Source organism: Mauremys reevesii, linkage group 4, assembly GCF_016161935.1.
Source record: "Mauremys reevesii isolate NIE-2019 linkage group 4, ASM1616193v1, whole genome shotgun sequence".
In the NCBI taxonomy this organism is placed as follows: domain Eukaryota; kingdom Metazoa; phylum Chordata; order Testudines; family Geoemydidae; genus Mauremys; species Mauremys reevesii.
Window position 1 is genome coordinate 10,800,226 of NC_052626.1, and position 144,179 is coordinate 10,944,404.

The window sequence follows — 144,179 nt, forward strand, 5'->3', positions numbered from 1 at the left end:
GAAAGGTTTTCAGTTGTCTTTGTGCTTTTAATTTGAGTATTCTTTTTAGTAGAAATGGATTCATGTTCCAAAGTTCAAATCTAAACTTCCCTAAAATCCAGGGGGCTGGTTTGAGTTGTTCAAGGACACTGAGATGAGTTCAAGGGTATTCAGATGAAAAATTTTGGGTTCAGGAACATCATTTGTGCCCCAACAAAATGCATTTGTAAAAGTTGCATGGCTCATCGCATTGGTCAAAATGAAAATAGAGGGTTCAGTCCTGCAGATCGTGCTCTGGTAAAACTCCTATTGACCTCAGCGGGCGTGATGTCTGAGAAAGAAGTGCAAGATCAGGCACAAAGTCAAACATCATTGATCACTGCCTTTCGGTTTTCTGAATCAAAATGTAAACCCACTCTCCAAACTGCATGTGCCGACAGTGAAGATATGTTTGTAACCCTGGCCTTGAAAATGTAGTATTTATTCAGTAAGATAAAGGCTTCTACGAACCTGTCCTCCAATGCTGGATCAACGTACGTTATTACTGGTGCTCTAAAAGCTGTAGCTTTTGCATGACAAATATAACTTATGGGACAATTAAAGAACAGTTTAATTGTCCTTACCATATCCTACAGTAGGGTTTCTCAACCTTTTTCTTTCTGAGCCCTCCACCATGCTACGAAACTCCGCAGCCCCCCTGTGCCACAAGAACTGGTTTTCTGCATATAAAAGCCAGGGCCGGTGTTACAGGGTAGCAAGCAGGGCAGTTGCCTAGGGCCTCATCCCACAGGGACCCCCATGAAGCTACACGGCTCAGGCTTCGGCTTCAGTCCCAGATGGCAGGGCTCAGGTTCTGGGCTTCAATCCCATGCAGCAGGGCTTCGGCTTTCTGCCCTGGGCCCCAGTGAGTCTAATGCCAGCCCTGCTTGGCAGCCCCCTGAAACCTGCTCATGGCCACCCCCCCGGGGGCCTCAGACCCGTGGTTGAGAACTACTGTCCTACTGTACACTTAGGTATTGATGGTGTGGTAGTAATGTAATCACTCATGATTAACATTGTCGGTTGATGCCTTTTCCAAGTTAAATACAAAGAAACAAAAATGTTGCAATGAAAAACACTTCAGCGAAAGAGCCTCACCCCCACCTGGGGGAGAGGGGATAGTTCTGTCGTTTGAGCATTGACCTGCTAAACACAGGGTTGTGAGTTTAATCCTTGAGAGAGCCATTTAGGGATCTGGGGCAAAAATCAGTCTGGGGATTGGTCCTGCCTTGAGCAGGTTGGACTAGATGACCTCCTAAGGTCCCTTCCAACCCTGATAATCTATGATACATAAGTGAATTGACCATTCACTTTGCTGCTAACATTACATTACAATGTGTGCAAGAACAATGATCACTCCCAATACCAAAGTGACAATGGTTGGCTGAGGACTGCAACTTATTTTTCCCTTCTCCCCAATGAGCCTCATCCAGTAACATCTGAAACAGGCCAAGGAGTTCAGTGTGTTGACACTCACTTGGTGACCAAGGAGCCAAAGAGCAGTAACACTTGTGGAGGGAAGGCAGCCATTTGGACCCTTCATCTTACTCAGCCAGTGTTTATATCCTGAAATACTGGTTCCTTCTAGCAACCTAACTTCTGTTTGAATACAGTAGAGCGGCAGCTTCTTTTGCCGTCTCTGCACAGAAATATCTCCTAAATTCCCTGAATGCCTTTCTTCATTTCAATTCATGTCCTCTTGTTTCTGAGCTGGTTATGCTCTAAAATGGTCTTGCAGTATCCACCTTCTTTGATATACAATATTTCAATCATGTCAATCCTTAATCTCCTTTTTTAATGAATGCGAACCTAATTTTCCCAACGTCTCCACTTAGATATAATCCATAAAACTGTTTATCATCCTCGTTACCCTCTTCTATACCTTTTTATATTTGTATTCAAAAGCCCTTCTTTAATCTGCCTCTATACTCCAGGTATGGCCTCACTAGTCTTTTGTACAATCCCATAATGATTTCTGCAGATGTGTTTTGTTCTTCTATCGATACCGCTCAGTATTCTATTTCCTTTCCCTTACGACTACCACACAGTGAGCTGGCATTTTTAACATTCTGTACACTGTAACCTGCAATCCTTTCCTTGATCAGCGTTTTACAACGTATGCCCGTTCAGGGCATAAATCCTTATTTGTACAGCACCTTAACTGTTCAGTGAGTAAGATGCTCAAAACAAAAACCACATAACAGAATCTTTGCTCTAAGGCCCTGATTGTCCACCTCCTAACAGTAGTGCAACATCATTGATTTTACTCCTGATTTACACAGGTGTATGTCAGATGAGAGGAGCCTACCTTGTCTGTCTAAGGTCATGAATTGTACATATAACAACCAGAGTGACAGGGGGCAGTAAGACTGGTAAACTTCAAGGAGCAGGTGTTTCCAAAAGAGATTTGAAGGATGAACTTTTGGGGATACCCTTAGTGTATGTTATTTGGGACTATGTTCCAATATTAAGAGGCATCATAAAAAGTTTGAAATCAGGCTGGGGAAAGAAGACAAAGATAGGAAGAAGAGACAGTTGGGGACAAGCTTGGGAATGGAAGGGGATGTGGGAGGGAATCAAACTGTGGCATAGCTGAATCAGAGCTCTCACACACTTTAGAAATTCAGGAGGAATTTGTAAGAGATGCAGAAAACCAAAGGATGTCAGTGAAAAGACTCAAGAACATGTTGTGTTTGTACAGCACCTAGCACAATGGGGCCTTAATCCCTCACTTGGAATCCTAGGTGCCACCGCTGTACATACAACATTTATGATGTCGCTCAAACAGAAGGTACGGGCTTGATGCAGAGATTACAGGGCGAGGTTCCATGGACTATGCTATGTAGGAACTCAGACCAGGTGAATTTAATGGTCCCTATTGTCTTTCTTGTTCTTCAATCCCCATCTGTCAGCTCAATGACAAGGGGGCCAAATTTCCGTTCTTCTTTTGGTTTCTATGGTCTAATGTTTGACGATTCCTGGGCATGCACTTGGAGAACCTGTCATGTCATTCATTTGCATTGCCCCAGCTAGTTACCTTCACTAGATTTAGCATGCCAGCTGAGGCAAGGTGCCAGAGGTGAGGACACTACAGAGCACTTGCAGCTGCTTGAAGTCACTAGTGGGAGATGAGTGAGGCACCAGGACCAACTGCAAGCAAACCACCTTCATATGGGTGCAGCTGTCTACTATGCTTTTGAATTTACCCTATACACCCCCACTTCTGCCATTAATAATAATGGGGGGAGGGAGGGAGATGTGATCAGAGTGGTGAAAGAGGGTGATGCTCATGGTAGCTTTGTTCTGCTCCAACTGAAGATGGGAGAGGAGTGGCCCAGCAGGGAGATTAGCCAGGCAGGAAAGGAGCGGAACATGAGGTAGGGTTGTGCCCGCAGGACGGAGAGGAACAGGTGACTGACAGGAGCTGCAGTGGAGGGAGCAGCAAGCTCTAACAGCTGCAGGAATGCCACTCCCGATGATCCTGTCGCTGGGGTGAGGGGAAGGCCTGTGGTGTTGCCAGCTGGGCACACCCGGGTGTAAATCAGGGCTCAGCTCAGCCTGCAGCATGAGGGGCTGGCAAAGCACCTGTGAGGAGCCGTCCACCAACCAGCGGCATGTGCCAGGGGCAGGGCCAGACATGCCACCGAGGAGGAGATGAGGTGGGGAGGTGACAGCTGAGCCCATATGCCTGACTGGACCCACAGCACTCCCCATAAATCCCTACCCTTTGCCCTGTCTAGTCCTGAGCTCAGCTAGCCCCCGTCGTTTCTTGTCCCCCTGCCCAGTCACTCTCCCCTCCCGCACTCCTTCCTTGTGCCCCTCCCCCAGTGTCTTCCCTTCCCCCACTCCTTCCTTGTGCCCCTCCCCCACTCTCTCCTTGTGCCCCTCCCCCAGTGTCTTTCCCCTCCCCCACTCCCTCCTTGTGCCCCTCCCCCAGCCTCTTTCCCCTCCCAAGTATCTCCTTGTGCCCCTCCCCCAGCCCCTTTCCCCTCCCCACTCTCTCCTTGTGCCCCTCCCCCAACCCCTTTCCCTCCCAAGTCTCTCCTTGTGTCCCGCCCCACTCCCTCCTTGTGCCCCTCCTCCCCCCTTACCCTCCTCCTTCCCTCCAGTCTGTCTCCCCGCCTCATCTCTCCCCCTTTCCTCCCTGCTCCAGCCTCCTCAATGCTCCCCCTCCGCAGTGGTTTCTCCCGGCCCCCCGCTCAGTGGTTGCTCCCGCCCGCAGTACCTCTCACCACCACAGGGAGCACCGGGCACAGGGAGACAGCGGCGCCCCCCTCCTTCGGGCCCCCCCCCCGCGCGACCTGCGGCAGTGGTACCGCCCACCCCGCCCCGCGGCTCTCCCGGAAGGAGCGGCGGGCGGGCGGGCTCGCTGCACATGGGTCCCCAGCCCGGCAGCCGCCCCGGGAGGCAGCGCGGCCCGCAGCGCCATGGAGCGGGTGGCTTCGCCGGGGCGCTGGGCGCTGCCGTGGCTGCCGCGTACGCGGCGACGCTGCCGCCGTCCGTGCCCGGGGGAGACGCGGGTAAAGTACCCAGGCCGCCCCGCCGCCCCCGCCCAGCCTGCAGCGTCCGGGCCCGGGAGCCGCCTCGCCCTGCGGGGCTGGGCCCCCCCCCTCCCGCTGTCCGGGGCTTGCAGCTGGGCCAGCGACCCCTGCAGCCCCGGGGACACGGGCCCCGCCCCGCCGCACCCCAGCAGGGCACCCCCGTGGGGGTGTCGCTCGGCGACCCCCGTCTCGTCACTGCCCCATCCCGGGCTCCCGCAGCCTGCAGCGGGATACTCATCCCGGAGGGGGGGGGGTGATACTGCAGCGGCTGTGCCCCCCCCCGGCCCAGATCTCCCTGTGGAGAGATTGAACTAACCCCCCCCCCTATACACCTAGACCCCATCCCCGAAGGGAGTGTCTGCCAAGCACAAACAGCCCCCCAACCACCGGGGCGGGGGGCAAGGGGTGCTTTTGTGTACAACCTTCCCCTGCACCTTGCATTCTGGGGAGGGCAGCCCTAGGCTCACCCCTCAAGTGAGGGCCGGGGGGGGGGAGCGCAAGACCCACAACACCAGTAAGTACTGGGGGCAGCCAGTGCAAAAGCAGGAAGGGGAGTGAAGTCAAAGGGTCAAAATCAGGGTTCTGGATGGGGACACCAAGCAGAAAACTCTAGATGGTGCCTGGTGCCCTATTTGGTTCCTGTGCTCTAAATGGGTGTGTGCATAACTGGTTGGAAAACCGTTCCCAGAGAATAGTTATCAGTAACTGATAATCAAGCTGGAAGGGCATAACCAGTGGGGTCCTGTAAGGGTCAGTACCGGGTCTGGTTCTGTTCAGTATCTTCATCAATGGTTTAAATAATGGCATACAGAGTTCACTTATAAAATTTGCGGACGATACCAAGTTTGGAGGAGTTGCAAGTGCCTTGGCAGATAGGATTAAAATTCAAAATGATCTGGACAAACTGGAGAAGTGGTCTGAAGTAAACAGGATGGAATTCAATAAGGAGACGTGCAAAATGCGCCACTTAGGAAGGAATAGTCAGTTGCACACATACAAAATGGGAAATGACTGCCTAGGAAGGAGTGCTGTGGAAAGGGACCTGGGGGTCCTAGTGGCTCACAAGCTCAATATGAGTCAGGGTAACTCCATTGTAAAAAACAAAAAAACCCCATCATTCTGGGATGTATTAGCAGGAATATTGTAAGCAAGACAAGAAGTAATTCTTCCGCTCTACTTCGTGCTGTTTAGGCCTCAGCTGGAGTATTGTGTCCAGTTCTGGGTGCCACATTTCAGGAAAGATGAGGACAAATTGGAGAAAGTCCAGAGTAGGGCAGTAAAAGTTATTAAAGGTCTAGAAAACATGACCTATGAGGGAAGATTGAAAAAATTGGGTTTATTTAGTCTGGAGAAGAGAAGACTGAGAGGGGACATGATAACAGTTTTCAAGTACATAAAAGGATGTTACAAAGAGGAGGGAGAAAAATTGTTGTTCTTAACCTCTAAGGATAGGACAAGAAGCAACGGGCCTAAATTACAGCAAGGGCAGTTTAGGTTGGACATTAGGAAAAACTTCCTAACTGAATGGTTAAGCACTGTAATAAATTGCCTAGGGAGGTTGCAAAATCTCCATCATTGGATGACCTCTTGAGGTCCCTTCCAGTCCTGTGATTCTATGGATCGCCATTGAGGATCTAACTGCCAAATCAGAAGGGCCTGCCCCTCTTCAGAGGGGAAGGGCCAAAAGAGAATAGAGGGATCAGCTGATTTTGTGGGACAACAAATGAGAAAACAGGCAGGGAGTACGAGTCAAAGGTTCAAAATCAGGGTTCTACAGAGGGACCCTAAGCAGAGAACCCTGTACAGCAACCACTCCCCTTTCCCCTGGGAGAGACTTTAGGTGGGAATGAATGAGGAGAGTCTCACCCCAGCAAGTGAGAACTGAGAAGAGTATATGCAGACTGTCTCCCTAACAGGTCCAGAAGCCCCCCCATGCCTGTCCCCTACTCTCCCATAGCCAGGCAGTAATGAGCGGGAACAAGTCTTACGAAGGCTGCTGTCCAGCCGCTGTGTAGCCTTCTCCTGCCTCTTCCTCCTCCACTCCAGGGATGATCTCTCAGGGTCAGGGATGGTCGCTTCCTCTGTGCCCAGTTGCTGTGCTCTGTTGCAGTGGAGGAGGGTCCTGAAACCTCTAGGGACCTCAGCTTACTCTGAGATTTATTTTGGAGCCACACCCCAAACCATGCTGATTTCATGTGGTGTCAGGTTTTGTGACATGTGTTATGTCTGTGTCCTGCCTTTCAATAAGGGATTTAGAAAGCAGCCTTGGGGGGACAATTTGTGTCCAAGACGAGCCAGTGTTGCAAACAATATGGGATTGCTTGGGCTCTTACTCTTTTGAGCACGTGTCTGGCTCTATTCGACATGGCAGTGTATTGACTAGACTGATTTGTCCTCCTAGTAGTATAATTACGGGAAGATGGGAAACAAACTCTCTTTTTCTGCCAATAGGAAGGGAAAATGTCACCTTTCCTCCAGTTCCTTGGGGAACTTGCAAATTGTAAGGCTGGTCCTGCTTAAACTTCTTGTTTGCATGTTGCCTGTACAGCTGCAGTTTGAGTTAGTGTGTGTCCGATGGTATGCTAATTACCTAACGGGACTTCCAGACTAAATTGCTTTCTCTTTCCCAGCCCCCAAAAGAGCTGAGCAGTTTATTCAAGGCTTTGCCTCTTAACCTCTGAATCCAAGATGTTTCTTGTCCCTGGTCATTGCTCCTTATTGGAAATTGGGATTTAATTAGAGAAAGTAATTTTAGAATGGAAAACCAATTAGAATTATATTTTAATTTTAATCTTAAATTATATTTTTCAATGCTTTTTTCCTAGACTTGTGGTCAATTACCTTTGATTCTTTAGTAGTGGGCTGATAGTTATGCAAAGTACAATATTTCCTGCTTAATCTGTGGATGTTTTACATTGGCAGTATTATAAATTTGAAGGTAATATATACTTAGCATAACCGTGCATACACTAATACAAAGTTGAATAGTGTTTCACGTGATAGGTTCTTGATTTAAGGACAGTGGAAAACAGAATTGTTTCACTTCACAAAAATCTTCCTAATAAAGTGCACATTTGGGTCCCCAGATACATTGCATGCCTTGCAAGTAACCTGGCTGCAGGGCTGTAATTATCATTATACCAATGCTTAGAGGCTCCAATGAGGGCTGGGCCCCTGTAGTGCTAAATGCTGTATAGTCACCGAGTAAAAGATAGTCCCTGCCCCCAAAGAGTTTACAAACTATATTTAAGACAAGATGGAAGAAGTGAGTTCAGCAGACAATGGGAGGGTGAAGGGAGAGACAATGGGGTAACAATGTCATTTCATTGGCTAGCTAGGGCACAATTCGATGACTTCTCATTCAGTTTAACATTTATTTTAATTTTAAGCATCTTCCTTTGCCTGTTTAAATTTTTTAACCATATTATATGTTAATCTGGAATTAACAATATATTTACAGTAATAACCTTTTCATCGTCTAAAATAATCCCTGCTGGGATACATACCTGTATTACCTTAGACGATGCCTGTGGGTTATAGCTATAATGCATGTTTACAGTTTATGGAACAGTTCTGTGCTGTTTTGATTGTGATCTTGCTCAGTTTTTTGTATCCAGGATGAAAAGAAATATAGCAAATGTGATATACGTATTCTCCATGTCTACTGAAGGGACGACAAGAAGTAACCAGCTTAATCTGTAGCAAGGAAGATTTAGGTTAGACATTAGGAAGATCTTTCTAACTATAGGGATAGTTAAGTAGTGGAATAGGTTATCTAGGGAGGTTTTGGAATCTCTGTCACTGGAGGGTTTTAAGAATCAGATGAACACCTGTCCAGGATGGGCTTGGTTTACTTAGTCCTGCCTCAGTACAGGGGGATAGACACTTCTACACTTCTGTGATTCTACAATACTGCTTCCTGATTAGACCATAAATTAAAATGAGTTTAGTTCTTTGGATGTTGATTACATCTGAGTATATCAAAAACAACAGCAGCAAAACCCAAGAAACAACAAGGCATGTGCTATTCATCCCTCAGACCTGTTTGCTTGTATGTTGTATTTGTTTTATCCACTCTGTCTTTTTATGTTGGTGATATTTCAACAGGCGTTATCCTCCCCACAGGCGTTATCCTCCCCACAGGCGTTATCCTCCCCACAGGCGTTATCCTCCCCACAGGCGTTATCTTTTTGTTCTGTGTTCATACAGTGCCTAGTACGAAGGGGACTTGGTCTGTGATTGTGCTCTGTAGGTGCTACCACAATTCTGCTAATAATAACCTAGCATATTATGAGTGCCACTGTACTATGTCAAGTATCAGAGGGGTAGCTGTGTTAGTCTGGATCTGTAAAAAGCGACAGAGTCCTGTGGCACCTTATAGACCAACAGACGTATTGGAGCATGAGATTTCATGGGTGAATACCCACTTCGTCAGATGCATGTAGTGGAAATTTCCGGAGGCAGGTGCTAAGTTGTGTCACAACACCACTGCCCAGCTTAGCATGATGGGCTGACTCTGATCACAAGAGGCCCCGAACTTTAATAAGAATTGTGTTGCCACCAAGAAATGCCTGCTTTCAGTTCAGAGGGATTGCCTTTGATACACTGCAAGAGAGATTCCTTAAAGGCGGTCTACAATAGATTCCACTTGAGGTGGTGAGTAAGACAAAGACATAAGTGACAGTCTTTGCATGTGTTTTGGGGCTTAAGCAGCAGTTAATGTGAGGTGTGCTCCTGTAGCATGTCCCTCTGGTAGTCTGCCTGATAGTGTCTCTTCTTCCCTTGTTCTTTCCATTTCATTCCGAGTCAGCTACCAGTTACACCATCTGTGGCTGTTGGGGCTTGGCAGCTGGATCTTGCTGAGGCGTAGGACATTTCCAGCCCCACTCTTCCTAGCCTTCTACACAGGCTTCCACTTAAAATATTTGAATAAGTGCATCTCGGGTTCCAGCATTTCCACACCACATCCCACTGGGAGGATCAGGTTTTTTCCTTCCAAAACAGTGGCTGATAGAGATAAACTACAGCGTATTGAATCAATAAATGCAGTACTACAGTCGTGATAAGCACTTCTGCTTAAGGACCAGGTCAGTTCCCTTCGACCCACCCCTGGACAAACAAGTCCTTTGTAAATTTTGTCACTGAGCATCTGGGCTCTAAGACCCTGATCCTGCAAGCACTTAACTTTAGTCATGAGAGTAGTTCCATTGATGTCAATGGGACTACTCATTTAAGTAAAGTTGCACAAGTGCTTAAGTATTTGCAGGATTGGGGTCTAAAATCATACTTAGTTTTGAAAGGCAGCCCAATATTTTCAAAATACTACATTTTCTAAAAATTGTCCTTAAAGTGTTGTAATTGTAAAATGTAAATGCCAAGAATGATGCAGATATGTTCAGTGGCAGCTTTCTCATAGTGTTTTGCCATTGCTGGTATAATAATTAAAAAAAGAAAGAATAAAATTTACAACTAATTCAAAAACATCTGCAGACATTAAACCAGCTTAAAACGGATCAGATAAACTCAAGTTGAAAAGAACATTTCTCTCTGTTTCAGACAGCAGCACTCTATATTCTGAGCCTCAAGACACACCGTGTTGTCCTCTCTTTTTAAAGTCAAGTTCATGTTCATGTCCTGATTTTATATCAGTGTCACATATACCCTGTTATGTAATAATAATACTTAGTGTTTTATAAACACTAATTAATGCCCACAGCGTGATTGTGAGGTAGGTCATTATTATCCACATTTTACAGATGGCCAGGGAAATGGAGGAAGAGAGATTAAGTGGCAGATGATTTACTCTAGGTCATAGAATTAGGCAGGGTCAGAGGCCAATTTAGAATCCAGTTGTTCCTGGCTCCTTGTCCTGTGTGCAGACCTACAAATCACATACCCCTAGTAGTTGGTCAAGATTGCAGCAGCACTTTCTTTGTCTCTTTTGTACTGTTTCATTTTTCAAACGAAGGTTGGTGCATAAAGTGTTTTAGAGGTTTTGGTATTTGTTCTGATTAACACTTTGTTAAAAGCTGTGTTGTAATGCTTAACAACTGACAATGCTATACATCCTGTAACTTTTCACACAGTTTTTCTTGGCAGTTTACATACATATTATCTTGATGTTGTTCTTGTCCGCAGTATGGATCAATACCATAGTAATATGTATCAGCATAATAGTGCATAATCTTTCTCGTCAATAATAGGCATTTTAAACAAATACATTACCCAATATCCTAGAAAGATTTAATTGAGTCCCTAGCCATCTCTTAGCCCTGGTCCATACTGGCAAGGCTGGCGGGGGGGGGCGGAGAATTAATCTAAGTTATGCAACTTCAGCTATGTGAATAATGTAGCTGAAGTCGATGTACTTAGATAGACTTACCGTGGTGTCTTCACCGCGGTGAGTCAACTGCTGCTGCTCCCCCGTCGACTCCACCTATGCTTCTCGTGCTGATGGAGTACCAGAGTCGATAGGAGAGCACTCGGCGGTCAATTTATTGTGTCTAGACTAGACACGATAAATCGATCCCTGCTGGATCGATCACAGCCCGCCGATTTGGCGGGTAGTGTAGACATACCCTCAGATATAGTTCGTGATACTGTTTCAGATGCTGCCTTATTCTTGGCTCAGTCCTATGGTCTGTGGCTTTGACTACAGCAGTGGTCTCCAACCTTTTTCGTCTGGCAGGTGCCAGATGATGAGCCACAGAGGACCGTGGCAGTGGACGAGCATCCGCCGAAATGCTGCCAAGTGGCAACGTCAATAGGCGTCGCTGCCAAGCAGCGTCATCCAGAGACGTCGCTGCCAAAAATCGGCGACATTTTGGCAGCGACACCTCTGGATGACGCTGCTTGGCAGCATTTTGGCGGATTCTCGTCCGCCGGCCAGTGCGCGGGCGCACTTAGACACCCCGGCGGGTGCCATGGAGCCCGCGGGCACCGCGTTGCGGACCCCTGGGCTACAGGTTAGTGCAAAAATCCAACTCTGTTGAGCCTGGTTTTACCTGCTGTTAATCCAGCAAGTTGAAGTCTGGATAATTCAGCTTCCTTAGCAACTGTGCAGGTATGCAGTTATCACAGCGCTTTTAAAGTGGCAGGAAGCCTAATTCAGGGGTTCCTTTATTAGTGTGACCTTTAGCCACATTCACAGTGGCTGCTAATTTTGATTCTCATGACTCTGCTTTCCAGGACGCAGTGTGCTGCAGGTGTTCATACATTTCTGTTTGCAAAGGAAAACAAGGAGCACCTTAGACGATGGTCGTAGTCAAAATTGGGGAATCACTTGGAACAAATTACAGAGGTTTGCTTTGCTAACGTGCCTCAGGCTGTGGTTAAGATAGCTTTTGGCCAGTGCTGTCTAAACTTTCTGTACTGGGGTTTGCACTGTGCTTTCCAGAACGTCTTAGTCTTGTTGCTGAGTGTGCACCTAGGAGGAGTTTCTGCCTGGTGAGATCTCTAGTAACTTTTATGGAACAATAAAACCACTGCCACTGAACCTAAATTTATAGGTTCACATCTGAGTAGAAGGGGTGAAATCCTGTTGCCACTGAAGTCAATGGCAAAACTCCCATTAGTTCAGGATTCCACCCCAGGTCTCTAAACCCACTCCCAGCTCTACCTAATTCTCTGCAGAAGAAAAGAGACGACCCTGGCTTAGCAAGTTGCAGCTAGGTGTGCACCCTACTGAGTATGCTCTGGGTAGCAAGAATGCTCAGTTCCTCTGCATTGCTCATTTTCATGCAGAACCAAGTCCTGCTGGCTTCCCTGGATTTATAATGCCTCAGAAATGCCGTAGCCATTATGGATTAAATTAAATTTGGGGATGAGTAAATTCCAAATCCGAACTGTGTTTTTGTAGATCCTCCGTTACATGGAAACTTTCCTAAAATAGAGTAGTAATAAAAATAGCACTTACTTTATAGCACTACAAAACCAAGGGCTGAGAGGTTTTTATGCTAGCAGGGGCTGCCTCGGGGTTTCTCAGACGCTCTAGATGAGATCCCTGATTTCACATCAGTGACTAACAGGAAGTGTAACTTGACTACCACCTCTTTTCCTAATTGTGCACTGTAACTGGATGGTTTTTAAAAACTTCTTGTATAATTCTTATCTTTGTTATAGAATTATTTGAAAATGAAAAAAAAATACTGTTGTAATATACACTTAGCCATTTATACGGCAAGGAGCAATGCAGTTCATATTATCTTTGTATCATGTATCTTTTTGCCATACAAACTGCACCTTAAAATACTGCACAAGCATCTTAAAATGTGTATAATAATAGTAATAATAATGACCAGTAACATTCAGTACAGCAGAGAGACTGCAGCTCTCCATTTAAGAAAGGCACTAGAAATTCAAGGCAAGGATCACATCACTGATTTAGAATGTCAGGTAGCAAACTATCCAAGGTGACTTAGATTCTTGATGTTCCATTTAGTGATAGAATATCAGCATTAACTTTGAATTTTGTGACTACTTGTGTTGTTGTCTTCCTGTTGTTTAAATGTATTTGTGTGTTGAATATATTTAATATATATGACTACATAGTGTTTGTAAAATCCTTTAATGATATAAAGCACTGCAGAAATGCTAGTATTACGCTAACAGTTCTTTCATGGCTTTTTTTTTAAAATCATAGGCAATACAAACGAAATATAAAATCTAAACTATGTCATATAATGAAGATGTCAGCTGAGTCTATCTCCTAGCAGGAACAAGGGTCACTTTTTAAATAAATAATGCTGCAGATTCAAATTGCGCCATGTTATAGCTGATCTCCTAAATAAACTGACCCAGGCATACATGCACAATGATTTTTTTTGCCCTATTAAAAAATATAAAACTGTATTTTGTCATGAGAAATAACCAGGTTGTTAAGAAACAATGCAGTATAAACTATACAAACTGTAATGCTATTTTCCTTGAAAGTTATTGAAACAAGCAGTCTCGGTTTAATATTTTTTAAAAAAATGTCTGTAACTTGAACGTTTCAGGCCATCCTTTAATGCAGCCTACCTATACCTTCACTTATCTGTCCATAAGAGTCTTGCAAAAAACATACAAAAGATATTTTGTGCAATGACATCAGAGGGAGAAAATATTCTTAGAAAATTTCATGCTGTTAAATCTCTACAGATTTACAGTTTTATCCAGTAAATTAATGCAAAACCCCAATGCAAGCATTTGGATTTTGAAAACTTTGGAGGAGTGTCATTTCCTAATAGTAATTATTGGTTTTACATTATTTTTTCACAGGGGAGCTGATCACAGCCGCATATGAGCTTGGAGTAAGTATTAGTTTTATTGTTTAATCAATGCTCTCATTAACAGTTTTAGGAATTAAGGAAGTTTAATTAAGCATGGAGTAAAGTAGATTAATTTATTTTCAAACCACAGTTTTTACTAACTTATAAGTACAGCACGCGACAATTTACTTCAAGTTTTAAATCCAATTAAACTAAATTATAAAGCAAAGGCTTTACTGTATATACAGTAGCTGGCTTATTATCAACCCAAATTTTGTATAAGCTGGGGAGAATAAAATAAATCGGGTTAACAATTTTAATAAGTTTTATTATTTAATAAACTTTATTATGGTGCATGATCCCTTTAGGCAAGACCTTAGGACTGTCAGCATGGTGGTAATCCGATAGCAGTGTGGTCTTTCAACTTGCTAACCAATAAAATAGTTCAGAATTTGCTTTTTTAAAAACAGCCTTTTGAATTACCCTAATATACTGTGACCCCATACAACAAGCAGTTTAAGAAATCATAATGAAATGTGTCACCTCTTTTCTAAGTGAGTCATTATTGTGGGTGATTTGTGTAGCCAAATCTACTAAAGAAAATATTTGCTAAGTTAAAATTGGCACAAAAAGATTGTTACAGAGAAGCTTCTGTTCAAAGACCCTAGTTATTGATGATAGACCATCGTGTATAATACCAGGCTACTAAAGAAGATACTTCTCAGTTAGAATGTCATTGCAATTTTTACTTTAGCTGTGTGGAAACTTTGTGAACCTATTACTGGTTTCTCCATAGGTTGCCCATCCTCCTGGTTACCCTTTGTTCACTCTGCTGGCCAAACTGGTCATTGGTCTATTCCCTTTTGGTTCCATTGCCTACCGAGTAAATCTTCTCTGTGGCTTATTGGGAGCAGTTGCAGCATCTTTGCTTTATTACACAGTTTTCAGGTAAAGTAGTTGCTAGTATTTATCTTTTTTCCTCCCAGCTCTCTTCCACATCTCAGAAAGTGGGTTAGATTAACCAGCAATACCTCCGGGCCTTTTTAACCATGATTTTCTCCCTTAAGTTTTGAACTGTAATAGATTCATCTGATTAAACTAGCAATAGTTTAATCTAGGGCCCTTCACAAACGTTCCTTTAAAAAAACCCCAGCACTCTTCTTAAAAAGGATTGACAAGTTTTTCAGTCTCATTATTACAAATCACCGATCAGGTTAACTAACCAGAACTAATGAAGTTTGTCATTATATAAAGATGCAGATGGTCCGTTTAAATTAGCAAGATGAGCTTTACCTATTGGTAAACTGTAAATTTAATTTAATTGCTTATGTTAGAGGTTATGGGCAGATTTGTCTTCATACCTGTGCTGCATTCTAGTTACATCACTGTAATAGATATTCATTCTAATTCAGAATACTTGCAAGAAGGATAATGTGAACAGCAAAGATCAATATTGGCTGCTGCATCTATTACAGTGGTTTGCTGCTTGCTCCCACTGTAGGCGTTGCAGTCTGCAGGAGAATCAGAACCTTCTAACCTCTCCATTTTCTCTAGACCTCTAACCTTGTAACAAGAAGACAGCTGGAATTGCACGTGGTTTTAGATTTTGTTAACCCTGGTTGTCTTTGATGTGATAGTTCCCTATACTCTTAACCTTAGCCTGACCCATATCGGAGAGGATTATAGCAAAAGATATAAACAATTTCTAATTCTCTTTTACAGAGAAAAATAGGGCATACTTCATGACTTGAAAATGTTACCAAATCATATCAGAATTTTTAATACGTTCTTTGAGTGGAAGCACAAAATGTAACTTAAATATATATATAAGGAAATTAACAATGGACTTGAGCCTGTGGGAGCTGGAATACCCTGAACTCTGACAAACTTCAGTAGGTGTTGAGAGCTCTCAGCTCCACACAGGAATGGCCCCTGTCATTCAACAAGCTCTCTTTTATTAAAGAGAAATTGATATTTTAACATAAGATACGTACCTTAAAACCAAACATAGTCCTTCATACATGATTTCATACTGTACCCCGGAGTGCATGTCTATAGACTGAAATATCTTTAGCTATATTATGTGCTAGATAATTCTCTATAATAGCATATAAATAAAATTTAGCTCCATCATTTTTATCCTTAAATAATAATAAATCTAGTTAATGTCTCTAATTAAAAGGCTCTCAGTTTGTAACAGTATATTTAGAGTGTAAACTTTCAGGGCAGGAAGTATTGTCATTTCTTTTATGTACAGCACCATGCACAGTGTCAGGGCACAAAACATCCTAACACTTGAATTAATTAGCAAGAAGAACACCTTCTTTTATGCTCTAAATCTTTCTGATTGATCATTATTATAGTTCCTATTATTGCACTGTCATTAAGGATCTTCCCTGGTTCTTAGTTTATAACTAAGACATCTGCTATGTGCTGAAACTTGGCCTATGAAGCCTTGTAATTCCCCCCCTCCCAATAACTTAAAAAAAGTGTTCTTACAGGAAAACAATATTAAAATGGCAAACTAGCTTTGGGTGCTTTTTTACTCTTAAAGGAAAACCAGGGATTCTAAAATTAATTTTGTTAGTTCAGTCGTATTTAAAACTTATTTAAAAGAGCATCAAGAATCTCTTGAAATGGCCAAGTCAACAATCAGCCATAATCTTTTCTGTCTCTGAAGTAACTTTTCATAATTCTTAATAATATGTTATCTTTGTTAACATCATGGAAGCTCAGCAGTGCCCACTGATAAAGTGCATTTTGAGGCATTGTGTGTCAAATATATTTCAAAAGTATGGTTTGGTGGTGTTTTATTAAATCAGTTCTTAGTGCTTAAGACATTTATTTAACAAAGAAGCTGTTGCTGTCTGGGTCTGTTACACATTTATACATTTTTCTGAAAAATGTACTGGCACAATCTACTTTAATGGCTTTAAAATTTTATGGGTTGTTGCATTTTTTAAACGAGGTTTCTAGACACCTTGAGCTCTCTAAAACAGTGTATCAAATCGTTCTACATCTTTGTGCCGTAATTACAATTTAGCTGATTGTTAAGTGGCTTCTGAAAACCTGTCAGGGTCAAGAGAAAAACAGCCAAGTGCTCATGCTTGCTGTAGGTATGCTGCAGATGTTAATATGAAAATATGTAGATGTTAAGAATACAAATAATTGATGAAGTACGTATCCTTTGGGAACAACACAGTTCAAGTGGCAAATCTCTCTCCTCAAACAATAGGCACCCTTCAGAAAGGAGCAAGCCATCTCTATGGAAATAGGACTAACAGTGCCCTATTGATTGAGTGGAAGAAGACATTATACAATGTCAGTTGGGTTGTTACAATTTCATTTGTCGTGTGACCTGAACTTAACCTCTAAAAACCTTTCTTCTATGAACGTAAAACCACCAGCAGGGCACGTTTGCTTATACATCCACTACAGTGAAGCATTGTTTTTTTAATTTTTGTTGTGTTTTGTTATTTTCCAGCATGTGTGTACTGGAAATGTATTCCTTTAGGAGGGTTATTCCTTTGTCAGGCACTTGTTTGAGATATTTCACGAGTTTATTCATTCACAGGTCAGAACAATTTATTTTCATGTTTAATGAGAGGCTTTTGAGTCTCTGAATAGTGGCATTCTTTCTTATTTAAGAGGACATTACAGTACATACGGGATTAGTGTTGAATGGTGTTCAGTACATTTATTCTTTAAACAGATTTATACTTCGACCAGGTAATTGTTCACATGGTGTTCTCTGTACTTACTGCTGGGATACATATAAAGAACTCCTGTTTCTTTTTTACCACAGATTTTGTTTCTTAAAACAAAGGCCACTTGAAATGTGTTGATGTAAAAAGCTGTTTTCAGTAAGCAAGACTTTTACTGAATGAGCAGCTTATTCTTTAGAGCTACAGTTACAAAATATCGTTTTTTCTCTTTACGTTTCTTAACATACTGCTTTTAAGGTCCATAAAGTGGCATTTAGAAAGAATTCTTTAGTTAGACTGTTGATAATAGAAGTCAATAATTCATTAATTTTTGCTTTGTGATACTGAGAAACTATATTATAATTTCAGTATGTAGAAAGTATGAATGATTCCTTTCAGTTAATATTTATTCATTTTACAAAAGAATCTTTTGTGTTTGCATAATATGATTTCCAAAGTGTAATTTTTTTTACATAGAAGATGCATTCTCTATTGTAGAGAGAAGTTCAGTATTATGCATTTCATTGCTTTAAGTATATATTTTCTATGTATTCATTTCATAGTTGGGTATTTTAATTACCTATATTCAGTAGCACATTTAGTATGTAGTAGTCTTTAGAGAAGCAGTTATACTTGCAGTCACAGTGCTATAGTGAAAGTCATTGTTTCAAAAGTGTCTCTTTTAAAGTTTTGCAGCTTCATTCTCAAGTGATGTTGCACTAAGTGAAGTTCATTTAATATATGTAAAATATTAGAATAATGTGAATTTTTTCCAAAACAATTCATGCTGTAAGAAACTAACCATAAATAAAAATCTGAGACAAAGCCCCCTCCCTAAACAATGAACACTTTCTTATTAAATCATCTTTGTATTATGTAGATGGAACCTAATATATTAAACGTTCTGAGGTTCATTGCACCATATTTTATGTTCTGGAGTTGTGGTCTGCAGTTGGAGAAGAAGTCTTGCAAATTGTGTGAGTTGGAAAGTTAGCAAGGTTTGTGATCTTTGTTGTGCTCTCTAAAGTGCACTCGTGGTTAATAGCAGGAGGCAGAAGCAAAAAACTGTATGAAAGTTATTTTGCAGTTTTATCATCAGAATATGTTGCTTCTTTAAAACAAAAACAGAGCCGGAAGGCCATCAACTGTTGGGGAACCTCTTCTTCTGCCCCTGGGTGCTTCATGTATCAGTTTGCTCCAGCAGGAATAGTCATTAGGGAGTTGAACGTTTTTGATGGAGTTGAAAAGAGACCTAAGTGTAAGAGAGCAGTGTTCCCTTATTGCCCGTCAAAGTTAACCCAAAAGCATAGAAACTGAGCAGCCATATACAGTAGAGAGAAAAAGGTTCATTTAATACATTGACCCTACAGTGCACTGAGCAGATGAAATTATATTTTAGAGCATTTTACACATTTACATTTTGATTATGTTCATTTTCAGACAAATTGACTTATCAAAGTTACCATTACCGGTAGTAGAGGGATCCAGGAGCGACTTCAAATATTCCACAGCTATAATGCAGAAATTTAGTTTATTAATCTGGAGTAAGTGGGGAGTACTTTACTGCAATCAGAGAGCCTATTTTTTTTCCAATTGTTACACCCTTGGCCACCGACGTATTCAGCAAAGAACAGAACATTAAAATACAGTACCTTAGAGAATGAGGAATTTTCTGACTAAGGTATATTTGGATTTTCCAGATTAGAGATTATTTTAGATTATTGCTATTATAGCATAATATGAAAATCTTCACAATTTCAAAAGCAGCTATGCATAAGTAACAAGTAGTTACCAAGTTTTAATAGGGATAGAAGAATGGAAAGTACTCAAGTATTAATTTCCTTTTAGCAGACTATCTGCCATGACCCCTGGCTAATTGATCATATATTTTTTTTCTCATACTTGATATAAAATTGCATCGAGTTCAGGCTGTTTAAGGACATTAACAGATCTGTTCATTTGCATTTTGTTATAAAGTAGGCACATTAGCCTCAAATAGCTGTGCTTCATTCTGGAGAAAAAAGCAGGGCAAAACTCCTTTTTTTTTAAAGACTGAAGAGTCTTTTCTGACAGCTAGTCAGAGTTAGAATTAGTTCAAGGAAATGTTAATAATGCACTGCCTAGCTTAATCCCTTTGATATCACCAGGTATCCTCCTGTTCATGGGTTAATTGCTTTAAAAGCGAAGGCAATATTCTGAGCGGTGGGCCGCTTCACCTTTTCACAGCTGTTACCATTGAGTGACAACTAAATCCCATGTGTAAGATGAGGAAGAGCTCAATCTCCAATTGGGAGAAAATTTATGTAAACCGCAATCCCTTCAGAATGTGCGGAAGTCATAGACTTTCTTGATTTACTCTGCTTTTCCCAGAAAGCTCTATTGTTCACTTTCCTAAGTCCCATCAACCCTTTGTAGCAGAATATCACAGCGGCAGCAGATAGCTTGAAATATATAAATGCTATCATAGCTCTGATTAATAGCAGTGCTTATGAGTCAAGTCTGATAACAGTGCAGCTCTCCACTCAATTTCAGATACTGCTAATGGAATCTGTCTTCTCCAATTGTAATATGAGAAGGCCTAATTTGCTATGGAGCTTGGAGCTGTCACCAGTAGGGGATTGTGGGGTCAGATGGGAGCTGCCAGGTTTTTGCCCTGCAGCTTGTATCTCTCACTTTGAATAGAGCAGCCCCCTGCCTGCCAGTTAGCTGATAGGCCGCCGTGGGGTTTATGCCACTTCATACAATAGGAAAGGGCTACATAGGCTGACTTTATAATTGTGAAGCGAGCTCATATTTCCACAGCTACTGTGCTGCATAATTTCTAATAAGTGGTTTTAACAAATGTCAGATTATGAAAAGTTTCTTCAATTACAAAAACTTATAAAACATTTAAATTGCTAAATCTGTTTCCTACAGAGTTTCTGCCACTGGAACTAGACACCACTTATTATGGTTGCAGTGATAAATGTACATTTTCTAAAGATTTTTAAAAAAAATTATTAATCAAAGAATAGATCATAACTAATATACCCATGCTGTTTACAAAGACATAAAGAAAGCAATTCCCCTCTGAATTTTAGCAACTTGAAATACTGTTCTTATAACTTGTATAATAGAAAGCTATTAACGGTGAAATATTTTTCTTTATGAAGTTCAGCGTATATGCAGAGTATTGTACTGTTTTGGGTAATGCTCATTAAATTGCTTCAATATAGTTTGTCAAGCCATTGATTTTAAGCATTCATCTGTCTTATTTCTTTGAAAGTTTATAACTGTAATAAACAGGGTATTTTTGGTATTAATAATTATATACTTCAAAGACTTTTTGTGAATTAAATTTCTTGGGATGTGAAAAGTTTAGTGCAAACTAGTCCTTACCTATAGGCCTGATCTGCAACCATTTACTACTGATTACAAAAGTCTGCGAGATCGGGCCGCTCAGACCACAATCCTGTAATCAGATCCATGCAAGCAGATCATTCTGCCCATGCAGAGTCCCAGTGACAATGCAATTGCAGGATCAGGGCCTATGGTAGTAGCAGTTTGTCTCATCCTCGCTCTATGAATAGTACATCAAAGCCCATTGACATAACTAAAACTAATTCTCTGTTAAGATTTGCATAATAAAGGCTTGTCTTCCATGGCATGTAGACATACCTGCATTAAAAACATCCATTGCAGGCTGAAAGTTCTTCTTGTTGAATATTCATGTTGCAGTACCAGCTAGGAGATACTTCCCACCTATCTAGGTCATGGGCATTCTACCATAACCATCCTGCCCGTCAAATATTGTTAGATAGGGATGAGGGTTTGGTTGAGAGATTCCATTATGGAAATCCATTTGCGAACCCCTGGTTTAGGTATTTATGTTGCCCCTATCACTTCAGCGCACAAGTGCCTTCACCATAATATCTGACCCCCATTGTACAAACGCCTCCAAAAACCTGCTCTCTGCCCAATTCTACGAAATTGGAATAAAATGCTCTCGTCCCAGGGTGTCTTGTCTTTTTTATTACAAATGTTGAGGTTGTTCTGGCCATTTTTAAGTGGGAGTAGGACCAAACATCGAGTTTATCCAACTGTTTTCCATTATTGCAACTCAAAGCTATTAGCTGTGTGTTTTACAACATTTTGCAGGGAATAGCCCATTAGGCAAGCTGATCAGATTGTTGAGGAGAGGACAGGTTAACTGGCCTTAAGCACCAGTTAGTTACATGGGCACAAGGAGGTTGGGCATTCTGTGCGTAAGACTCTTCTCTTATCACTCTTCATGTCATAAGCTATTGTCTCAAGCAGGGCAATGCCTTTTGGGCATATGCTGTCCATCAGGGTTTGTGTGTCTGCTTTTAAAATAGCTGTACTTTTCCTTTTGATGGCCAATAATGGAAATAACCTGAGCTGAGTATTGGTTTAGGAACTGAATTTCCCTTGATTGGTGCACGGAAGGTGAAATCCCGACCCTGCTGACAAAACTCTCATTCACTGGGGCCAGGATTCCAGCCGTAGTTCCTATTGCTGTCAGTGGGTGTCTCTTGTGCATATTGAGGAGATTAATCTGCCCTTCTGAGGCAATGGCTGAAGTTAATGTGTCACAGGTTGAAAACCACCATCATAGTATTTTTATTGGCAGTGTCAGCAGAGGCTAAGGTTTGAATACGTGTCGGGATTAAACTACCTGCTCATCTCTAGAGACGAGACATGTTAGGGCAATGCTGAGAAACTTACAATGCCACCGCCCTTATTTTTACCTGTTCTAACTAGAGGAGTTCATTGTCCAGTCCCATCTATCTATCGCCATTATACTAGTGCTACCTTCAACAAAAATAACAATAATTGTTGGGGGTCTGCAGTTCTTGACTGAATACAAAGAAGTCCTTTCCACCCCTCTAATGACAAGCAGCTTTACGAAATAAAAAAGTAGAGGATATGTGGAGGGCAGAGAGGAAACTCTGTAAGAGGTGGTTCATCTGTTTGGCGATGTTAACCTTTGCTACTAGCAGTGTGCTCTGCCAGCATGAAGTGGTTCTTCCTTTGACCTTGCTGAATCAAGCATTGCACCAGGAAAGGGGGAAGGGATCTCCTTTGGTGATCCTCTGTATTGTTGACCTGGCTGAAAATTGTTCTGTTGGTGGACAAGTTTAAGGGTATTTAATGTGGACAATCAAGAAAACAAAACAAAAACTAAAAACAACCACCACCACTGGCACAACACCCCCACACAATTTGCATAGAATAACTAATAACAAATTGTGCTGACAGATCACTCAGACTAAATTTTAATTTCTGATTTCTCTAATTTATGGTAATTTTGGTTTTTTTCAATGCTAAATTATGTTATGGAAAATTTTTCATTTTAAAATCTGTAACTATCGTTAAAGTGACTACAAAAAGTATCATTGTGCTTCTCTTTCATTTGTGCAATTTATATATCAAAAGATGTTTTTTTCTAAGTGTCAGCCCTGCAGATTCAACCTCAGATCTGAAACTCAAGCTGTGTTCTTTCTGCCTTTTACTTCTTCCTGAGCAATAGATTCTGTAGTGGCAATTCAACTGAAGATACTTGAGGAAGAATGCAGTCTAATTTAGTATTCCCTATAGTATCTGTTTTGGCTATTCAGTGCTAAGAGCTGTAGAAACTTGCTTTTTTCAGAAAGTAAGTGTGATTAGAAGATGCACGTAGCAGACACTCGAAAAGAGGAGCTGGTTTTGTATAATCACTATTATCGTTACGAGTTTAGAAATTCTTTCCTTATATTTCACTTTCATTTGCTTTTAAAGTACTTACATTTTATTATTGAAATACATAACATAGTTAAAATAAGCGTGAGCACTTTCGAGTTGGTTCCATTTTTACTAATCATTGGGGAAAAAATATAAACTTTTTTTAAAAGGAGCACTGAAGAGAAAGGTGGTGATGAAAGAGTGATGGTCCAAATATTTTAATTGAGGAGAGAAGCTCATTGTCTGCTGTTAATATATTCAGGCCTTCAGCTTGCATCTGTTAGAATTAGGGAACCGACATATGATAGAGTCATCTGGACCTGTTGGGTCATTAGCGACCAGTGTCAGACAGGAAGATGCTGCCGTTTTGTGGTAGCAAAAGTTTTGGGTTTGAAGCCTTTAGGTTCCACTTTGCCTCTCTCCTTATTTCCCCAGCCCTTCTCTGCTCTATGGAGGTGTGTTGCCAGTGCATGCCCTTGCTCCTTTGTGGTTGAAAGGAAAAACGAAAGAGGTAAATAGGAGAGAAAAGGCTAATAAATCTAGGGAGGTAAGCAAGGAACATTTCTTAGAGAGAGCCACTTTAAACGCACATCTCCTGGGTCTGTCTGTCCTGTCTGTGCTACTTTGCATTAATTAGTTATAGAGTTTAAGCCCAGAAGGAACCATCAGGTCATCTAGTTTGGCCTGCTGTATATCACAGGCCACTAAACACCACCCAGCCACCCCTGTACCCAGCCCAACAACCAGAATTAAACCAAGTGTTAGAGGCCTCAGAAGACTAAACTGTTGTGTGCCACAAGGGGAGAACAGGAGGGACTAAGGTGCATTGATGGCAGGGAATTTGTTGAGTGTGATGCTCTAAACTTCTACCTCCAGCAGTCTTGCTCTCCCAAGTCTGTCTCTAGCTGACTGGCTGGGGAGCTGTTAGGTACTCATCCCTTTTGAAAATCAGGCCTTCATAAAATCCCTACGGGGTTTACTTCAGTGTCACTTATTTCAAAATATTGCTGATAAATTGGACATTAGTGCTTAGTGAGTCGGATGGGAACCCTTACACTGGTCTTTGCCATCATGTGTTTCTAGCCATGTATATACTGCATGTTCTGAACTAAGAGTCGTATCCATCTTAGAAGCTGCTAAGCATTTTAAGGCTTGTTTCAGCTTTTGGAAAAATCAAATCTATTCTAAATGAGGACTCATGAACTTTAGACTAGGAAGTAAAAGCTGTTTTTGTTTTTATTGCAGTAACAGCTAAGGACCCTGTAGTGTGGTGGTTCCCTGCTCCTGCCCTTCGGGGCTTAAAACAGCCCAGGAGAGGGCTGTGGCTGGGGCAAGAAGCCTGGGCTGATTGGAGGAAAGTAGGCTCAGCTGGGGCCATGCCCCAATCAGGCCCAGCAGGCCCCTATAAAAGGCTGTGAGCCAGAGGCCCATGCAGTCTCTCTCTGTTTACAGAGGGAGAAGGGCCTGGCTGCAGGGAGCTAGAGACCGGGTACCTGAGTGGAGCAGGGCTGGGGAAAGGCAGAGGAGCTGGGGAGCTCCAGCCTGGAAAGCCCCAGGCTGCGGCCTAGCATAAGGCCAACAGGTACTGGGGGTTCCAGAGGGCAGCCCAAGGGGTAGGCAAAGGCCCCTTTGCCTGTGATGAGTGGCTGATACTGCAATCTGCCCCAGTGAGCGGGGGCTAGATGGAGACTGGGCAGTAGCCAAGACTTGAGGTGAAGTGGGGATAGTGAGTGGGGGTTCCCCTGGGAGGGGGAGGCCCAGAACTGTGGGGTTACTGCCGGGGGCAGCACTCCAGATAACGGGGCACCGGAGGCCAAAGTGAGGTAAGGCGGATCACTGGCCTGCAGAGGGCACTCCAACGGCTGGAGAGCTAATTCCCGGAGACGACCAGCAGTACCCCAGTCAAGGATCAAGGCCGTATTGTGCTAGGCGCTCTTCAGATAAGGGGAAAAAAGGACAGTATTCTGCTCCACCCTTCACAATCTAGGATAAGTCTCTAGCATTTGGGTTTAACAGCCACTGCCCAAGTCTTATTCCATAAACTAGAACAAGGTTTTAGATTTTTTTTGTCTACCTGGAAATGGGGAGTTGTTTTAAAACCTACATTAGATTACACAGCATTGAAGTTTCTCCCAAGGAAGGACCTATTGCTTATAAAATTTGCCAGGTGTTTCTGCCCACTGTCCATGTGATGACATCCAGTGACTCAGGGTACATCTACACTACCCGCCGGATCGACGGGTAGTGATTGATCTATCGGGGATTGATTTATTGTGTCTAGTGTAGATGCGATAAATGGATCCCCAATCGCTCTGCCGTCGACTCCTGCACTCCACCGCGGCGAGAAGCAGAAGCAGAGTCGATGGGCGAGCGGCGGCAGTCGACCCCGTGCCGTGAGGACGCAAGGTAAGTCGACCTAAGATACGTCAACTTCAGCTACGCTATTCCCGTAGCTGAAGTTGCGTATCTTAGGTCAATCCCCCACAGAGAAAAGTTCAACTTTACATTTAAAGCTAATGTAGGTTTTAACACAGCATTGAAGTTTCTGCCAGGGAAGGACCTATTGCTTATAAAATGAGAATAAATTGGTAAATAAATGTAATGGGAAATTTGTCTCCGTCTTTGTTTTACATTCAGAAGTGTATAGCACAGGGTGATCTTATGGCTTGAATTCTCAGAAAAGATTCCATAGTAGTTTAGAAGGCTGTTTTTTTGGAATCAGAAAGAAATGAGAATTTTAAAAAGATCCATCAAAGAGTACGTAGAGTCACTATTTAGCAATGTGGCTGGATCATGACCTCCTGCTCTTACAACTTTTCCAACCCCACTGGGTTGCAGGGAGGTTGGGTGAGGACTAGGCGCTACCTTTGGTTTGTTTAATTTCTGTAACGTTCCCCATTATCATTCCTCTTCCGCTCTGACTGCCACATCGCTTGAATATTTGAGGAGGACAGCAAAATCAGTGAGTCCTCAGGGCCGAAACCTTTGCCAGGTGTTTCTGCCCATTGTCCACGTGATGACATCCAGTGACTCAGCGCTTCCAGACGAGCCTATCAGAATTGCAGGGTCAAGGTTCATAGAGACAAGTTCAGCTTTATTTAGTACCATTTCTGTGTCTCTGTCAAATGACTCCTGCAATTGTATTATATTATTGGTGGTAGAATACCTTAATTATTAATTACCCTGAGTACTAAGAGAATTGCATTTTGTCTGTTAAGGATTTTAAATTGCTGTTCCACTCTAAAAAGTAATTATGTAAAACAGTATTAGTCTGTCTCTTCTGTAAATTTACAAAGAGTAAAAGGCCTTAACAGATAAAGCATAGTTTTGCAGCATGATGGCTAGTGACTAATTTCACTTCTCACATCACTTCTTGTATCTTGGGTATTCACCCACCAAGCTCATGCTGCAAAAACGCCTGTTATATATAAAGGTGCACAGGATTCTTTGTTGCTTATGTAAAACAGCACCTTTCTGTTGTTGTTGTTATCATTTATTTCATTTTGTATTATAATAGTGTCTAGAGGCCCCAAACAGGTCCCCGTGATGCTCGGTGTTCTACACACATAGCAACTGACTGCTGAAGACCTGATCTCACTGTGGGCAGACCCTGTGCCCCTGTGTGGAACTCCATTGACATCAATAGAGCTCTGCAAGGGTCTACCCACATGGACCTCATTGCAGGACTGGGACCCAAATGGGCAAGACAGGCAAAAAGTGTGAGAAAACTCCTTTTCTGCTGAACTTCAGCTCTGTGTGTGTATCAGGTCATGTCTGCCGACCTCAGTGACAAAAATCAGTTTTTCTAGACTCTTTCTAGTGCATTATCAACGGCATTGTTTACAAAGCTACAGTCAGTTACACTTGTGCAAGACACTTGAAATCACTGGAATTACACAGGTGTTACCTGGTGCATCGTCTGAAGAGAGTGCAGTTACCTAGGTGTCCCTGAAAGCAGAATTTGGCCTGCAGAACCTGAACTTGCACAAGAAGGGAACCCATATTGAGTTTGCATGGATGGGAGTTAGAGACAGAGCACTACCTGATATGGAAATACTTTCAAGACAACAAACGTGAAAACCCAAAGTGCCATGTTTGAGTTATTTTCAGAGTCGGAACCTCACCTTAAACTTGCTTTCACTACTTTGGTGATTTAGGTAAGGGGGCAGTGGTTAATCTTGTAGGTGTGATGGCATTTGCCCTAAAATACATATATATCTTCCCTTGAGATTCAACTACTGTGCACAGGGGACTTTTCTACATATTCAAAATAGATATTTTCTTCCTAGTTTATGAGAGACAAGTAAAAAAGTAGTTACCACAGTGACTGGCCTGGGTACTGTTACCACAGCAGTACAGGCTTGGGTGCGTATATGATAATTTTATACAAAGACATAGATATCAGCATAAAATAAACAGTTCAGATAGCTTGTGCTGCACCTCCTGACTACGTGAGATAGACTCAGCCAATCAAAGAACCCGAACAAACACCGTATGCAACAAACTATACGGCCAGTGCCAACCAACCCAACTTGAAATCTACACTGAATTTTCTGTGGCCATGAGGACAATAAGTAAATGTGCTCAAATTCATCTACCTATTTTCCGGTTAGTATGGATTCACCTTTCTTTTTCTTCAAGAACACCTTTGATCTGAGTGGGAGCATATTTAGAAGTGTCTTGCATATAGGAAGTTCAGCAGCTACTACTGCTGTTTTCCCATCACTAAAATGCTTATAGCGATACCGACCTTCCTTCATGAAGTGCTTTGAGATCTAGATAAAAAGTGCTATATCGGAGCTGAGCGTTATAATATTTTAAATCTGCAATTTTCAAAAGGGCCAATGTTAAGTGTCCATCTCCATGTACGTTCACTGGGATTTGGGTGCCTAAACTCTCTCAGGCCTCTGACAATCTCAGCCTAATGTGATGAAAATGTTCCTGCACTGCAGAGATGGTGAAATGCAGTTTCAAAATGCCTATGTAAGGAGCATGCATCCACTCCAAGGAGACGTGATTGCTATGCCCGCATTTGTCAGTTGTGACCGGGTTACCTTGCACAATAGGGTCATGAATGGGTGAGTGCATTTAGCTAGCCATCTGGGTTATTTCAGGACTTTTGTGATTTCCATGCCACTATCAAGGTGGGATTTTAAAATCTTATTTCTGTGTTTTAAATCAGTGATTCTCAACCAGGGATATGCATACCCCAGGGGTATGCAAAGGTCTTCCATGGGATACATCAACTCATCTGAATATTTGCCTAGTTTTACAACAGGCTACATAAAAAGCACTAGCAAAGTCAGTACAAACTAAAATTTCATACAGATAATGTCTTGTTCATATTGCTCTCTATATTACACACTGAAATGTAAGTGCAATGTTTATATTCCCATTTATTTTATTATATATGGTAAAAATGAGTCAGCAATTTTTCAGTAATAGTGTGCGGTGACACTTGTATTTTTATGTCTGATTTTGTAAGCAAGTAGTTTTTAAGTCTGGTGAAACTTGGGGCACACAGGACAAATCAGATTCCCTAAAGGGGTACAGTAGTGTGGAAAGGTTCAGAGCCACTGGTTTAGAATATCCCTTTTGAAGCTTGATGTCCAAATCTGTAGTGCTGAGGTTGTAAGCATGGCCGTTGAGTGGGGCTCTGCGGTGCAGCTGCGATATGCACAATAAAAGTGTTACTAGGTTGGCCCTTAAATGATTTTGAGTATTAGACAAAAAAAAAGCCCTAAATTTGACACTTACAATAAATATTTTGTATCAATTAGGCAGCATGTAAAATCTTCAGGAGTGCAAGTACTGTCAGTGAAGTTTGATCTAATTGTCGGGAGCCCAGCACGATGCCAGTAGGGATTATGCAAGCTTCAGCCATTTGTGCCGGTGTATCTCAGTCCTGTGGTGTAAAACAACCTGTTGCCGTTCCTGTTCTCTGCCCCTCTCAGCAGCCATGCCAGATTGCATGGTAATGTTGTGATGGGGTTATTGGGTCAGATCAAATTCACATTCCCCTGCGAGCAAAGCAAGGATTTGAATTCAGTCTCCAAAGGGGAGGGAAAGGCTGGTGCATCGTCCCATTGACCCAGCTTTCTCCCCTTCCCACCAAATGTTAACAGTTGTTCTGGTTGCAGACATTTCAAGCCTGATCCATTGAAAGCAGTGGCAAAGATCCTGTTGATTGCAACAGTTCAGGATCAGGGCCTTGTGGTACTATACCTGCGAAGTGAAATTACAGTACTGGCTGATTTTATTTGCCTACCAATTTCAGGAATCAATTTACTAGACACGTTCATGAAAGTATCTTCTCTCTGGGTGGGGGGGATGCCCCCTTCAGAAGCACGTTTTATGATGAAATCTATTTTGGGACAAAATCTGGATTTTTTTTTTTAAGTTTGCTTAACTGTGGAGTCCTGTGGTCTGGCAGAGAAGAGAAGGGGACAATTGTTAAAGGAAACAAACAGATCTGGACCTTTCTATGTTTAGATTTTGGATTCCACGCTGCAGGAAGGAGCTGTGAGGGCCCTTGTTTATTTAAAACCCAATAAAGTTACACAGTGAGTTAAAGCAACAGTAGTGCTTCTCTTCCCCCTTCCCCCCACCCAACCAATCATGATGAAATAGTTGTAGAATAGAGTAGATGATAATACCGAGCTCTTACAGCACTTTTTATGCCTGGGTCTGAAAGCACTTTACAAAGGAGATATGACTATCATTATTCCCATTTTACTGATGGGGAAACTGAGGCACAGGGGAGTGCCGTGACTTGCCCAAGGTCACCCACCAAACCAGTGGCAGAGTCAAGAATACAGCCCAGGTCTCCTGAGTCCCTGGGCAGTGCTCTAGTCACTAGACCACACTGCTTCCCATCTGTTATTGATCCAGTATGGCTTAAAGTTTCCACCCCAACTGCCTGAGCCTGCTCAAATCCTTTGGCTTTGCAATGTTTGCCAAGGTTGATGGGTTTGGGCTGCTTCAGACCAGGGGAGGGAGAGCATCTCAGAGGAAAGGAGCCTGTGTAGAGAATGTTCTGCCAGCTGCTGTCTCTCTTTTATATCGGAGAAGGTGTACCTAGAGTGTGTGCCCACACTCATCTCAATGTTACTATTTTTGAATAAATATTTTGGAAGCAGACATTGCAATGATGCATTTCACAATCACTAACAACTGAAACAATTGAGGTTGAATAACCAATGATGTGATTCAAGGCATGTCAGAATCAGAGGATACAGTAGATACTCAACAACTGTGTATAGCTTGGTGAAATCTCTTTCTTTTATTAACTTATCAAATGTTCCAAGTCCCCATCTCAAGGGACATGCAGAGAGTTTAAAAAACAAAATATAAATGGGAGCAGCAGAGAGATGACAATCCCCCAAATAAACTAACAGCTGTCCTTTCTGACAGAATCCTGAGCAGCGAGATGAGCATTACACCATGCTCTGAAAGGCAATACACTCCGGCGAAGTCATACCAGCTCGGAAAGTGAATTTCCAGGACAAGAGTCTTCTACTGAGATTATCTGGGTGCCACTCCCTAAATCTTAAGGACTGTTAGCTTGAGTGTCTCACCCGACATCACTTTCATCATCACTGAGTCAGAGGCAAGGTCTCCCAGATAGCCATATTCTGAATAGTTCAGGATTTCATAGATCAAATTAAATAACGAACTGGCCCTGGAATAGAGTAGGAAGCCAGTGTAGTTGCTGAAGAACTGACGTAATATGTTTCTTGGGGCTAAATACCATCTAATGGGCCTTCTGCACCAGCTGTAGCATCCAAGTGGTCTTGGAATGTATCTCCATGGAAAGCGCATGCAGTAATCCAGTCTGGAAGTCAGAAAGGCAGCGATTACTGTCGTGGGATCTGGGTTTGACAGAAAAGGTTGCAAACGTCCAAATGCTGGTGCTTCGTGTGTTGCTTGTGTTTGCTTCCTCATCGGGATTCACACTTGTTTCCTCTCTTTCCAGGCCGTACTCCCAGCTCCAAAGTACACTTTTCCTTCTTAGCGCCCTCACTGTTTCATTGCCCATCTCCGCCCTACGAAACTAAAAGCTCCCCCATAGGAAAGCGTTATAATGCCAACCGTCATGAATATCTATAATCCACTTTTTATCCAGTGTCTTGATTAATTTAAGACTGCACCGTTGCTCAGAAATCTGCCAGCTAAGAGTATCTGGTTGAAAGCATGACTCTTTGGCTTGGTGTACCATGCTCCACTATGTCATCTCTCATCAAGGTTTCCAAACTGACTCGAATACTGGAAGTTACTCTCTGTGCTTGAAAGAAATATTGTGTGTGGCATGCTAGCCATTGGTCATTGAAGGAAGTGCATTCACTACCTTGCATAGCGTACAGTATGGTTAATAACTGGCCTTCCTAATTGAAATCTTATGCAAGGAAATTATTAGAAGCGACATATTAACCATATAATGTTTTGGAAGGGTCCTGGATGGCAGTCATAATTTCTGCTGCTACAGTATGTTAAAAAAAGGACAATGAAGTAGGCGCTTTTTGTTGGAAAAGAAGATTTCATGTTATCTGTGTTTGCAGGCTTTCTGGCTCATGTGCTGGAGGAATCCTTGCTGCGGGGGTGTTTTCATTTTCTCGTCTAACATGGCAGTGGTCCATCTCAGCAGAGGTTTTTAGCTTAAACAATCTGTTTGTGGGGCTGCTTATGGCGCTTACTGTACATTTTGAGGAGGCAGCCACTGCGAAGGAGAGATCAAAGGTAACCTGTTTGGATCAAAGTGAATATTGGTTTTAAATTTATTTGTCGTGTGTGGCTTGTTTGCTTTTAATTATTTTGGTTGGTTTAAAAATTAAGGGCCAGATCTTCAAAAGTGCTAAGTGTTTATGGTTCTGAATGGGAGCTGCTGGGCACTGAGCATTTCTGAAACTCTGTCCACGCCGAGCTCTTAAAAATACGGTCCCTTATTAAGGGTCTAAGTTGGTGTCATTGAGTGCTGTTCAGAAGGTGGTGTGGAAAATTATAATGAAAACAAAAACTGGCTTTCATTGCAATTTTCTGCAGAAAAGTGCAACTTTTTGTCAAAACACTGAAAAGTTTTAGGTTTTCAGGTTCTTATTTTTCAGTTAAAAGTCTGTATTTTGGATGGAACCCAGGTACTAGCAACAAAAATCCTTGTTTAGTTGAAAACCCAATTTTCTGTTGAAAGTCTGGATGGGAAATTTTGATCTGCCCTAGAGCTTTGAAAATCTCACCCATAAATTTCACATTACATACTTCATAAAATGGCACATTCAAACAATTTTTAAAAACTGATAGTGTTTCTCTCCACTCTCCCTAAGCATGGGGACATCACATCTGTTCTTCTTTTATAAACTCTTTTTTTAATGGCCACAATAAATTCTCTGAATAATTTTTTTTTTAATAAAAGTAGCGCAGAATTTTAGAAGTTGACTAATTCTGCGCTGCTGTAATGGGTCTTCAAATCATACATATTCTCTGGACGGCTACAGATGAGGGTTTTTTTATTTGGCATTAAACATCACAAAGAGCAATTGTTGTGTTGGTTACCACCATTTCTGGATCACTGACTGCTAAATTCCACAAAGACGTCATTTGACGTTTTCACAGCCACCGAACACGGTGCTTCTCAAACTTTCTTTTTCATGGACCACTTGAAAATTGCTGAGGGTCTCAGCGGACCACTTGATCTTTCCAAATGTTTGTACCATTAGCTAACTATTGTAAAGCGCTTTGAATAAAAGTGCTTATATAAAAAAAACTTTATAATAATTAACATTTTTTTGTTCTACAAATAAAAGCACACAACTCATATTTTAATATCAGTAGTCTGACCTTTCTAATGCAATGGATGTGCCCTCTCTCCCCCGCCGCAGCAGCCCCCGAGCTGGGGCTGGGAAGGAGGGGGGTCTCTCCCCAGCAGCCTGGAGCTTGGGAAAGTTGCCTCTTTCTCTGGCCACCGTAGCCCTGCACGTCCCCTATTCCCCTCTTCTCACCCCACTGCCCCCTCTCACCTACCCCCCAAGGCCACCACCTCTCCTTACATGTGCGTCCTCTCCAGGGTCCAGGCACCTAATTAGTGGGGCCAGGTCTGCGCAGCTCCACTAATTAGGTGGTTGGTCCATCATTGTCTTGTGTGCAGCCACCCAGGCGCGCACCTTAGAGGGAACTATCTGCGGACCACCTGCAGAGCTCGTGGACCACCACTGGTCCACGGACCGCAGGTTGAGAACTGCTGGCCTAACAGATTCAGATACCCAATTTCCAGTGAGAATTAGGGCCAAGATTTTCAAAAGTGACTAATGGTTTTGGTTGCGTCAACTTTTGAGGTATCCTACTATGTACACCTGAAAGGGGGTTGTTATTTAGAAAGCAGGTGCTCAGCACTCTCTGGGAATCAGGCCCACCTATTTGACACCTCAAGCTCATCACCCAAAATCACTAGTGACTTCTGAAAAATATGGTCTGAGTGTCCAAACCTGTTAAGCAGGTTTGAAAATCTCAGATGTATTAGTATTTCAGTGGTGCAAAAAAAAAAAATCCTTTGTTAATGGTGAAATCATATTCAAAGTAAAATGTCAGACTATTGATAGAAACTCACATCCGTGCTGATATCCGGGGTGGCTCCAGGCACCAGCACGCCAAGCGCATGCTTGGGGTGGCAAGCCACTGGGGGCGCTCTGCCGGTCGCCACGAGGGCGGCAGGCAGGCTGCCTTTGGCGGCATGCCTGCGGAGGGTCCGCTGGTCCCGTGGGGTCCGCCGAAGCCACGGGACCTGTGAACCCTCCGCAGACAAGCCACCGAAGGTGGCCTGCCTGCCGTGCTTGGGGCGGCAAAATGCCTAGAGCCGCCCCGGCTGATATTATTTCATCACTCAGTGAAAGCAAACATTCATATTGCGCATCTCTGCCATTTTAACGGACCATCAAAGAAAGCAGTGCCATGGTTACATTTTCAATGTTAAAAGTGCCCAAGTAGCAAGAGACGACAGTGCCTGACCCGTCAGAGGAATGTGGAAGGGCAGATGATGTTGGGCAGATCCTCAGCTCCATTAACTTCAGTGAATCTCTGTCGGTTTTCACCACCTGAGGATCTACCCCACTGAATAGAAGTAGGCTGGTGGCAGGCATATATTTCCGACAAAACCTAAGACCAAAGAAGATAAGTAGACAATGAAGTCAAATAACGGGAATGTTTGTGGTTCATGTAGGAAAGATTAAAGGTGGGGAACCAATGCTCATATGAGGCTGATGCTGAAACCGTCAAGAGTTTTGCCATTGATTTCAGTGGGGCAGGTTTGGGGGCACGTAGAACACGTGGTGTTCTGGCATGGGAGAAAGTCTTCTATCAGCAGGAGTTTGGGATGGCCATGTAACAAAGTAGTGAAGTGGGGAGCAACCCCACTTAAATATTGGGTCTAAGCTGTATGTGTTGGATGTGCTATTTTTTTATAGAAAAACTATTTTAGAAATGTTTGTATGCATTTTATTGGTACTGTCTTGAATTCCCTTAGCCTATGAAGCAAAGGTGCTTATGTTTAAACTCTGATGCCAGCTGTGCACACCTGAGAGGGAGAGGAAAAATCATCACCCATGAATCTTTAAAACCACTGAAACGACAACCTTAAAGTAGTTTCTCTGTCTATAGTAAAATCATGATTTTAGAGTCTGATTGCTGGGGAATAGTCAGTGCTACAAGCGATCTCCCTTTTCCAGCAGTGTAAAGTTCCCTTTCTAGCCCTCATGGGTTGCGAGATATTGGACCCCACACCTGTCACTAGTGCAGGACTGAATATTATTTTTGCTGAGCCTCAGACCAATGTAATTTTAGGGGAACTGCACGTTTTGGGGAAAGAAGGCAGGTTGTTAGAAGCTGCTGAGAGATTGGGGATGGCTGAAGCACTCCCAGTAGACAGCGGGTAGGTAAGGTGATCAAAGGTCCATGATACACGCAGTTAACCACACGGATAGGCAGCTTATAACTCTGGCTCTGTAATTTATCATATAGATACTACCCTCATGTACATGGTATGACATAAATACCACCACCACATATCTGTGTATACTGTCTACCTATATAGATATCAATATATAGTCATTTAAAAAAAAATGAATCTGAAATAGTTCTTAAATAGATTTCCAGTAAATTATGTGGCATACCTCTATCTAGACATACGTGATATTTTCTTTGTAAATATTTGTTGAACGATACACACAAGGTAGCTGCCTTTCCATTGTAAGAATACCCCGGACAGCATTGATGCAGTTTCACTGTGTGTATATTTTGCAGATTTTTCAGAATAATTGTAAGTGCTTTCTTCCTTTCAGATATCGAAAGTTGGCGCCTTTTGCTGTGGGCTTAGTTTGTGCAATCAGCACACCATAGTGCTTTATGTGTTGTGCATTGTACTATGGGTTCTGTTCCAACTTTTCAAAGGGAAGGTAGGTAACTCATCTATTGCTGAGTTGAATAGTAAAGTGTCATTTTTCTAGGGCAGATTGTAATTCTTATGTTTGAACACTTACTGCTTTCCCGTCTGACGCTGCTTTTATATTGAAGTATATGTGTATGGATGGCAACAGTTCATGATATGCCTAAGCTAGTCAACCATAATCCACTGACAACATAAAGTCACAATCCATCAGGCTGGCATCACAGCCAAGGATTATGACTTTGAAGGATTTTGAAGCTGTCAGTCACATGAGCATTCTCCGAGCTGTCCATTTCTATTGTAAACTCTTTGGGACAGGGACCTTGTCTTCTGACCATCTATAAAGTAGCTAGAGCATTGTTAGTACTGTGATGAGGATACTGATGGAAGTTCTGAGTGTGTGGAAGTATGAGCATGTTCAGTGTTTAAAATGACCTCCCCCAAACAGAAGAGTAGATCAAATTGGTGGTGACTGTAGTCCCTTAAGGAGATCGGAGAAGTGTGGGAGCTGTTTGGACCTCATGTCTCAGAGCTCCTGATGGTGGCATGGAAATCCATTTAACCCACAGGACTAGTCTCCGCGTCCTGACTTCCTCCTGGTAGTGAATAGAGGCCACATCTGAATACTGCACAACCTCTCTGCAGCTTTTGACACTGTCAGCCGCCGTGGTTGGAGTAGACAGCACAGCAGTAAAATGGCTCCAGTCATTCCTCTCCAAAAGGACTCAACTTCAACATCTGTCTGAAACTGATTGGAGAGGGGGATGAGATGCCATAGGCTCTGCTGTCAGCAATACACCAGTAACACCATACTGCATATCTCATTTCCCACAAATGCAACCAGCACCATCCCAAGTATGTCACAAGGTCTGCAAAAGATCAGCTTTCAGATAAAAAGCATCTGGCTCAAACTCAACCTGCGCAAGACCAAAGTGATGCTGGTCTTAAAAACTAGTTGAAACACTGTCCTCTCCTTCTGTCAAAGTCCCGTTTTCCAAAGTTGTATAAAATCTCCCTATTCTGTTAGACTTATGGCTAAGTATAGCTAATCAGGTAACATCAGTGATGTTTTCCCACTGCTGGCTTGCTAGGAAACTTTGCACATTCCTTCTAGGTGAGGATCGAGCCAGAGATCAAACATTTCTCACTTCCAAACTGGATTGCTGTAAATCATTGCCTCTGGCTGGATATGGATGGAATGCAGATGCTTCAGTTTGCACAAAATGTGGTGACCCACTTCAATAAAAATAATAATAATAATAATAATACCTAGGTCTTACATAGATCTCAAAGCGCAATAAGAGGCAGATGTTGTTAGCACATCACTAGCGTGGCTTTGGTGCTTCCACTGGCTTCCAGTTTGCTTCCACTGTCAGTTGAAGATCTTGAGCCTGACCTTTAAAGCTGTCAACAGGTCAGATCCTGAGTGCATCAGTATCTGTGACCCAATAAAACAGCTGCTCTTCTTTGGGACAAGGCAGTGTACTGGGCCCAGGATGACATTACACCTGGGGATAAGATGTTCTGGCTCGCGGGACTCATCTTCTAGAGCAGTGGTCCCCAACCTTTTTGTGGCCAGTAGCACATTCATGTTTTCAGAAGAGTGTGGTGGGTGCCAACAGTTTTTCAAGGCTTATTTTGTATTTGTACATTAAATAATACGAAAAACATATTTAATATTACATAATATATGAATCCATAAGATTAAAAAGGGTAATTTTACATGTAAAAGGTACTAGTTAAATTATTCGGCAATTACTCTTTCACTTTACCATGTGAATTTGCTCTTTTTTATCTACCTGTAAGAAAAATTAAGGAGTGTTTACAAAATAAATATCATAAACAGTTTTCATCTTATTTATTTTAAAAAAGTAAAACATTGTTGAACTGCTGGTCCAAATATATTTATTATTCTTACTTTAACATAGAATGAAGCCTGCAGCCCCGGAGTTCTCTGTCCCCGGCAGGCACAGGGCCGCGGCTTCTCTCCGGCTTAAGCCGCGGCCCCGCACCTGCTGGGGACCGAGAACACTGGCACCCGCAGCCTGCAGCCCTGGAGAAGCCAGAGAGAAGCCGCAGCCCCGCACCTGCCAGGGACAGAGAACACCGGCACCTGCAGCCCCAGCGTTCTCTGTCCCCGGCAGGCACGGGGCCACGGCTTCTCTCCCCTGCTGGGCACTAGGCGGGCGCACATAAATGCCCCGGCGGGCGCCATGGCGCCCGCGGGCACTGCGTTGGGGACCACTGTTCTAGAGGAATGAGCTTCCAGAAGAAATGATGCAGAATCTGATTATATTCAGCACATTTTGTGAAGCCCTTTTTGCCAAAATGTTTCCACCATAACTGGTGTGATGCTGATTTAATAATATAATCAACATATATTCCCTAAGCAAAGCCTTTTTTTTAACCAGCGATGGGTGAAGAATAGAAAACTTCATGAATTCCAGTTGGGAGTTTGCCATACAGACTCAGTGTATCTCAGAAATGCTTTAGATACCCTGGTGTTCCGTGCTACAGAAAACCTATAATAGACAAGTTATTTGATTTAGTAAAATGTCTTCCGAGATTGCTCTACCTCAGTCTTAAGGAACTTTCGCCACCAACTTTTAAACTACTTTTCAGTCTGTGGAAAGTTGTTTTAAACATTGTCTCTCCCAAATAATCTGAAATAGGAAAGGAAATATTTTTGTTTGACTAAAATGTAATAAATGACCCCCCAAAAAGCGGCATGAAATATTCAAGAGTGGGATTTTCAGAAGTGCTTAAAGGAATTAGGAGCAGCAGTCCTTTGGAAAGTCTTGCACGCCTAACTCCCTTAGGCATTTTCAAAATCCCACCCCTGAAGTTGAGCAATCCAGTTTAGCCAGTGTGATCATGATAAAATAAATGGCGGAACTGACTCCTGATGATGGCGGTGATGTAAACAGTTACATGAGAACAGTGGGGGGTTTTTTTGTTTTTTTTTTGCCAGATGGAATACCAGCCAACTCTTAATCACTGGAAAGTGGGTTATCTCAGCCTTGCAGGGCTTCAGCCATCTCTGCATGTCATGACATGATTTAAATGTAAAAGATGCAATGCATATGATACTCATGAGTCCTAGCTAATATTATTTGCTTCACTTAAATTTCACCCTGCCATGCAAAGGAGATCAGTTTGATGCAGTTTCCTAGTAATCCACAAAATCGTAAGGTTTAACATAGCATTTTGTAGGGACTTACTATAAATTGAGAGATCAACTCTGTGTAAATATATTTGATGTTTTTCTTTATCTGTTCTTGAAGTTCCAGTGTGATTAAACGAAAATAAACGTTGTTGTGCAATATGACACATTTTGGTGCAGGAATTGTCCTTTGGCCATTTGCTGAAGTTGGGCTTATGCTTCTCGGCTGGTTTGCTGCCTTATCTCTATCTGCCTGCCTCGTCCTACCTAAATCAAGCACGTTGGACCTGGGGAGACCAGACGACTTTTCAAGGATTTTTGACCCACTTTCTCAGGGAAGAATATGGGACATTCAGTCTGGTAAATAGTGTCATTTTCTAAAAGAGAAAAGTCTTCTTGAAGTTATGCAGCAGTAAAGCCTTTGTATTCATTTAGGTTAGTGTCCTGCAGGAGAAGTGATGTAAAATGTTAACCTTCAGCGCTTTATTCCTGAGCTTGTTTCTTGGGATAGCTAAGGTTGCTTGGAGAATAGAAAAATAATTTAATCCACCTTCATGCTATTTGGGGTACAGTTATTTATTGGAAAATGTACAAGTACATTCAGTTGCAGTCTTGTTACCAGTGTATATTGGCATGAAGAATAATATTTAAGAAAGGTTGAAAAGTAAATTTTAAATTACCCTGTCTTAAGTCAAATTACGCAGCTTCAGTTGTGTTGGGTTTTTAATTGTAAAACTTGGGGGAAATCTCAGCTGTTTAAAAAGTGTCACAAGCAGTTTTCATTTTCTTTTCTTTAAAAGAATGTACTTCTAATGTATTTCTTAGTATAAATGTTACATAAAATGAAAGAAGTTTTTTGGTTCTTGACCTCTCCCCCAGTCTGAAACATTTTAACTTGCCCTTCTTCCTGCAAATACAGGAGTTAGATACTTGTCCATGGAGTTTTGGGGCTTGGCGAAGCCCCTTGCATCAGGTTCCCTGTCTCTGGCAGCAAGAGGAGAGCAGATGGTTATCATCCCTGCATTCATGCCTTCTTCAAAGAAGTCATTAGAGAAGAGTAGGAAACTAAAGTCTCATTTGGCAAACTCCACAGGGTCCCAGAACCCAAAGATTCTGTGTAGAAAAGGCCAATGTGCACAGTAGCTGCATCACAACTTTTTGGTGCAAGCTCCATCGTTGCTATAAAGAATCCCACTACCACCTTACCTAAGGGCAGCGTAGTTGCAGCGATTCTGGCAAAGGCTGTAACGCTTGCCGAAGGTAGTTTATTCACCAAAGATCCTGTAGGTAGGAAGATAGAGACTACCTTCGGAAGGGACTTGGAAGCTTCTTCAGCTTTCCCTCAGATCCACTTTGTCAACAACCATCTTCTGAAAATCAGGCCCCTTTAAGCCATCTCAAGTTGGACGCCCAGGAATCGATCCCCGGTCAGTTTACCCCATGGCCTGCTCCTACACCATGAGTTACCTGCATCTGGCAGCTTAGCCTAGCCAAGATAGAATCCTCACCCAGGGTGATACATACTCTGGAAGCCATCGTCAGGCCTTCCACCCCTTCATAGATGGCAAGAGACTGAACAGGATTCTCTTATTTATGTCAAGTTAGGAATATCAACCTGGCAAAAACAGTGTTCCAGCTCTTCTGGGTTTCTTGTGTTTCTCACATGATGGCCTAGATTTGAACTTAAGACCCTCCCACATCTCAGCTCTGCACAATATCAAAACCGCAGGCAGATCCAAGTGTCTGGTAGTCACCTGCTAGTTCAAGGCTACTGAAGGCATAACGTGTATCCAGCCAAAAAGTCAGGCCTGTTTTCCTGACCCTGGGACCAGACCACAGTGTTATGAGTTCTACATAACACTCCTTTTGAGCTGATAGCATCCTTTTTCCTGTGTTTTCTCTTCATAAAGATGTGCTCCCTCATCATGGCAAAAAGAGTCTCTAGAACCTCTGCTCTTGGAAAGCATGATCCTTGCTTGATTCCATGATTCCACAAGGGGTCATGTCATTCTTTGTGCTCCAGTGTAATTTTTTTTACCAAGATAAACTCTTTCTTCCGTAGATCACAGGGAAGCTTTCTTCTTTCATTTATCCCAAAGCCTCAACACTTAAAAGAAAAAGCGTGGTCGATGAAAAAGGAGTTGCTACCATTTATCTAGCTAGAACTAGCCACTTCAGGAGAACGTCATCTTCATTCATTTTTTTCCATCCCAATATATGGGTCTGAAAACATGTAAATCCTCCATAGCTGGGTGTATCAAGTGCTGAATCAATATCTATTCAGCTTCATATAAATTCATTCTAGAAAGAGATTTAACCCATTCAGCACATTTCCAGTGCATCATCTGGAGCAGGAAGGCCGTCATCCTGCACAGAGGAAACCTACAAAGCTACCATATGCTCATCCGCTAACACCTTTTATATAGCACTAGGCAGTGGTTCTCAAACTTCTTTTTTTTCATGGACCACTTGAAAATTGCTGAGGGTCTCGGCGGACCACTTAATGATCTTTCCAAATGTTGTTTGTACCGTTAGCGAACTATTGTAAAGTGCTTTGGATAAAAGCGCTATATCAAAAAACCCGTCATAATAATGAACGTTTTCAGAGAATCATAGAATATCAGGGTTGGAAGGGACCTCAGGAGGTCATCTAGTCCAACCCCCTGCTCAATAAAATAAAAGCACACAACTCATATTTTAATATCAGTAATCTGACCTTTCTAATGCGATGGATGTGCCCTCTCCCCTCCGCCGCAGAAGCACCCAAGCTGGGGCTGGGAAGGAGGGGGGTCTCTCCCCTGCCACAGCAGCCACAGATCTGGGGCTGCTAAGAAGGGCCATTTCTCCCCAGCAGCCGAAGCCCTGGAGCTGGGGAAAGTCGCCTCTTTGGCCACCACAGCCCTGCACATCCCAAATTCCCCCCCCATCCCCTCTTACCCCACCACCCCCTTCCACCTACACCCTAGTCCCCCCAAGGCCACCATCTCCAGGGTCAAGGCACCTAATTTGTGCAGCCGCCCCAGCGCTCATCTTAGAGGGAAGTATCCGTGGACCACCTGAATGGAGCTCGCGGACCACTGGTGGTCCACGGACCACAGTTTGAGAACCTCTGCTCTAGAGGCTTGACCTCCAGTCTTCAGCAGCAGCATCTGTCAGCAGGACGCCGTTCCAAGTAGAGATGGCAAAATAAATACTGCTAATTGTAGGGAAGAGGAGAATCTTTTTCCTGTCCTACTTATTTCTTCTTCCGTTAGCTTTTCCTTACTGCTCACGCCATCCTGAATGTCTCTCATTAGGTGGGTGGGGATTGGAGTCTAGAATGGAAAGTCTGTTAGGTGGTGATTTCCTTTTTGGGACTGTTCTCTCTTCCAGTGTACAGCAGGCGAGGTAAGTTCTGTTGCTACGTCTGCAGTAGCCTCTTCTCAGGTCCATGTATGTAGTTAATACAACTGAATGAAGCGATGTTGTGAAGAGTTTACTTTTCTCTGCTGCTAGGATCCCGGGCTTCTGTGCAGCTTTGTACAGGGTGGCAGGAGGGGCATGGCCAAGCCCTCAGGGCACGTGGACAAACACGAGCTGCCGCCAGTATTCAGGAAGAGAGGTGCAGCCCAAATGTCTCTCATTGGGGGAGGTGTAAATCCCAGAAAATAAATCATTTAGCAACATATTTCTCATTTGGGCTGATATTTTTACTGTCTGTGAATGGCTTCTGTGTCTTAAGACATGGGACAACACCCACGTATGACACAGATTGTCAGGACAGTCAGAAAGCAGACCTAGGATACCATGCATGTTTGTCAGTTAAGATTCTGCTAAGGTGTATAATATGTTTCTGAAAGGGTGGAAGAAATAGTGATTTTGTAGTACACCTCTACCCTGATATAACGCTGTCCTCGGGAGCCAAAAAATCTTACCGCGTTATAGGTGAAACTGCGTTATATCGAACTTGCTTTGATCCACCAGCCCCCCGCCCCCCGGAGCGCTGCTTTACCGCGTTATATCCAAACTCATGTTATATCGGGCTGCGTTATATCAGGGTAGAGGTGTATTTGAAATAAAGTTCTCATTGCATGCATGAAATACGTACAATTGATAACTGGATGTCAAAAGGAATGTAACCTGCTGGACGATTATATCGCAGCAAAGCTTCCACTAGAGCTTTGTCTTCAAAAATGTAAGTTAATCGCTATTATTTGTATTGTGGTCATGCCCAGAGGCTCCAGTTGGGGGCCCCACTGTACTAAGCACTCACACCTACACAATGAAAACACAGGCTGCGCCCCAAACAGTGCCCAGTCTAAGCATATGTTTTTTCTAACTTTTGTGTCTAGGCCAAATCGGAGGCAGGATCCAGTATGAGAGAAATGTTGCTGTGAGTAAAAGCTTTAACGCATCCCAAAGTTGTGGGGTCATCCCTGTTCCCTCAATATTCTTTGTAATAATTATTCCTTTCCTGTAGTTCTGAGTTTATGGACTTCATAGCTTGGTGGGGGATGTTTAGAAAGTATGTGGCCATGTTGACGTGTGTCTAGGCCCAGCTTTGGCGCTGGGATGAATGCACATGACTCCTGTTGATGTTAAGTCTCTATTAAATAAAAATACCAAAGGAAGTGGGTGGATGCTGGGACACTGGGGTTTTTCCCTGCAGCCCAGCAGATGTGGTATATGCTGTGTAAGTCAGAAAGTGCTGTTCCTGAGCAGGAAGGGCTCAATTCCGTTTGCTTCACACAGTCCAAGTGAGGAGTCTGGGCGCTGGAGTGCCCTGCAAAGGGAGTAATTTTACCACTAGCCTCCGCAATGGTGAGAGAGCTATTTCTCTGGCAGCTACTTCAACGTTAGGGCTCCAGCGACCTGTGGTTGCTGCACCCAACCATCCCAGGTAAGACGAGCTCATCACTACAATGTGCAAATCAAGATTCCGCCACTCACCAGTCGCATTCATCAAGAGCAGGGCAGCTAGCTGAGAGCTAGAGCAGGCTTAGCCCAGAGTAGCTTTGGTGTCAGCCAGCCATAAGTAACCGAGCTTTGTTCTGATTCGCCTTCCTCCGTAGTGAGGAGATTGTGGTGCGAGAGGTTAAATGCACTGTAATGCACTTTTGAGAAGCACCCAGACCAATGGAGGGGCATTGCGCTATATAAAGAAATGAATAAAATAATGGCAGGAAAAGACTGTTTCTCCTTTTCTCTCCGCCCCCCGATGGTTGGTTGTGTCGTCTGAAATGATGTTCATTCCACTTTTTGAAATACAAAACATCTTGGTTGCAGTTTCATATAGCTATATCACAGTGCAGCAGGAATAAATTACACTGCTTACGCCGTACTTTCATTGACATTTTGTGCAAACTGTGATTTGGGGGGATGAAATGAACATTGATTTCTCTATAGTTCTCAGGTAACACACATGAAAACAGAACTTTCCTTTACTGTCCCAGCCCTTGCGATTGTGGCATGGTTACGTACAGCAATGCAGTAAGTCAGAGTGAATATGCTCTATTTTGTCTTTGGTTATTGGCTGAATGATAGTTTTAAGTAACATTTTTCTGCACTGTGCCAATACAGAGCATTTTTAATCACAGTGCCCACTTTCAGGGAACCTGCTGTTTGGTGTGTCTTAATTAGACAAACTTTACTTGTTTCTGATTCTTCTAAATTAAACTTAGTGTTTAATGTGTAGCTCTGGAATCCTTCCATTGGTGGTGCACTTTGAAAAGAGAGAACTTTTATATTTAGTAATAAAAGAGAATTGTAGAATCGTAGGGCTGGAAGGGACCTTGAGAGGTCATCTAGTCCAGTCCCTTGCACTCATGGCAGGACTGAGTTTATCTAGAGGCCAATTCATTGTCTTAAATATATATATATTATTGGTTTTTTTCCCAAGATACCGTAAATACAACTTTTCTGTTCTCCTTTTAATCATTTTCAGTGGAACGTTATATTGTTTCTTTTAGGGCTAAGCAGGAGAAGTCATCAATGATATGGCTGTTTACTGGAATGCTCTGCATTTATTCGTTATTCTTTGCTTGGAGGGCAAATTTGGATATTACAAAACCACTTTTTATGGGTGTGGTAAGTTTTGTGTTATATTAATTTTACAGAGAGGCACCTATCATGTCCAGTGGGCTACTCTGATCTATCCTTACTTCATCAGAGGGTGCAGGTCTAGACGGTGCCACATAAAACTCAGTCAGAAATAGAGTGCTTTGGCCGCGCACACTGTGAGCTCTGCCACGTACAAATTAATAATGACAAGCCTGTCAGCTGGGTCCATTCTCGCTGTGTTTTGTGCCGTAGGTGGAGCGATTTTGGATGCAGAGCAACGCAGTGGTTGCTGTTCTAGCGGGACTAGGCCTGGCCTCTCTTGTCTCTGTCGGAAATACAGTGCTTGAGAACAACCGTGTGCTGCAGTGTGTGGAGTGGCTTTCTGCTGCTGCTCTTGTTACTAGTCAAATTTATGCCAATTACAGGTAACAAATACCCCAGAAATACTTCTTGATGGGACCTCATGGCCCTGTTACATCGTTAATCTCAGATTCGTTGTGGCCCTAACCATACTGCTCTCTTCTCAAATGCTTATAAAACTTTAAAAGGTCAATTGGCAGTGGGGTGGAGGGTTTGGGGTGGTTCCTTGCATGGACTCAGAGGGCGTACAAAGGCAGTAAAAGGCTGGGGGCTGTTTTCTTTGCTGGCTTTGGGCAAGGAAGGTCACAGGTTCAAAGGCCACATCCAGAAATGGGTTTGGAGACAGTGCTGTCTAGGGCCTTTGTGGCAGTGTCTTGAAGACTTTTTGACATGCAAGTGCTGTTTTGCCTCCCACCCATCCTAGAGAAGCACCATTCTGTCCTGCAGGCCCTCCCCCCAGCACCCAATTCCCTAGAGCCATCACCCAAAGTGGCCTCAGATTATTTCCATAATCGGGTCTTGTTGAGGCCATCTTTGTGATCCATGCAAGGGAGTGCCCTCCAACCCTGTTGGTATCACCCTTTCCATCCTTCTACGCTGCCCCGCTGTCCTATGCTTTGATCTCCCTTTATGGCAAGAAAACAAATCCCCTGCTTCTAGTGTTCCAACCTGACTGCTGGAGCCATCTGGAATATAATCTACTCCATTGTCTGTCCTTACTCTTTCTCTGGGACCAGAGATGCCACTCTGGACCAGAGAGAAGCGTCAGAAGAAAAACATGGCGGTGAACTAAATTGTTTTCAGACATACAAAGCAATACATTTCCATTTTATTTCAATAAAGAGAGTTACACATTTCAGTTGGCCCGAACGGCCATTTAGACCTTCGACTGCTCTTTCCACATGCCTTGCCTGCTTCTCTGGGTACTTTGGGGGAGTTAAGGTCTCACCAGAGCCCTGTTCCATGGCCAAGCCAAAGAGTCTCCGGCTTGGGTATGAACTAACTCCGGGTGGCTGCATGCTGAAGGAGAAAGGTTGCAAGAGCCAGAAGCAGTGAAGTGTGGGAAGTGTAGAATCCATGAGTTCCTTCTCCACAGGCAGCTCATCAACTTACTACTGGCCTCCGAGGCATGTGGGCCTGTGCTCTGAAGTCATTCGACAGCCTATCCCAGAGCTTGTGACTGTGTGGGGGTCTATGCAGTTTGGAAAACCACAGACATTTTGTGTTGGAGCTGCCTGTTAATGTTTGTTTGTTTTAAAATTACAAACAGCTGGTGCAAATCTGCCCCTCTCCCTCTGACTTTATAGTCCCATGCTGAGATTCTCAGTACAATGAGGTATGTTTTAAAGCTAGAAAAATGGTTTTTAATTGACACTATCAGACATTTCATTGTACTGGCCCTTGCAGCTGACACTAATAAACGCCCGTCTGGGTTATATGGCCCAATAAAAATGGGAGGTTACAGTGTATTTATTTACAGTTATTGTAATGGCTCATATTTCTGCCACTTGCCTGCCATGTGACCTTGGGCAAGTCGCTTCAACTTCTGTGTCTCATTTTCCCCATCTGTAAAATGGGGTTTGTGATTGTCATAAAAGGCTTTGTGATCTGTGGGTGAAAAATACTGTTGATTAGCTAGATGGGTATTATTTTTATTTCTGACTGCCTAGCGAATAAAATTGTTTAAAGCCCCGTCAATGTCTGTTCTAAGATGTTTATATTTTGATGTCTTCTGTTAAGCATTTGTGACCAAAGCCGCAATTACGTTGTCGATAAATTTGCAAGGAACCTTCTGTCCTCCATGCCACCTGATGCAATAATTTTGCTCAGAGGAGACCTAACAGGGAATACTCTTCGTTACCTTCATTATTGTGAGGGAATGAGGCCCGATGTCACATTAGTGGATCAAGAGGTAGGTAAATACGTAGGAGGCAATCCAAAACTTTGCTATAGAAAGCAAACACAGGTTCAGCTTTTCATTTTTTCCTTATGTTTCATTTTTCTGATTTATAACGTTGTTTTATAAATAGTCTCCTTTAGTTCAGGGTCTAATTGAAGTTTCCAAGCTCAGAGACCTGAAGTGACTGGGCTTGACTCAGAAGACGTGTTCAAACCATGGAGGCCCATTTTCTCTATTGCAAGGCTGTGCCTATAGCACTCCTCCAGAGTGGCATGAACTTTCACTTGAACTTTGTTGCTAGTGAGTTTGGCTTAGAGTGGAACATGTACACCAGCAAGATGGCACCACAATAGCCAGTGGGTGTGAGGGAGAAGTGAAGAAGAATATGGCAAATCTGTAAATGTAAAAGAAAAGTGTTTTTTCATCTGTCAATACGGAGATAGCCGTATCAATGTGTGTGTTTATGCAGTAGCCCATGAGGTTTCCCCATGGTTAGCCATGTGACTTTAATTTAATTATAAAAAGTACATTTTATCAAGGTAACAAGCTGTCCAGTGAGAGGTCTGCCCTTGGGACTAGCTGCACGTGACTTTAAAACACAGATCTGGGCTTGCACAGTTTGTAGAGGAATGATAGAAAGTACCCCAAAGAAAGTAGCCTTGATCCATAACCACGGGTCACTTGAGTTTGGGGCTATTCTGATGAGGCAGGTGAAATGCTCAATGAGATGGTCTCAAACGCAGATCCTTGAAAGCAGCCATGGCAATTTGCCCTCTCACAGAGGGGTTCTGACCCAGCACCCGCAATGGAGCGCTGCCATCATATGGGAAGCTTGATCGTTTATCGCAAAAGATTGCTTCCTCCTTTCCCCAACCCTTGTGCCCAATCTGTCTCCCCTGGTGTGAGATCGTACCTCTTGCCGCATGTCACTTTTGCCATTCCGTCCCTCTCTCCCCCCACTTCTTCCACGTTACCAGTTTCCTGGGAGGAGAGCTCTCAGAAGGACATCATCATACCCCTTCCTTGAAGAAAAGGGAGAGCTCAGTCAATGGTGCCTCAGAGGCAGATGCAGTGACGGGACACTGATCAGTGCTTCTGCCTCCTGTGCTCTCTTGTCAGCAACACTGAGAACAGGAGGTGGAGGGGGAATCGGCTGCCCGAGTAACTGATAACTGCAAATATTCAGGTGGCACTTACAGCCAATATTTGTGCTGTTTGGGAAGTTACTGGACCTGAAGCCTCTCGTGACTGCTCAGTGAAGAGAGAGACTCCTGTGGGTGCAGAAAGGCACCTGGAAAATGTTAAAAGGGGGAGCAAGTCTGAGATCTGTCCCCACAAGGCATTGCAAGACGGGAGCAGGCCCCAGGCCCCCACCCCAAGCAAGATGCTGACCGCAGTTTGCTAGTGATGGGGTTTGTCACTTTGTACAACATTGCGGCTCTTTTCCTGCACTCTGTGTCATTTGCAATCTTGTGGGTGAGATTTTTCCAGGCTCCTAGTTGTACCGTTTTTATACAACTGCCTTGACGAGTCCTTTTATGTTTATATCTGTGGTGTGTTTGCAGGGTTTATTTCATTCCCTTGTAGCCCTAGAAGCAGGAAAGAATTTTTTAACACGGAAAAGGAGATCACTTATTTCACTTTGTCACAAATGAGCGCTGAAACCTTGAAAGTGTAAAATGATCTATATTGCAAGGTTTTTTGATTTGCCTGCAAAACCAAAACATGCTGCCTAATGTTTAACCAAAATTTAGCCTCTTTGCACGTCTCTAGTCAGTGGATACATTTACACACGCAGAGAGGTTTTTCTAGACTCTCTTGAGCCAATTTTTTTTTTTAAATCTGTGCAAACTTACATTTTTTGTGTGTGCATGGGAGGGGAATTTAGTCTTAACGTTTAGATCATTTAATTATTTTTTTTATCTTTTGTGGTAGATGATGACTTATGAGTGGTATTTACCAAAGATGGCAAAGCATTTGCCAGGCGTCTCTTTTCCTGGGAGGCGGTGGAATCCTGTGGAAGGAATATTACCCGATGGAACGCTCACGTTTAATCTCCATCATTTTCTCAAAGTAAATAAACAGTAAGCATTTCTTTCCTAAAACCTTTAAGCTTTTTTCCTAAAATTGTTTACCTAGCAGCAGCTATTACATTCCAAAAGACCAATTGTCTACACCGACTTCCCCACTGATTTAATTGAATATCTAGGCTGAAGTAACACCGTCCAGCTATAAACTTTATTGTTCAGGAGGAAAAATAAAAGGTGATTAACAAAAACTGCTTGTAAGATCTTGGCACAATTCAGTTAAAAAAAGCAAAGCTCCTACATACTTGAAATCACCACAGGCGGAGAGAAAACTTGTCGTTTCCCCTTCATGACGCTGCGGCCATCTTAGTAGTATAGAATGAATGTACTCCAGGAATAAACATTTACAAAAATAGCCTTGTAAGAGCAAAGAAAGGATTAAACACTCACATGAATAAGAATAGCATCCGCATTTTGACTAGCCAGGAGAAACATGGCAAGGGCTTCAAGGCGTAAGACGATTGCCAGGTGTGGTCAGGAAGAAATGTGTTTCCATTCCATGGTGTGATGGTTCCCAGTTGGCCATGTGCACTGGAGGGGTCTCCTTACTTCTGAAGCATCCAGTGTTGGCCATTCCAGAGGTGCAACACTGGATTGAACATTAGACTAATCCACAGAAATTCCCCTTCTAAAGTTAAATGGCCTTGACAGGCATGTAATAGCAGTGGTTTCAGTATTCAAAGCCCAGCAAGTCAAATGCTGTGCATACCACAACACTATGCCAATAACCATGAGCACCTAATGAATAACGATTGTGACACACATAAGAGTGACCATTGAATAAGGATGGGCAATATAGTGCTGAGTGTGCAACTGCCAGGTCTCCTAGCTGCAGATCTTGAGGACAGAGCTGTGTGGTCTGGACACAGGACTGGGATTGGGAACTCCTGAGTTCTGATTCTAGTCCTGACAAAGGCTACATCTGCAGTTCTGAGCAAGTCAGTTAATGCTCTTTCCTAACACCAGAGTTCTAATAGTGTTGTTCTGCATTAATTGATAGGGATAGAAAACCCTGCCTATGATATTGGTCTGGTAATTTTCCCTTTTTTTTTTTTTTATAAAAGTCAGTATTTTAACAGTTGATCTCTGGAAAAAAAAACCTGTTCCTGCGTGTGTGTCTCTACGTCTGTATGTTTTCAGACTTTGATACGCTCCTTTCAACCTGACTGGTTCAGCTGTAGAGCTCACAGACTGCAAGATGCCTTCCAGCTTGCTATCTGGTGCCCAGTGGTAGGGGTGCTAGAAATAACTTAATAGATTCAATGGAATGGAAGGAGGGGAGGTGGCTTATGCAGCACTGGCAAGTACACCCACATGCAGCTGCATGGGGAGAAGGTGGAGTCATTGCCTAGGCTTTGGCATAGAAAGGGTTACATTCACTCTGCCCTGGGCAGCCCCTTCTTTGAGTGCACCCTCTGTTGCCACAACCTTAGCAGACAGTGTGTGAGTTGAGTTCCCTTCTGCCCCACATCAGTGCATCATGCTGTTCCTGTAGTCTCCTCTCTCCTTCATGAGCCCCCCAGCAACAGCTGAGGAGGAGACAGACCAAGCTATTACGCCACTGAGTGGAAGTCCTTCAGGTACTGCAGCCTGTCTCTCTATGTGCTAGTGTACACCTGGCTGGCCCCTGCCTGGAAACCGAATAAGGAGCCCCCTCCACCAACATAAGCCAGGGGAACAGCCTCCCCCCCACACACACACCTGTTAGTCGAGTCCTGCCCATTTCAAGACTGTCAGGGAGACCCATCCTCCCCAAACTGATCATCCAGCTCACCACCGGCAGGGCCCATTCTCCCACCTGAACACCATGGAGGTCAGAAGATGACTTGTTTGTCACCGCTGCTGCCAACAGGAGCCTCAGGACAAAACCATCTGCTGCCGGCGCCGTGGATGCGAATAGCCGCCAGGCAGGGGAGCCATTATCTGCTGGGATGTTGCAACAATCCCCACTTCTTGTCAGTCCCAAATAGAACATACTCACTGAACACTGGTTTTAGATCTTCTCCCAGTTCATTGCCTGCGCATTATCCCCAATGCCGTTCTTTGTACTTGTCGACACTCGGGAAGAGCTGTTTTCCACTGTAGTGGTGAGTGATGCAGTGAAAACTAGAACGCTGGAAGCGTTTACAAATAACGGAGTCTCTCTGTTTTTTGACAGTAAGGAAGCATTTGCGTGCATAGGTCTTAACGAAGGGGACTCAACGTGGAGAAAAAGCTATTCACTTTGGCCATGGGGATCCTGTGACAAATTGGTTTCTTCAGGAACTGTTTTTAACCCAGGAGAGTGGTTACGTCTTACAAGGAGTATCTATAACTGGACTGAAGACTATGGAAGGTATGAAGCGCAGCTATTTCAAATCTTGTTTGTCTTTCTTGGCCTCGTAAATCATGAGGGACCCTGCGCTGGGTCTTCTGGTTAATTAGTCCTCTGCCACCAGCATAAACAGTGGGGGAGCTGTGTGCTGCAGTGTTAATTCACTTAGCAGTTCACCCTCAGAAAGCTAGGCTCAAACACTGATGAGGTTAGGAGTGAAAATTGGCTTAGAGGTATCATCACAGTCTTCCTCCACCATGGTGAGTGTGGCACCACTCTCCGGGATTAATCGTGTCTCTATGAGAGGCTTGGGAATGGGCTAGTGAGGATCTTTAGGACTGGTGAGGTACTTCATAACTATAGATTTGTTGGCACGTTAAGTTGAAATTGAGGGGCAGCCACACAACTCGGTAGGGTCTTATAAAGTCTTTTCCGGTTATAGTCAGCGCTGTGATCCCTTGTCTTCAAGAGCACAAAGGCCCCTCACCATCAGAGCACTTAAGCGCATGTCCTTAAGTCCATCTCTGTTCAGTGGACCACTTAAGCACATGTTTAAATCCCAGGGAAGTCAATGGCATTTAAGCATATGCTTAAGTGCTATGCTGAATGACAACTTCTGTTCCCCAATTTAATAACAAAAGAGTTGGGTGTTTTAAAGTGTAAGATTATAATCTCAGTAGTGCCTGCTTGCAAGAAAGATGCTATTTATATTACAGTGTTAAAACTATGAGACATAGGCCAGTTTGGTGACTCACTGGGCTCAGAACTTCTCTTCCCTTTTCACGGGGGCCAAGAGTATTAAGGACATGACTTATCTAACTCCCAAAGCATCACAAACAGAGCTATAAAGGGTGCTCATATCAGGCTGCCCAGCCTGGGGATAGTCAGGGTGCTGTGAGGTGTATAAAAGGAGCAGCAAGAGATTATATCTAGAGAGAAAAATAAGGTTTATCCGGGAGCAGGTTCATTCTGAATTCCTTGCTGCTGTGCCCTAGGCTCCATGGCCACGTTCCTTCTGCTTAGGTGATTTATAACCCGAGAAGTTGGAGGGGAAGGGGTTTTGTCATAGAGTGCAAGATGATCGTGCAGTGGGTGATATGCATGGAGTCCAGTGGATGAAATACAGTGCTGTAGGCGGCGTGCTTGAATCTTACTTGAATTGTTTTTCAGGTTTGATCCATCTTCATGGGAAGCTGTAGCAAATGAAGAGATGTGGCAAGCCAGGTGAGGTTCCCTTCACTTCCCAGCAGCCCACGGCTAATGATTTCAATTTGTTGCCATGGAACATGTGTCAAAGTGGGTGCTGTAATAGCGAATGTTGCTTTGCCGCAAAGTGAAATATTTCCTTCTCAGAAAAAAAAAAAACTGTCTAGAGGAAGACTTGCCTAACAGGAAAATTCCCTGCATCCTATGGATTGTACATCAACTTGATGAAATGGTTAGAACGGAGTGAATTCTGTTGACTAGCTCCTGCAGAAATGTGGATTTTGCTGTAAATGTCTCGATGAAGGAGAGGATAGTTTGGAGATAGAGTGAGAAAATATGTTTGTGTCAAATGTAATCCACTGTAAACTTTCAAGTGGAGAAGAGATGGGCTTTCATATACCCTTATAAGGGGCTTTTGGGGATGCATCTTCCATGAGACAATATTGAAGGTTTTGCCTGTTAATGTGAAGTGACCTAGTCGTATTTAAAAATTATTATAATTGTCTTGATAGAGTTTATTCTGTTTTCTAGGATGAAAACAGCCTTCTTTATCTTTGACCTTGCAGAAACTGCTAGCGTGTCTCCAGATATAAAATCCCAACTTTATACCTTTGCATACAATGTAAGTAACTTTCTCTCACCGTTTTTCCTTTTTTTATTGTTGGTGGTGAGCTATCTCTAGTGCTCTGATACCATAGCAAGGCCCAGGGCATGTATACACAGCTAGATAGCATGAGGGCTGGATGTGTTCTTGTTCATCCAATCCAGGTCTATTAACAAATTAAAAGGGGATTGTTCAGGGATTTTACCCAGTCCTGTTTCCCCCCTTTAAAAGCCTGCCCCAGACAATTGCAGCAGCCTGGATGGTCATTCAGTTAGCAAATAAAGGTGATGCTAGAAACGACCTAGCTAGCACCTTGTTTTGTAGAATGAGGTACTCCTAACCCATGCCAGTTGAGCACTGTAGTCCCCATGTCCATGAATAGCTGCGCCACAGCACTGAGCCAGCAAATAAAACATTCTAAAATCTTCTTTCTGGAAATAAGTTGTGCTGCACTTCACACCACTAGAAATATTAGCTGTGACCTCATTCGTGGCTCATTGGTAGTACCTGATTGGTAAAGGTATTAAATGATGCACAAGAGCAAAACTAATAATCTCCATTGGTAGAGATGAGGAACGTCTTAGCCCAACAGATGAACAATTAATCGTTTTCTTTAAATTGTTCCCTACTATGTAGCATTTTGAAGTTTGAGTTGTCCCCTCTTCAGGCGGATTCTTAAGCACGTGACTAACTTTTGAGCATGTGAATGGTCCCACTGAAGTCAATGGACTGCTTAAGTCTTGTTTAAGATGTCCCGACCTTCTGAACTATTGGGTAAATGTCTTTCCATGCGTTACAATTAAATCTCTTTTCCCTAGGATAACAACTCTCTCAGGGAAGTATATTAAGTCATGGAATGGGGTTATATCATTCATTTGCAGCATTCTAAAAAAACTTAGCTGTGCTAGTAAATGACATATTTTTGTCACCCAGTGCTATTCCAATTCATAATTCTCTGCATTACTACTAGATTGATTTCACAGACATGCCATTCTAGATTTTGGCCGTCAAAATAATATTTATCATGTCTGTTTTCTTAACTCTATAAAATTCTGAAAAAGCCAGTAAAGAGAGAAATGTGTGTGCGCTTTTTATTTTATTTATTTTTTAGTCATACAAGGAAATCATCAATTCACATAAAAACCACCCAGTCAATTGGCATAAAAACTATGCGATAGCTTGCGAAAGGATGCTGCGTCTCCATAAGGTGGATGTGGACCCTGAAGTGTTGTTATCTGAAACTGTTAAACATTTCCTCCTCTATACGGAGAAAGCAGAGGATGATCCCCAGCGAGCAGATATTTTGCAGGCAGTAAAACACCTGAAGAAAGAGCTGCAAGGGCTGAGAAAAATGAAAAAAAATCTGAAGCGGCAGACTGTATAGAACCCATTTGTGGACCTGCTTTCTGAAGTGTTAAAATTCTGAAGTCGGGAGGTAAAATTGAATCCGTTATTAACAACGTGAGAAGGTTTTTTAAATACGACAGAACTGATAGTGGAAGGAAATCAAGTGGTCTCCTGGATGGAAATGTAGCACTGTTCTTTCTTTTGCTGTCGCCAGATGAAGAGTTCTGGTAGCCAGCGTGCATTTGACATTGATTTGTGTAGAAAAAAATTTGTTACCAAATTAAGCACTATGTTTAAAAAAAAAAAAAAGTGAGGAAGTCCAAAATACTGTGTATGCAAATACGTCCATTGATTTTATTTGATATGTATAATTACTTCATAAATATATAAAATTCATTTCCTACAAAAAGTTCCTTCTGTTGTCGCGTTCCAGCTATGTAAAATATCCCTATTTTGTATATTTTTGTGTACAGTATTACACACTGCCATTAGAGAGAGTGTGTGGGTGTTTGGGATATAGGATCATTATTCATAGTGGGTGAAGCCATGATTGAGTTACACAAGTTATCCAGAAAGAGTGCTGGTAAAACCTTTATACCTCACTACACTCTCACACATCCTGTAGATGTTACAGATGCTACAAAAATAGTTTTAGAAATGTTTTATAGCATTTTAACTGAACTATATTTTGTCTTTCCTGTAGAGCCAAGTGAGTTGGCTACCATGAATCTAACTGTGTCAGGCTCAAGGGACCAACAGAATTGTCTAAAAATGACCTAAAATAGCTGTTCTATATTTTATTTTGTTACGGATTTTGATTCCTTTTTCTTTGGTCCTTCAAGGGCTAAAACTGAGTGCTGGGCCTCCACTGGCAAGGTAGGAATTTTACCTTCCCAGTGATTATAAAGTTCCCGTTTCTAGCCCTGCAGGCCCTTGAGATATTTTTAGATTTAGAGAAGCTGTCGTTGGCCCACGATGGAATCTTGGTGGAGGTAATTTTGGGAGGAGAAAGAGGAAACATTTATGTGGCAGGTTGAATTTTTTTTTCAGTAACCACTGATCAAAGCTACCTCGGGGTTTGGAACCTTAGAATAAGTGGAGATTGTACAGTGAGCAGAGTGCAAGAGAAATGGTCAAAGGTGCACCATAGGTTTATCACATGGCTCTGCAATTTATTATATGGATTCCCCCCGCCCCCCGTATATATATATCGTGTATATATTCTATATGTAATATATCTGTCTGTGCATATGTGATTCTGGACTGTTACTCCACGCACCAGCCCTGATATTTCTCAGATATTCTTCATGTGTAGGGTCTGTGTTTTTAAATGTAACAGCTTCATTCCATTCCATAGAGGCTTAAGTGGACACTGAGTACTTACAGATCACACTTCTCTCTGAAAATTCTCACCCTCTGGTTGTTCGGTTACAATATTAGAGAAAAATATTTTCCTCTCTTTCTTTCCATTTTGGTTACTGTGCACATTTGGCAGCACGTTTTGAATAGTCGGTCGCTCGATGTTTGTGGTGGGCGATTTGCAAACACTGAGAAGAATGGGAACGTGTAGTTATAAAACCACAAAAATTGCCAGGGTGACTCAGAGCTTGTCTGCACGAAAACTTAGTTGTGAGCATGTTGGGGTGCTAAATGCACTAAGCGCGTGCGCCGAGTATCCATGTGGACCCTGCTACTGTGCACTAAAAATTTCCTTTGATCTGTGTTCCCTTTGTTCGCTTTGATCTACCTCACTTTGACATGGGAGGGGGGAGCTTTTAGCGTATAGCAGACACTGGGTGCATGACATGGGGTTGCTTTACACCTCAGCTTGCCACGAGCTAAGGCTTCGTGTAGACAAGTCCTCAGGTGTGTTTTAAAACATTGTTTTGCAATTGACTAGATTTCAGGTTGATAGTACCCTTCCATTTTGTCAATTACTGTATAAGTAAAGCATTCATATAAAACTACAGTATATCATACATCCCTACATACCAGCCTTTTAAAATGAGCATTCTTCTCCCTTCTCTTGATCAGTCCTTCAGCACAATGGATGACATTAGGAACCCCGGTTTTTGGACTGCTTTTGTTCCCTATATTAATCACAATCCATTCAGGTAAATATGGTTAGGCAATTTCTACCTTGATTAAATGCCCCTTCTTAGCTGCAGCGTCCTGAAATAATTTGAAGCCTTTGTGGAAAACGCAGAGCCACACAAAGACATTTCAGCTGTGATCTGATTAAAATAATGTGTTGTCTCTATTTTAGTAAATAGCAACACAAACCAGAGACGAATTCTCCCACAGAAAAATACATTCCCTGGCTGGAAAATTATTGGAAATGTGAAGCTAGCAAACAGCTATTTTAAGGGGTCAGGAGGGAATTTTCTATTCCCCAATACACGTGTTGTAGGTAGATAGTGTGTGTCTCTAGAGCTGAAAAATATCACTGTTATCAGACTGTGAAGGTAAAACTTTGGAAGCAACAGAAGTTTCAAGATTCCGTTCAGTGAAACCGTTTGGATTAGGTCTGCTGGTACTTTTACCCAAAGCAATTGTTCTGAGAACGTTTCAAAGCCTACATGCTAAACGGCAATGCTCAGAGATGCTGGCAGAAGTTTAATTTTTATCGGCTCCTCTTAGGTGGCACCCTTAAGTTTATCAAACAAGCAAAGCTGATATAGTCTTCGTTAGTCTCAGTTGCACGAATCGGTTGCCAAGTAAACAGGATTTTGCATTTTCCTAATTACTTTCATATGTGTGTTTTACCTCTGTTTGTTCTCTTGCAGAACTGGTCCTAATAATTAGCCAGACTCCTGCTGCCTAAATGGAAAAAAGGAGACTTCTGAGGGTTTCTCTTATAAATTCATTTCTGTTACAAGCATCTTTTATACATATTACTAAAGGGAGCGCACTAAGAAATGCAAATAATAGTTCTTTATTTTATTATGACAGTTAATTAATAGCAACCTGTTTTAATGAATAAAGTCACTCAGAGTCCTTCAGCACTTCCTAAGTAGAGGCCAGAATCTGTAGGGATTCTTTTCCCCCCAATTGTATAGCTCCTAGACTCCAAGCACTATATAGGCCTCTGTATAGAAATGCTCACTAATGAAGAGGGAGGGCTAGGAGCTTGTCTGCATTCAAAGATCACTGGTGAGTCATTCAGCAAGAAAAGGCCCCTTACTAGGAATAGTCACAGTTCCGTGGCATTGTACTAGCAAAAGGGTCTGATCAAAGGTCTCCTGTGGAGCTTGCATGGTTCCTTTTCAGACGACGACCATAATTAAAACCACTAATTCTCTTTTAAAATGCTGCAGGATGCCATGTAGGCATCTGTCTGGAGTGTCCTTTGTGATGTCATAAGCTGTTAAGGACCAGTGCCGAGGGCTTTTGAGTGAAATGCCAGTCATGAAGGTGCTTCAAGACAAGGGTGCCTCTAAAGGCTTGACAGGGCCTTGACTACACAATTCGAGCTGAATTTGCCCCTTGTCAGCTGCCAGTAAATAAATCTCAAAGGGGGAAAAGCTGAAGTTTCATTACCTGATCCGTGGGGCTTTGTTGGTTTTGGCATCACACAGGGGAAGCTCTTGCCCCTCCATTCTCTGGATTTGAAGATGTCCATTGGAGCCTGCAGCGTCTGGGTAGGGTTCAGAGCGGAACCTTTTGAAGAGTGTCAATAGTTGTAACAGTTCAGCTGTTAGGAAGACAAATAAATGGAGGAGCTCATTAATCCCCTTTTGGCTCTCGGTGCCTTTTGCCCTTTTATCACAGCCTTATTAGGCTCCTGCTCATCTTGAACCAGAAAAAATGAATTGAAGTTGTTGAGTCCTAATTGGCAAAGACTTTTAATCATGGGCCAAGAAATTTCACTGACTTGAAAGTAACTTCTCCATAGGGAGCAACCAAAAAATGCTTGGTTTACCTTAAAACAAAACAAAACCTGTTGGGGTTCAGTGCAGTGTAAAATGTTAAGTAAATGGGCACGTCTGTGCTTACACTGCATATAGTCACTGCTTATAAAATAATCGTGGCGCCAGAATCCTAACAGGAGGATATTCTTTCCTGAGATTGAGTTGGATTTTGCGTGTCTGCAGTACCATTAAATACCCGTGTATGCGATAGAAACACCTACCCACTCAAAACAGCACACTTCCCTGGAAGCTGTTCTCCACGGGCCAGGGAATGGTGTTCGGCAACCTTTCAGAAGTTCTGTGCCGAGTCTTCATTTATTCACTCCAATTTAAGCTTTCGCATGCCAGTCATACATTTTAACGTTTTTAGAAGGTCTCTTTGTATAAGTCTATAATATATAACTAAACTATTGTTGTATGTAAAGTAAATAAGGTTTTAAAAATGTTTAAGAAGCTTCATTTAAAATTAAATTAAAATGCAGAGCCCCCCGGACCAGTGGCCAGGACCTGGGCAGTGTGAGTGCCACTGAAAATCAGCTCGTGTGCCGCGGGTTTCCTACCCATTTTGTAGGGTGGAAAAGTTGATATCAATCATTTGAAATTATTTATACAGTACATGAAGTGTAATGATACTGCATAGTTTCCATCTGCCAGTGATGATTTTGATCTTGGGATATTGCACCATATCTAACAACCAGTGGCTCTTCACCTTTCCAGACCACTGTACTTCTTTCAGGAGTCTGGTTTGTCTTGTGTACCCCCTAGTTTCACCTCATTTAAAAACTACTTGCTTACAAAATCAGACATAAAAATACAAAAGTGTCACAGCACAATATTACTGGAAAAACTGCTGACTTTCTCATTTGTACCCTATAATTATAAAATGAATCAATTGGAATACAAATATTGCACTTACATTTCAGTGTATAGTATACAGAGCAGTTTAAACAAGTCATTGTCTATATGAAATTTTAGTTTTACTGACTTCACTAGTGCTTTTTATGTAGCCTGTTGTAAAACTAAGCAAATATCTTTAGATGCACCCCCAGAAGATCTCTGCATTAGGGTGACCAGACAGCAAATGTGAAAAATTGGGACGGGGGTAGGGGGTAATAGGAGCCTATATAAGGAAAAAACCCCAAATTGGGACTGTCTCTATAAAATCAGGACATCTGGTCACCCTACTCTGCATACCCCTAGGGATACGCATGCCCCTGGTTGAGACCCACTGCCCTAAACAAAAAGGGGTTGAATCAACCAATCCATAACTGTAGGCACTTAGGTGTTTTACTGTAAACCGAAATTTTGTTTAAACAGAGATTGTGTTAAATATAGAATTAATTTGTGTGTTTTCCTCCCTCGGCAAGTGAAAAAAAAATAACTGTTTCCATGTCTCAGAATGCTTTTATGCTTATATTAAAAATGTCATGGTCCAGCACAGCCTGAAAGACCTCAGGGTCACACATTATGGCACAAAACCCTTTCTCTGATTTTCACTACTTAACTTGTGTGTTTTGGAAATTTACCAGACTAGGCTTCAGCCTTAAGGATGGTATTTACAAGCTTAGATCTGAACAAAAAAGTCCTGATGAGTTGCTGGCTTGCTTTAAGTCATCTGGTTAACTGCAGCACCCACTAAGAGATGCCGGGGGAGGATTGTCCGTATTGCTCATCCTGACACTTGTCACAAATGCAAAAAGCTCTAAAGCCTGTACTCTCAAATGAATGAGTCATGTTTCCAGGGAATTCTGGGAACATTTAAAGGACAAGATCTTGGCACATCATTACATGAGCAAACATGCAGCTAAAGCTTCTGCAGTGATCATGATATCAAATGAAGACATCATTGTCAGTACCCTCTAAAAGTCTGTTTAATTTGGATCTGCAATGCAAGTCTAATTCGAGCAGCAATCATGGAGCGATGCTCCTACCTGGAGGTGTATGTAAGCTCTGAGTTTTCCACAGGAAATGTGTCTTTGCAATTCTGTAGTAAGATTTTTTATTTTTTAATTTCTCATCCCTTTACAATAAACCAGCGTACAATCTTCGGGCAAGATTTATTGATGTAAAAGAATTACTAAATGCCATTCTCAAAATAGTGACTGTTTGCAAGTTCCAGACTCCACTCCTGTGAATGCAGATCTGGAAAGTTTACCACTCTCAAAGCTCCATATTAATGGCAAGTCAGTGGCATTACAGACTTTTAACGTTGGTGTCCAGTCTGGTTGGTGTCCTTAGATGTCATAAATAATTTAAAACAAAATTAATGTGAATTGCAAGACCTAATTTTCTGCAATCAGGAGCCATTTGGTTAGAGCTGAGTTACTAAGATTCAAAGAGAATGGAAAACAATACACAAATCCGAACAGCCTCACAGTATGGTCTCTCTTTCTAAAGCCTATGAATGCTCTTAAATATGCCACAAGATATTTAGGGGTGAATCACGAGAACGCTGCAGATCAAATGTATGAACAACCTGCTAAACTTTGAGAACCTTGAAAAGACATAAATAAAAGAGAGGTAGCCCCTCTCCCCCCCCCCCCCCCACACACCTGTAACCTTATTTGGTACATTTTATTTTTTTTGTATATTTTATTTTTTATTTTAATTTGGACTTTGATTCAGGAGCTCATGTAGCACATCCCTTAATGTAAAAGCCCTTTACAATTGATGTCTGAGGAAAAGGTAGCCCCTTTACTGTTCATAGCTACTCCTGAAAGGATGTCTTAGTGTGGCTTGACTTTTTTGTTGCATGCAGAAACTTGACATTTCAGTAAAAACTTGTTTAAAAATGAGAGCGACCAAAGATGAAGAGAAGGATCTGCCTCAGTTTACATCAGCTGAGGTTGTGGTTCAAATGTGTTCTATTGGTGGTTTTTAATGCCAAAGAATCTTGTTTCCCTAATATAACACAGGGCTTATCTTGAAGTTTTGCTTTTTGTATTGCTGCCAAATTGTCTGATCTATAGATATGAATATAGTGATCACCAGTGAATCTGCGATTCATGACTCCTCTTCATTTACTCTAGTGTTTTACCCACATACATTTTTGCATGGGGAAGAATAAGATGGTTGGTGGCGGTGAGGAACATAAAGGTCATCCCAGATATTATGGTGTAGGCTTGTGATGTCATTGCATTTTAAAATGCAGGAGAAATAAGATAATTCATAAAACATTTTTATATGGAATTATTTCTTACCAGCATGCCGAAAAACACTTTGCAGACAGAATTAAAGATGCGGTTCAGAAGCAGGGAAAATGTATTTTAAAAACCATACATTCATAACCTGATTCTTGGAAACTGATCAGTTGCATTACCATGATTAGTCAATTCCACACTTAAACTCTTTTGAAGAATTCCGTTTGGTTTTGGTAGGAAAAGCCCATTTTTACAGCTGAGACAGTTTGAAACACCAGTAATTCTGGTTTTAAATAAAGAGATTGTTTCAGAAAATCCTTGCAAGCATCTCTCCCTTTTGTGAGAGACTTCAGAATGTGGGCTCTAAGAGTAGGACAGCACATTACTGTGGTATGTTGGGATGATCTGACTTGTTCAGGGTTTTGCTTTGTTTTTTCCTAAGATTTGCTTTGAAACTTTTCATTATGCATTTACACATTCTTTTCTTCAGTTGTCATATTACTTCTCTCTCTGCGTATTTCCTATTTAGACTTCCTATTATGGAAAAATCAACTGGTTAAAGTTTAACCTCAGTTGTTGTTTTGTTTTTCTGCCAGGAAAACTACAGTACAAAACCCACTGTGCCAATCTGACAAATTTGTGTAGTAAATCTGAGTCTGTGACAATGTGTGGCTTTAGAATATTTTCCTTTAAAAACACTAACGTCTTATCCAATGTCTAGCAAGATTATTACATCAGGGCAGGTAATACCCATAGTAAAGTAGATCTTAATTAAAATCTTTTTTTACTCCACTCATAATATGCTGTCTATGCATTAAAAGGTACTATGACTTTACCGAACTCCTAGCAATACTGGTATAGATATTCACCTATCTGTTCTACTAGAATAGAAAACAAATGGCTTAGTACTACTCAGATTTACTATCTAAATACTGTTTATTGTGTACATGGTTCTCTCATCCCTCTCTGTTATGCCTGATGTTGTCACCATAGTAATGAACTTTTCTGTTGTAGGATTCTGATAATCTAACCTTGTTTGGTCCTCTGGTTCCTGTCCTCTGCAACATGCAAGGGAGTGAGCTACTGTAATGCTCCAATCCTGGAAATGCTGATGCTCACAATTAACCTTACTCAAATGAGTAAGTTCCATTGACTTCAGGGAACTACTCACATGAGTAAAGTTAAACACTTGCATAAGTGCTTCCACATCAGGGCATTTGTCTTTGATAATGTATATAAAGGAAACATACTATTAAAAACACCAGAACTCTGGGGATCTTACTGTATCCTTGAGGTTTTAATTTTTTTAAAATTACAGTTACATTGTTTAGTTCATTTTAATTCTTCCTGCAGCTGCGGGTTATTGAAAGAGACTGCGTTTGGGAAGAGTGGGTGACCCTTAAATACCATAATTCTTTCCAAAGATGGTTTGGGATTTTGCGGTTTCATTAGCATTTGCGGATAGAAATATATTTAAATTGGCATTATGCTAAGTGATTATTCTTACAGGATGTGAAATTAAATAAATTTTGCACAGCATGAAATTATTCCTGCCACGTACTGAGTTTGGTGGCAGATCTTTTGGTTTGGACAGTGAACAAGGCCGGATGGCAAAGAAACAAAGCAGGGCGGGGGGAAAAAAACTACCAAAGGTAAGTCCTTGTAGCAAAAATATTTTTGGCTGGATCAAATATTAAACCTGCTACTACAGATTTCACGCTTTGCATTCCGAAAGCAGATGCAGAGTGATGATGCCAAAAATTAATGGGAAATAATATTACTTGCCTTGTGTACTTTATCCAGCAGAGGGCACAACAGAGTATTGTGTGCATTTCTGACTTAGTGGAGTCAGATAAGACTTGTTTGTAATTGCTTCTGTAAAAATATGTAGCTGCATGCTTGTGTGCGTATTTACATTTTGGAATGTGATTCAGAATGTAGGGTTTAGATTTATAACTTGGTTTTGATCTATCAATGCATAGGAGACTTGCATTTGTTGCAAGCTTTATGTTTACAAATCCACCATGTTAAATTGCTGGATTTAATTGTTAAAGTACATGAATTATTGCAATTTTTTTTTATTTTTTAAATATAAATTCAAACTTTCCAAGCCTTAGTAGGAAAAATCTCCCAGGATCTTTTTTTTTTAAACGGACTTTTTAGAAAGTGTAAATGAAAATTTCTAAAAAATATTAAAAGGTTAGGAGATGGGGAGAATGCAGATGGGGAATAGGTTCACATTTTATTCAGGAAAAGTGGCCTGTATATATATTATATATAGAAGCGTCTGTGTATGTATAAAAGTATATGTATAAAATAACAAAATGCTCAATAAATATTGGAAAAAAGTAGATCTTTGCAATTCCAAAATCAAATACTATGCTATAAAGAATGGCTAATCTATTATATTTGAATTAGAAAAGAAATGAGAGAATGCTCTAAGGAAAAAAAATTTAAAGGTTTAAAAAGCACAAGTTTGTAATAATATTAAATGAAAACCACAATAAACATGGAAAGAAAATGTTTAAATATTTGTCAGCGTCACTAGTTTAAAAATAGACATTTTCCTTAAATATGGTTCTTTATTATATTCGGTAAACATTATTAACTGAAGAGAAACGTAATCTTCAGAATAACTAAACTCTACAACTCGTAATTTTCACTAAGTACATTATATAGTGCAGCATATGGTAAATATGTACTCCATAGTAAAATGTAATTTAGAGATCCTAGTTCTTAAAAACATTAACAATGACTTCCAGTGCCCCCTACCTATCTCACAAATGTAGAAGTGATCAGAAGAGGGAAAAGATATGAAAACAATGACATCCTCTAACAAGCCAAATTAACACAAACGAAGTTCCTTTAGCAAAATCCCCGCAAGCTTTGCAGTTACAAACGGTAGAGTTCACCTTTGCAATCATCTCAAAAAGACTTTGAAAAATACATACTCCCTACCAGTTCCTCTAGATGTAAAACGAGAGAATCTTTGGAGCAAATGAACATTCCATGTACTCAAGCGTAGCACTTAATTTGCATAGCAAAAATCTGTTTTCATGTTTTAGTCTCTCTTTTGGTTTAGATTTATTGTTTAAAGTAATGCTTTCCAATTATGGGGATGTTTTAGGCAGAGGGGAGGGGTTGTAATTTTCCAATGTGTCTGAGGTAAATAAGACTTTTAAAGTATCTCTGCAGAGTGGTTTAAAAGCTGGAGAATCTAAGAGATTGTAAATCTGTGTTTTAAAAATAAAAAAAAAATCAAATGAGAGCAGGTTAGAGCTGCTAATACTGAGCTGATTAAGAGTAGTGGTTATATAAAGAGCAGCGAGAGTCCATATTGTAAGTAAGTATTATTACATCCATGAGAAATACAGCTCTAAAGCTTTTAAGGGTTGGCGTGGCTTATTGGGTTTTTCTTTTTTTAGTGAATTAAGTGCTGATGAAAGATGCTGGATTGCCAGCTTTGAACACTCAGTTCCTCTGTTTACCCCCAGAACCTGCCCATGCACCAGAACAATGCTTTCACATGTGTGCCACCAAGGCCTGTCTGAGCTGGGTCCGTATGGGTGCAGTTCTAGCCAGCGGGTACTGGATTCAGCCTAAGGTAGGTCGGGAAAAGAGGGATTGGGTGTTCGCACCTGACCACAGACAAACTTTGAAAGAGGAGTCATGTGGCTATGCGAGTCCTGAGATCAAATTAATTTAGGAGCCATGATACTAGCAAGTGGGAATCATGACTCTGCCGCTGTCATGCTTGGAGTTGGAAACCCTTCATGCTGGGTGACGCACGGGTCCATGCAGAAGGTGACTGTTGTGTGTTGATGAGTTTCATAATCACTGTGGGAGAGACGTGAGTGGTTTCTGTCTCACGTAGGTGGGCACGTGGTAAGGCTCAGCATTGATGTGTGAAGCTGGATATGCAGCCTGCTGGGACAACGCAGTCCTCTTCTGTCCGCAAACAGGTATACACTGGGTCCTAGAAACCCCTTCTCCTCTTGTAGTGCTTGTAGGTCACTATGATACGTAGATGGCCCAGGACGCTAAAACAAAAGAAAAGGAGGCCACAGCACTTGTGGCAGTGGCTAGCTCTGACTCTGACGACAACATTCTGGCTGCATGCTCTGGATGCCATGGAAATTAAGGATATTCTTTTCCTTCCCTATAGTGTCTGTGAGCAGCAGGGCAGTGGTGGGCCTGCAGGGCCTTTCAAGTGTCTCCACATGGAAAAAGAATCGAGCTGATCTTGCTTTGAAGAACCCTTGGCCTACGTAACAAATAGGATCTCTCTCGAGGTTTGTCTGACGTACTAGATGGAGTGTCAGAGAAAGAAGAGGAGCCACCATGCTCCTTTGCTTTGGCTGAGTTTCATTCAACGCGTCAGGAGTTCCCAGAGGCATGTTCTGAATAAGCTTTTTCCCTCAGCTGCCTGCAAGATGTCTTCCTCTCCTTTCTGGGGAATGCTTGAAGCCATTATAAGTAGGCATTGTTCATGCTTCCCTTCGTAAGAACAAACTGTTTACTCTCCTAAAGCAAGTGGTGGTGAGACTCTTCTTTAGGAAAACTTCTCTTGTTAACCTTGCCAATTTCCCCATGTCTCAGCTCTCCCCTTTTTGTAGCAGATTGGTGGGGAAAGTCTATCTATCATTAGACCTTGGCTCATTGTGGAGAATGCACTTATTTCTTGGGCTGCCAGTCTTCTCCTGGTGGTGAACAGAGTTCAGGCCTCCTTGCTCATATTATTAGATCTTTCTGTGACATATGACACATTTGATTATGAAGCACCCACTCTTTACTCATGCACAGGACCTGGCAGGGATGAATGGGCTGTGTTTACAATGGTGCCATTCATTCTTTTCGGAGTGGACTGAAAGAGCTGCATTGGGTAATTTCTCCCAACCCCCGTAAGATTCTCACATGCAGTTTAATGTGTATGTGAAGCTGCAGTAGGAGGCCGAGAGTTGCTTTTGGGTTACAGTTGCCCAGTATACTGAGATACCATGGTGATCAGTGTGGTGTCTATACCTAGATATGCTGATGATTCTCACCTCCACCTGGATTCTAAGGTCATCTTACCAGGCATGGAGGAAAAGTTGTGGTTCTGAACGAAAGCCAGATGGCATACATTCTGTAAGAGCAGGATAGGCAAGGAAAAACTGAATCACTTGGGTCCTGGCTGTCTGAAACATTACTTCTGTTACTGTGCCTTGTGATCCCACCAGAAAGCTCTTTCTGCCCCCTCCCAGTTTGGCGCCCCACGTGAAGGAGGACACCGCGTTCGTGGAAGACATCTCCTGAGTTATCTGCCTTTTGTGCTTTCTCACGGTTCAAGTGTGGAGGTATTTAGGATGCAGTTCACATGGGGTTTTTCCTTTAAATGTAGGCTTGTATTGAAGTCCTATCCATATGCTTTTGTTCACTCTAGCTTTTCCTTAATTTGGTCATGTCGCCAAAGGGTATTTAGCCCATCAAAGCTGAATAGAGGGGGTAGGAGCTGGGAGTGGGTTTGCTCTGAATGCACTGTTCTCGACAGTAGTTAGCTGTATTGTCTGTAATGCATCCAGAGATCATAGTGATGAGCCCAATATTAACAAACAGCTGGTACAACACGGGCAATCGTTGTGTAACTTGCACCACCCTGCCACGCAACCTGCTGCTTCGGACGTGACTCTATCTAGGGCTGAGAGGTCTTCATACCTGCCCAGTCGTTGGCCTCTCTAACGAGTGTGCTGACAGGGATGAGGTGGTGGGGCAAGGTTGTGATGATGTTCCCTGTCCAATAGGAAATGGACTGTGACCTCAAACTCATTACACGTAGGTCACCATGAGTTGGCAACAGCTTTCAGTCACTACTAAACAAGGCTGGATTGAACCTGTAAGGCAGAGGTGAAAGCTACATATCCAGTATCAATCCCTTCCTGTGAGCAGCGCTGTGTTTACCAGCGGGGCAGCAGCGGAGCTGTGTGTCTCTTTAAAGGTAATAATTGGAGATATACCAATCTCCTAGAACTGGAAGGGACCTTGAAAGGTCATCGAGTCCAGCCCCCTGCCTTCACGAGCAGGACCAATTTTTGCCCCAGATCCCTAAGTGGCCTCCTCAAGGATTGAACTCACAACCCTGGGTTTAGCAGGCCAATGCTCAAATCACTGAGCTACCCCCCCCCGACGTGTCCCAGCGTGCGGCCCCTCAGTGACCCTGATGCCTAGCCATGGGGTCCTGGGGACTGTCTCAACCCTGCAGCTTTGTGCAGAGGGGTGGGGCTGGGGGCACAGTGACAGGGGCTGGGTGGGACTGGCTGCCATGCCCCCTGCCAGTGGGAATGCCCAGAAACTCCCCACACTCTGGGGAGCGGAGGGGGTAGAGCACAGTTAGGGGGGAAGGGGCAGTTGTGGGGTGAGTCCGGGTGTGATGGGGGAGCTGGCGGTGACTCCATGTGGGGGGGATAGGAGAAGGGGTGTGTGAAGGTGGGGGTTGGGTGTGGGTGGGTGGAGGGAGGGAAAAGTCTAGGGTTGAAGATTGGGGTTGGGTGTGGAGGGCAGAGGGAGGGAAAAGTCCAGGGTTGAAGATGGGGGTTGGTTCTGTGTGTGAGGGGGTGTGTGAGGGGGTGTCAGTAGAAGGGAGGGAAGTGACAGCCCTGGGGTGAAAGTGGGAGGTGGGCAGTAGCAGGGAGTTTGAGGAGAGCCCTTGTGTGAAGGTGACAGTTAATTGTGTAGGGGGAATAGTAAGGGGGATGGGAAGGGGAGAGCCCAGGTGTGAAGGTTGAGGTAGGGGCTTGAGAATGGATTGTGGTAGCCTTGGTGGTAAAGTGTGTGTGTGTGTGTGTTTCAGTGGCCCTTTCTCCCAGCAATTTTCCTCCCCACATTCCACCCCCAAAATTTTACTGATTCACTTGAAGTCATGAGGGACAGTGAGGCAAAGGGCGAAATAAGCTAAAAAAAACTAACGGTTTAAAATTTTTTGTAAACATTATTATACCAAACTAGAAAATCCAGCTTTCAAAAAATGTATTTACAAAACAACTTTGGGTGGAGGAGATGGTGGTGGGGAGATGCAGGTGCAACTCCACTGACTGCTACATCTGGGCTTAATATGGCCCATAAATATGTTAATTAAGTACTTGTGTTCAGGGCTCCAAGCAGGTCCTGGGTGTTTACACAAAAAAGACAAAACTAACAAACAACTCCCCCCCCCCCACACACACAAGTAAACCAAATTCAAGAGTATTCTGGGTATATTGATGCTAGCCCAGTTTGTTTTCTACGGGCTGAGTGGAGGTCTCAATCAAGTGTGGCTTCAAATATCTTATTTTGTTTCTGAATAAATGTTTTCATCCCCATCCCAGCAGTACCAGGTTTACTATGGTGCCAATGGTGCCGTCGCCCCAGGCCCACTCAGAAGAGGCCCATAACAACTACATGGAGGCCCACAAATATGTTTGGTGCCGGGCCCACAAAAGGTTAATCTGGCCCTGCCTGTGAGCTTGTGTTTGGCTCCAAGTTTCTCCTTAACATGGACTGAGGGTGTTGATTCTGTTGACAGAGCTGCCCCCATGGAAGGATCTCTGAGGCACTGGTGTTCCCAACATCCTCCAGAGATTAATTCAAGATCTACATGTTGATTCAGGAGGATGGGTGTGATGAGGGACCCATAGGTCTGAGAAGTTTTACAGAAGATCCGGGGTGAAGCAGGGCTGTTCTGCTGCACAATGGATTGGCTCCTGGTGCGTGTCTCCAAAAATGCTAGTATAACTGTCGGTTCAACTTCTTTTACCAACCTGGATTACGCAGAATTTGTCATTCTGTTTGGCCAGGACACAAACAACCTTAAAGATGCAGTAGATGGGCACATCAAGCCAGACATCCTAAGGAGAATCAGTCTAGCAGCCTCAGCCATATAGGACCTGAATAGGGTCTGGAGACAAAAGAAAATGAAATTGTATACGAAAGCATGAATTTCTCAAACCTGTGTATTTCCAGTCTTCTTATATGGATCTGAAACTAGGGTGTTGCTTAAACAAGACATCAGGAGGCTGGGGGCACTTCATATGCATTGCTGGTGACATCTGCTGGGTGTACGGTGGTTTGATTTGATCAGTAATAGGGATGTATTATTAAGAACTGGCCTCAAGAGGATTCAAGTCACCGTCGGTCACCACCGGCTGGCACTTTTTGGTCATACAACCCACCTCAGAGACAAAGTCCCTGCACATTGAGCCCTGGAGATCAGATGTGAGTCAGGAGGGGACATTGCCAAATCACGGACTGGCAATGGTCACACGGCCATCCACAATTAGCCTGGGTGCACCAGATCAGTAATAACCCTGTGGAGCTTTTAAACGCCTGGAATAAAGACATACAATGTGGCCACGGATATTCGGTGCTGTCTAAGCGTGGTGGTGGTGGTGTTGAGGCTAAAGAAATTAGAAAATGTAAAAATCTGACCTGTGTCCCCTTACCAGCCCCTACACCACTGCAAGCAGGTAAATTGTATTGCAGATGAAAATATCCTACCTCAGGGAATGGCGTTGGGTGCTAACGACAAATGTCCTTGTCTGTAGCTATTGGGCACCTCTGCTATTCCCACCAAATGACCCAAGCCCCCCTCCCAATTGTTTTTGGAAAGCCCCCCTATCTGACCTCCTCACCTACTCCTCCTGACTTGAACCTGGGCTGGATCATGGAGACCCTTCCACAAACTCTGGATGTGCCCCTCTCATGACCTCAAAACCCTCCAGTTCCAGGTGTCGTGCACTTGGAGGGGTAACGATTATGGTTCTGTTCTGGTCATTTCCAGGCTGTGAAGAGTATCCCTTGGCTCCTTCTGGAAATGCTCTTCAGCATTTTGCTTTCATCGCGTGGAAAATGGGGCTGTGCAAACAGCCCTTCAGTCAGAAGTGAGAAGCAAATCAAGCCTTCTATGTCCAAATTGCACTCCAAGGAGGAGACCCACTCCACTGCCAGGCCTTTTTTTCTTCCCAGCAACCCACCATAGGGAAACTTCTCCTTCCTAGACCTCCAGTGGGAACACTGTGACAAAACCTTCTGCATCTGGAATTCAAGTTCTTAGACAATTACCAAATAATCTGTGGTTTTTAATTGTCATGTGTACAGTGTGCAAAATGCCAATCTCTTAACCATACTTCTCTTTAGGATGTGGATTAGAATGTCATAGACATAAATATCTCTGGACTTGTGCTAACGGTATGTTTTACTTAATTTCACTGGTAGAAGACAATATACAGCATCATCTGGTGCATTGCCTATTCCCCAGTCATGATAGTTGCATGGAAAAAAAGTTATAAGCCAGGGCTGCAGGGTTAGAGTCACAAAGCTACAGAGGATCAATTTAACCTGCACACCTTGATTATGTTGTAAAGTTCATGGTTTTTATCAGGAGAATAAGTGCAGCTGCCTCATTTCTATGAGTCAGAGTCTCCACTGTCTTACATCCAGCATTTGTACTCAATTTGGGTGTAATGGCTACACAATGGGGAGAGTGAGGCCCAGTAAATTACACCTTTGTATAGTCACTGCCATTGTTTGTTTGTCACAATTATTCATTATTTCTGTTTCAGTAGCCCCCAGAGACTCTGGCCCCATAGTGCTAGGCGCTGTACAAATATGTCTGACATACCTTGGAGGAGTGTCTTGTAACCCCCATATTCCTCATCTGTATATAACTGTGATATTGCATATAAAGCAGGACATGTGAGGTATCAGGGGAAAGGTTATGATTGGCTGAAAGTCACTGTTGTATCTAAATATATATATCTTTAATGCATATGAAGTTATGAGATTGTGTTGTATGTTTTAGTGACAACCATGCTGTAAATTGGGGAATCAGCCAGTTATTAGCGTCCCAGAGACAACAGCAAGGAAAGTAACCAACACCCGAGCAGGATGTCAAACAACTCGTCAACAACCATTGTCCAGCAAGGGAACTACGATGCAATAACTCACTTGCATGAGGCCACATCTCAGCCTTGCCTGGACTTGTGTCAGCAATGCCCACCAGACATGCCTGGACTTGTGTTCTCCAAGCACATGGGACTAAGGGTATAAAACAGAAAACGGGGGGGGGGGGCATGCTTCGCCTTTCTCCTTGCCCCACCTACGCTGCAAGCAACAAGGACACTCTGAAGACTCCAACAGAGGGGACTGGCCCAGGTTTCAAGAGTGAAACCTGTGTCCTATGAACTGCAGTATCCAGTGGGGTAAGATAAACCGCTTAGTCTAGATGTTGCCCAGTGGAATAGGGCTGAGAGTTTAGACTTCGTGGTTATGTTTTATTTTCTTTTGGTAACCCACTCTGACTTTTTGCCTGTCACTTGTAGTCACTTAAAATCTATCTTTTGTAGTCAATAAATTTGTTTTACTGTTTATCTTTCCCAGTGAGTTTGCCTGAAGTGTGTGGTAAATCTGCTCAGGTTTGCAGAGGCTGGTGTATGTCCACTTTCCATTGATGAAGTGGTGAACCAATTAATACATTTTTACTGCTCATCTTGAGCAGTGCAAAATGGCATTTTCCTGAGGTACGTTGCTGGGAGCTGGGGGGGATTTGGCAGGTGCCTTTCTCTGTGTGACTCTCAAGTGGCTTTGTGCAATCTAGCTGGGTGCAGGGCTCCACATGCTGTTGTGCTGAGTGATAACAGGGCCAGGAGGGGGTTGCTGCTTGTCACTAGCAAAGCATTGTGAGAGACAGCCCAGGCGGGAGAGAGTTAAGGGGGCACAGTGGTCCCACAGTCCCAGGCTGCACCCTGGGGATCCCATGACAATATGTAAAAAGAGATGGTCCCTGCCCCAAAGAGTTTACAGTCTATGTATAAGATGAGAGGCAACAGGTGGGTACAGAAAGACAGACCAGGGGGAGCAAAGGGCAACAATGAGATGAAAGTGATCAGCGTGAGTGCTCACAGCAAACCAGCCGCATAGCCATTGCTGAATTTGTTTGTAGGTATCATGGCAGGAGACACATATAAGGGGCACATGGGAAAAAACCACAACAGTGGTTGTAGGAAAATTTGGCAAATGAACAACCCAGGTCTGCATCGTTGTCAGAGGGGTGATGGGAGTCCATGTCTCAGCATTGTATAAGAGATGATGGATAGGGTGGGGATGGGTCCTGAATGGCCTTGAAGATGAAGACAAGTAGACTGTGGTTGACTGGGAGGAGAAACACAATCCTTGTGGGGCATCCCCTGTCAGTCCTTCTGATCGCACTGTTTTGCTGAGATAGGGATGCCTACTTCGGGAGAGAGCCCTGCGAAACTTTGGGGATGTGGGTTGGGTGGATGGCACAATAGCAGGGCTCAAAATATTGGTGGGGAATGTTCATACAAGAGTTTGTCCCACCAAGGCTACAAAGGGTGAAATCCTAGTCCTAGCAACAGCTTCCATTGTCTTCAGTGGAGTCAAGATCTCAAACCGAGAATGAGCTGGGTCAAAAAGGGGGCAACATTTACCCTCCCCTCCAAAAAAATTTTGTTTTGCTTTTCATTGAAATTTTGGAAAATACTAAATAGCTCAAGCCAGGAGCAAATTTTATGTGTAGCCTTCATTCATCAGGGGCTTTCAGGAGCTCACAGGTCACCATTTGCACTAAAATTTGCATCAAGTACCATTTTATAGCTAGCTAGAAGATCCGAAGCTGAATCAGTCTGCACAGACGAAGCAAAAAAGCTTGGTGTAGCACAGCAGGAGTAGTGACTGCACGGGCAGATTGGTCCATCCTCACCTTGTACAAACGTCTGTCTGCACGGTGTGCAGATACCCATGCCCCAGCACTGACCACAGATGAAATCCACCCTGTGCAGTGAGCCAACATGAGACTTATGCACAATTTACATCTCAGTTCGGGCTTAGTGAGACTCGAGTGCTGCACTGTATTTGTGCTGGCCCATGGCAAAGGGGTAAATTTCACCCACAGCTTGTGCCACAACATAGGCAGTGAAAGAGGAGGTGGTGGAGGCCAACTCTAACAGGCGATGACCATGTTGGGGAAGCCCTGTAGCTCCTGGATGGTTGCCGGGGAAGAGAAATGCACAGAAGTGAAAGCAGTCTGAGGTGCAGTGCTGGGGCTTCCCTTCTTCACTTGTGCATTCCCTTTCCCCAGTTTGTAGCCATTGCAACATCTGGCTGGTTGTCTTCGATGTGAGCACTTTCTGTGTTTCAGTTCTTCTGGTTTAAAATGTGGTGCAAGGTGCCCAAGGTCAAAGTCTGCTCGTGCTACATAGTGAACTATGTTTCCATGATGTAGGTCTATAAGCTGGGACCCAGTGCCGAAAGGATCCATGCAGAGACCCTCATTGTGTCACTGAGATGGGGAAATCCCTGTCTTCTCTCTAGCAGCCAACCAAATATTAAGGGCCTGCTCTATCTCCCATGAAGACCAGGGTCAAATCGCCTTCTGGAGTTCAAATGGGAGCAGGATCAGACCCATGATCCCCCTGCATGTGCACCAGCACCACTGCTGACGGCTTCCTTCTGAACACTGGCGTCTGGCAGAGGTGGCACTGAATGGTGATGCCAACACTGAGCAGGCAACCAGCCCTGTTGTTTTGTGAAATACCAACCAGTTTGTGAGCTGGCGGCATGCACTCTTTGTACCAGCTCCAAAGGCGTGCCGACACCTGGCTCTGCGGATGCATTTAGGACCAAGACAGCAGCATACGCCAAAGACAGGGAGTCCAGATCATCTGGAATTTTACACGAATGAGGCTCTGCAGGACAGCATAGACTGTCGCTTGAAAGGCAAAGGACTAGGAAAGATGAGAAAGCCGGAGACAGTGCTCGGCATTGTTCTACTGCTCCCGTGTTTAAATCACTGATATCTAATCTTGTTCCTGATTTTGGTCCTCATCTCGTCTGTCTTTGGTAAGCTGCTTCCCGTGACCTTTCCTCTGTCAAGGGGGGCGCATGTTACTCCAGCCCATGCCAGCTGGCAGAGGGTGCTCTTGCCTAGCATATCTGGCTTCCTCCCCCAAGGCAGACTGAACTGTGTTACTACTGTCTGCTTCCACCTGCGTGGGCCCAGGGATCCACATGTAGCCTTTCAAAATGCTGCTGCTATTCCACAAGGCTGGCCTGGTGCTAATACGAAAGATCATAGGATCCACTTCATAAATCTTCCTGCTACGTCGGGCACTTCACGTTTCGCCTACTTTATTCAAATAGGAAATATGTCTGTATGTGTGTGCGTGTGTGTGTGTGTGTGTGTGTGTGTGTGAGAGAGAGAGAGAGAGAGAGAGGTGCTCTGAATAATTCCAGATTTAATTGGAAATTTAGTAAATCTGCTCAAATATTTAGTGGTTTCAATTTTTCCTCTTCTGTAAGAAACAAAGGATCCTGGTTTATCATGTGTCTTTCAACAACTTTAATTTCATTTGTAGATTACGGCTGGAAGTAGCATTTCCACTCGATTGCATACTGGGCATTAAGAAGACAAAAACGCTCATTGTTTGAAGCACTCAGAATTTTTTTTTTCCAGACATTAAGCTGTAGGTGGCATTCTTTATACCTGACATCAGAGCACTTTTGTCAGGCGTTTAGTTGACAGGATTTACTGCAAACCCATCTTAGGTGTGTGAAGCAGTGAAAACAACAAAATGTTTCTGTCAGGTGGCAGGGTTTGGTGAAGAGGGAGCCAAGCTGATCAGCTCCGATAGGGTAACTGCTGCTTTTCAACCCGCGTAATTAAAGGTTTGTAGAGTGCTTTGAAGGGAATTAATTAGCAGAGAATGGTTGTTTTGTTTACAATTTTTCTCATCAACATAATCAGAAGCTAGCCTTGCAAGAAGTAGCAAACTGGACTGCGATTTCCCCAAGCCTATGAATGCTTCACACTTCTATGGTCTCTGCAGGCTTATTACATTGGTTTCTTCGCTTTTATTTCTATTGTTGCTATTGTGTTAGCCAGACGCATGGTCTAATGATTACAGCTTTGGATTGGGACTCGGGTCTTGTCTACACTGGAAAGTTGTATCATTTGAGCTCTACTGTTATAGTATCACTCCAGTGTGTGTGGACTAAGGCTATATTTGCCTTGGGAGTGCTTTACTAGCGTAGGAATATCAGTGTACCAGCCCTGCAAAGCACTCCTAATGTGGGAGGAGCTATACTGGCAAAGCTGGGGTTTGCACCAGTATGATACGGCCACCTGCCCACCCCCAGCTCCTGAGCAAAATAAGCTACACTGGTAAAAGCACAGTTTTGCCGCTGTAACTGCGTCTACACCAAGGGCTTCTGCAGCGATGTCAGTGATGGATCACACCTCATCCCACTCCTGGCTGAGGCCATGTCTACATTACCAGTTATGTCAACAAAACTTATGTCCCTCGGGGGTGTAAAAAACACACACACACACCCCGAGCGACATAAGTTTTGTCAGCCTAAGGGGTAGCGTACACAGTGCTATGTTTGGTGGAAGAGCTTCTCTCATTGCCATGGCTACCACTGCTCATTGGGGCTGGTTTAATTATGCTGACAGGAGCGCTTGTTCCCATCGGCAGAGAGCGGCTGCGCAAGAGATTTGACAGCCGTGCCGCTGCATCGGTCTCTAGCCTGAGACAGCTGTTCCAGCAGAAGCCCCTAGTGTGGACACGTACTGGCAAAACGGTGCTTTTACTGGTATAGCTTGTTTTGCTTGTCTCTAGCTGTATCAAGGTGCTTCGCTCTCAAGTGGGGAGGGAGGCCGCTCCGCCTCACTGTGTCAGGCAGCAGCACTCGGGCTTGGGTCCTGCTGGTAGAGCCCAGCAGAAAGCAGCCTATAGCTCGTAGCCTCCTAGCAGGGGCAAGCAGCCACTAAGATTCTCAAGCTCTAGCCCCCTCAGGCAGGGCAGAGCAGGGAGCAGTCTTTAGTCCACAGCCTCCTGGCTGGGGCAGACAGCAATTAACTATCTACAAGGGAAGCTCTGGCCCTCTGGGTGGGGCAAAGCAGGGAGCAGTCTTTAGCCTAAGCCTCCTGGCTACACTAGCCCGCAAACAGTCTGGAGTCCACCGCCTATTGTCTGCAGTGAACCACAAGCAGTGCACAGGCTTTCTGGTCTACGGATGAATAGGCCGCCACCCCCGGGGTGGGATTGGCAGCAGGGGGACCCAGGCCCACTCTACTCCACCAAGTCCCAGCCCCAGGGCCCTAACAGTGGCAAATGGTTCCGGCACTGGGTCAGTGGGGATCCTCTGAAACACGCTGACCTCTGCTCCGGCAGCAAAACTGGACTACAGTCTGGCTTCCCTGGGCTACTTCCTACCACAGTCTGGGCAAGGGAGTCCGTAGTCTAGGAGTCCTGTGCCTCTTTGGGGTGCACTGTGGACGGCAGTCCCCCAGACACTCCTCTCCAGGGTGGGTCGCCTCCGAGGGCAGAGCTCTGCACAGGGCAGGTTCAGCTCCAGAGTTCTGCAGCGAGCTGGAGATGTTTGTTTCCTTCCCTGGCTCCCACTCAACTAAGCTGCTGGGTCCTACCTTTATACTTCCTGCCCTCCCCCGGTTCTTCCAGCAAGGGCAGTGGGATGGGTTTGGCTCTGCCCACTAGCCAGAGTGTAGTGGTTCCTCACTCATAAATCCAGAGGGAGGCCACTCCACCTCACTGCACTGCTTTATACTAGTACAGCTATACGTACAGGACTTTTTGCGACAGATAGCTGTCAAGGTAAAAGAAGTTCTCGACATTCTCCAGGGTTCTCTTTATTGATCTGAATTATGGAAGCAGGATCCTGGTGATTCAGAGCCTGGTGGTGAAGTACTTTAATTTTCTTGGTGTTGAGTAAGAGGCCGAGTTGGTTGTAGGCCTCAGAGAAAGTTGGGCTGGTCGTGTTCTTTGAATGCCAGAAAATTGACTCCCAAGGCAGGTCGTATTCTCCCAAATGAGCCATAGCCAACGGATGAGGGGTGAGCAAAAAAAACACCCTCAAAGCCAACACGAAGAAGTGCAATATTGTCATAAACTGATGGGAAACTCAAGCCCTCAACCAACCAAAATGAAAAGGGACCTTGTGGCAAGGATCCCAGTATTTCGAGATCCAACAGGAAATAGAAATGGGAAAGGAGGAAAGAACGTGCTGCAGCCCAATTCAACAATCCAGATTCACACCTTCCATTGGGAAATGTCTGCCTCCATTGTGACAAGCTTTGTGGATCCTGGATTGGTCTGATTAGCCACCTGTGGATCCACCAGTGATAACTGGCTGTCATTTTATGGAAGACAATAGTCCTCAAATTCTGAGGGATCACTGACACATAAATATAGGAAGGGGAGGAACTATAAGACACCTTTATACCAGTGTAACTGCATCCACATTAGAGATTTTTACCAGTATAACTTTGACAGTGTAAAAAAAAATCACACCTCTAGCTGAACTAGTTGTACCAGTAAGCAGGACTTTGCTAGTGCAACTATTGGAATGCAAGGGCTTGTCTACATGGCACATCCAGGAAAATTAATCTGAATTAACTAAAGGAGAGAATTTGAAGTGAATTTGGTTAAACTGCATAAAACCCTTGTGTGAACACCCTCATTCAGAATCAAAGTGGCCTTACTTCAGTTTGTCTTAATTCACTTCCAAGTGAATTAAATAAAGGGCTTGTCTACACTTACATTTTATAGCGCTCTAACTTGCTGGCTCTGGGGGGTGAAAAATCGCCTCCCTCAGCACAGCAAGTCTGAATGCTTTAAAGTGCTAGTGTAGACAGTCCCCTCATGGAGGTGGATTACCAGGAGCGCTGGGAGAGCTCTCTCCCAGCGCTCGCGCGTGACCACACTCGCACTTCAAAGCGCTGCCGCGGGAGCGTTCCCATGGCAGCACTTTGAAGTTTCCAGTGTAGACATACCCTAAGTTTAATTAAACTGCTTTAATTCTGAATGAGGGTGTTCACACAGGGATTTAATGTGGTTTAACTAATCCACTTCAAATTCACACCTTTAGTTAATTCAGATTAACTTTCCCTTTGTAAACAAGCCCAAAGTCTGATCTCAAATGTCTGCTACACTGCTCGACCTGTGGTGGTCACCTACCTACCTAACTGGAACAGCAGGCAGGCTACATCACTACTTTGGGATGGGATTTTTCCGAAGCCCGAACTCTGCTCCTTTTGAAATCAATGGCCCCACTGAAGCCAATGGGAGTTTTACTATTAACTCCAATAGGAGCTGCGTTAGGGTGTTTTTGGTAAATCCTTTGTTTATTTTTTCTCTTGAAAATTGAGCTCAGCCTCTTTGGAAATCCTTTTGCTGTAATTCTCTTAACTGCTGTAATACAAACTGGCCACAAAAGCTTCTAAAGAAATCAAGCCTTCTGCTTGCTCTAGAAGAAAGAGAGAAAATTGTCGCCTTCCCGCCAAGTTGCATGTGTTTTCCTGGGAGCAAAGGGCATTCTCTGGGAAGAAGATTTTTATCCGTGGCAGTGAAACTAGATTTATTAACATGCCCTGATTGTAGGGGTGGGAAAGTACCTTTTGTTTTCTTTGGGCTTTAGGCAGTTCATACTGCCATCATTAAACTGGATTTCAAACCACCATTTACTTTTTTTTTTCTAGGCAGTTTTTGGCATCTAATGTTAATCCTGAAATTGGAAACCACAGTGGATAAAAGTTCTGTGTAACTTGCTTCCAGAACAAATAAGGTACAGCAGATAATTTTAGTGTTAGATTTCAGGAGCAGAGAGGGGGGTCGGGGAAGACAGCACCTTTCCTTTATAATGTCAGCCACCCTTCAAATGCAAGAGCAAAAATTCCCAAATTGAGATCTAGTGCATGTAGAGAAGGTTCGTTTTCAGAATTGCAGCAGCCTGCACTTAGGTGATATTAGAAGACACCATGACAGTAAAGTAGTTTTATGCATAGCGGCTTAGCTAACATTTTGAGAACTAGTTTAGCGAAGCTATCAGGTTTAAAAATACCAAGCCACAAAGTTTTAATGAAACTATGTGTGGATCAAAGTATCATAAAGAGCATCCGAGAACTGCTTAAGAGATCCTTGAGTGGAAATGAGAATGGATCTTCGGGATTTATTCTGTAAAGCCTGTCTATTTTGACCTTTTTTCAGTCTCATGTTAAGGCTGCTGAAAGTGTGTTTTGTTTAGCTAATGCTTGGGGCTTGCTGCAGCTATTAGGTCTATTAAACTGATGCTGCCACTGAAGTTTTAGTATGCATTAATTGACTGATAAGGACTTGGGAATCAAATGGCTGAAGGAAGGGGCTATCATGGCTTTTTCTTGCTTTATTTCTCTTTGCACTTCATTTACATCTCAAGCCCTATTGGTGATCCAGATTTGAATAAAGCCACAGCTTAAGCAGCGATTAGATCGCAATAGCTTGGATTTTCAATGAAATTGCTGCTTTTTTCCCCCTTTAACCAGATGTATTTAGAAATAGTAGCGAAAACTGACACCTGGGGTAACTCTATCATTCAAAACGAAGCTTCCGCGTATATATAAAAAACCTGCTGAAATGAGGGCAATACTTGATAGGCCTTAGACTCTGTCAGTGTCAGGGGTTAGCAGGAAACAAAGCCTGGGCCAAGCAAGAATGAAAGCAGATAAGAAAACCTCCCTCCTCATTCTCAGGTTAGCTCTTTAACGAGCCATCCAAAAAACCTGCATTCAAAGCAATGATCTTGTAAACTCCAGAATAAGAAGTAAACCATCAGGAATATATAATGCAACAAAGAGCAGGGTTTTTTTATTCTGATTTTATTGCTATTATTGGGAAGCAATATTTTTAACTGTAAAATTCATCTTCTAATCCTTAAGCTGGTGATATGACAGTGTCAAATATGATGGGATTTTGTGATTCTCATTACTGTTATGCATTGTTCTTGACTAGTATTCCATACTAATATTTATAAATGCCATAAAAATAGTTTTTTCTGGAAATAGGAGGCACCAAACCCTATTTTTTTATATTATTTTCTACATACAAACATTGCATCCAATATAGTTGATTACATTTTAGAACAAAAATGATTTTGCAAACAATCCACTTAATGCTGGTTAGGGTTGTTGTGGTTTTTGTGTGTGTGTGTGTGTGTGTGTGTACAGAATGCAAAGCTGCAGATACGATCTTTTTACTAGTGTTCGCACAAAGTGGTATTCAAATTATAAAGAATAAAGGAATGTTGATTGCAATGCAAGAGTGATATCAGACAGACATGAATATATAAACAGGAAGGAAAATGTGTTTGAATTTGAAAAAGTGTATACCTAAAACAGCAAGGAAGGAAACAAAGTCAACAATCAAATGGAGTTTGGTAATTAATCATTGTCTTCTTGTGAGGAATTTGAATAGCTACCGGCCTCCTGGTGGTTCTGTTCTTTTCCAGTGTGAATTCTCTCATGAAAGAGAAACATTGGGAATTGGCTGCCTGAGAATAGATACATTAGTAGTAGACAATAGAGATGTTTTATAAAGAGGAAGGATGGTCCAGTGGTTAGGGCTCTAGTGTGGGTCTTGGGAGATCTGGGTTCACTTCCCTTTTCCACCATACACTTCCTGTGAGATCTTGGCCAAGTTGCTTAGCCTTTGTGTGACTCAGTTCCCTGCCTCTAAAATGAGGGTGGCCGTACTGCCCTGACGGGTGTTGAGAGAGAAAGATATTAAAGATTGTGAGATGCTCAGATACTGCAGGGATGGGGGCCAGATGCGGATCATCAATAACACAGAAGGAAGTCAAATCTATGAAACCATTAGTGAAGTATTCTGCTGGAACAATAGCTTTGATCCATTTTTTTGGAGGGGGGAGAACAGAGTGAAGTTTTTCTTTAAGCTGACAGTGTCAGAGTTGGAAACGTTCCCTTCCCCTTTCTCTTGCAGAAAATAAACCTTTGGAAGATGGAACCCAAAATAGGTTTCTGTGAGGATATATTAGCTGTCCCTTGCGTGCACACCCTGGATTGGTGCTGAGGGTTGCCATGAAGGAGCATGCTGGATTGGCAACGTAATGTCTGAGCGTCCTGATTTTGGCATCTTGTGACTGCAGGACAGAGCATGCCAGAATGGTGTCACAGGGCTGCCTATGACTACAGGACTGAGCATGCTAGATTGGCATCATAGGTTTGCTCAGTGCACACTGGCTTGGGGGTGTAGTGTTGGACTGAGAATGCTGGGGTGGGGGTGTAGGATTGTTGGTGAGTGTTGGGCTGCTGGCATTCAGTTGTTTCAAGAGTGCTGCTTACGCATTTATTTAAAGAAGTGCATCAAATGTTACATGCAAACACATGAAGATAAAAGGGTAAAATCTGGGCTCTTCCCAACTGTGTTTAGTTGGGAGTTTGTAGTGAGCTAAAAGGAAATGGATGTCTTGGCTTCCCGTGGATCCATAGAAATCAAAACTGCCTGTAACCCAGCTCCAAAGAAACACAGGTCTAGAAAGACTGTGATGATGGCAATGATCATTTGACCCAGGCTGTGACAATTTCCAGAAAACACCTGTATGGTATGAAGCAAAAGGCCACATGTATTAGTGAAGGATGAACTTCCGAAAATTGCCTTGGACTTGGATAATCACCCCAAAATGTGGGTGCTTCCCAGAGCCTACGGTGGCCTCATCCCTCCTAGCACAGGACTCTGTCTCTTCCTCCAACTCTCCCTGCCTTCTGTGATGGATCTTCATAGGAGCTGCCTTCCAGCTCCAGACCTGTGGGAAAACGTTCTCTCCCTTTGTTTATGGGGTTTGGGTGTGTTGGCTCCTCCTAGCCCAGCAGTACCCAACACCCACTTGCCTGAGTCCTGCAGATCTTTCTTCAAAACCATACGGCTAGCTGGGCTTTCCCTGCAGCTTGCATCCCAGAGTGCCGTGTGTGTGTGTGTGTGTGCATGTACACAGTCTGAAAGCTTCCTCGTCATGTGGCAGCCTCTAATTTCCCAGGGATGGAGGCTAGGGGATCTTGTGAACTACAAGCGAGCCATGTGTTCTGGGGTGTATGTTATGAAGGAAACCCAAAATGCCTTTGTAAAGCGCTGGTGAGCATGTGTTGCAGGTCCCTCTCTGTGCCCAATCCGCAGAGGATGTGAGTTTATTACAGCCTTATCTAGGGGAGCGTGGCTTTAGCTCACACTGATGCCATGCATGCTTTTAGCTCTGGAGGTGGCCAGCAAAACCCCTGGTGTATCTGCCAGCTGTCACACCTTGGCAAGGCTGAGACCGGGATAGTATCTCTCTTGTCTGCAGACAGTGAAGAGGGCAGATGGGTTTCTCCCAAGCGCGCCCCCCCCCTTCAGATGGGAAAGGAGGTTTGTGATGTGATTTCCGCTGGCTAGAACTCTCCACTGTAGTGGGTGGAGACAGCAGGAACTTCAAGCTTCTCCCTAAAGGGGAAAGCCCTGAATCAGAGAGTGAAGCCAGGCCCCCTCTACTCGATTTGAGAGGCCCTGCCGCTGCAGGGTAAGTAGTTGGAGGAGGAGATTGCTCTGAGTGTGCTGGGTAAGTTTTTTGCTTTTTTACAAAATGGGAAGAAAAAAATCCCCAAACCCTCCAAACTGGGGTTTTGACTTTCGTGCAAAATCCTTTGCAGGCCAGTAATCATCATCATCAACCTGAATGGTTTCCATGGTGTGTGTGTGTGTGTGTGTGTGTGTGTGTGTGTTCTAAACCAGCACATGGGGGGAATCCCAACAGCCCCCAGCAACGAGGCAAATCCACGTCTGGCCGTGACTGGGTGAACGTCACTGGAGATACTGGGCCAGTTCAATGCTGGAGGAGCGTTACGTGGCTGTATTAACAGATATTGGCCAACGTGAGCCTATTTCGGGTCCCTGGGGATCTCAGATAAGTGAGAGTTGGGTAACTGAGGCTATCGCATGTGGACTCCTCACTGCCTTCATGTCTCCATATAACTCTGACCCTCCCGACCTATGGTCCCATGCTGAGCCTGGCATTGTGACCTCACCCCCGCTCTGACATTGATCCCATCCTTGTTCCCCTTGCTTGTCCATGCCACCACCTCCGTGCATTTCTCCACACAGTCCCCTGTGCGTGGTACCATCTTCCTGTGCTTATCCTGAAGGCCCCAGCCATGTCCACATTAAAGCCGCCTTTGACACCCTCTCCTCCAGTGCTGCCTACAGTGAAAATAGCTGATGTATAAAAATCCACGATTTGTTGTTCTCCTTCCCTTAACCTGTCTCCCTAACAGTCTGTCCTTAGACTATCAGCTCCTTAGGGCAAGGACCATCCTTTTTACATTAGCATATCATGGGCATAGCCACAAATAAATAATGACTGAGGTTGTACGTCAGTGTCGGGAACCGTAGAAATACATAGAATAATGATATGGCCTGAGTGTCGGAAGGGTTTGTGCAGTAACACTGTGCAAGAATTAAGCAGTCTCTTACAGTCTCCGGCTATCACTCAGTTGTTAATTGGAATCTTTTTTAATCTGAAGTAAAATTGAGTTTACCGATGGATTTGGATTAATCAGATCTGAATGTACCTGGAAAGCCAGTAGACAGTTAGAAAAATTAACTTTCTGTGCTCCAAAAAGTGAAATATAATGGAAACCGGAATGGATGTGGGAACCGATCTCTTGAATGACATTCTGTGTTCTGTTCAAACAAACCAAAGCAGCCTGCGTGCCCCCCCCCCACCCAATACATTACATAAAACAATGCAATCTTCTTGGAAAACTTCTTAAAGAACCATTCCTGGGAAAACATTTTTTCCCCCCATATTAACGAGTTGTTACTTCTTTTTAAAACTCTTCTCTCTCACACACACAGGTCCTATGCAGATAGAATTTAACATGCCAAATCAGAAAATTGAACCATCTAGCCCAATATTCTGCCTCGGGCAGTGGCCAGTACTTGATACTTCAGGAGAAGACAAACATTCCCTCCCCAATAACTTATGCGGCAGTGCTGTCTGTGGAGGATCAGTTTACACCCCGAAGCAGGAGCTTTGATTACCCTTATTTTAGCTTACCTTCCATAACGGGAAATGTTATGGTCACCAGTGTACCCAGGCCTCATTTAAATCTATTCACAGCATCTGGGCTCTTCTGATGGGTGAGTCAGGTTGCTAGCTCACGGGAGGGAGGATAGGGAGGCAATTTTATCACTGGACTCGAGGAATAAATGTTGCACACAACTTCTAGGAACTGCAATCTGAACTCCCCCAGCCCGGCAATGGAGACTTGTCTCACAGCATAGCTTGCTTGGTGGTGAATAAAACCCCTTGCAGCCCACTCACTTTGATGCTATGTAACCTTTGAGGCTTTGTTTGGGGTGTGCCCCCGTACATTACAAGGCATCCACATTTGCCTGAAATGATCTTCAGACCTGCCGCATGCCTTTTTCTCCCAAGAGATGCTGCTGTTGCTGCACTGCTAATGAATCTACTTTTGCAGCGGGTTTATAGTTTCTAGTGGCCACAGCTGGCCTAGCTGAACCAAGAGGTGAGAAAAGAAAACATAAGTATACATGAAGGATGAGATTTTGGGGGAACTGGGTCTCCAAATCCTTTGAAAAGCTAAGCTTAATATTTAATTGCTAGGTAGACTCCATTGTCGTGATAGTAATAGTGCAGGGCGGAATGACGGTGTTAGATGGGGACAGGAAAGTACAAGCATGGATTTGAAAAGCCTTTCCCTGAGGAAAACTGATGCCCCGTTTTGGACAGCTTCCCTTCCTGCTTCCTCTGCTTCTCATTCGTTCCACCTATTCATAAAAGGGACTGAAGCAAAACAGAGGCCTTTGTGTTACTTGCTGGCTGCCTTAATGAGAGGGGAGTTTCAGAACTGGGGAGTCTGTGTGTGCGCTCACATACCATGGTGTGAATGCCTAGGTAGATGAGGGGGTGGGCGTGGGGAATAACAACTGGGAAACTGAAGAAGGAAATCAAAAGGGAACTTTGTGACCAACCTGTCTCCTGCCAAACTTGGGCCTGACTCAAATCTTGTGCTGGTTTCACAGTATGTGTAACCTCCTTGACTTCAGTAGAGATATTCCTGACTAACACCAGTGTACTGGAAATCAGAATCAGGCTCATTATGAGCAAAACAGCATCACCTATAGCTAAGGTTTTCTAACCCTTTCCATTATAAGACCCTGTTTTCAGTTGCTTTTAACTTTCCCAACCTTGTCCATGGCTCAGTGTCTGCCTTTGGCTGAGTTATTTTTGTTTATTTATATATGTATTTATTTAAAGTTTCAGCTAAGAGTGTTTCAGCTCTTGCTCAGAACAAAGCTAGGGGAAAATATGTTTAAAAATTCTTGCTATTGTTTTGCTGACAAGCTCTAGCACCTCCATGCTTTGGAGCGCAGGGACTTGAAATTTGGTAGAGTCGCCGCCTTTGTGTCAGCGAGATGCTTTTCGCATCCTTGTAGAAACCTACCCATATTTGGCCCAGTTATGAGCTTTGCATAAGAGCTTTTAAGTAGAGCTTTGTTAAAGTTTGACCGCTAAATTCTCTGCAGATTGCATCCATGCTGAGCATGCTCCGCCCCTCCCCAACAGCTACAGAGGATGAGCAGGATTTTTTTCAGTTGCACCTCCTGGCAGACAGGGGCTACTGTGGCACCAGGAACTGAGAGCCTGTCGCTCCATCCTGTGCTCTCAGTTCTCCCACTGCTGGAGGAGGAGACCAAGGAAGCTTGCAGGGTGGAATGCAGAGGGGTGAGGAGTGGAGGTGGGGCACTGCAAAGAAACAATCTGTGAGGTGGGGTGGGGCAGAGCTTGCTCAGCATGGATGCAGTCTGCCCCACACGAGGGGTACCTGCTAGAGGACCAGGGCAGAAGGGGACAAGTGCGGGGAACAGGGAAAGAACCACATCTGTAACCACTAGAGCACACTCCAAATCAGAACCTGGAATAGAACACAGGACTCCGGAATCTCAACATTCCTCTGCTGTGACACCCACTCGCAAAGTGTCTTGTCACCTTCTAGTAGTAGGTCCACATAGAGGGTAACAGCCTACTGCTGCTACCAACTATTCCATTAGCTCAAGAGCTAGAGGTTTGTGATGTGGATCTCAAGGTTCCAACCCTTCTGATAATATTGTAGGGATTCAGTATTGGTCCACATGATGGATTTTCTGTTTCTTCTTCCAGTGCTTGCTCATGTCCATTCCATATTAGGTTTGTGTGCTCACCACATGCATTGGTGTTGAAAGATTTTCCCTCAGCAGTATCCATAGAGGACCGGCTCTGTCGCCCCTGGAGTGGTGCCCACATGGCACAGTATAAGGAGCACCACCGGCTTTCCCCACCCTCAGTTCCTTTTTTCCGCCAGTGATGGTGCTGGAACATCTGCTGCTTCGGCTAGAGTTGTTTCGTTGTCTGTTCTTGTGAACTTTGAAAACCTGTAATATAGTTGTATATAGTTAGTAGTTCCTTAGTAGTAGTTCTCAACTTTTCATTGTCCCAAATGGGACTCAGCCTGGGGACGGGGCATCCCCCGGTGCCCAGGCTTTAAGCCCTGCGATCACTGCAAACGGCCTATACCCATCAGTGATCCACAGACCACATAGGGTGCTTAGGCGAAGGGCACATAAGTGTCAAGTGCCATATCTGCAAGTCCTTCAAACCTAGGATGAAGAAGGAGCACGATATCCATTTGAAAGTGCTCCTAATGGAGTCGGCCCTCACTCCAGCACCGGAGTAGTGGTCTGACTCCGTACCGAGCACTGTGGCCTGTGTGCACAGTCCTCCGCCGGTGCCAGCCACAAGCCGGCACCGGTCCCCTTCCATGGTTCTGGGGAAGAAGCCAAAAAAGACTGGGAGGGGAAGATCTCCTACCTCCCGTAAGGGACAGGAGAGGGCTGGGGGTGAGCCACAACCCGTGCCGGGCAGCTCAACACCCTCTTCAGGAAGTCGAGCCCCATCCCATGCTTTGTCTGCGACCCCAGATAGAGGTGCAGGCCCTAGCCAGCTTCACGTGCTGTTGACGCCCGAAGCTCTTCGAGCAGTTCAAGAGATCCTGACTCTCCCGGTGTCGCCCACACCGGTTCCCATGGTACCCCAGTCTTGGGGAAAACCCATGTTGGAACCTATGTGTGTGTCCCCACCTCAGCGGTACTGATCCCCATCAAGAGGGACATCCCACCAGCATTTGCCCGTCCAAAGCCGTCACGCCTCAGGACGGGAGAGGCAGGCTCAGTGGAGCCCTCTTTGGTTCCTGCACTGGGGGCACTGATCAAGGGACTCGAGGTGTACCTCACCGATAGATTGGTGCAGACACTCTGAGGCATGTACCACCTGGCAAGGACTTCGGGACCGGCCCGATTGTTTCCAAGGGCCCAATACCGATCCTGGCACTGATCGGACACCAGAGACTTCTGGCCACCGGGCCGTCATCACTTGTCTCCAAGATGGAGGTTGCCCTACTCAGGATGATCTTCTTGGCAACTGGCCCGTAGTAGTTCCCAGTCCCGTTCGACATCCTGGTACCGGTCGAGTAGCATGAGGTGCGGATTGCCGGGTATCTGACACAAATCTGCCGAACGCCATCGGTCCCTGCGAGCCTGACCAAGACAGCCTCGCTTGGACAGGTCGGCTTCGGGATGCAGCGACCGGCACCAGTTGGACAAGAGCCACTGCTCAGCCTGATCCTGGTCGCCCAGGACCAATCGCTCCACTGGTAGCTCCAGCTTGGAGCAAGGTTCCCTGCCTGCTGGACAAGCCCCGGTACCGGCGGTGCTGACTACAGTATTGACACCGAAACCTGTTCCATGGCCCCAAGTGCAGAGGCTGGCGCCATGGTATCCATAGAACCCTTGGGGGTTCACTCAACTTTCCCAGGCTGCCTGATTGGTGTTGGGAGCCTCAGAGAGGGCAGTGGTATCCCGTCCCCCTCTGGTGCTCAAGGCTTTGGGGGGTAAGACCCCGCAGGTCCAGGAGAACCCAGGGGAGCAAGCTGCTGGACCACCAAAGTACATGGAGGTTCCCGTGGCACCAGCATCATCCTCGTCATCACCAGATGGAGCTATCACAGGGCTCCCTCGCCCAGTTCCTCAGAATGATGCCAAAACACACCAAGAACTTGTGAAGAGGGTCGCTTCTAACCTGGGGCTTCAGGCAAAGGAATTGGAAGAGCCCTCAGATTCTGTTTGATGTCCTCTGCTCCTCAGCTCCAGCCAGGGTGGTTCTACCTCTTCATGAAGGGGTCTCCAAAATCACTAATGCCCTGTGGCAGACCCCCTCTTCCCTGCCCCCTATCTCTAAAAGGGCCAAACGCAAGTGTGATGTTGCACTCTACATGATTTTATGAAAGTATGCTGATGAGTGTGAATATAATGTAACTAAAATATACATCATGCAAAAGGTCTCTTGTAAGGTATCATTACAAAGCTTATAATCTACTGAGTGTGGTCATCCTATTTGTATAAGTGTATTACTCTTGTATCTGAAACTAGAAATATGAAATATAACTCTGCGGGCCTATTGTAATTATACAAAGTGTGGGCCATTAATGGTGGTTTGGAATCTTGATGGCTCCCATCAACCAGGACAATTGACTGTGGATGGCTCTGTTTGCAGGCGGGCGTTCCTGTGAGATTTATATAGGGTCAAACAGATTTATCTGGGGTTTGGACCCCAATGGGAGTTGAGCATCTGAGTGTTAAAGACAGGAACACTTCTCAACCTGCTTTCAGTTAAGTCTGCAGCTTTGGGGCACGTGGTTCAGACCCTGGGTCTGTGCTGGAGCAGACTGGTGTGTCTGGCTCAACAAGACAGGGTGCTGGAGTCCCAAGCTGGCAGGGAAACCAGGGGCAGAAGTAGTCTTGGCACATCAGTTGGCAGCCCCAAGGGGGTTTCTGTGATCCAACCTGTCACAGCAAGTACTTTGTGCCAATCAAAGAGTATGAGTACTTATACTCCCACCCAGCCCCTAATTCCTTGTGGTTGAGGTGGTCAACCACAAGGAGAGGCAAGGACAACCCAGGGCCACCCCCAAAAATAAAGACTCGAGGAGGCTGGATCTCTGTGGACGTAAGGTTTATTCGTTTTCCAGCCTTCAGCTGAGAGTGGCCAACCACCAAGCCCTCCTTGGCGGATATGACTTCAATATGAGGCTAGCCATGGCCAAGTTTGAAGGGTCGCTCCCCAACGCTTCCAAGAATGAGTTACGAGCGATCCTTGATGAGGACAGACTGTGGTCAGGGCAGCCCTCCAGTCAGCATTGGATGCTGCTACTGCTGCTGCCTGCACCATGGCTTCTGCTATCTCCATGTGGCGAGTCTCTTGGCTGCTTTGCTCTGGGTTTTCCACCAAGTCCTATCAGCCATTGTAGGACCTGCCGTTTGATGGTGGGGCCCTATTTGTGGAGCAAACAGATAGCAAGTTGCATGGCCTCAAGGACTCCCGGACCACCCTGAAACCCCTGGGTCTCTACGTCCTAGCCCCGGTGCGTAAGCGGTTCAAACCGCAGCAGCCTCAGGACCAGAGGAGCCAGCCTCGGCAGGACCAGCCCCATAAATGAGCCAAGGGTTACATGCGCTGCCTGAGTCACCCGCCTCCACCCTAAGCCCAGTCAGACTTGACCCGTAATAAGCAGGGGGCCAAGCGGTCATTTTGAGGGTGCGCCCAAGGGCGACCTACCAGACTATTCCCTGGATCCATCTTTCCCGGTGTTTGCCAACCGCCTTTCCCCTTTCCTCCTGGTGTGGACCGCTATAACTTCGGACTACTGGGTCCTCAGCACAGTGTAACAGGGTTATACCCTCCAGTTCCTTTCTACCCCCCTTCTCACCCGCCTTCCTCATCCCTCTTCAGGGCCCCTCTCACGAGCGTCTCCTCATGCAGGTGGTAAAGGGGTTACTACAGCTGGGTGCAGTGGAGAAAGTTCCTCTCGAGTACAAGTATTCCGGGTACTTTTTAATCCCAAAGGCCAAGGGCAGTCTGCGGCCCATCCTGGACCTGCGAGACCACAACAAGTACCTACAGAAGCTAAAGTTCTGCATGGTCTCTCTGGCTTCTATTATCCCGTCCCTGGATCGGGGAGACTGGTATGGGGTCCTCGACTTGAAGGACTCATACTTCCACATAGCTATCTTTCAAGGACACAGACGGTTCCTGTGGTTTACAGTGGGGCCCCATCATGATCAGTTTACAGTCCTCCCATTCAGCCTGGCAACAGCACTGAGGGTGTTCACCAAGTGCATGTTGTAGTGGCAGCTTACCTCAGGTGCCGTGGTATCCAGATCTACTCGTACCTCAATGACTGACTCATCAAGGGCGGCTCCAGGTCTCAAGTCCGAAGGGATGTTGCTGTGTTTCAAGCCACGTGCCGCTCTCTGGGCGTACTGGTGAATGACAAAAAGTCGACGTTAATGCCAGTGCAGAGGATAGAGATCATCAAAGCGGTGCTCGACTCAACCTGCCCCTGAGCGTTCCTGCCACTGGAATGGTTCCACCCGATGGCGAACCTCATCACGGAAGTCGCCGCGTTCCCTCTGACTACAGCCAGAGTCTGCCTGTGCCTGCTGGACCACATGGCAGTGGGCACTTATGTGGTCTGCCATGCCAGGCTCTGGATGTGGACCCTGCAACAATGGCTGGCGACTATCTGTTCCCAGTCCCGAGAAGATCATTACCATCCCCCAGGAGATATTTATCTCGCTGTGATGGTGGACCAACCGCAGGACAGTTCTGGAAGGGGTTCCATTCGACAACCCTCCTCACTCATCGAGCTGGTGTCAGACGCCTCAGACCTCAGCTGGGGGGCACATCTCGGCAACCTTCAGACACAGGAGATGTGGACCCCAGAGGATGCATGGTTACACATAAATGTCAAAAGCTCTGAACGGTCCGGCTGGCATGTGGAGTCTTCTTTCCCTACCTGTCGGGCAAGGTGGTACGAGTCCTGACAGACAACACAGCCTCGATGTTCTACATCCAACAGGTAAGGGGAAGCGCGATCGTCGGTTCTATTTCAGGAGGCGCTTTGTCTGTGGGACTTCTGCATCAGCCACAAAATCCACCTGGAAGGTTGTCACCTTCCCAGCGTCAAGAATACGCTGGCAGACCAGCTTAGCAGGGACTTCTCCTCTCACCATGACTGGTCGCTCCCTATAGAGGTAGCCTACATGATCTTCCAAAGGTGGGGAACTCCCCAAGTGGACCTGTTTGCTACCAGACAGAGCAGGAAATGCCACCGATTTTGTTCTCGATGGGGTCTGAGCAAGGTCTCCCTCCCCAATGTCTTCCTCTTGTCATGGTCAGGGAGCCTGATGTACGCGTTCCCTCCAATCCCTCTCATCAGCAGGGCCCTGGCAAAGATCAAGAGAGACACAGCACAGGTTATCATGATTGCCCCGGCGTGGGCTCACCAGCATTGGTCCGGCACGCTCATGAGCCTGTCAGCGGCCCCTCCCTGGCCCCTGCCTATGCAACCAGACCTGCTGTCACAGTATCACAGTTGGCTCTTACACCCCAACCTCAGATCCCTCCACCTCTCGGCATGGATGCTGCATGGCTGAACTTGGAGGAGTGGACCTGGTTGGAAGGAGTCCAACAGATCCTCCTGGAAAGTAGGAAGCCCTCAACTAAACGGACTTACCTGGCCAAGCGGACTAGGTTTTCCCTCTGGGCATCTGAACGGGGCATCTCTCCCTCACGTTCCTCCATACAGGCTGTCCTGGACTACCTGCTCCATTTGAGGAACCAGGGTCTGGCACACTCTTCCATTAGTGTGCATCTTGCAGCCATCTCCGCTTTTCACCCGCCAATCCAAGGACAGATGGTGTTCTCCCATGATGTGACAGTCAGATTCTTGAGAGGGCTGGAGAGACTCTTCCCAGAGGTGTGGGCTCCTGTCCTGCAGTGGGATCTTAACTTGGTCCTCTCTAGGCTCATTGGCCTGCCCTTTGAACCACTGGGGTCCTGCTCCCTTTCCCATCTGTCATGGAAGGTCACATTCCTGGTGGCAGTGACATCAGCGAGACGGGTCTCGGAAATTAAAGCCTTGATCTCAGAACCACCATACACTGTCTTCTACAAAGATACGGTTCAGTTGTGGCCCCACCTGGCCTTCCTGCCAAAGGTGGTCTCCATCTTCCATATGAACCAGGACATCTCCCCCCCAGTGTTCTGTCCCAAACCGCACAAGACCAGTGAAGAGAGCTGTCTTCAGGCCTGGACATTGGAGGGCCTTGGCTTTTTACTTAGAATGTACCAAGCCTTTCCATAAATCTACTCAACTCTTAATTGCTACAGCAGATAGGATGAAGGGTCATCCGGTGTCCTCACAGAGGATTTCCAATTGGAACATCTCATGCATAAGGATCTGTTTACGACCAGGTGGGGGTTCCGCTGCCGCCGATTGTCAGAGCCCACTCGACGACAGCTCAGGTGTCTTTGGCGGCCTTCCTGGCACACATCCCTATCCAGGACATCTGTAGAGCTGCAACGTGGCCCTCTGTCCACACATTTACCTCTCATTAAGCCATCACTCAGCGGGCCAGGGATGATGCTGGGTTTGGCAGAGCTGTTGCAATCTACACATCCGTGAGCTCCTATTCACCTCCAGGGGTACTGCTTGGGAGTCACCTAATGTGAAATGGACATGAGCAAGCAGTAGAAGAAGAAAAGACAGTTACTTCTTCTGTAACTGGTGTTCTTCGAGAAGTGTTGCTCATGTCCATTCCATGACCTGGCCTTCTTCCCCATTGTCAGAGTTTCCAGCAAGAAGGAACTGAGGGTAGGAGGAGCCGGCAGCGCCACCTTATACTGCGCCATGCGGGCGCCACTCCAGGGGGCGCCGGAGCTGGTCCCCTATGGATACGGCTGAGGGAAAAACTTCTGGCACGGGTGCACGTGGCAAGCACACACACCTACAATGGAATGGACGTGAGCAGCACATCTCGAAGAACACCAGGTACGGAACCGGTAACTGTCTTTCTTTGCTTTTTAGTCAACTTAGGAAATTACATTAAAAAAAATGACATTAAAAGAACGCTACGGTTGCAAAGGCAAGTGCTCAAAAGTTTGGAAATGTCAGTAGTTGGATTTCCTGTGCAATCTTAATTTGACATCCCTGTGCATATGCATTATGATAGAGTCTTTAATTACATGATCACATACAATTTTTTCCACAGGGCCTCTCCCTCTCTCAGCGCACGGGATGGATGGAGTTCACTGAATAGGTAGCGATCCAATATTTCTTGTTGTCCTTAGTGTGTGGCTGTAGGCCCAATTTACTGTACGCAATGTAATCCTTGCACTGAGTAGGAATGATTAATTAAGGACTACCCTGTGTCTATCAAACTAGTTGTATTTGTGGCCTAAACTAGGCTGGGGCCAGTGCTTCCAATGCGGTGGAAGGTTGCTTGTGACGTTAAGGCACTGAACTTGGATTCAATTCCTGCCTCTGCCACAGATTTCCTGTGTGATCTTGGACAAGTCACTTAATTTCTCTGTCCAAAGGGGATAATGGCATGTCCCTATCTGACAGGGGTACAGGAGGATAAATTCTTTCATGTTGGTGAGGTGCTCAAATACTGCAGTGAAAGGGGTCAGGTACAAATCTAGCTAGAGAAAGACAGATGGTAAAAGTCTAGGGCCTTTGTCCAAAGTCCACTTCTGCATTTAATACATTCCTCACACACTTAAATAAAATGTGAAAAATGTTTGCATTTCATTCTTTAAGTAACAGAGAAAGTCAAGCTGGATGTATCGGAAAGCTTAGAATTTGAAAGCGATATTATCCTCTGCCTGCAGTACAATGATTGAAAATGACATCTTCTGCATACCCAATTAAAATTCATACCTTTTAACCTTCCCAACCATCGGAGATCTGTATCATTAAGACTGATTCAACAAGATGCCTTGATATTCTAAATTATTTGTATGCCTGGTATTCCAAATAAACATTTGTGAAATTCATTTCAAAAGATGTTAACACTCGTGAAACCCATGTGCCCCAAAGGGATTATATAAATTTCCATGTCAAATATTTGAAGCAAAGCACTTGTACAGAAACAGTGTTTTTTTGTGTTTTGATGCCTTTCATTTCCATAAACTAGATTACTTTCTGAAATTACTTTCACACAGAGAACAGTTTCTATTGAATTCTAGTCAGTGAGCTCCTCGGAGTGTGATGTGAATAAAATATCGATGGGCTATGTAGCAGCCGGTATGCATATGCATGTGTGTTGGAGGAGGAGGGCAAACCAAGTTTAGATTTTATCTGTAAGAGGGTTCATACACAGAGATTTACTGTATTAGAGTAATTGCTAAACAACTATTTCATTTATAACTTAACAAGAAAGCTCTCTGGATTTCTGTCTCCATCTCTTACCTGGCTAACAATGAGCTGATCTCTCTTGTTAAGTACTGATTTGCTGGCATGCAGCTGTTTCTGGCTGTCAGTAGTTCTTCAACAGCAAAGTTTCATCTGCTTCTTGCAAACCCTGATTCTGCCCCCCCCCCAAAAAAAAGTCTCACACACAAAAAATTGATCTGAGCCAACATTATCCTTATTGTCCTCCTTTTGCCTGCGAAATGGTCACATGCCCAGGTTTCTAGAGGAGGAAAGAAACACTTGAAAAAGAAATTGGCAGTTTTAAGATTAAAAGTTTTACATAAACTACCCCTAAAACCTCTGCTTTGTATCATATCTGCTGTTTAGATTACGTCGATCTTTGTGGAATTGGCTTCTCAATTTGTTTGCAAGGGGACAGCAGTAACATCTGTGATCAATGTTCTACAACTCAGCCCCAAATCATGGGCTATGGGATCCTCCCCGAGGATCCTTTGTAAAGGACACGTGTCAAGTTCACTGGGTTCAAAACAAGCCAAGTCTGCAGAACACTGTATCTCCTACCCAAATGGCTTCAAAAATTAAAAAATAAAACCCCAAAGAAGATACCATCAATCAAAGATGGTGCATTTGTGGTTTCTAGTTGTTATTTGTAGTAATTGATTTATAGATTATGGGCAAAATTCTTCTCGCTGAACAGCAGTGAGGAGCCTTTTATCCTCAGTGAGGATCTTTATCGTACATTTTGTGCTTGTTCAGCACATGGTGCTCCCATTGACATCAGTGGAAATTTCACCTATGGAATCAGGCTCGGTCCTGCTCTACTTGCAGCTGCGGTTGACTGCCCCCCAAAAGTGGGCAAGCAACCGCATTGGGGTGTGCAAAGATTCACTTGCATGCATAATTTAAACAGCTCCCAGTCACCTGATTGGTGCTTGCAAATATGAGCTGTGCATGCACACACTCACAGGCTGAAGATGTCGGCTCACTCCATTGGGCTTAGACAGTTGTGTGCAAACTCAAGCTGAATGCCCCCTTACTCTTCATCTTGATCAGACTGTCCTGCTGCAGAGTGGTTCTGCGGGAGAGAGAGACAAGGAACCTGCACAGCTGTTCTCCGTGGGGTTTCAGCCACAACGCGGTAGAGGGGTGTTTTGGTGGCAGAGTAAGAGTGGGCTGAAAGGATGGCTGGAGGCACAGTCCGGGGATCCATTGGTTTAACATCTCGGAAGTCACAGTTATTGCAGAACCACTCTGCTGTTGTCATCAGCCAGGAGAGGGAAGCTCTGTCCCCACCCACGACGCACCCTTTGTGCATTGTGAGATTGATAAAACAACAAGAGATGCCTGTCTGAACACTCTGGGCATTGCTGGCAAATACTAAACATACCCCATCTTGGGGTAAAATGCTCATGTTTTCACAGTCTCACGTCTTCTTTTTCCTCTTTTTCTTTTGTCTTGTCATCTGAAGTTGTCTGGTAGGTGGGTTCCAGACAGAGACTCTTCTCTGGCTGCAGCATTTTGTCACCATTCCCTTTTGGACTTGTGCAGCAGCCCCCAGCGCATACCAAGCGGTGGTCCCATTGTGCAGCGACTAATGGAAGTTCGTGAATACTCATTTCGTATTAGTTCCACAAGAGCGTAAGCTTGCGCTTGTTTTTGGTGAAACAGAGAGAGGCTCAGCCGAAGGTGAGTCCTTTCATGTCATTTTTTGGATGTAATTTCCTGTTTTGTTTTGTTATTTAACAAAGCAAACTGAAATTGGGGTCTTGGGGTGCAAATGCCTAGCACAGTAGTTCAGGCAGGAAAAGAAACAAAGTGGAGACCAGTGAGACAGAGAGTGAATGCAACAGAGTAAAAAAGCCAACAGAAAATCACTTTGCATGGACAAAGAATGAGGGCCTGATTCTAATCTCACCTGAACTGGTGTCAATCAGGAATAACTCCACTGAAATCATTGTAAACCCAGTGTTAGACCATCATTAGATCCTTGGGGGGATCTGTACGGAAACTGGCATGGGTACCGGAGCCAGTCATAGCAATATGGTCCAGCTCAAATGCACGTCAAAATTACTTTAGAAGATCCTAACATAAGTGAAGTCAGTGGCAGCATTTGGAGAAGCCATCCCACTGTGATGAAATTAAATATTACGCCAATGGAAAAGGTCCTTTGACTCAAATTATGGCTTTGCTGTGAATGCAGACACCCATACTACAACGCAGCAGACTGTGAGGCTGCGCCCTTCTCAGGTTGGGTGACTTCCCCAGATCCTAAACTTGCATTTACTCTCTCTCCAGCAAGGGTACGTGACTCAAGACTTGGTGCAAAGTTCATCTCCCATTGAGACTTCAAGCAGCAAGGTCCTGATTGGTCATCTACTGGCGACAGTGCAGTGTAGTCCGTTTCTTGGTTGTGGTGAATGCATAAAGGACAAGCCACCAACTAAAACAACCCTGCCTAAACATTCAGGATGGGATTCTCAAAAACTCTCTGCATGGGCCTAACTCTGCTCCCATTGGAGTCAATGGTAAAAGTGCCATTGGCCTTACTGTGCCCCATCTCCCCCTAAGGATCCACAGTCAGTCAACATTTTCAGTGGTGAGAGAAAGATAAAAGGCTGGTCCCCTGCCACTGCTAATGTAATGTCAAAATGTGAAGTAAAAGCTAAAAACTGGGCTGCAAGACATTTTCTCTCTTCAGTGTATTTATTTAATCTGGTTAGCGCCAGTCTTCAGGGGCAGACTTTGCAAATCCCTGATTATTTTAGGCGGTGAATCTAGTCCGAACCAGGCTGGTGGCCAGCCTGTGTGCACTCCACACTAGCTGAGTTAGTTAATCAGGTCAATGCCAGGCTAGTCTGTCGGCAGACTGTACACAGGCCATTTTAATTGGCTAATCTGGTCACTTGACAGTTTGTTGGGCAGGCTGGGTAAATCTCTGCGTTGTTTTAGTTAATGTAGTCGGTGCTACCCAGTCTGCTGGGCAGTCTGATTAGCATGCAGGGTATTTTGATTAGTTAATCAAGTCAGCCCCAGTCTTGTCTGAGTGCAACCCCTATCTTACTGCAGTTAGGTCAGCTTGTTGCTCGTAGGTCACCTTCAGCGTTGTGTTTTTGGCGGTTGTACAGCAGTGTTACGGATGAGTTATGGCTCAGTCTATCTTCTTTTCCTTGAGAGTATTACTTATTTCAGTAGTGTCTAGCTTTTCTGTGGTTAGTGTGGCGTGTCATCCATACCGAGGGCCACCTTACTTGGATCTCTATGTATTTCAGCCTAGTTATGCTTTCCCCTGTGCTAGGGATTTGAGCCTATGCACGTCAAAACTAATGACAAAATACAGATTGACTTCTAAAAGAGCAGAACTGCGTAGCCTTATCTATAGTTATGGGTTACTTCAACCAACTGCCCACCCCACGATGAGGGTTTACACATATTGTAATCTGACAATTCAGCCCCAAGAGTGACTACCGCAGAGAGATTATCGATAGAAAGTAGGGTGCCAATTTTGGCTGGCTGAATTCCTGGAGGTTACATCACATGACATCACCCTTAATTAAAGATTAATATTTAATTCCTGGAGATTCCAGGACAATCCTGGAGGATTGGCAACCCTAAGAGAAGGGGGACCCCATGTTGCACAGTAGGAACAACGAAGTGCTGTTTTTATAATAATTGCTTCTGTTAGCCAACCAAACAGTTCGCACCCTGCAATCTGGCAAAGAAAGGAGAGACCAACGCAGAACGCACAGTGTTTGAGTTACACGCACCAAACCTGGCGGAAAAACCCAAAGTGTTAGTCCTCATCCTCACGGTCACCACCAGGGGTCGTCATCCGAGCGTCACTTCCTACCATGGCATGCAGGCTGGGATAAAGCTGATATAATGTGCTACACTGATGCCCGCTGGGTTCGGAGATATTTATGAAGGTTTTAACCCCTTTTCCTTATTTAAATTTCTACACACCACTACATTTGGGGTGCCCCGTTTTTCAGGTGCTAGCTCATCAGTTCCCTTTATACTCATGAGCATTTACGTCATCTTATCACCATAGTAACAGTCAGTTACCTTAAGGAAGTCTCTAACATTTCACCCCGGCTACCAATGGCCATCTTGTGCTGTCTATTGATCTCCCCTAGACATTATTAGCCAAACTCAGCAGGTATTTTCAAAACACCAGCATATCACAAACATAGATGCAAGCTCAGCAGGTTGTTTATTAACTTACTTATGCTAATTTATCCTAACTCCTAAAATCTGATTTGGCTAAACTAAATATTTTACAGGCGTGAGGCTTGTAGGCCCTGTGTTACAGCATTAATTAATATTGCTATTTCACCTCTATTGTCTAAATATACTCCTAATGTCTTTTATCCTTGGCCACAGTTGAGATTACTTTCTTCTTCCTAGTCTTGTTTGTTCTACAGTTGAGCCTAGAAACCCCAGCTGAGATTGGGCCGTATTGTGCTAGGCGCTGTACAAACGCGTAGCAAAAGTCAGTCCCTGCCATGAAGAATTTGCAATCTAAATAGACAGGACAGACAAAGGGTGGGAGAAAGAGCATGTTATTACCACTGTTTTGCAGGGTGGGAAATGGGGCACAAAGAGAGTGAGGAGCTAACTCAAGGTCACAGATAAGCCCAGCTCTTCAGCCAATGCATTCATGTTAGCATCAGAGTTCTGCTCACAGAGCAGACCCCTTTTCTGACAAGTACTAGGTCTCCCTCTTGAGCTACAACATCCAGCGCCTCAGAACAATACTTCTGCAGCAAGATTTATCTCTTTGTTTTGTTTTTTTTTTTGTAATCTAAAGACTATTTTTATCTGAAGAATCTCACAGAACAGAGGAGTAAGGGGTCGTGCAGAATCCACCAGTCTGCTGTGCAGACGACTTTTAGAAGACAACAGTTTGTTGATTTTTATAAAAGGGGTAAGTAAAAACATACACATAATACAAGAGAAGCTGCATGATGATAAACCAGCATTAAAGGTAGGAGTCAAAAATCTATCAAACATTCATATTTGCCACTGAAATAGGTCCACTCTAGAGGAAAAGGTGACACATACTGGTGGGGAAAAGATGGTCTTGGGAGTAAGATACTGGACTGAGCGCCAGGAGATTAGTTTTATTCTTGGATCTGCCAAGTACTTCCTGTGAGACAGGAGACATGTACTTCACCTTCCTCATCCATAAAACGAGGGGGTTATATACTAGAGGTCCTAGACGCCATGATATATAATTAAATAATAATATTATCCTCCCCTCCCAGACAGGGTGTTGGGAGGCTGTTGGTGAAGTGTGTTGCGATCCATGTAACGGAAGGTGCTGTGAAAAGACAAAGTGTTATTGTTATTTTATATATAAAAGCCGGTTTAGAAAAGAAAAAGGAATTAGGAGCATGGCACCTTGATAACCAGAATGTTTACTCCTTTGTATGATGCCAAGTGAGATCGCAGTGCAGGGCTGGATGGAGTGAGAGTTGTTCGGTGGAAAGGCAAAATCCTTTCAAGAAATCTGTGGTGCAGCCAGGACCCGGGCTCCACCCAGTTGTGAGAATTAACGCTGAATGTGCTGGAGTCATCAGAGGTCGATCTGGAGCAGGCCGGCCAGGGTCAGAGCTCTTCAGTGAGGTTGCTTTCTCCGTGTAAGCCTCAAGCTGTATTGTAAGGGGGAGCCCTCTTCTGACTCAGCGCGGGATATGATGCGGGGGATACTTCACTAATGCATGCAGGATGCTAACACCTTGACGGGCCCCATCTGTTCCAGTAAGCTGAATGCTTCCAGGGTGCCAAAGTGCAGCTTGGGAATGGTCCTTGCTTTATCCATGTCGAAGCAGTTGGCATCAGAGCAGTTCCCCGGCGCCCAGAGCGGGGAAATCCTGAAGTAAATGCGAGTAGACACGATGGCAGAAAAGAACTAACAGTTAGGGCAACTCAGGGTCACCAGGTCTCCCAGCAGGGACAGGTGCATGCCACTCTGCTTTTGGCGGGCAGCCAAAGACTTAGCTGTGGGACTTGTGCCAGTCACGCATGAAGAACAGACACAAGACTCTGTCTGCTGTGACTGCACCACCAGAGACAATAAGTAGTTTCTTCTTTTTTCTTTTTTCCCCTGCAAATGCACCCACTCACAGAGTGGCTGGTGTCCAGGTTGCTGTGCAGTGATTCTGAGAATAGCTGTGCAGGCATCACGGACTCCTGAAGTCAGCAACGAACACTTTGCAATACCATTATATCCCTGAGACCCTTTTGTATCTCTTCTACTGCGGGCGGGGGAGATAGGGGGGAGACATGAACACTGATTTGTGTTCACAACTCAGGGGGCTGCATGCAGAAACTGCTATTTGCGTAGGCAAGTATCCAGCTGTGCATTCAATTGCTTGATGTACGTAAACAAATGCAGATACCTGCATATTGAGTGGCCTCTAGTCAGTGTTTGGTGAAAATTTGGCCATTGTAGCGAGTTAACTCATTGAGTTCACTTGCTGTTGGAAAGGTTAGAATCAGGGCAGAGGAGCTGTGTAATTAGGGTGACCAGATGTCCCGATATTTGGGGCTTTTTTTAATATGGGCTCCTGTTCCTCCCATCCCGATTTTTCACACTTGCTATGTGGTCACCCTATGTGTAATATATATGCAGCTTTTTTGTATTTTCCCCCACCCCATCTTATACCTGACAGGGTCTTTCATTAACGTTTTGTGTTATACATATGCCAGTACTTAGAGAAATCACCTCCACATAATATGGACTACCCAGGTATTCACCACATAAATGGTGAGCATCTAAATAACCGCCCTGCCTGGTATGCCCTACGTCTCTTACAGTCAGAGAAGATACAACTCAGTTTAAATCACAGTCAGAGAAAGTATTTTTCTCTCGTCTCTTCCACCTTTTCTCTTTTCCCTTTTCTGTTTCCCTTCTCTCAGCCGGTGTTAGCAACAGCCGTCTCCAAAGAGATTAATTCAACACTGGATGGCAGCAGCAGAGGCTAGCAGCTACCAGAGAGAAAGGACAGTGTTAAAGGCGTGGGTGTTGCCTCCGGAGAATATGTCCCAACTAGTCGGAGGATCTTGAAATCTATCTATGCTCATTTTCAGCTTGTGGATAATGAATGTCTGATGGTGCCTTAAATAAAATGCAATATACTTAAATTAGCAAGCGGTCACTATGACTTCTATCTCCTTTTACATTTCGGTGGGTGTCTATGGGGCCACTGAGCTGCCCACGGATGATGTAGTGTTCAGCATGCTAGCTTTGCCATGAGGCGTATCAGGGTTGATGTTTCGTATTTATTGTATTTCTTATTCACTTGGCACCTGTAACAGTTGTAACTCAGCACTTGATGGTAACCTAGAAAGCCTGTCAAAATTACTGTGTCTTCTTATTAAATTATTTTTAATGAGACAGCCACCAGTATCCTACCCCTCCTGGAAAAGTTGTCTGCCCTAGAACTTCAAACCAAAATAAACTAGAGTTCTCTCTGCTCGAACAAAACAAGCCAGCAAAATGTATCTGATAATCTGAAGGCCTCCAGACTGAGGTTCTTGGGTATAATCAATGAGAGACACAAATCCATTCAACTGCTTATTCCATATTGTCAGTCCTGGAAAGCCATATCCCAGGCTTGGCAGCATATGATAGAGGCACCGAGCCCTGTGCCATGTACAACTGTAAAGATTATCCCCAGCATTTTGGATGGTAACAAGAGGCTGATCTGGAGAGTGAGCAGAAGTGCTGTGTGTTTGTGGACGCTCTCCGCATTCAGAAGGTGGGTGCATTGTTGTTCACCACCAGCTGAGCTGAACAGAGTTTCCAGGAGTTTCCATAGGCAGCCCCAGACTAAGCAGGTGACAGGAATGCAATTCGCAGAGGCCAAATGGCCAGAAGAGTGTAGCAAGATCTGGATCTGAGAGCAAAGATGGCAGTCTCTGGGTCAGCTGCAAGGGGGAAAGTCCTTGAGGTCACCAATGCCCTCTGCATATGTGGTGAAAGGACACTGAGGCCTTGCGTATACTGCTAACGATGGTGTGTTTTTTACCTCAGGGTGACTATTTAGTGCGTATTTAGTTTTACTGTGAGGTGAACTAGACGTGGTCAGCACTACACCCCCACCTCGGGTTGACCTTGCCTCGCTTCACAGTGTTTAACTTCAGACTAGCTTAGGCAGGCACATTAGCTACCCTGAGGTAGAATTGCACCTTTTTTGTCAGTGAAGACAAAGACCTGAGACAGCTGCCCACTTGCCCTGACTGGTGAAGAGTCGTTGTGACAGGTTGGACCCTGCTCAGCCTGCCAGTTAAAGGGAGCTTGTTTGCCCCTGGGCTCATCAGACTATGAGCTTCAGTGGGATGAGGCAGCCCGGAGGCTGGTCAGAGGGAAGCAGGAAGGGGCCTGCGTCTTTTTTCCCCATCTGGGGAGAACGTCAAAAGGCTCCCAAACCAGGCCTTGGTCAGGATCCCTGGAGAGGGGGATGGTTGGAGACATTGACACAGGCTCGCTGTGGAGAGTCCAGGGGGAGGGAAAAAGAAGGGAGTGCAAGGAGCCCAAGAGGAGTCCCACTTCACACCATCCAGTTTGGCTGGAGTGGACAGATGGATTGTGGGGTGGTGCCCCAAAGGGACATGGTTTAATATGGCTGGCCACCAGGAAGCAGAAATGTAACCACCCTTCCCCACCCCCAGCCCCGTGAGATAGGAGAGAGAAGCTAAGGCACTGAGGAAGAGGAAGGAAGTGGAGTTTGTGGCTCACACATAAGGTACTACAGTGGTGAACCTGGATAGACAGATGACTCTTCTTTTACTGAAGCCCAAGGCCAGAGCTTCCAGTCGAGGGCAGGCGTCACTGCCCAGTCACACAGAGGGGAGCCAGTCACAGTGGCACTACACTTCCAAAGTGACAGAGCAGGCACTATCCTCTTCCTTTCCTCTAGCCGAGGCCCCTGGTGCAGCAGTATCACTCCTGGCTTGTCCAGGTCAAGCCTCAGCCAGTTCAGTCCGACCCAGATCCAAGCTGTAGTGAGGCACCAAGAAAGCCAAGGAACAGCAAACTTTGAGTTCAATGAAATGGAGAAATTGCGATGAGTTTCATGCACATATTATTGCTACTGCAGCACATCATCATTTCTCCACGCGTTGAACCACAGGGCTAACCCTGTCTAACCCTGCGTTTGAAAACCTTAGCAGACAGGGGAGAGATTACTGAACACCTCTCTCCTATCGAAGAATAACTGCAGGGCTACTCCCTTCACCCGGCAAGATGCAACAGTTTCAACTGCTGAGGCGTTGTGTCAGATTGGAGAGATTTGGTTTGGCTTTTTCTCTGAAGCGGGCTGGAAAACCACAATCAAAGTGTAAAGCGTTCTCCTGACTGAGATGAAGAATGCATCTTTAGGGACTAACACTGCATTTCCAAGGCACTGGAGTTGCTGTGTTTTTTTTTTTTTTACTGTTTTTCCTTGCACACATTCTCTGAAAATTAATCAAGATTAAGAAGAAAATTGCAGTAAAATCATGCCCATTTTCATCTAGAAGTAGTGCAGATTGGTCTAAGAATGTACTGTCAGTTACTGGTTTTGAAGGTATGCGTGAATCGTGTGTGTGTGTGTTTTCATGTTCCCCTGGAGTTTGGGTGAGAAGGGCGGATAATTTCTGTAAAAGATCCAGTTCTCTTTATAAGCTACATACACACAAGATTTTTTTTAAATCAGAATTTTCCCTAAATAAAATGTAAAAGACCCAACCAGGCAGATATGTGATTGTCATCACGCATTGCTCCAGATAAGACCCATTTTTGCATTTTAAGTCTGGTCTCTCAAACTGGCCTGGACAAAGCTACTGGATACTAATGGGTGCACTGTCTCCATGGTAACTAAATGTCTTTTTGAAAGACTCTTTCCTTACTAACACTTTGACTATTACGATTTTCCTAATTCATCAGGGGCGTAATCCCTGTTAGGAGTCTTTCTTTACTTCAGTGGGCACTGAATCAAGTCCTGTGTGTACTGATGAGAAGTTCAGGCAGTTACTAAGGGGACACTGCTTCATATTATCAGAGCAGGGGATCAGGGTTCTCCCCCAAGCCCCTGGCACGCAGACTGTTACAATGGTCAATTGACACACTTCACAGCTGAGTGTGCAAATGTGACCACACTAGTGTTTGTGACACTAATGGGTAGCAATGGTGGAAAATGGTGACCAATAGAGTGAAACAATGCACTTTCCATGTGAAATGGTGGTGAGATGGAAGTGGGACAGCACTTCCTTGGGACCACTGCCCATGGACAATTAACCAACCCAGAGGCACAAAGCTAGGTGACTGCAATCTGCACAGCGGGGACTCAGTGCACACCCCCGTGCCTGAGTACTAATTTGTTGGGGATGGGCAGCAACAGCAGAATAGTCAAAGAAAATGGAGATGGCTAAATTCAATAAATGACCTTGGTACATATGGGAAACACAGCTGTGCATTGGGTAGAATGCAGCACAGCAATCAGACCGGCTGGTACCATGGGTAATACAGGATAAAGGTCTGTGACTGCACCCTTCACAAATAGCTCTGCATAGGGGCACTGAATCAATGGCTGTGAAGGGCTGGTGCTATCATTACAGACAAGAGAGGCCAGTGGATGCAACCTTGGCAGGTATAAAAACTAGTGTGTTCTTATACTGTGGGATATTGAGTGGGGAAATACACAGCAGCTCCCCAAATGCCTTGCTACAGCAATAATAACCAGACAAGGATCTGGGTACAACCCTTGTAACTTGGACATGTAATTGCTGGGTGTGCATATGTAAGAGAACATTGAATATTAACTCTATCATACAGCCAGTACAGCTGTCTGGCTTATATTTTGCTCTTTTCCACAGTCAAGAAGGAACTGAGTTATTTTAAATGTGGGTCCCTCCATACGTATCTAGGTGTATTGCTCTTTATGGTGCTAAGAACGTCAAGAGAAGACTTCATAATGCTCTAAATTCGGTCTGCTTATCTCTTGCTGTCTCCTGGCTGCGCTCCCTCAAGTACTCCCTTCTCCAACCCACTCTTCAGGAGATGAATCAGATTTTAAACCTTAGGTCATCTAATCAGGAAATGGAAACAGTACCTATGTGACTTAAATGACGAGTCCCGCAGTGCAATAGAAAATACCAGCAGCGTTCCATCTGTAAGCTAAAACTTGTTTGCACTTTTGAATGAGTGAACTTTGCAGGTTGAGAACTAATGTTTAAATGCTATCGCTAGTTCATGGATAATCACAAACAGGAAAAAAAGGGGGGGGGGGGAGCGACTATATTTTCAAAATAAATGTGTAAGTTGCCTCGTTCTACCTCACAAGCAATGTGCTTAGCCCATTATCCAGCAGAATCATGTGGTCATTATGTTGGGCTCCAAAATAAATCCAACCCAACTCCTGTTCCTAGCCAAGGAAGGGTGTTATGAATGATGTGTGGTGTGGGGGCTGGGAATCATTGTCCAAAAGTGCAAAGAAAGCATGCAATATATTTAACCAGCTCATAACCAATTCAGCAAGAAACTAAGGGCCTGGATCCTGCCATCCTCGTTTACATGAGCAATCCTATTTAAATCAGTGGGACAACTCGCATGAGAAAATGAATCTGTCATGGGTAAGCATGGCAGGATCCAACTCTAAAGCTGCGGTAAAAATACGTTGTGTGGAGCTAAGACAAAAATATCAGTTGTCTATCTGAATTCCAAAGGGTTTAGGATTAATTTGCACTTGCAGTGCAGAGTCTTAGTTGTAATTATTGTAGATGCATTTTTCTAAGTAAAATCTTACCGGCCCATAGATGTGTGACATTTGGGATCTATGTTGTTTCTTTCCAAACAAGTTAGTTAATTCTGTGAACAGAACTGGGCCAAAACCTCAGCTGGTGTAAGTTGGTGTACCTCCATAGAGCCTGTGGAATTATGCCAATTTAAACCAGATCAAGATCAGGCCCAAATGTCTGGAGATGCATAGTTTTCATGAATAATTATAGAACTTTGGTGGGTTGTAATGTTTTGATCCAAAACGTCTAGACACTGCTGCTGTTGTGAATGATTTTATTTCATGTGTAAGCCTTAAGGAATTAGGTCACACCAACAATCAACATGAACATTTTTAATCATGAACTTTGTGACATGAGGACAAATGTGGAAATCTCAGGACCAAATTATGTATAATTGCTGTTCTACAGGAATCACTCCAGTAAATTGGCAATTTGCAAATGGAGGAAGGAGACATGCTGCATTGTTTTAAACAAGTTTACCAAACATATAATTAACTAAAAGCTACCAGCCACCTTTTTATTCTGAATCAGAGCTCCATTCAGAGTAGGGAACATGCCTTTTGCATCCTCGCCCATTGAGTGTTTCTTTATTAGGAACTTGTAAGCACGTTGTCCCTGGGAGGTAAAGATCAAATATAAATAATAGCGTCAGTCTGTTCAGCCTGGACAGAGATCACAAAGCAAACCCGGGAACTGAGATTTATGGATGCTCCACAATAATTTAAAATGCTTTATCTCTCAGAAGTGGAATCAAATACATGCGAGTGTCACAGGTGTAAGGCTTTGTGGTTTATTGAAAGGTCGTCTTGAGTCATCAGTTTTCCACAGGCATCCCTAGGCTGTATTTATATGGCACAGTTAATAATAAATATTATGTTTAGAGCTGACCCAATAATTCACAGGGAACAGCTTCCTTTAAAATGTAGCATCTCTTTCCATTTGTGGACCATCCATGAGCATATCTCAGTTTTCTCAAATTTGTTACTTGAATAGACTTGATTGATGTTTTGCATGGTTTTTTTTAAGTACTATTATTACTCTGTGCATGGATTGAAAATGGTTCATTTCAAGTATCTAACATTAAATACAATGTGACCTGTGCTGATTACTTGTCATTAGTCGCATTAGACTGGTTCTGTTCCCAGATCAGATGACATTAAGTCTCAAGATCAGGAGAAATGCTTGATCCTGTGGGATCACTCTAGCCAGTGTAACTTAGAGCAGCCTTTAGGTTTCTCTAATTTACACCTGGGGTTATTTTAGCCCTGAGTCGCTCCAGGACTCAGGCACTGGGGAGATATCTTACAGCCAATATCCTCTCCCTCAGCTACACTGAGCATGAGGCAGGGGGAAAGGGTGACTCCAGGAAGTGGGCTGCAGTTTCTTACAAAAACCACTACAGGGCTGAATCCTCAGTATAATGCCTTCGGGGGGCATGGATCTGTGGTGTGCTGCTCTGCTCTGTGGTGTGCTGGGAGTTGTGATGTAGTTTCCTGGTATGTACGTACATGTACTGTGTTAACATTCCAAATGCTAATCTGTAAAATACATGAACAGTGAGGAAGGCTGAGAGGTGAGAAAGCAGAGAGGAAGGATGGCCCAGTGTTTAGGGTGCCAGCATGGGATTGGGAGACCTACATTCAATTCCCTGCTTAGCCACAGATTTCCTGTGTGACCTTGGGCAAGTCATTTAGAGACAGATTTTTTGAAAGTATTTAGGCACCTAAAGATGCAGGTGGGGGCTTAGTGAGATGTTCAAAAATGCCATGGGAATTAGGCATGTAGAAGCTTTTGAAAATCCCACCGGGTGCTTATCTGCCTCTTTAGGATCCTAGATATCTTTAAAACTCTGGGCCTTAGTGTCTCACTGTGCCTCAGTTCTCCATCTGTAAAATAGGGGTAATAGTACAACAGGGGTGTTGAGGATAAATACATTAAAAGATCGTGAGGCAGTTCATTGTGAGGGTGATGACGGCCATATAAGTACCTTGGGTAGATACATAGAACTAGTGGTAAAAGTCAATGGTCGCCACACGCTGGTAGCTGAGATATGACATTTATTTCCTATTTTGAGTTGGGGGTTGTGATATCCTAGGCACCATTCTGTGGTAATCGTTAAACTCTGACCTTTCTAATGGAAATCAAAGTGACTACCCAGAGGGGTGATGCTTACAAATTTGCCATTGGCCTTAGAGAACTAGCTGATGTTACCTCGGTATCTGTTGTATTCCCAATAACTAGTATAACGAATATGACAAATACTGAGGTAATGTCTGATTGTCTAAGGTGACGGAGGGGAATTGTAATGCACAACCACAGCCCTGCTTTTGGCCTCTGCCTTTATCCAAAAATATGTCATGTAGATACATGTGCTTCACATGTTTCTATTGGAACATCATTAACACTGCACATGTTACATGTAAATGTACAAGTCCCTCACCTCTCACAAGTGCTGAGTCTGCTCATAACTGGAATGGTCTGTTAACGCCAGTCTAAGGGCTGCACTACTGGATCCTTGGTGAATGTGAAGTATCAGGATAATACATTGCTGCTCTGGAAGCAATAAGATGCAGAAAAGTGTCAAAGGTACCAAAAGGTACCTTTTCTGCAGAAAAGGACCTGGGGGTACAGTGGACGAGAAGCTGGATATGAGTCAACAGTGTGCCCTTGTTGCCAAGAAGGCTAACGGCATTTTGGGCTGTATAAGTAGGGGCATTGCCAGCAGATCGAGGGACGTGATCATTCCCCTCTATTCGACATTGATGAGGCCTCATCTGGAGTATTGTCCAGTTTTGGGCCCCATACTACAAGAAGGATGTGGAAAAATTGGAGAGAGTCCAGCGGAGGGCAACAAAAATGACTTATGAGGAGAGGCTGAGGGAACTGCGATTGCTTAGTCTGCATAAGAGAAGAATGAGGGGGGATTTGATAGCTGCTTTCAACTACCTGAAAGGGGGGTCCAAAGAGGATGGATCTAGACTGTTCTCAGTGGTAGCAGATGACAGAACAAGAAGTAATGGTCTCAAGTTGCAGTGGGGGAGGTCTAGGTTGGATCTTAGGAAAAACTTTTTCACTAGGAGGGTGGTGAAGCACTGAAATGGGTTACCTAGGGAGGTGGTGGAATCTCCTTCCTTAGAGGTTTTTAAGGTCAGGCTTGACAAAGCCCTGGCTGGGATGATTTAGTTGAGGATTGGTCCTGCTTTGAGCAGGGGGTTGGACTAGATGACCTCCTGAGGTCCCTTCCAACCTTGGTATTCTATGAAAGGGGGAGGCGGGAGAGCATGTAAAATGATTGCTCCTCATTTTGTAGAGCTTTCTTGCAGATTGGAAGTACCGTGCCATATTGCCAGGCATATGAACTTTGCGGGATCAGCCCCTAAGTAAGGGCCAGATTCTAGTGCCCTCACTCATGCTGAAGAATAACATGCTCTGTGGGTAGCCTTATTGACTGCAGTGGTAGAGTGGGGTGGGGTGGAGTGGGGGTAGTAAGCTGCTGCTCAGTATGATTAAGAGTATCAGAATCAAGCCGCAAGTACAAAGCCAGTGATCAGAAAACAATTCAATATCAAAAGAAAGTGTCATGGTAGTGTCCCACAAGATGGTTTTACAGGAGACTAAAGGCAGCTCTTAGAATATGTGTCCAGCGCAGGAAGATGACTAGCTTCGTATGATAAAGAACTGGCAAAGCCATCGAATGGCATGTCTTGCCTGTGTTATATAATACATTAACCCTGAAGAAATTAGCCATCCCCCATTTGCCTCGGAACTGATGAACCCCTGGCTGTTATGGGAACATTGGGTGGCCCTATGCTGGAGAAGATGGGCAGGGCATGAATTTCCAGATGAGTAAACCCTGATGTCCAGTCCCCTCCTCTTGGCCTGTGCTCACCCCTGCATTAGCCACCTGCCTCGCCCTGCTGCTCTTGCCTGACCTGTCACTCAGGGTGGGAATGAGTGTTGGGAGTTTATGCCAAGGGACAGGACAAGCCTGCCTGGAGGCAACATCATGAGACAGCTGTGTAGAGTGAGCTGGCAGCATAGGTCCCTGCTGTTGGGTGTGAGGCCCTGTAGGAGAGTGGGAAGAAATCTTGTTTATTGGAGAGGACGAAAAGACAATACTTAAGTGTCCGTTGTTTAACCATAAGAGGCAGGAGCAGAGCCCAAGGAAAAGTCTCTCTCTGCCCAGAGAGAGATGGGCCTGGCCGACCAGCAGGAGGCGCGGCAGGGGTGAGTACCGACCCTGTTACACCATACATAGAAAGCCACTGTTCCCAGTTAACACATTTTACCATTTGCTAGATCAAACTGCTATAAGTCTTCAGATGCAAGCAGAGTGACTTCCAAGAGTATCAGGTTCCTGGTGGGAAAACCAAGCATTTGTAGTCATTTTTATGAGGGCAGTATCCTAAAGTTATTAATAGTGTTATACGGGTAAGCTTGAGATTAAGGTGCTACATTGGAGCTCAGGAGACCTGGGATCAAGTCCCTGCTCTGCCACAGGCTTCCTGTGTGACCATGGGCAAGTCACTTAACCTCTCTGTGCCTCGGTTTCCCAGCTGCAAAATGAGGACTGTAATCCCTCCTTTCTAACAAAGAGAAGGTTTAGGGGTGACTTGATCACAGCCTATAAGTATCTACCAGGGGATCAAGAATGGGCTTTTCAATCTAGCAGGGAAAGGTACGACACAACCCAATGGCTGAAAGTTAAAGCTAGACAAATGCAGGGGGGAAATAAGGCACGTATTTTTATCAACGAGGGTAATTAACTATTGGAACAATTTACCATCAGTTGTGGTGGTTTCTCTGTCATTGGCAATTTTCAAATCAAGATTGGCTGTTTTTATAAAAAATCTGCTCTAAGGATTATTTTGGGGAAGTTCTATGGCCTGTGTTATACAGGAGGTCAGATGGGATGATCACAATCGTCCCTTCTGGCCTTAGACTAGATGAATCCTAACCTTTGTTGACTGTATCTATTTAGATTGTAAACTCTGCATGCCAGGGATTGTCTCTCTTTGTTAGCACAATTAGCTCTCCCCCGCAAATCTCAAAGAGGCAGTGTGGCCTAGTGGATAGGGCAATGGCCTAGCACTCAGGAGACCCCACTGGCTTGTTGTGTAACTGTGACATTCAGTACCTCGGGGAATACCCTGCACCCCCATGTTCATCCTTATAATGTGATTGTGTGGTAGCCGATGCAAAGTTTGTCATGTCGGGTGTCGTTGGAAGGCTCGTGATGCACCGAGCATTGTTGTTATAGTAATGTTATACTTTGTAATTTCATGTATAAAGTTATGAGGCTGAAAATGTGTCCTCATGACTTAAAACAAGTCCAGGCAAAACTCTCCAGGAGCAGAGATGCAGTTCACACCTCATCAGGGCATGTATGGGACAAAGCCAGCCTACAGGAACAAAGGACACTGGCCTAGGCAGCAACAAAGGATCTGTTGGACTCTTGAGTGAGTCACCCCACTTCCCTTGGTGAGTTTGTAACTACAATGAGGTAGTGCTCACCTGACCCTGAGGAGGTGGGACAAAGCCAAGAGGGAAGAAAGAACATGATAAAAGGGAGAGACGTTTGCCAGGCTCTTCCTCTCTCTTCCACCTCCATCTACAGCAATGTTTCTCAAACTGGGGTTGCCGCTTGGGTAGAGGGAGCCCCTGGCAGGCCGGGCTGGTTTGTTTACCTGCCCCGTTCGCAGGACCGGCCGATTGTGGCTCCCACTGGCCATGGTTCGCTGCTCTAGGCCAATGGGAGCTGCTGGAAGCGGCACAGGCCGAGGGACTTACTGGCCGCTGCTTCCAGCAGCTCCCATTGGCCTGCAGCGGCGAACCACGGCCAGTGGGAGCCGTGATCGGCAGGACCTGCGGACGGGGCAGGTAAACAAACCCCAGTTTGAGAAACACTAATCTACAGACACTACCACCAAGCGCCAGAAGCGCTGATCAAAGGGGAGAGCCTGGCTGAAGGGCAACCAGCCAGCCTGTGGTAAGAAGCATCGAAGTTGGTAAGGGCACTGAAAGTGTTAAGATCAGCTTAGACTGCGTTTTGCTTTTATTTCATTTGATCAAATCTGACTTGTTGTGCTTTGACTTATAATCACTTAAAAACTTTTTTTGTAGTTAATAAATCTGTTTGTTTATTCTACCTGAAGCAGTGCGTTCGGTCTGAAGTGTGTCAGAGGCTCCCCTTGGGAGAACAAGCCTGGTACATATCAATTTCTTTGTTAAATTGACGAACTCATACAAGCTTGCAGCGTCCAGCGGGCATAACTGGACACTGCAAGATGGAGGTTCCTAGGGTTGTGACTGTGACTGGAGATATTGGCTAGTGTCATTCGGTTGCACAATCCAAGCAGCTTACATGCCAGAGGCTGTGCGTGAACAGCCCAGGAGTGGGGGTTCTCACAGCACAGCAGGGTAAGGCTGGCTCCCAGAGTCGAGGATTAGAGTGACCTAGCAGATCACCGGTCCAGATAACACCAAGGGAACGTCACAGTGACTTTGAGCCTCTCTGTGCTTTATTTTCTCCATCTGCAAAATGGGGGATAATGATACTTGCATCCTTTGAAAAGTGCTTTGAGATCTCTGGATGAAAACCACTGTATGAGAGTGAGGTGTTGTTACAGGCACTACTGTAATGCAAATAATAATGATGCTGTTAGTGTCCAGAATTCAAATGTCATGACTAGTTTTGGTTTTGCTTTTGCAAATTGTTCCTTCTCAGTCAGGAATTAAACTAAAGTAAATCTATGGCAACTGTACACACGATGAGGTTGTATGGAGATATCCAGGCATGGAAGAAGTGCATTGTGAAATTCTAGGGGAACGCTTTCTTAGCCTAGTTCTACCATTCTCTGAACGACAGACAGTTACATCTGGGCGGTTTTGTTCATTTTCAGTTGAATGTAAATCTCAGAGATGGGAGTCCTTTGGGAAGCCTGCATATGCTAATGATTTATAGTTGAATAATTTTTTTACATTCAAGAATAATATTACTATTTTCAAACTTGGCATTCCAAACATTGAAATTGAATTAAGTATTGTTTAAAATAACAATAGTATAAATTTGTTTTAAATGAATTTAGTGTCATTCCACTGTTTGGAATGCAATGTGGGAAAATATTACGGCTGTGGCAAGAGTAAATATCCAACTCTATTAATTTTATTGAAGTAGCGGATAGATCCACATGAACTATTTCTGTGTGTGTTTGGTTAATATTTTACTGAAAATTGGTGTTAGCTCTGACTAATGAAAATCCAAACTCTCTTCACATATGAAGGTGTAAAATGCATCCGACAACTTAATAACAAGTTAACATCCATGGGCTATTCTTAGTGTTAAAATAATATATATTTAAAAAAAAAAAGCTCCCCTAGAGAAATGCCAGTGTGGATAAAGGATGTAGAATAGCAAAAACCAGAAATTCCAACCAGCGCAGTGGCATCTGCCCTAAGTTAACAGGGAGAGGCAGAGAGTAGAGAACCACCAGCAAGATCGATAGCTCTCGACATACAAATTGCCAGACCAGATCAGACCCAAGGTCCATGTAGTCCAGTATCCTGTTTGTCTTTAGCAGTGGCCAGCACCATATGCGTCAGACGAATATGCAAGAAGCCCTGCTGTAGGCAGTTAGACCCCTGTTTTAATACTGGGACTAAATCCTAGCTCTGATACAGCACTTTTCATCCGTAGAGCTCAAAGCACTTTACAAGGGAGGCCGGTATCCTTAGCACCATTTCATAAATAGGCAGGTTGAGGGGAAGGGGAAGTAACTTGCCCAGTATAGGCCAATAGTAGAGCTGGGAATTGACCCCAGGTCTCCTGAGTCCCAGACCAGACAGTGCCTTATCCAGCAAGCCACACTACTCCCTGATTCGAGAAAACACTCATAGTCAGGGTTGGACTTAAGCAAGTGCTTAAATTTAAGTCAGTAGGAGTTAAGCACATGCTTAAAGCTAAGCACATGTTAAGTGCTTTTCGGAATCAGGGCCTAATGGAATAACCTGCCCGAGGGGGTGGTTTTTCCCTGTCCCCTACAGTTAGAAACTCATCGACTCCAAGACCAGAGGGGACCACAGTGATAACTGAACTGACCTCCTGTATAACATAGGCCATAGAATTTCCCAAAAATATTTCCTAGAGCAGATCTTTTAGGGAAACGTCCAATTTTGATTTAGTCATGACCATTGATGGAGAAAACATCACTACCCTGGGGAAATTGTTCCAGTGGTTAATTACCGTCATTGTTAAAAAAGAAATTATGCCTTATTTCCTGTCTCAATTTGTCTAGCTTCAGCTTCCAGCCATTAGATCATGTTATACCTTTCTCTGCTAGATTGATGAGTCCATTCTTAAATATATTCCCAATGTAGACACTTGTGGACTGTGATCAAATCATCCCTTAACCTTTTCTTTGTTAAGTTAAATATATTGAGCTCTTTGAGTCTATCACTATAAGGCAGGTTTTCTAATTCTTTAATCATTCTCATGACTCTTCTCTGAACCCTCTCCAATTTATCAATGTCCTTCTTGAACTGCGGGCACCAGAACCGGTCACAATATTGTGGAAATGGTTGCACAAGTGCCAAATACAGAGGTAAAATAACCTGTCCATTCCTACTGGATGTCCCCCTGTTAATGCATCCAAGGATCACATCAGCTCTTTTGGCCGCAGTGTTACACTGGGAGCTTGTGTTCAACTGATTATCTATCATGACCACAAATCTTATTCAGCGTCACTGCTTCCCAGGATAGTATCCCGCACCCTGTAAGTACGACCTACATTCTTTGTTCCTAGATGTGCATGTTTAGATGTAGCCATATTAAAACTAGGGCTGTCAATTAATCGCAGTTATCTCACACAATTAACTCAAAACAAATTAACTTGATTAAAAAAATTAATCGTGATTAATTGCAGTTTTAATCGCACTGTTAAACAATAATAGAATACCAATTTAATTGTATTATAACTACTTTGGGATGTTTTTCTAGATTTTCAAATATATTAATTTCAATTACAACACAGAATACAAAGTGTACGGTGCTCACTTTATATTATTGTTTTGATTCCAAATATTTGCACTGTAAAAAGATAAACAAAATAGTATTTTTCAATTCACCTCATACAAGTACTGAAGGGCAATCTCTTTGTTGCGAAAGCACAACTTACAAATGTAGATTTTTTTGGTTACAAAACTGCACTCAAAAACAAAACAATGTAAAACTTTTGAGCCCACAATTCCACTCAGTCCTACTTCTTGTTCAGCGAATTGCTAAGACAAACAAGTTTGCTTACATTTACAAGATATAATGCTTCCCACTTCTTTTACACATCAAGAGTATGTACAGTTGTTCTGAGGTCCAGAAGGAGGTGAATGGAAGACCAGTTGAGAGTCTCTGGGTAAAGATAAAAGGGGTAAAAAAAATAGGGGTGATGTCATGGTAGGGGTCAACTATAGACCACCAAATCAGAAAGAGGAGATGGATGAGGCATTTCTAGAGCAAATTACAGAAATATCCAAAACATAAGACCCAGTAGTAATGGGATACTTTAACTACCCAGACATCTGTTGGAAAATTAATATGGAAAAATCACAACATTTCCAGATAGGTATTGGAATGTATTGGGGATAACTTTTTGGTCCAGAAAGTGGAGAAAGTAACCAGGGAGACAGCCATTTAAGACGTTGATTCTGACCAACAGGGAAGGAGTAGCAGTGAATCTGAAGTGAAATGATAGATTTCATGATTCTAAGGAAAAGGAGGAGTGAGAGCAGCAGAATAAGAACAGTGGACTTCAAAAATGAAGACTAACAAATTCAGAGAAATGCTAGATAAAGGTCCCATGGGAAGAGAAATCTAAGGGAAAAAGGAGCTCAAGAGAGCTGGCAGTTTCTCAAGGAGACAATATGAAAGGTACAATTGTAAATGATCATAATATGAAGGAAAGATAGGAAGGAGCCAATTTGGCTCCATTCAAAACTCTTTAATGACCTGAAAATCAAAAAGGAATCCTATAAAAAAAAAAAGTAGAAATGTGGACAAATCACTAAGGACAAGTTTAAAAGAATAGCACAAGCACATAAGAACAAAATTTGAAAGGCTAAGGCACACAATTAGTTGCACCTAGCAAGGGACATAAAAGGCAATAAGAAGAGGTTCTTTAAAAATATGAGGCGCAAGAGAAGGATGAAGGAAAGTGTCAGTCTTCCACTTAATGGGGAAGGAGAGCTTTGACACCAAGAAAGCTGAAGGTTTAATGCCTATATTGCTCCAGTCTTGATGACCAGATACTTAACGCAATTAACAAGGGTGAAGGAATGCAAGCCAAAATAGGGAAAGAACAGGTTAAAGAATATTTAGATAAGTTAGATGTATTCAAGTTGGCAGAACCTGATGAAATTCATCCTAGGGTACTTAAGGAACTAGCTGAAGCAATATTGGAATAGTTAGAAATTGTCTTTGAGAATTCCAGATGAGCTCCCAGAAGATTGGAGAAGGGCAAACATAGTACCCATCTTTTTCAAAGGGGACTCCGGGAATTATAGACAAGTCAGCATAACTTTGATATCTGAAAAGATCCTGGAACAAATACTTAAACAATTATCAGAAGATAATTGGGTTGTAAGGAATAACCAGCATGAATTTGTCAAGAACAAATCCGGCCAAACCAACCTAATTTCCAGGGTTACTGGCATTTTGGAGGAGGAGGAAGCAGTAGATGAGTATGGCTTTTGACACAGTCCCATGTGACATTTTCATAAGCAAACTAGGGAAATGTGCTCTAGAGGAAATTACTACAAGGTAGGTGCACACCTGGTTGAAAGACTGAGCTCAAAGAGTAGTTATCAATGATCCACTGTCAAACTGAGAGTGTGTATCTAGGGGTCCCGCAGAGGTCTGTCCTGGGATTGGTGCTATTCAATATTTTCATGAATGACTTGGATAATGGAGTGGAGAGTATATTTATAAAATTTGTGGATGATACACAAAGCTGGCAGGGGTTGCAAGCAATTTGGAGGACAGGATTAAAATTAAAAATGGTCTTGACAAATTGGAGAATTGGTCTGAATTCGAAAAGATGAATTTCAATACAGATAAATGCAAAGTACTTCACTTAGGAAGGAAAAATCAAATGCACAACTAAAAATGGGGAATAACTGGCTAGGTTTTAGTACTGCTGTGAAGGATCTGGGGGCTATAGTGGATCACAAATTGAATGAGAGTCAACAATGTGATGAAACTTTGAAAAAGGCTAATATCATTCTGGAGTGAATTAAAGGGAGTGTCATATGTAAGAAATCGGAGGTAATTGTCCTGCTCTACTTGGCACTGGTGAGGGCTCAGATGGAGCATTGTGTTCAATTCTGGGTGGCCCACATTCGGGACGATGTGGACAAACTGGAGTGAGACTAGAGGAGAGCAACAAAAATAATAAAAGGTTCAGAAAACCTGACCTATGAGGAAAGGTTAAAAAAACAGGGCACGTTTAGTCTTCAGAAAAGAAGATGGAGGGGGGACTTGAAAACAGCCTTTAGACATGTTAAGCAGTGTTTTAAAGATGCTGGTGATTAATTGTGCTCCATGTCCAGTGAAGGTAGGACAAGAAGTAAAGGGAGATCTAGGTTAGATATTAGGAAAAACTTTCTAACTCTAAGGCTACGTCTACACTACCGTGGTAAGTCGACCTATGCTATGCAACTCCAGATACATGAATAATGTAGCTGGAGTCGACATACCTCAGGTTGAGTTACCATGGAGTCTACATCACGGGGGGTCGACGGGACTTACCTTACTCTTCTCGTCGGGGGTAGAGTACAGGGGTCAACTGGAGAGTGATCTGCAGTCGATTTGGCGGGTCTTCACTAGACCCGCTAAATCAACCACTGGTGGATCGATCTCAGAGCGTCAATCCCAGCTGTAGTGTAGACCTGCCCTAAGAGTTGTAATGTTCTGGAACAGACTTTCAAGGGTGGTGGTGAGCTGGAGGTTTTTTTAAAAAAAAGATGGTCTAGATTTACTTAGTCCTGCCTCAGGCCAGGGAGCTGGACTAGATGGCTTTTCAAGGGCCCTTCCAGCCCTACATTGCTATGACTCTATATACAGACAAAGCTCTCCCACCAGCATAATTAAACCATCCCCAACGAATGGCAGTAGCTGTGTCAGCGGGAGAGCATCTCCCACTGACATAGCACTGTCCACACTGGCGCTTTTGTCGGCGAAACTTATGTCTGTGTTTTTTTTTCACATCCATGACCGACAAAAGTTTTGCCGACAAAAGTGCTAGTGTAGACAAAGCCTTAATATCAACATTTTGTTAATTCGTTCATTCCTCATGTAAGAAAGGAGAGGGAAAGTCACAGCCCTGCTCAAGCTACTGTCAGTGACGTCTCATCTTGGTGCCACAAGCAGGTGGTGGTTGGGAGATATCACAACTTAATCTTTCCCCCCATCAAGAAGGAGCCAAGCCCCACAGCCCAGCAGAACCCATTGGCATGTACAAGCTCCACTGAGTGGAGCCAAGTTCAAGGAGCCCCAGGGAGCCAGGCAGCACACACAATCGTGTTTTGTATATCTGCCCAGTCCAGTATGGGCAGCGTCCCTTTTTGGCAAGTTAATGAGGGGAGCTTGTTTTGTGGGTGGCATTTGGAAGAGTACCAACAACTTTGACCCATGGACTGATCCAGGCTGGGCAGTGAATAAGTGACCAAAGAAAGTTGCTAAAGTTGAAAAAAAGCCAAGTAATTGGAGATATGCAGAGGAACATTTTCAAAATAGTGTTCAGGGGTTTTGCAACAGACAAGAAAGTCTTCTGCTTGGAATGATATTGGGCTGCTTCCCAGAGGGTCTTGGTGAATGCAGAATTTTATGCATCTTAGAGCTAGTATTTCAGACTTGCTGCAGACTCAGGCAGACATCAATTAATTGGTTACATCCAGTTCACATTTTTAAATTTTTCTTTACAACAATAAGGATTGGAAACTTACTTCTAAAGAATAAGAGCTGGGATTCTGATGTAACCAAATGACTCCAGGTGCTCGAACCTAATCACTGGCCTTTAGTACCTCTGTCAGTGACCTGCTGTGTGATCTTGGGCAAATAAATCACTTCGCTTGTCTGTGCCTCTGTTTCCCATAATACTCTTGTTAGTCTACTTAGACTGTAAGGTGTTTGGATTGCCTACTGTTCTGGTACCATGACTGAACAATGACCTGTAGGTGCTACTGACCTAGTCATCATCATCATCAAAAAATAATAGGGTACTAAATCTTAACTGGTCACAGCAACTACAATTGATTAGAACTCCGGATAGAAACCTACCCACCACTGAACTGTGAAATATGAGTTAAATATCTCTGAAAATGTAACTGTTGATCTTGAGCCTCTTCAAATGGGTAGTTAAAAGTGGGTTGCCTGAGCGTATGTGACTTTACACACATTTGAGCTAATACACAGATCCAGAGGGAAATTCTCACATTCAGGGATAAATCGTTCCGGGATAAGTTTTTCACTCTTTCTCGTGAGTTTCAATGCCATAAATCAGTGAGTGTTTTACACTGATCCATATATGGTATATTGTTTTTCTATCTTGGACAGGTATGATATTGACAATGTAATTAATTTTAGTACCATTCCTCTAATAATGGACCTGATTTTAATAATGTCCATATATTGCATGCACTGACTGCAAAAGGCAAAATACCATTTCATGTGGTTCTATCTTTGCACCCAAAACCACTAATCCTAAAATTCCCATTCTACCTCATTTAAAATGAACTGTAGTCACAGCTTCTCTGCTGGATGAGATTTGTAAATTTATGCAATGATGGGCCAGTATCAACCCCCCACCCCTGTTTAAATAACCCCAAATAACTCTTAGTGACAGAAAACCGTCATGAGACTATGTGAGGCTTTAGCTATGTCTGTAGTATTCTGTGATCAATTAAAAAAAATCTGCATTTACATAAGGTAAAGATAATTCCAATGAAAGCAGCTGAAGGTCAAAGAGCCAGAATATAAGGTCATCCAGGGATCTCAGGGTTCATGTCACCAGGTAGGAAGATAACGATGGGTGTGTTTTTGCAATGTTTATGTTTAATTTGACAATTAACATAGGCCTCACCTATTGATCTTAAAGCAAATATTAAACATGGTACATCATGACATTGTACTCATCAACTCTGAATTGTACCAGTGGCATTTTCAATGGGACTGAATTTTAAAATGCTAACTGAAGCAGGCCTTGAAAACATCGTTGAGGAAAAGTATATCAAAGATTTGCAATGCAAGTCCTTGCCTGTGACACAGACACAACTATTAGAAGCACAGTTATTTAATATCAGCAAAGTGCATCGAGGTCTTTGTGGATAAAAGGTGCTGTAGGATGCTCAAAGTATTATTGCTGGTATCATGGGAGTATATGGACAGAAGCAGTAATATGTATAAGTCCTTCCTCTCATATGCAACAAAATATTATTTGTATTATAGTACTGGCCCCCAGACCCGCTGACAGAAATTTGGGGTCCCAGGACCAGGGCCATCCCTGGGGGGGGCGCGGGGCCCGGGGCAGAAGTGATGAATCCGTCACTTCTGGGATTGTCCATGCTGGCCAATTGCGCGGGCCCCTGGGGGTCCCCAAAGGGCGGGGCCCAGAGCACGGGGGGAGATAGCTCAGTGGTTTGATCATTGGCCTGGTAAACCCAGGGTTGTGAGTTCAATCCTTGAGGGGGCCACTTAGGGATCTGGGGCAAAATCAGTACTTGGTCCTGCTAGTGAAGGCAGGGGGCTGGACTCGATGACCCTTCAGGGTCCCTCCCAGTTCTAGGAGATAGGTGTATCTCCATATATAAAAGGGCCAGGGGGGCCCAAGCCTTTTTAACTCACCCAGGCCCCATAGCAAGTGTCCCCTTTGGCCCCCCATCGGCGGGCCTGCTGGCGCCAAATGAAACTGAAGCCTGGTTAGGTTGGAACTGTACTTAGACTGGCCTAGACACAGGCCCTGAAGAGGTTTGAATGGAAATAGACAAGACAGACAAAATGCAATGAGAGAAATTGAACCACAGAGAGGTGAAGTGGCTTGCCCAAGGTCACGCAGGATGTCAGTGGTAGAGCCAGGAAGAGAACTAGCTCCTATCGTCAGATGTTGGCTGCATGTGTGTGCGTTCTCGCTGCGTGCGGCACTGGCTCTGGCCAGGTAGCCCGTACAGCAGGCTCCAAACGAACGGACCACAAGACATGGTTTAGTAGCAAAGGCGTCCGGCCAGATTTATTGTCAACAAAGCCTGGTACTAGTATCCCACAGACTCTACCAGACCACTAAGACATGTATGTCCGTAACAATCAGGGGCGGCTCCAGGCCCCAGCACGCCAAGCGCATGCTTGGGGCGGCATGCCGCAGGGGGCGCTCTGCCGCCGCCCCAAGCACGGCAGGCAGGCTGCCTCCGGCGGTTTGCCTGTGGAGGGTCCTCTGGTCCCGCGGCTTCGGTGGACCCTCTGCAGGCAAACCGCCGGAGGCAGCCTGCCTGCCGTGCTTGGGGCAGCACAATCCCTAGAGCCGCCCTGGGTAACAATGGGCCAGTTCAGTCACTGGCAGGATTTTCCACTGCCCTTAGGCCAGATAAAGGGTTAAGGTGAGGTATCCCAACATTTATAGCTAGAGACAAACAATCTGGGATAACCAACTTATGTATCACCTTATGTGTTTCATGACACGTTTGTTACCTCCCCTTGTACTTTTTACTCCTAACGTTTCAGACAAAATATCACTATTCCTCACTTTTGTCAAACCATGTTATCGTGTACTAGGCTGGGGTGTTCTTGTGCTGGCCTGCTGGAGTGTCTTGACATATTCAGTGTGTTTTAGCAATGCTCGTAGGTGCAGGTGCTTCAGGGCTGGAGCATCCACGGAAAAAAATTAGTGGGTGCTTAGCACCCACTGGCAGCCAAGCTCCGCCCTCCTCTCTTCTTCCTCCCAGTGCCTCCCGCCTGCCATGGATCAGCTGTTCCTGGGGGAAGGGGTGGAGTGGGAGCAGGGCCTGGGGCAGATTGGGGGTCGAGCACCCCCCGGGTAGAAAGGAAGTCAGCGCCTGTGGCAATGCTAGCAATACCGGTGCTGAGTTCATGTACCAGACGGACACTGACTTGCAGGAAAGCATCTGCTTGTGACAGGGCCTAACTGTTGCTCATCATAGCATAACTTTTCTGACTTTGGTTTAGGCCTCAAGTCTTGCACTAGGCCCATGTTTCAGGCTCTCTCTTTCCACTGCAGCTCCTCGTCTAGGGCCCCATCCATTAGATTACATGGACTCCTAATTGTATTCCCCAATAATTGTCCCCTCAACATACCCTTCATTTAAAAAGTGACTTACACTGGGTGTACCTCTTCTGCCTTTGTCAAGCCAATTTATATATTGGCTGTTCTGTGTATGGAGGAAATCTGCCTCGGCTATTTTTAAAGGGGAATTAGAAGGAGCTTGAATGTGCTACCGTAAGACACAGGGAGCCAGTGATGTGATGAAAGGGGGGTGAGATGCCTGGAGTGTTGGTGGCATTGGTATTTTTCACAGACTGGAGTGGGAAGAGGTGAGAGGAAAGGAAGCCGAAGCTGAGAAGGGTACAATAGTCGAGGTGAGTCACGATCAACGTGGGGATAAATGTTTTCACAATGGAGGTAGTGAGGAAAGGGCAGATTTTGAAAGACTTTCTGAGACTTTCTAATAGATTGTTGTGATAACCCTTCCCCTGGCCCCTTTTCCTTGAGTCCTGAATTATTTTGGGGCAAATTATGGTCCCTGGTTTCATTATCTTACATACCTATATGCAAAATATCTACACACGTACACGCCACTTATTCCTAGTCTGTGTCATGCTAAATTTATGCGCGCCCTCTTTATTATTGATTGGCACCCAGTTTTACATCTCCTACAACGTTCGTTCCCTTATTACATATTCTTTCCTCTAGGTCACGGATGCATAAAGCAAACAGGATTATACTTAACGCAACCCTGGTGGCTTTCCACCCGTCACCTCTCTCCATCCCCAAATGCTTTCACATATTTGTGCTCTTTGTCTCTTGTCTCCAGGTCAGTTCTTTAGCTGCTTATATGGTGAGCCTCCCGTCTGCCCCCCACCATATTTACTGACCTCGTGGATTAATCTAGAGCAGGGTACTGTAAGCTTTCTTGAAGTCTGGCTGAATTATGTCCTCGGCTTCCCATCTGTCAGCTCTTTATCTCCTTGCCTTCTACATGGCAAGGCCCACAGAATTGGAAACTTTGTATAAAATAGGGGGGGGAAATTGTTCGTGTTTCTTTTAAAGCTTTTCCTTTATGAGTTTCCAGTTGGGTAACTGGGCTGCAAGGGCTTTCTCCTTAAAGGAACCACATTTAATCAGGGGATTGCTAGGTATGAACATTGATGGGGTTTACTTAAAATGGGTTACAAGTGGGATCTATCTATCTGCCTGTCTACAACTCCAGAATGGAGAGGGCCAGGTTTAAATGGAGACTGCTGTTAGGCTAGTTTGTCTGGCCTGGGAGCAAGGGCTGAATATTCTGGTGTATTGAAGAGCACAGGAAAGGACTACAGCATAAATCCACCCGTAGGCAAAGAGTGGCTGGATCTTCAAATCTTGGGGCCTGAGTCAAAGCCTAACAAAATCAAGGAAAGTCTTTCCATTGACTTCCATAAGCTTTGGATAAGGTCCCTACGTTGGCTGATCCACAGTCTGTTTTCAGGGTGTTCTCTCTGCAATAAGATGCACCCACGTTCAGGATTCTGGAACTGAAACACACGAGGCTTGGGAATGTCAAGGAGGGCAGGGAGGGTTATCCTATTGGCAAGGAAGCGGGAGATTCCCAGAGTGGCCATGGAAACACATTTCTAAGTGCAACCCAAAGGAGCAGTTATCATCGTGCAGTGTAGCTGACACAAAGATAGTTTGTCTGAGTGAGCAACACAAGTTCTAAATCTCAACAGGTATTGACAGGATTAGGGTTTGTTCCACATGCTTTGTGAGAGATGTTTTTTATTTGGTTTATGCTTCCTTTATTGTGGAACAGTGGTTCTCTGTGGAGCACTTGCTAGTGGTCCACAGGGAGCTGGCTTGCCTCCTCGTTAAACTTCATTAAAAGAGAGAAAAAGCTGCACTTAAAATGCATTAAATATATTCCTAACGTTACTTTTCCATGTAAGCATTTGTTGGGGTTGCCATAGGGATGTTTTGAGATCACAAATGGGAAGAGAGGTGGACCGCACAATTATGAATGGGTGGCAAGGTGATCCATGTGACTGTGTATAGTGAAGGGTCTACAGGATAATAGGCCAGATTCTCACTGGTGTAAGTCAGGATAACTACAGTGAAGTCAAAGGAGCTACACCAATTTACGCCAGCTGAGAACATGGCTCTTATTGCTCTGTTAAGGTGTGGTTCTTGCTATGGCAAATTTAGAGACCCCTTCTTTGGCAATAAAAGGGAAATGTTGCAATATATACATTAGACCAGATTGAAAAATGGAAGTTCTTTCCGGTGGGAAATTCTGTTGTTTCAACGTTTTGTTTTTATGCCAAATGGGGACACAAAGTTGAAGTATAGAAACTTGGTAGGGAACAAGAAGTTCCGGAAAAATTTTATTTGGAAATGTCCGAATGTTTTATTTTCAACTGAAAAGAAAGGTTTCATTTTGAGTCAGGTGCGTTTCAATCTCTGCATCTGCCTGAGCAGCCCCTTTGCCTCATGGGAATTCTATTTTGTGACCTCAGTCTCCTTTATGGACTCTTCCCTTTGCCTGGACTACATCTCCCAATAGGTGCCACCATTTCCTCTTTAGGGAGACCCATAATGCACCATGGCAGTTCAGCAGATGCAGAGATTGTGACTGACCAAAACATTTCATTTTAATTCTTCTGAAATTTGTTTATTTTTTCCCATGGAAAATTTTGAATTCAGTGAAACCCCATTTGCCGATGGGACAATTGTTTGTTTGAAAATGTTCAACCAGCCCTATATATACCCATACATACGTATTTCTCTTCTACCTGGGATTTACATTGTTCATTTCAATAATAGGCACATGGACCAAATTCTGTTATCAGTTCCAGCAGTATGAGTTCAGTGTCATCTCAATTGGCTTCAATGGAGGAATCTCATTTTTACACTGTTGCAACTGGGGACATGATTTCACCCAAAGAATAGGTTATGGTTAGCAGAGAAAATGAATGGGCAATAGGCACAGGGGGCTAGATCCTCAGCCGGTGTAAACCAGTTAAATCAGTTGTGTTACATGCATTTACACCAGCTGAGGATCTGGCCCAGAGTATATTAACACATCTCTGCTGTAGTTACAAATGTCTTTACAATCCTTGTATAATTTGTCAATGGAAAACATTGATAAAAGTAATTGGAAAACATAATCACAACTATACATATAAAATGACGGGGTCTACATTAGCAGTTACCACTCAAGAAAGAGATCTTGGAGTTCTCTGAAAACATCCACTGAATGCGCAGCGACAGTCAAAAAAGCTAACAGAATGTTGGAACTCATTAGGACTAATAGATAATAAGATAGAAAATATCATATTGCCTTTATATAAATCCATGGTTCGCCCACATCTTGAATACTGCATGCAGATGTGGTCACCCCATCTCAAAAGAGATATATTGGATTTGGAAAAGATTCAGAAAAGGGCAACAAAAATGATTAGGGGTATAGAACAGCTTCCATATGAAGTGAGAATAATAAGATTGTGACTTTTCAGCTTGGAGAAAAGATAACTAAGGGGAGATATGATTGAGGTTTATAAAATCATGACTGGTGTGGAGAAAGTAAATAAGGAAGTGTTATTTACTCCTTCTCATAACACAAAAACTAGAAGTCATCAAATGAAATGAATAGGCAGCAGGTTTAAAATGAACAAAAGGCAGTATTTCTTCACACAACAGTCAACTGTGGAACTCTTTGCCAGAGGATATTCTGAAGACCAAGACTATAACAGGGTTAAAAAAAGAAGTAAATAAGTTCATGGAAGATAGGTCCATCAATAGCTATTAGCCAGGATGGGGCAGGGATGCAAAACCGTGCTCTGAAGTGTCCCTTGCCTCTGTTTGCCAGAAGCTGGGAATGGGCGACAGGGGATGGGTCACTTGATGATAACCTGTTCTGTTCATTCCCTCTGAAGTACCTGGCATTGGTCACTGTTGGAAGACAGGATACTGGGCTAGATGGACCATTGATCTGGCCTGTATGGCTATTCTTATGTTCTTATGGAACTTTGGCTATAAGAGTGAAGGCTGCACAGTGCAATCCTGCTTACTCAAATTTGCAGTGAAGGTTTCTTGGATTTTCTGCTCAGTTTCTGGCACACACAGAAACCCTGGTCTCTTGGTCCTTCCTCTCAGTCTGGCCAAGGCTGTTTGTCTAAAGGTCTCCACCACTTCACAGCATCTTTTCATTAAGGACCTCATGGTCTTCTTTTGTTTGTGTGCTCAGCTATGCTTTAACCATGTGCTTCAAGAGTTGTGAGCTGCACGTATGCATCTGAGGGAAGAATTTGGGCTTAAAATTGGTAATACATTAGGAGAATGCTAACTGCTTGGGGTGACATCCAACTGATGATAACTGTGTTCTCATTCCTCTTTAAAATTATGTCTCCTAAATATGTGATTGGATCCATAGCCTCACTCTATTATCAGCAGCATTATGCTGCACCACTGTGATTTTGACTTGAGTATTTTCTTTGCCAACTACAGTAATTATGACAAAAATGACATATTAGGTGATCTTCGCCTATTGAGGAGATATTATACTATGTCTTAGGCTATTTTGCCAGAGACGTTGCTTCCTCATCTGCTTCCATGGTGTCCTGCTTGTTATATGTGATGACAAATTCTCAAAAGAGATCTGGTCTACACTGGGGGTGGCGGGGGGAAGCGGGAGGATCAATCTAAGTTACGCAGCTTCAGCTATGTGAATAACGTAGCTGAAGTCAACGTACTTAGATCTACATACCGTGGTGTCTTCACTGTGGTAAGTCAACGTCTGATGCTCTCCTGTTGACTCCACCTGCGCCTCTCACCCTGGTGGAAGAGTACTCCGTGGTTGATTTATCGCATCTGGACTAGACGCGATAAATTGACCCCCGCTGGATCAATCGCTGCCCGTCGATCCAGCAGGTAATGTAGACAAGCCCTGAGTGTGTCTAAGTTGTGCCCTCAGCATGTTCTTGCATATCTATTGTGGCTATATTTGCACACTTAGGTGGGCATTGATAAATGTAGCTCAGTTGGTAGCATGTGCAAATGTTTGCCTGTGCAGAAATCTGCAGGTCAATAAAGTGCAAAGCAACCCATTTGCATTGGCAAATACCAGTTTGCATGTATAAATGAAGGATCTGGGTGCAGTTTTGGTGTCTGCATTAGAAAATAATTAGGCCATCGCTATTTTTCAACTCTTTATTAAGATTTCCTAATAATTCACGTGTGATGTATGAAATAGTCCTCATGAAGTTTAGGGCCTGACCTCACTGAGATATAAAACTATGTTAGCACCCGTTTTTAAATGTCTCTAGATGAGTGATAATATTATTTCAGATCTCACTGCTTGCTAGTCAAAGGACGTCCATTTCCCAGGTTTCTACTGACAGATTCTTTAGTCCAGGTGTTTGATGGAATCAAGAATGATGCACTGCAAATATGACATGTCCTATAGTTGGCTAAATAACAGAGGAGGGAGAGCGAGAGAGACTGGAATTTGCGAGAGGCAAGATGAATGGCTATGCACGTGCCTTCTGAAATGTTAAGATGGCATTTGTGACTGAGCGAGAAGAAACAGCTACATGAAATACACACAGTTTTGCTTAAAAAAGGGTATAAAAATCCCTGAAAGATCTGAAGCCATACATTTATGTTAGAATCATTTGGGAAACAGGATTTGGGGCTTAGCTCCTAAACATCAGGTTTGAGATAAACAATGATCTTGGAACCACAAGTTCAAATCCCCGCAGGGTCACCCATCGCTGCTACATAAATGGGGTTCAGTGAAGCTCTCTCTTTCGCAGACAAAACCTCTTTGCTGTGTTTGGACACTTACCCATAGGAGCTGCCCTACCAGATCGTATCAGGAACGAGGCCATAGGCGGTCTGGCCTAATGATCAGAGCTGGAGTCAAGCCTAAGGGTTAGAGCTGAGATTCGTAGCTGATAGTCGTAGCACATAAGGGCAGGAGCCAGAGATGAGGCAAGGAACAGGAATGGGGCAGGAGCAGTGCACGAACCAGAACCAGGGTTGGATGCAGATCACAGAAGACAGGCAAGAGCTGGGTCTAACAGGGCAGCAACAGGGAGACTGCATGGTTGCTCAGACAGCCAACCCATATCACTTCCTGGCTTAAGTAGTGGGTGTGAGCCAATCAGGCAACCTCAAGTTTGGGGTGCCCATATAGGACTTCGTGTGGGGCATGACCTTCCAGGAGCAGGAAAGTGCTGCTTCATCTGTCTTCCTTGGTGGCAAGGAGAAAGTGCTGGAGACCCAGGGCCCCAGCAGTCCCAGTTCTAAATCCTTCAGTCCTTACAAGCGATCCATCTAGTCCAGTATCTGACAGGGGCCAGTGCAAGGTCTTACAGAAGAAGGTGCAAGAAACCCTGCAGTAGGCAGCTGTGGGATGATCCGCCCCTGAGAAATCTTCTTCCTAGCCCCCATTATTTAGAGGTTATCTTCAGCCATGGAGCAGAAAGCTTTATATCCCTTCCCAGACCTGCATTTACTCTTCCTTACCAGAGTACGGGTACTTGTCAGGGGAGATGGGGTGTCCCTAATGTCTTGAGTCTAATTTTTTGAAACCCCGCCATTGTGCAGCATGCCTGTCCCTCCTCTCCAGAGGTAGCTGCATTTCAGTGGTGCCCTAATTTGCAATGCCCTTGGACAGAGAAGACCCCACATACAAACCTGGTCATTTGGAATAAACATTTTATGGCCATTTACTGTGAGTCCCTTGCTTTCAGTGGTGCCCAGTTCTGCTTAAGGACGTATGTTATAAAAATAGTTTTGGCCATTGTATAACCAAGGTCCAGGAATTTGATTCTCAACGGGGACAGCAGTTCAAAGAGCCCTCGGGTAGGTGGGGGACAAATGATGTGTGTGTGTTACTTTGAAAAATGCCACGCTTGTAATGCCATGCAATAACAATCAGAAGCGTGAAAAAGCAGCAATATTCCCACGGATGCCCCATTCTCCCAAATGGCAGTCCTGCAGAAACCAGTTGTGTGCGTATTTATTTTGTTAATATATAAATAGGCTATTGTTATGAACGGATGTCATTTCCAGTGGGGAAAGTGTAGAGGGGACTGGATTGTTTCTTGCTGCCACATAAATGGATCTTGGATGGTGAGCAGCCCCTGATTATGAAAAGCTGCAATTAAATTTTAAAGCAATCAAGCACAGGTTAAGTGTTCCCTTCGTTACGGCTTTCTTGCAAATGCCAGGTTTTAAAGTGCTAACCTGAAGCAGGTTTCGGGTCACCCACTGGGTCATGTCTATTTCATTTTTAGTCCCATACAAACCTGCAAATTGGCGGTGGGGGGGAGGGGAGCGTGTGGGTAGGGGGAGCGTGTGTGTGTGTAAAACCCAATTTTTACCTTTCAGACTCGGTCCAGATTGGAAGCCAAGTCCTGCAATGTGGTTGTTAAATGTCTGAGCGGTAACTCATGTTCGCTTTTCAGCATTTGCTGTAACAGGTAGATAGAATGGCTCACCCAGACCAGGTTTGTTTGGTATATATGTCCTTTTTTAGGAACAATCTTATTTCAGTGCAAACCCCTCCCCCTTCCCCCCAGAAGTGACATGATCAAAAGCGATTTCTTCTTCAGAGTGATTTCCAGTAACCTCCGGAGCAGTTTTTTTAATTAAATAAACCTCATCTTGTCTAGCTTTCTGGTCAGCATTTTGAACCCCCTGCAGATGGGTCTGAAGGATTAACAGCAAATCCTTCTCGACCTAGCTCTAGCAGATGGGCGGCATGTGTCTGATAAATACTAGGACAAGGTCTGCTTCCTCCTGTTTCCAACAGATAGACAGTATACCCTGTAAATTAAATTTAAAATGGTGGCCCTTTCAACTCTTAGAATAGCAAAGGAAACAGAATACAAATGATATGAATTTCCTATTTCAAGCACATTGTCACCTTGCAACAACTAAGTCATACATCACCTGTTGGGCAAATAGTACCTCCTGGGAAGCCTGGGTCACTAATATGCTGAACTTATAGCATGCACAATGTATGTATGTGTAAGTGCTTCGTTGCTGAGGGCTTTATTTGCATATCAGTTTACATAGTATCCTCTTTGGTATTAAATATCTTATTGACTTTGCAGTTGCTCTAGGTGGGCCAAATTCCCTGCAAATACAAAGGGGTAAAACTCCATTGTAGTCAATGGAGCGGCGCTCATTTACACTAGCAGAGAATCAGCTCTGGATGTCCGTGTCCCTTCCAGAGGTGCTGGCTCTCAGCGATGTTCAGACGTCAGCTAACGTCAAATTACTGTGGGAATGATTAAAAAGGTGGTGGCCAATGGGAATGAAGGTAAGCATCATGAGCATCTTATGCCGTATCCCATTTGGTAAACTCAGGCTGGGTATTCCCATGGATTTGCCAGCCCGTTAATTGAGGAGCTGTAAAAAGTTATATTAATCTTTTCATTTCAGGAGAGAAATGTACAGAACTGTTTAGGCATGTCATTCCTGGGCACTAGCAGAGTGGTTCCCCTTCGGATTGCTCAGCTCCATTGCACAGAAGAATTTCACCAAACTTGGACGTTGCATGATCACATTAGTCAAAATTGTCTGCCTCCACTGACAAGTTGGAGAGTGCCAGGGACTCTCACTTGCTATGACACTGCTCCGAGGTTCTTGGTCAGATTAATTACCACTGGTAGATCATTATACAGCATAGGAACTGTGGGTACGCAACACCTCTGCAAGTCAGGCTGGTAGCTTGTTGGAGTCACATGGCTGCCTCAGATGTAGCTGTGTGTTGAAGATGGGAGGTTCTGATTCTGAGCATGCCAAGTATGCTGAAAAAACCATAGTATGTCATTAAACAGATTGCTATACAGTAGGAAGTGATCTTTCTCCCATAAGATACTAGGGAAACTTTGAATTAAAGAAATTAAATATGATTCAAGCGACTTGAAAGTAGCAAACCAATGACCATCCCAACCACATTCCTCTTCTGCAGGGACATCTAGATTCATAGATAATAAGGACAGACAGGACCATTGGGATTATTTAATCTGACCTCCTGTATAACACAGGCCACTGGACTTCCCTGAATTAATTCCTGTTTGAACTAGAGCAGATCTTCTAGGGAAAAAAAACATCCAATCTTGATTTAAAAATAGCCAGTGATAGAGAATCCACCACAACTCTTGGTAAATTGTTGCAGTGGTTAATCTACCCTGTTAAGAATGTGCATCTTATTCCCAGTATGAATTTGTCTAGCTTCAGCTTCCAGCTATTGGATCTTGTTACACTTTTTTGCCTGATAAATTTGACAGAGCGCTGTTCAATCTGTTTCCCATGTAGGTACCTTATAGACTGTGATCAAATCACCCCATACCATTGTCTTTGTCAAGCTAAACAGTCTGAGCCCCTTGGGTTTTTCACTGTAAGGAATGTTTTCCAATCCTTGGATCACTATTGTGGCTCTTCTCTGAACCCTCCCCTATTTATCAACACCCTTCTTGAATCGTGGACACCGGAACTGGATATAGTGTTCTAACAGCAGGTGCACCAAGGCCAAGTACAGAGGTGAAATAACCTCACTACCTTAGCTATTTTGGTCATAATATCGCACTGGGAGCTCATGTTCAGTTGATTATCCACCAAATCTTTTTCCAGAGTCACTACTTCCCAGGATCGATTCCCCCATCTGGTATGTATGGCCTACATTCTTAGTTCCTAGATGTGTACATTTACATTTGGCCACATTAAAACACATATTGGTTGCTTATGCCCAGTTTATTAAGTGATCCAGGCAGCTCTGTGTGATGGGGCGGCTGCCCCTCACTAGTATGTAAGGGGTTAAAGCAACACTGAGGAGGCTGCGCGAGAGACAGCCAATAAGGAAAAGCCATGTAGTGCCAGCCAATTAGGGGAAGGTTTGTTGGAGGAGCCAATGAGGGCCAGGCTGGTCCATATAAGAAGGGGCTGCGGAGCAAAGGGAGGGCAGTCACTCCCTGGAGTTTGAGGAAGGAGGACTGGCTGCGTAGAAGACTGTAGCACCATGGACAGAGCAGTGCATGAGACATCTCCAGGCTGACGGCTGCCAAACTGCGGCCCTGATACAAGGGCAGAGGAGGTGCTGGGACTGCGGGAGTGGGTAGAACCTGGGCTGCAGATTGCCACTGAGGCAAGTGGTTGGACTGAGGACTGTTGGTCCCCCAGAAGTGGGGAGAGAACCGAGTGGGGCACAGCTGGAGGGCTGTGTCCGGAAGAGGACATCACGGTCCTGAGAGCGACACGGGTCCTGACAACAGAGCGAGATGCCACTAGATGGAGGCAAACCAGAGCTAATTCCCAGGACGGCCAGCAGGAGGCGCCACAGGGGTGAGTCGAGCCCTGTCACACTCTGTATGAGTGAGCTGTCCTCTTCCTTATTTACCATGTCCCCAATCTTTGTGTCATCTGCAAACTTTATTAGTGATGATTTTATGTTTTCTTCCAGGACACACGTAAAATTTTTAAAAGTCTAAAGAGCTGCAGGCTTGTTTCTTCTAACAGGCAGTTGCAGGTAGGATACTGCTGGATAGAAATACTCTTGGGAGTGTGTAGTAGCGCAATGATGGGAGAAGTGAAGGGTTAATTTAGAATTCTCGGTCCAGATGCTCAGCTGATGTAACTCGACACAGCTCTGTGGAGTATGAAGGAGTTATGCCAGTTGACACCTGCTGAAGTTCTGATCCATAGAATCCTAGAAATTAACTATGGAAAAGCATCACATAGTCCATCTCCTTGCCAGTGTCGGACTGTTCCCTAAGGTATATTCTTCCTCTGATTTTCAGCTCTAGCTGTAAATGACCAAAGTAGTGACACTTCCACCATTTCCCCTTGGGAAATTTCATAAATCTCCTCAATCACCTCTTTCCTGAGATACAGCCTAAATTGTGCTTTGGTTAATTTCTTCCCATTTCCCCTAGTTATCTCCTCTTGCACCCCCATATGCAATCTCTCAGCTAGGTGAAGGTCAGGTAGAACTGTACAACTAAAGATGCAATGCATGTTAAGGAATATACTCACTGCCTCTTCAGCTTGAGTCATGGGGATGGAAAGCATTCATGCACTAACAGGAAGTTAAGCTGTCTTCATGATGTCTGGAGAGTTTCTTGGGAAAGATAGAACTGGCCATGGAACTATTTTTCCAAGTTACCATAGTATCAATTTGTAAAACAATCCAGCAAACACCTTTTTTTGTTGGCTTCCCCAAAAGTACTAAGCCTAAGCTGCCTTTCATCTTCCTACTGCTGCTAGCCTTTATCTGATCTCCTAACATTATTGCGCTGCAAGGAATTGTATAACTAGTTATCTTTTCAAGGTTCTAGCTCAAGAAAGTTGAGATATGGTGTGTTTTCAAGTGGAAAAATTTGTCAATGTCCTTGACACGACATACCTAACTGCTGAGTAAATATTTACTCGGTGTCCTATGGGACGTAACAATCTACCCTTCTAAGGGCAGGATTACACTAAGGGCGGGGGTCGAACTAGGGTACGCAAGTTCAGCTACATGAATAGCGTAGCTGAACTCAAAGTACCCTAGTTCGAACTACTTACCCGTCCAGACGCCGCGGGATCGAAGTCCGCGCCTCCAAGGTCGACTTCGCCACCACCGTTTGCAGTGGTGGAGTACCGGAGTCGACTGGAGCGCGCGGGGAGTTTGAACTATCGCGTCCAGATTAGACGCGATAGTTCGAACTCCGAGAAGTTGAACTCACCACGTCGACCCGGCAGGTAAGTGTAGACTAGCCCTAAGGGGTGGTGTTAGTTGCACTTCCCCAGGAACAGAGGAGTGACCCCTGGTGACTCAGAGAGGCCTGGTTCATTCCTGGGCTCCCCCTGCTCTAAGGAAGTAGCAGTCTGTGAGACTGGTGTAGAGCAGAGCTGAGGGAAGAAAGCCAGTTATTTTCTGTAGGACATGAAAAAACGAAATAAATAAAATTTTGAAAATATTTTGTTTTTCAGTTGACAAACTGGAAACTGAACATTTTTTCAGGGTTGTTTTTTTTTCTGTAAAAATGTTGGTTTTTAATGTTCAGAAATTGATTTTTTTACCTGAAAAACAACCAAAAACCTGATTATTATTTTTTTTTAAATTATGATTTTTTTTTTCAAACCAGAAAATTTTGACCAAACTAAATGGTCTGTGAAAGATTTAATCTTGGTTGAAAAAAAGTTATCATTGAAACAATGTTTCCATGAAAAAAAAACCCTTCAATCTGTTCTGGTCTATTCTGGTAGCAATTAACTTCTCCATCTGTGCCCGCTCAGCTCTGATGGAGTCTGTGTGTTGGTGGGAGGAGTCAAAGCCTCCACCCATTCCCTGCCCACCTGCATTCTGCTGAGGGCGGAGTAGCCTCAACAGAAGCTCCCCCAACCCCATACTATGATCTATGATACAGGTAGCATCCACGGAGGACTAAGGGGCTTGCTTGCTTGCTGTCCTCTGGAGGTGCACAGTGCAAGAGGCAGTCATGCCCTGCTGTAGCATGCTACACCATAAGCCAAGCCACATATTTCTTCCACCGAAGAAGCCCACAGACTGGCAAAATATAAGGTGCAATTATGAAGAATGATGATTTAGTCTCTACTTTAAAGTGATACCATGAACCTTTTGAAGCAAAGTGAGGTGTTATTTTTTTTTCCCAGGGATTCCCCAAGTGGATGGCTGTCAAAGATTTTAATATACTGCAGGCACAGCAGCTAATTCTCAAATCTCCTGCAGGAGGATTTTGCAGAGGGAAGCTATGATGCAAATCCTTTTGAAGGCTTTTTTCCATTTTGAAACCTATAAATAGGAAAGTAGGGCAAATTGACTTTGACAAGTTTAGACCTCACCTTCTTTAATTACTCTCTATGGATCAACAACCTAACTGCAAATGCTTATCTGCTCCAACATTATGCACCGGTTTTTGAGTTTATTTTTTAAAGACCAGTGCCTGACAATTCTGTATGAAGAGTACATATTTTTAAGACATCTGGCCTCTGGAGATTTCCATATTCCGGTTCATCTTTCTGTTTATAATGGATGTTAATGGTGACAGGATTGATTGCACGCATTGTAAATTCAATGTAAAGAAGTCATCCAGCTTCTCGTTCTTCAAGAATGATTCTGTTTGTTTCCCAATACTGTGACGCTGGGTTTCTTCTTTTTTCGTTTTGTCATAAATGTGTCAGTTCTCTCATGACTCCATTGAAAATAATAAAACTGATTATGTCTCTTTACCGTTTGATCTGACATCTTTTGAAAATGACTAGTTCCTGTCGACTTTGACTGAGGTTTAAAAGAAAGTCGAGTAGATTACTCGACTACGATTATTATTATTAATTGTATTACTGTAGAGCTTAGGAGCCCTAGTCATGGCCTAGGACTCCTTGTGCTAGGTGCTGTACAAACAGAAATAAGACAGCCCTGGCCCTGAGGGGCTTACAATCGAAGTATAAGACAAGAGACAATAGATGGGTACAGATGGACTGGAGTGTACAATGTTTTGTTTTAAAAAATAAAATGAATGTAGTATATCCACAATCAGGATACCCTGTTGCAAACAGCAAGATAGTTTGCATTGCTTATAAAGAGCAAGAAAGGTGCATGAGTAAGTCTGTGTTATGTAATGTACTATATTTGCTCATGAGTAATTGACAAAGGAGCTGACTCTTGTTACCCTAAGGCTGCCTTATACTTCTTTTGCAGTGCAAAGGGACCTTAAAATGAGTGTAAATGTAATTTATGTCCACTTGAAGGTCCCTTTACAGTCCCGGTGTAGCAACCTGCACAGAATGTGGAGTGAAGAGCATAGGCTGCAGGAGGGAAGAGCTTGGAGGGGGTAGCAGCAGGTCAGTCTGTGTGCACATGGCTGGAATGCCAGCTGCTGTTGAAGCCCTCCTGTAAATAGTTCTCTTAATAACAGCCGGTTTAGTTTTACAAGCATGGAGTCCTCTCGTGATTACCCAGCATGCAGTATCTGAAATGTGGCAACAGTCAGTCTAGTGAGACCCACAGCCAGGAAGGGATTATGATTAACAGGCAAACAAAGCAGCACCTAGAAACAGAGCCAAAATCCAGAACGAAGGGACTCAGACCATTGAGGAAAGTGGATTTCCAGACAAAAACCTTGCACAAGTGTGGAAGCAAGAATTGATTCCATATACAGAGCTGGCCATGGGGAGAGATGAGAACATGAAAGTTAAGCAATTTTACTATCTTGTTTGGGGAAAAGAACATGATACACTTGCCAGGAATAATGCCCCAAAAACTGGACCGGCTGATCAAGTTATTTGATGAGTATTGGCAGACAGAATGAGACTGTAGGAGGGTGGGAGACCAATTTTTACCAGAAACCAAGAAACAGAAGAGAGAATAGATACTTACATTACAGAGCTGAGAACTATGGCATCCTTATGTAACTTTGGAGGAAAAAAAAGACTCACGACTTCAAGATAGGGTGGCTTGTGGGACACGTGATTCCAGCTTACAGCCGGGACTGTTGAAACAGTGGTAACCTGAGAGAAATGCTTCCAAATAGCAAGGGCAGCTGGTGTGTCCAGGGTAAAGGGCCTTTAGTGTGAATGAGATACACACCCAGATACTAGATTCTGTATTAAAACAATTACTTTTGGTGCTGTCCTTAGGTTTGGGTATGTATGCCAGAAGTGATTTTAAAAGTGAAATTGGGGGTGGATGAAGTATTTACTATCAATTGCTTTTTCTTAAAACTCTCATGGCAACAGTTAAGGGAACTGAATTGATAAAGCTCCCATAAATGCACTCAGCAAGGCTTGTAAATTTACAATTAAGGGACAGACATTCCCAGTATTGACACCTCTGAGGCCTAATAGTGCACCTCTGAAGTCCAAGGGTAGTTTGCCAATGGCTGCAACCAGAAAAGGATTGGACCCTTGATCAGTGTCTTGTGCCTCAGTATAAGGCTGCACTAGTGAATTGCAACAATGCAGCTGGCACTGATGTAGTGCGTCCACACTAGTCATCCTGTTCTGGACACGTGCAGTGCCCTGTGTCCACACACAAAGCTCCATGGAAGTGGTGCAGGGCCTAGGGATGGCTCCGCCTGTCCCGCAATGCCTGACACAGCTCCCTGGAATATAACATGTGTGGTAAGCCTGTTTGTACCTGGTCATGGTGTTGGTTTCTTGCATTGCCTGCAGCCAGTAGTCTGTCCTGCATGAGAAGCCATGCATGTATTGCGATGGGTAGAGGCCAAGTCCTTCATGACTGCAGATATCATGGTTAAGAATCAGTAGTTGTGTCCACCCCCACCATCAGGCCCACTGTGGGCTAGGTATGTATTCTGATATCTCTTATGTTTCCCTTTAGGATCCAGAGACTGGAGCGGGCCTGGGGCAAGATGTAGAACATCCTTCCAGGACCCTCCATGTGGCTCAGCAAGTCCCCCAGTTCCTCCACTCCCATTTTCTTCAGCAAGTGCCTCAGCTGATCCTTGGTGGGTACTGGAGCATCATGGAGAGGTTGATATTAAAAGGCTTTGCACTATAAATAATGTAAGTGAAAATGGGCTTTGCCCACTGTTCTTGGTTCTGAACTCGCACAGGTCTTTCACCAATGTCAGATCAGAAAGAACTGAACCTGCACATCTAAAAGGAGTGCACAAAGTCATTTGTTTTCCTTTGGGACCTTCTGCCACCTTTCTCACTCCCTGTGCTTAACCACAAGTGTCAAATTATTTTGAGTTCCTTGGGTTTTCCTTGTAACTGGGCTAATCATCATTCATTCATTTGTGGTCCTATGGAGGAGTTAGAAACTTTCCAACCACTTCTTTATGGAATTCCAAACGCAAGCTGGTATGAACCAAGATTTTGATAAAACTTTCCTAGAAGAAGTATGAATTTTACTATATGTATGGCTCATTATATAACAGCAGCTGTTGTATTAGGCTTTGGACACTCTTATACGGGCATACAATTAAAAGCCAATAGCTGATTAAAATAACAACAAAAACTCTTTTTTACACAATATGACATTGTGGGGTGCAATCCAGACCAGCAAGGGGCTGTGTCACCACTTGAACTGCAACTCAGGGTGCCTCAGAATGCTTTGTTGCTGTAGGTCCCAACCTGGGCTTCTCACAAATAGTCAAACAGCCTGCAGGTCACAGCCTGAGTGTCTGTGTACAACCATAACCTGAGACAGCAGCTCTGACCCCAGCAGCCTGCCAGCAACACACCAGCCACACGCTGGCTCCCACCAGCTTGGGTTACTATTTGCAGGTGACCCCAACACAATCCCAGTCCTGAATTTTTGCCATCAAAATGTCTGTTCTGCACTGTCCAGCCCTCTCCTGGACAGTTGAGATATTTTAGATCCATTGTTCCTGGAAGGAACTACTTGCCACCTTAAATGGAGTTACCCACACAGTTCACAATACTGGATTAAGACAATTAAAGTCAGAAATGGTTATAAGAAAAATAAAGATAAAAACTTTACAAACGAGGCTTGGTTCAAGGTAAAATTCTTACCCCATGCGTCCAACAGCATTACTGACCAACCTTCAGGTCAGGATCCCTCCCAAAGTCAAAGAGCTGGATTCTTCTGTCGTCTTAGGTTCAAGAGAGTTGGATAGGGAGAGAGAACCTGGGGTGGTTTTGCCCCTCACTTTTATAGTTCAATCACCCTTTGAAAGGCATTTTCCTGAGAGTGACCCTTAGATGTAGTTCTTTCCTGCTGAGAGAAAGGAGACCTTGAGTCTGGTGAGGAAGATGTGTTATGCTGTATCCTTTCACCCGTGTATGCTGAAATGCAGATTTTCTTTGTCTTCTTTCTTCACTCTCTGAGGACACTGTTTACAGGTTATATGCAATTGGAAGTGTAAACACATCTCTTTGTTTAAATCAGGCTTGCTCGATCAGTTCTACCTGACTAGGGCCATGTGAGTTTGAACATGTGCCCTTAACATCATGCAGGGGGGATTTCCTAACTTCACACATAATGTTGCTACATACATTTCACCATGATACTACTGACCATCCAGTTATTAGTTTTCCGATGATACACACAAGGCAATTTTCTACAAAGATTATTATGATAGGGCATAAGGTTTGACATAAGAATGGCTATATTGGGTCAGATCAAAGGCCCATCTAGCCCAGTAGCCTGTCTTCCAGCTGTGGCCAATGCCAGGTGCCCCAAAGGGAATGAACAGAGCAGGTAATCATCAAGTGATCCATCCCCTGTTGCCCATTCCCAGCTTCTGGGTGCATTCTATCACACACAGTCATTTGTAGAAGAGTTTTCATGACGTTTTAAAAAATATATTTAATTTTTGAAAAAAAATGCTCTTCAGTTTTATTTACAAATGGATCCAGGTTAACAAAGCTCTAGTTTTTCATCTCTTTATATGGAGAGGGCTCCAGTTCACGTCCTCCCGTTGGTCTCATCAGTAGCAATATGGCTGGAGAATAGAAAGTTGGTGTTTCAGGTCTGAAGGTCTCAGGGCACTTACAAACCAGCCCTTGAAGTCCACTGGCCTGGAATCACCAAGGACCAGTAAAACTCTGGCCATGCCCCCTCATGTCTCTAGCCACACCCCCTCATGTCTCTGGCCAAGCCCCCAGCCTACCTGGAAATCCCCACTGCCTTGGGGAAGCCAGAAGCTGGTGGCAAAGAGCATGCTATGTTTACTCCATGTCAACCAGGGATTCTTCTTTGCCTTTGCAATCCCCAGCTGCCCACTTGAAGTAGCCAAGTGCTAAAGCAGCCAAAGAGGGGACAGAAGATCTGGCCCTAAACTTTGTCCATTGCCAGGGATTATGTTCTAGGGTTAGCACAGTGTTTATCTTCTGGATGATTACCTTGCATACTTCAGTCAGCTGCTAGAAATGAACAACCAATACAGCAAAACCAGACCTGATTCCACCAGTAAACTGCCCCCATTGTCTGGATCTGATATGATCATGTAGCTAAGAAAGCTTTGAAGAAGCAAGTGGAGATATGAGAAAGGAGGATCATCATAATGGAGCTCTCTAGGCAGTTGTGCAGGGAATAGGCTGAACTTCCAACTACTACTTCTTATTATTTATTATTTATTTGCATTGCAGTAGCACAGAGAGGCCGCCGCGAGATCAGGGCCTCATTGTGCTAGGCACCATGCAAACATAGTCAAGACACTGTCCATGCCTTGAACAGCTCACAACTTAAACAGACAAAGGCTGGAGTAAAGGAAGCTTCATTAGCCCCAGGTGACAGACAGAGAACAGTGGCACTGAGACATTAAATGATGTGCCTGAGGTCGTACAGGGACTGTGTGGCGGAGCTGGGATTTGAGCCCAGACCTACTGAGTCGGAGGCAAGTGAATTAACCAAAAGACCATCCTTTTTGTACTCTGAAGTTCTTTGTAGCGGCCATCTGTAAGTAGCCACAAAGCACACTGCGCTGATCGGAGGGAAGGTGGAAGAAAAAGAACAGTACCCCTTGTGTGCAGAGGTAGCTGAATGGCACATGTGTGTGTATAAACATCTGGGTCTGCACCCCAAATGCCTGTACAGGAGGGCATCACCACCACATATATATGACCGTAAACCAAGGTGGCCGCAGCCCTTTCAACACAGAGAGCTGGGAGTGGAGTTGATTGTCTGGAGATGGGAAGGAGGAATGCACACGCAAGAGAGGATTCTTTTATAGACTCGGAGAGGGAACGCGTGTTAAGTAATCTCTAGGCCGTTGTTTGTGAATAGTGAATGTAATGCCTGTATCTCTCTTCCAGCCACCCCAACGCTAGAAGGTTTTGGGGGTTTTTTTTGGTAATATACAGTTGACTGAGAACTGTAGGTACATAAATCAAAGCCCTTGGTAATTTCCTCAGACAAGACATTAGGCCTCAACGTGGTCAGTTTTATTTGGAGTATTGCAGGCAAGGTGTTGGATTTGAATATGTATTTAGTATACGTTGGGAAATGTCTCCTATACACACAAATGTTTTCACTTCAAACAGCTGGACTAATTTAGTGTTGTCGCATTGGACAAGGTTTGGGTTTGGATCTGTGGCGCAACATGATCTGTGCCTCTCATGACAGATTGGAGGGGCATTGGTGAGAGAGCAGGATAGAGCTGCTTTTTAGTTTTCTACGCGTCACCTTTAAAACAAATGCAAGCCACCGGGGGTTCTGTTTCATGCTACTGTTGGAAATGCAGAGCAAGTTTTATTTAGTGGGGAATTCAGCTGGACCAAGGCGCAGACAGTTTTGGGGGGAGATAGACATTTGCCCACACTGCTTTATCACTTCCCCTTTCATATAGCCAGGAGTGTTGGCTATAGTTTGGGGAATTTTTAATTGTATGTTTTGTTGTCTCTGATTTTTAGTGGCCCCTGATTACAGTGAGTGTAAGTAATCATTTAAGATAGATTGTTAGCTAGTGGGTTTTAGCCCACGAAAGCTTATGCCCAAATAAATTTGTTAGTCTCTAAGGTGCCACAAGGACTCCTCATTCTTTTTGCGGATACAGACTCACACTGCTGCCACTCTGAAACTTGGAAGGTCCGTGTCCCTTCTGCATGCTACTGGCTAAAACTGAGGCCCCAGACTAAGGTCAAAATTATTATGTAGAGATTAAACTGTAGAATGTAATTATGTATTCTGTTGCTCCGAGTACATTTATTAATTTAGCAGTACCAACTGACTGGAGCTAAACAAGCCGGGTGATTAATTTGCAAAGACATCTAGGTAACAGATTGTGATCAAAAAGGAGACCTGATCCTGTTAGATTGAAATGTGTTGTTTTGTGCTACATGAAGGACATAGAGCAGCATGGTTTATCTTTATCAATGCTTTCCTCTGAAGGAAAGGAACAAGCTTGCAGATACTAATCAGTGCTAAGGCAATGCCACTCAATAATTACCCACTGTCTCATCATAATCCCGGAACTAAGCCTCTGCCCAATCCATCTGGGACACTTTTCCATCTATTGCACAGCTCAAGAATACGTGTGTAAGCTATTACCTCTGGTCGTGCTATCTGTCCCCTGAGTAAAGATTCATAGCAGTGACCAATTATGTTGCAGTCGGCTTTTTTTTTTCCTTCTGAATCACCCTGTATTTCTCAATTATGGTAATGACGTTTTAGTGCACTGGTTCCTTGGGGGTACAAAAACCTATTCACCTGCAAAAGCGATGGCTCATATGTCAAGGATAAAGCAAATTTCTGTGTCATAGGGATTTCTTTAAGAGGAGCCTGTATGTTTAAACTATTAGTCTGACTTGTTAGACTTTGCCATAGAAACTAGATACTGAAAGTTAAGGATTGTGTTTTTGCAGGATCCTAAGGAAGGCCCGCGTCCGACTCTCATTGAACTGAACAGTTAATTTCCTTAGGCTGCTTGGTAAATCCTAGCCTCAGGGTTCATCTATGCTGCAATGAAAAAGCCTGTGGCAGAAAGTCTCAGAGCCTGGGTCAGGCTTGGGGCTAAAAACTGCAGTGTAGACCTCTCAGACCTTCCACACTTGCAGGATCCCAGAGCCCGGGCTCCAGCCCAAGCCTGAAAATCTGCATCAGTGGTTCCCAACCTGCGGCCCGTGGGCTACTTGCGACCCAATCAGCACACAGCTGCGGCCCATGTGACATCCTCAGGGCCATACAGGTAGTATTGGATGTGGCCCACAATGGTAAATAGGTGGAGAACCACTGATCTACTCTGCAATTTTATAGCCCCACAGCCCCAGCCCTGTGATTCTGAGTCAGCTGATCTGGGCCAGCCTTGGCCATGCTGCAGGTCTGTTATTCACACAGAAACACAGCAGAATGTAAGTGGGGAAGCCAGTAGCAGGAGGGTGGGTTTGGAAAAGACACTGAAGGGTTTGACGGATTATCCCTTGCAAAAGATACCAGGGGCCTGGTTTCTGATCTCGTTGAGAGTGGTATAAAACAGGAGTCAGTGGAACGACAGCAGTGTAACCGGGTCCAAGCACCATATCTGAGATGGAAAATAAGGAGACATCCCTGAAGACATCCCCATCACTTCTTCATTACAAACGTCTGAGTCCGAGGTCTTAAGGTTGAGTAAGCTTGTAGAAAGTGACTTCCTAGGGGATTCATCCAGGTCGCCATCTTGGGTTGACTGAGGTCAACGGCTGTTGTTGGGTGCTCAGGGCTGTTGGCTATCAGGTCACTCAGGTGCCTGAATGGGGATTTAGGAGGTTAATGTTAGGCTCCTCTTTTTGAAAATCTTGGCACTGATGGTCATT

The 144,179-nt window shown here is 44.1% G+C and overlaps 1 protein-coding gene and 2 long non-coding RNA genes across 5 annotated transcripts; 2 read left to right on the plus strand and 1 right to left on the minus strand.

The window, feature by feature from the left end:
• Positions 1-4,375: 4,375 nt before the first annotated feature.
• On the plus strand, positions 4,376-55,276 carry TMEM260 (transmembrane protein 260). Of its 3 annotated transcripts, none has more exons than XM_039536358.1 (16): positions 4,376-4,538; positions 13,818-13,849; positions 14,604-14,755; positions 31,791-31,968; positions 35,556-35,669; positions 39,003-39,182; positions 43,154-43,194; positions 44,208-44,291; positions 44,771-44,888; positions 45,114-45,286; positions 46,962-47,133; positions 49,057-49,205; positions 51,367-51,543; positions 52,693-52,746; positions 53,260-53,350; positions 54,444-55,276. In XM_039536358.1, the coding sequence occupies exons 1-16, from the start codon at positions 4,394-4,396 to the stop codon at positions 54,714-54,716; spliced, it is 2,133 nt and encodes a 710-aa protein (XP_039392292.1). In that variant the 5' UTR covers positions 4,376-4,393; the 3' UTR covers positions 54,717-55,276. The 3 variants fall into 3 exon arrangements, with proteins under 3 accessions (XP_039392292.1, XP_039392294.1, XP_039392293.1); XM_039536360.1 differs by lacking the exon at positions 54,444-55,276 and adding an exon at positions 53,969-54,414; XM_039536359.1 differs by lacking the exon at positions 4,376-4,538 and adding an exon at positions 11,788-11,859.
• LOC120404235 lies at positions 31,863-49,881 on the minus strand. Its single transcript, XR_005597880.1, has 3 exons — positions 49,599-49,881; positions 34,228-34,374; positions 31,863-31,973 (listed from the first exon to the last, which is right to left on the minus strand). It is a non-coding gene; the product is annotated as an uncharacterized LOC120404235 (long non-coding RNA).
• A 2,814-nt stretch (positions 55,277-58,090) lies between the features above and the next one.
• LOC120404233 lies at positions 58,091-102,063 on the plus strand. The gene is made up of 10 exons (XR_005597879.1): positions 58,091-58,320; positions 65,225-65,334; positions 65,605-65,692; positions 65,896-66,022; positions 66,974-67,066; positions 67,546-67,704; positions 79,258-79,343; positions 96,386-96,603; positions 99,725-99,841; positions 101,839-102,063. It is a non-coding gene; the product is annotated as an uncharacterized LOC120404233 (long non-coding RNA).
• Positions 102,064-144,179: the final 42,116 nt, after the last annotated feature.

Bases quoted from the DNA above. Each gene is read 5' to 3' on its own strand.
- TMEM260 (XM_039536358.1), top strand. From the start codon at position 4,394: ATGGGTCCCCAGCCCGGCAGCCGCCCCGGGAGGCAGCGCGGCCCGCAG. The intron at 14,756-31,790 runs GTAAAGTAGTTG...CTGTGTTTGCAG, and splicing joins CTTTATTACACAGTTTTCAG to GCTTTCTGGCTCATGTGCTG. The intron at 45,287-46,961 runs GTAACAAATACC...TCTTCTGTTAAG, and splicing joins CAAATTTATGCCAATTACAG to CATTTGTGACCAAAGCCGCA.